The sequence below is a fragment of the Microcaecilia unicolor genome, chromosome 13, assembly GCF_901765095.1.
Source record: "Microcaecilia unicolor chromosome 13, aMicUni1.1, whole genome shotgun sequence".
Lineage (NCBI taxonomy): Eukaryota > Metazoa > Chordata > Amphibia > Gymnophiona > Siphonopidae > Microcaecilia > Microcaecilia unicolor.
Window position 1 is genome coordinate 62,580,131 of NC_044043.1, and position 124,472 is coordinate 62,704,602.

Sequence of the window (124,472 nt, forward strand, 5' to 3'; positions counted from 1 at the left end):
CCTGCCAGCAGGTGGAGGTACAGAAAACTGAATGCTACCAGTGACATCGCCAGTATAATTGGTGGTGCCCCCTGGAACAATCCAGAATGCGTCTGCCAAAGTAGCAGAAGGTCCCTTTATAAACACACCCATGCCCCATCAACCACTATGGCTGCAATGATAGTCAAGCGAGAGTGGCACTAGTAACCCTCCATATACGAGGATATAGCCGTATCACAGGAACCCCATATGGCTGCCAGTCGCAAAATTAATCTTTTTTTTTTTTTTTCTTTTAAGAACTGAAAAGGAAACGGAGCACACCCAGTACCCCAGGCGTGGTAGGGATTGCAGAATGGTGCTGCTGACTGAAGAAAAGAAAAATATCCTGTAAGTCATAATTTTTCCTTAACATCCGCGCCATCATTCTGCATAATTAGGGTGTACTGAAGCAGATCTATTGGGGGAAGACAAGCCCTCCCTCGGAAAACAGCTCTGTCAATTTGAGCGGACTCTAGCCAACCTGTCCAACCTGTAGTGCTTAGCAAGAGCATGGAGCACTGACCAAGCTGCCACCCTGCACATCTCAGGAGCCAACTCCTGGGCCTCTGCCTAGGGAGCAGCTTTAACTCTAGTAGAATGGGCCTTCAGCCCTGAGGCACCAGGTGATTCCTGCAGATGTAGGTGAACTCAACAGCACCTGGATCCACTCCTCAAATGAGGCCTTAGGGGGGCTGCCTGGCCCTTCTAAGCCTCAGAGATTCCATGAGCAGAGGTGATAGCCACCAGACACATCTTCTGGATAGGCAAACCCTTTATTGAAAGCTGAGTTCAGGGGCTCAATAAGAGCACCGGGTCCCAAGCAGAGATGAAAGGGCTTATCAGGAGGGAGATGCAGATGAACCAGCCCATTTAGGAACTGAGCGACTTCTCTATACAAAGCCAGAGAGGTACCAAAAAAAACTGGCCAAAGCATCTGCCTGGACCCCTAGGGAGATCAAAGCCAGCCAGGCCTGGCTGCAGAAACCCCAAAATATCGGGAATCTAAACCCTACAGAGAGACAGCTTGTCCCTATACTAGGAGTCCCAAAACACACTAGACCTTGACGCAAGGGACGCAGAGGGCTTCCTGGATTGGAGCCACATAGAACCCCTGGAAATAACCCAAGCTTCTCAAAGCGTCACCTCTCAATGGTCTGTATGCCAGAAGGGATCCATATTCACCATCCCTTGCTGAAACAGACCCAAACCCCGTAGCAGTGGAAGAGGATCCTTAACCAGACAACACCGGAGATCTGCATACCACAGCCTGTGAGGCCAGTCTGGAAAAACTAGCAGGACCACATCGGGATGACTTGCAATCCTGACCAAGAGACAGCCTATCAGAGGCCACAGAGGGAAGACGTAGAGGGGCTCCTCAAACGGCCATTGTTAAACCAGGGCATCAATCCCCTGGAACGTCGGTTCCCTCCACCGACTGAAGCAGCGCTCCACCTTTCCATTGATTCTGGATGCCCTCAAGAGCCAGTGGTGGGAGGCGGGGCTGGTGGTTGGGAGACGGGGATAGTGCTGGGCAGGCTTATACGGTCTGTGCCAGAGCCGGTGGTGGGAGGCAGGGATAGTGCTGGGCAGACTTATACGGTCTGTGCCAGGGCTGGTGGTTGGGAGGCGGGGATAGTGCTGGGCAGACTTATACGGTCTGTGCCCTGAAGAGCACAGGTACAAATCAAAGTAGGGTATACACAAAAAGTAGCACATATGAGTTATCTTGTTGGGCAGACTGGATGGACCGTGCAGGTCTTTTTCTGCCATCATCTACTATGTTACTATGAACTGCGTATGGGCCCAGAGGTCGAGAATTAGCTTAAAGGCCCAAAGCCCCAACTTCCTAGCACCTGCTCAAGGTAGAGAAAATACTGCATTGTTCCAGGGAGCACCACAGATTATACTGGTGAGGTCACTGGTAGAATTCAGTTTTCTCTACCTCCACCTGCAGGCAGGAAGGGATAACGCCCAATCATGCAGAATGGTGGAACTGATGATAAGAAATTTAGGACCCTGTTTCTAAGCTATGCTGTAGGCATGCTAGCGTTTTTAGCATGCACTAATGCTGGAGACACCCATACATTCCTATGGGTGTGTATAGTATTAGCGTGCACTAAAAATGCTAGCGCAACTTAGTAAACAGAGCCTTTCACTTATGAAGTACACCATGAGATCAGCAGGTGTTGACTCGTCTATGAATTTTAAAGTGGTCATGGTACCAACACTGAGGAGAGAGTAGAGCAATGAGGAGCCACAGTACAGGCTGGCTCAGAGAAGGACTACAAAAACGAGAGAGAATCACTTCCCTTATGAAGAGAAGCTAAACAGATTAGGGCTCTTTAGCTTAGAGAAAAGAGGATTGAGAGGAGATAAAATAGAAAAGTATCAAATCCGGAGGTGGAGAAGTGGTTATTTAACCTTTCAAACAACACTATAACAAGAGGACACTCCATTAAACTAACAACCAGCAGATTGAAAACAATTTGTAGACTATTTTATTTTTCACACAACACATTCAGTAAGCTGGAAAATGCGTTCAAGGTTAGCAGACAGACTTGGAAGAGCCGTTGCTTTTCCATGGAAATAAGCTATGAGAAACAGATCTGCATTTTGGGAACTGCTGTGTACATGTGACCTGGACTGGCCATTGTCAGAAACTGGAAGATACTGGGCTTGATGGATCTCAGTCTGACTCAACATATTATGTTCTCTTTTTGGCTGGTGGGATCAGGGATCCCCTCCAGCCATGTGACCATGGTAGACTAGCTCCAAGCTCTCTTAAGCACATGGAGCCCTGCTGCAGCATGTTTGCTGTCCCCCAAATTTTGGTGCTCTAGGTGACTAGTTTGATGAAAAGCTGGCCCTGGCTGGAGAAAAGAGAATAGGCTAATGAGGAATATGTGAAAAGATTAGAACTTTATCTCATCTGTTGGTTCTGCATGCTACATGCTTACACTATAGGAGTTATCTTGTAGAATGCTGTTGCAGTCATACAAATGTTTGGAGCCATGTGTGCTTCTAGCTGCTGGTGAGGCAGACAGCAGGGGTAGGCTGTAGTTACATGCTGGAGCTGTGAAAGAAGGGATGAAAGAGCACCATTTAAATCTCTTGTTCACCCCCAAAGCTCATGGAACATAAGAATAGCCATGGTGTGATTTTTTATATACAGTGATATGTTGTATTTCACTTGTCAATAAACATATTTTCAAAAAAAGAGTACCAATACAGGGTCAGACCAGTGGTCCATGTAGGCCAGTATCCTGCTTCCAACAGTGGCCAATCCAGGTTGCAAGTACTTGGCAGAAAGCTAAATAGTAGCAACATTCCATGCAGTGGCTTCCCCCGTGTCCATCTCAATAGCAGACTATGGACTTTTCAGACAGGAACTTATTCAAACCACTTATAAACCCAGATCATGCTAACTGCTGTTACCACATTCTCTGGCAACAAGTTCCAGAGCTTCACTATTCTTTGAGTGAAAAAATATTTTCTCCTATTTTGTTTTAAGAGTATTTCTATGTAATTTCATTGAGTGTCCCCTGGTCTTTGTACTTTTTGAATGACAGAAAAAAAAAATTCACCTCTACCCATTCCATTCAGGATTTTGTAGACCTCAACCATATCTCCCCTCGGTTATCTCATTTTCCAATCTGAAGAGCCCTAACCTCTTTACCTTTCCTCATATGAGAGGAGTTCCATCCCCTTTATCATTTTGGTTGCTCTTCTTTGAACCTGTTTTGAGATATGGCAACTAGAATTGAACGCAATACTCAAGATGAGGTCGCACCATGGAGCTAAACAGAGCCATTATAATATTCTTAGTCTTATTTATCATCCCTTTCCTAATAATTCCTATCATCCTGTTTGCTTTTTTTTGGCCACACATTGGGCAGAAGATTTAAGCATATTGTCTACAATGACAGCTAGATCTACAAGGTGGACCCTGGCATCAGGTAACTGTGATTTGGATTATCCTTTCCAATGTGCATCACTTTGCATTTGTCCATATTAAATTTCATCTGCCATTTGGATGGCCAATCTTCCTGTTTCCTAAGGTCTTCATACAGTTTTTCACAGTCCATGTGTTTTGACAACTTTGAATAGTTTTGTGTCATCTGCAAATTTAATCACCTCTCTTGTCGTTCTGATTTCCAGATCATTTATAAATACATTAAATAGCAGAGGTCCCAGAATAGATCCCTGCAGCACTCTACTACTCTCCTCCATTGAGAAGAATGGTAATTTAAACCTACCCTCTGTTTTTTTGTCCAATAACCAATTCCTAATCCACAAAAAGACATTGAGGGGCATAATCAAAAGATCGTCCAAGTATGAATTAGGACATTCTTACGAAACCGTCCAAAATTAGACATGTAAAATCGAAAAATAGTATGGGCATTTTTCGATAATCGATTATCCCTGTAGCAAAACAATCAAATGAGGAGCGCATAAGCATGACTAAATTGGGTGCCCTAACACAGTCGATTATTGCAGGTGCAAACGACCAAATCAGAAAGTGTGTAAAAGAATGTACATAGGTGTACCGCAAGTACAGTACATGTTGTTCTGGCCATCCAGGTACGGGAAAATATGAGGAACGCTTATATGCGTTTACAGAAAACTCATGCTGCTCCACCCATATATTCCTCATATGTGCCCATCTGCATGTCCGGACCTGCATGCACTGTACACCTACTGAACATGCAGCTATATGCATATTGTGTATATGTGAAAAGGGTCGGGTGCTTCATACTCATCTATATAAGGCACGTTCCGCATGCATAACAACCAGGCATGTGCACGTCAAAGACGTCTATGCTTACAACAGCGTCCACGTGCTGATAGGGCCATATATGGGATGGTCATCCATATATGGAGCTGTGCATGAAACGACGTCCCTCACGCAAGGTTGTCTATATAAGGCATTTGTTTTCCAACACGTGGAAAAATGGTGCAGCGACGTGAGCCGAACTTCAGCCAGGAGGAGAGCCTGCTGCTGGTGCGCCTGTGCTTAAGGCACCGGTAAAGGCTCTTCGTGCAGCATCACCACCTGCCCTCCAGGCCATGCGAGCCTGGTCCCGCATTAGGGATAGGCTTGAAAGGTAAGGTTTTGGGCCACCCCCCCCCCCCCCCCCCACTCCTGTACCTACACATATAACAGTTCCATCATCAATGTTACCACCAGTAACTGGAGTGTGCATGCAAGGATAATGAGTAATATAGGAACATGCACAATCACTAATAAAATGTATGTTCTTGAAAGGATGACCATTCCCACATCCCTACAAGAATGTATTTTGTTATTTATTTATTTCTTGCCTGTGAAGCCCACATTTTCCAACCCCTCTTTGCAGCCTCTATGTGGCTTACAACACATCCGAATAGTGGAAACATGATACCAATTAAACTTATACCATACTTTATAACATGGTAATGATAACATATATAAAGTAGTTTTACAAGCATACATTATAATGCATACAAACGGTACTTTCTGGCCTCATGGCCACCTCTATGGCATCATCTGCATAGGAACCAACTCGGTAGCTGCTGTGGGTGCTTCAGCACCCCCAATATAAAATAAATGCCTTGTATGTATGGAGGGAGGGGTGATCTCCACTGGGGGTTGCACCCCCCCAAAATGGTAAAAAGGTGGCTCATATGATTCAGTACCAATGGAGGTGGTCCCCCCCCCCAACACTGTTGACCCTCTCTCTCTGCTATTTGAATAACAAATCAATGTGTGCAGAGGACAAAAAGGACCATCCCCCCTGACCCCTGCTCTACAAACTTATATCTTACAGACGCTTCGGAGTGCACCGGGATCTTGAGTCCCTGAGGAGGCGGTTCCGCTGTGTGAGGCGGGAGAGGCCCGAGCTCATCCGGGCGGTGCGACGGCACCTCAGGGCTCGGCATAAGTATTCAAAAACAGGACACCTGTACAGATTTGTAAATACACTTCTTGAATAATGCGAATGTGCTGTACAATATCAATTCCCGTGTGGCTAATAGCCAACTAGTAAGTAATAACATATCTGTCCCAGATCAAGGATGCAGGTTGCAGGGGTCCTCCCATGAGTGTGGCTGCAACTTCCAACGACCATCCCCCCAAGATGAATGAGATGACATGCCTCACTTTACTATTCCCCTTTCTGGGGTGGCTGAATAGTGTGTCCTGGTAGACCTGCCTGAGGCCCTACTTTTAGTGGATGTCATGGCCTAACTCACATAAAAGTTTTGTGCTCAACACCCTTCCCACTGCCCCCCCCCCAACCAATAAAACCAACAACAACTGCCCATCAACCCCTCGTCGCATCTCACAATGCAAACATGCTGGTCAGCAATGAATGTGGTATGGCAACATGTCCTGTGTGGTGTGTGTCAGAGGAGGTTCCGGGGTTCTTTGTCATGTCATCTGATGCATCTCATTCCCCATGGTCATAGGCCACGCCTTACCACACCGTGGCCCATCCCCCGCCTCAGGCCACCCAGCTACTGCACTATGCAAGCCATGTTGTATGTGCTGATCTCAATCACACTCCTTTTACATACACAGGGCTCCACCACCAGCAAGCGGAGCGCGCTGATGAGGAGGGCCACCACCTGGAGGAGGAGGAGGAGGAGTCGGGCTCGGAGGAGGGGGTCCTCGTAATAGATGAGGACTATATGGAGGCCCCCTCCCCACCTGTACCACCAGCAGAGCCCTCTCCCTCCCCTCAGCCATCCCATCCCCTGCGGCAGCTCCATCACCTGCTCCATCCCCTGGGCCTGCTCCAACCCCTGGGCCAGCTCCAGCCCGTGGCCCACCTCCAGCAGCCCTAAGCGCAGGTGCCATGATGCGCCTCCTGCAGCAGCTGGTAGATGGCAGCTGGCTGCTGCAGGAGGTCCGAGCCCTACGGCAGGGCAATGAGCAGCTCCAGGGCCCACTAAGGGCTGGGGCTGCTCATTGCCCTGCTACAGAGGGCCTTACTCAGAGGGCGTGCCCACCCTTGACTTACATTGGGGGGGGATTGTTGGGGGTGTGGGGAGTGGGGGAGAGGGAAATGTTGGGGTTCTGTGTGGGGGGAGGGAATTGTTGGGGTTCTGTGTGGAGGGGGGAGGGAATTGTTGGGGTTGTGGGGAGTTGTGGGGGGGAGGAGGGCATTGTTGGGGGTTTTGTAGGGCTGGGGGTGGGGGGGAAATAAATATTTTTGTTACACTTTAACTATCAGGGTGTCTGTGTGTTTGTCTCCCTTGTGCATTACATATAAGCAAATGGTGCTGTTGAGTTGAGAGGAAAGAGGCAGCAATATGCATAGCATGAAATGTGCAGTGTGAATGAGAAAGTTGATGTATGTGTGAGAATGTTGACCATACAGAAGGCCACCTGTTCATTCCAACCTGCATGGCCATATGTGCAGGGGGGGTGGGCCGGGGAGGCTGGATGGATATTAGTGTTCATGAACACAAATGGCCAGCCAGCCTCTCTCCCTCCCTCCCCTCCACCATACTGACCCACAACACAGAGTGCCATCAATAAGAGATTAATTGTGTAGCACGTGTGATCTGCCAAGTAGACACTTCCACAAAACCCCAGGTAGCACATACACAGTGTTTGCTGTCTGATGGCCAGACATCCTTACCCACAAGCCACATTGGTGGGGGGACCCAAGAAGGACCTACAAACAGCTGGCTCATATTTTCACATTCAATACATCAGCTATGGTATATAGTGCTGAGGAGAAAAGGGGAAACAATGGGAAACCCATTAGATGGGATGGATGGTTACTTCATCACAGTTGCAATGTAATACTTGAGTTACAGAAGGGCACAAATAAAAATGGTGCTCATTATTTGCAGCTGTGATCACACTTTCTCCAGTAGTAGATCAAGGTGTGTTACATTCAGGTATTCTGGGTCTGTGTCAAAGTTTGTCCCTGAGCCAACTGACAGTGAAGTGACTTGCCTTAGGTGGGAATTGAACCAGCAACTTTGTGATTATAAGGCTGGTGCTCTAACCACTAGGCCACAGCAGCCACCAGGCTGTAGTCACCTGCAGGTACTTTGGGTTGGGACCTGTACACAGAACCCTCTCCCTCACCACCATGTCTTAAGGCCTCAGTGGCAGTACCTGTAGCCACCTTGAGCCTACTTTCCAGGCTACCAATTATAAAAAATGTTCTTGTTCCCTACCTATGGAGGAATTTAGGAAGGTGTTCCATAATGTGTTAAACACATCCATTGCATATATCATTTCCCCTCCCCCTCCTATGGACCTTGAGAATGGGTGGACACTTCATAAATGGGGACTGGGGTTCACCACATAAACAAGGAAGATGAAACCTACTGGGAACCAATACAGCAGCTCCAACAGCTGGCCCACACCACTGAGGACCTGCCAACCCCACAGTACAGTGCACAGGAACCTGGTGAAAAGAGAGCTAACTAAGAGTTGACTCCAGACTACATACAGTGAATGCATACTCCTTGACTATGAGCACAAAGAGAAGAGGTGGCAGACAAATGAGAGCTTACCATGAACGTCTGTTTCAATAATGTGTAGTGCGCCTTTTATCTTCTGGAACATTAGCTGCACATCTCCCTCATTGAAATGACCCTTACCGAGGGGTGCTTGATTTGGGGCGAGTGTAGCAAATTCGTCGCCCCCACAGACTGCCTGCTACAACCAGGCAGAGAGAATGGGAGAAAGTAAGGGAGCCTCACGGCATGTGGAAGAGTGGAAACAGAAGGCGTGGTGGCTGAGGGCCAGCAATAACCCCCCCCCCCCTCCCAAATACACAGGTGTACCCAAGCATACATTGCCAAACACAAACCTTATTATAAGAGGGTAAAACCCTGTAAACGATTCTTAAGAACAACAGGCAAGGTCCCAGTGCAGGAAATGGCGGGTTAAATGGCAATGAAGAAAGGGAAGGCAGGTGGGGACGCCCATAATTATCTACCCATAATCGAAATCATGTGCTCCAAATCGCTATCTGAGCTGGGCACGCTTAGGAATTATGTGTATAATCGAAAAAAAAACGCCCATATCAGATACGCCTATCCCCCGTCTCAATGGGTGTTCCTGGTGACTATATAAACGCCCACTCCGTATTTTCGAAAACCCCATTGGTACAATGCCGCCGCGTCAGCCCCCAACCCGGAAGGGTAATTTTTCCGACGGTGAAGTGGAGCTCCTGGTGCAGGAGATACAACAACGGCACCGATATCTGTTTGCTCCCACAGGGCAGAGGCTGGCTGCAACCACGAAGCAGCGGGAATGGGAGGCAGTACGGGACAGCCTGAATGCTGTGTACCATTGTGGGAGAGACGTGGAGGACTGTAAGAGAAAGTGGCGGAAGCTGAGGAGGGATGTCAGGAGGAAGGCGGGGGCGAATTCCCCAGGACATGACACAGCCAACCTCACCCCCATGGAGCTGATGGTTCACTCCCTCCTACCCCAGGAGGGCATCCACGGGATTGGCTCCCTCGACACCTTGACCCAGCCTGAGGACTCAGGTAGGTTTTTCATTATGAAGTTGGGGTATCTGTTGTGCTGCAGTACACTTGTGTTATAGAAGTTGGGGCCAGGGGGAGGGAGGTGAGGAGTGGGGGGCAGGAGGAGGGAGGTGGGGGGGGGAGTGTCTCTGGCTGTCTTTATGTACAATAACAGGCCACCTTTATGATGGTGTTGTGACCTGCTAACCCCTACTCACTTGCTCTGTACCCTTACTCCCTATCCCTACCGTTGTCATTGGCTTTCCTCTTACTTGTCCTGTGTGCGCATCTTAATTTAATTGTAAGCTCTATTTGAGTAGTGGTAGTGTTCATGTGTGTTATAGGAGCAGACTCGGTGGGTGCTGTGGATGTTTGAGCACCCCCAATATTGAGGAAAGATCATGTAGCTGTCCAGGGAGGAGTTTTGTGCACTGGCCTTAGCACCCCCAATAATACTTTACAGTTGGCTCCTATGGGTATGTGTAGGTTACTACTGTGGCACAACTTTGGGGGCCTTCCTTCCCTACTACTCCCTCCTATTTTCCCATCACCAAACTGTGCCTATTCCCTCCTATTTTCCCATCACCAATCTGTGCCTATTTCCTTCTGTCACCTCTGTGCTCTAGTGAGTGTGGGCCACATGCATTCAACTGAAGGAGCCTGTAATGGGGGTCATAAAGCAGTTCTATGCAGTTTAGCAAGTCAGTAGTAACACAACACATGCTGAAATGTTCTTCAATTTAACAATTATACAACAAACAGCTTGTCCACAAAGTTGTGAGCGGTGTCCTTCTCTTGGCTGATCGTCCACCACCTCTACCCAGCTGCCTGTGGGGCTCTCTCTTTCGCACCGGTGTCAATTCCATTCCTCCTCACCATCTCTTTGCTGGGTCATCAGGTTGGGGGGCCATGCCAATGTATATGAATGCTGAAAGACAAAAGTGGGTTATTTGCACCAACACAGTTCCTCACTCTTGTGCTATACAGGTGATGACTCAGAGGAGGCTGGCCCTAGTGGCCTGCAAGGCCAACGCCCTACACCAGCAGGACTGCCTCAACCTCTACCGCCTGTAGCAGCAGTCCAGCCTCTACATCCACCCCCTGCAGCACCAGCAGTCCAGCCTCTGCCTCCACCCCCTGCAGCACCAGCAGTCCAGCCTCTGCCTCCACCTCCACCACCTGCACCAGTCCAGCCTCTGCCTCCACCACCTGCAGCAGCAGAACCTGCAGTAGAGGCTCATCCTCCACCAGCACTACCAGCAGAGGCCGCACCTCCAGCACTGGATGACTTTGGTGAGGAGGAGGATGCATATAGGGGGCCAGCTCCTCGCCAGAGGCCATCCAGCCAAAGGAGGCAACTCCTGCGGCTGGCCACAGAGTTGCTACGCCACAACGTGCGCTTGGAGGAGTACCGACAGCAGAAACTAGATCTGCAGCGCCAAGCACTGGAGGCACAGCAGCAAGCCCACCAGGAACTCCTCCAGGCGCAACGCGAAGGCCACCAGGAGGTGCTCCACGCACAACACCTAGCCCATCAGGAGGTGCTCCAGCAACTCAAACGGCTGGAGCAGAGCATCGAACGCCTGCGCCCTCAGGTCACAGCACCTACTCCAGCCGTGCTGCTGGAGCAGGGCCTGCCATCAACTTCCTCCTCCACTGACCACCAACCACCAGCTAAGAGGTGGGCGTTGCGATCGTCCACCTCCGCACCCACTCCTGCAGCACCCACCAAACCTGCTCCCATTCTGGGGCCTGTGACCAGCCTACAGCCAACGAGGTGGCCGGATTTCCACAGCACAGCCGAAGCCGCAGGCTGCTGTGGGGATACGGAGGAGGACACTGGGAGCAGCACCTCAGAAGAGTGTGAACAGACTTCCCGTGCAGCACCAGCTACAAAGGAAGGCCGTGGGAGGGGTAGGAGGGGACGGGGGAAGGGAAGGGGAAAGTGATGGCACATGCTGTAGGGTGAGGGTTAGTGGGAGGGGGGGGGGTGGTGGGGGTGGGGGTGAACACAGGAACACATGCAATTAATATCAATAAATGTACACTTACTTTCATCGAAAACTTGTTTCAATGAGTCTTTGTCTTGCTCTTACGCCAAGCTGGTAAGCATTGAGCTCTGCTCTGTGGGCTGGGGGTGGAGGGGGCTCCTCTTCCTGCTCATCTGGGGCCTCTTCTGGTGGTGGCTGTGGCTCCTCTGGGAGAGGCTGTCCTCTGCGCTGGGCCAAATTGTGCAACATGCAGCACGCCACAAAGATCTTGGCCACCTTTTCTGGACTGTAGAGCAGCTCTCCTCCAGACCGGTCCAGACAGCGGAACCGGTTTTTCAACAAACCAAAGGTCCGCTCAATGATCCCCCGGGTGCTGCGATGTCTCCTGTTGTAGGTTTCTTCTGCCCCTGGTTGTGGGTGCATCAGGGGGGTCATGAGCCATGTCCTCTGCGGATAGCCTCGGTCACCTTTGGAGAAAAGCAGAATGAGATAGATGAGTGTGTATTGCTTGGAGCAGGTACAGGGGGGGGGGGGGGGATTTGGATAGTGGGTTGTGCAGTGAGGTGGAGGAAGCCAGGGCGGAGGGTTGCCCAGTGGAGGAGGTATAGTATGGGTACATGCATGTTGCACTTACCTAGTACCCATCCACCAATGAACTCCCCTCGCTCGAACCTGTGGAAGATGCCCGAGTGCTGTAGGATGTAGGCATCATGGGTGGACCCGGGGTACCTGGCACACACGTCTACTATCTCCCCCTGGGCATCACATACAACTTGCATGGTTCATAGAATGAAATGCCTTCCTATTTCTGTAGGTGGCTTCATGTGCCCGGGGGGGTCTGAGGGCTACGTGTGTGCAGTCTATCACACCGATGACCGAGGGGAATCTAGCAAGAGCATAGAAGGCAGTCATGTTGTTGTGCAGGGCCTGGGGGGTGGTGGGGAAAGTGATGTAGTGTGAGGTGTGAGTTAGAAAGGCATCCAGGAACTGGGTGAGACAGTGTGAAATAGAAGCCTGGGTGAGCCCTGTGTTAGCAGCTAATACTGATTGAAAACTCCCAGTGGCCAGGACAGAGAGAGAGGAAGTGATTTTGAGGTGGGCAGGGATGGGGTTATTCCTACGTGTCTGGGGCTGAAGGAGGGTTTCAGCTGCTCACACAGCTGAAGAATGGTGGCCCTATCAAACCTGAACCTTGTTAGACACTGCTGGTCAGTGAGTTGTAGGAAAGTGGTGCAGGGCCTAAACACTTGGGGCCGTGAATACCTCCTGCGGTGGGTGGCCTCTTCCTGTAGCATGCATGCCACAAGTGCATTAAGTGCATCCATATCCCCACCACCAGTGCAAGTATTAGTACTAGTAGTCAAACACCAACACACACAGATCTCTCACTTCCAGCCACCACGCCCTCTGGCCACTCACTCGCCAAACAGTACAAGAACACAGAGACAAACGGAGGTCAGGGAATAGAGTATACACGTGGGAACAATGAATGGGGAGGGATAAGGGGAGGGGAAGGGGGCGATGGAGCAAAGGAGTAGGAGTAGGGAAAGGTCAAAGGGTAAGACACAAAAGAGGCAGGGCACACAGACGAACGTAACAGGTACTCAACACGCTCGGCTTTCTCTCTGCAACCACCAATTCAGCTCTTCCACCAACGATCTCGCCACTCTCCAACTACACACAATCGCTAATGGGTCTAAAGACGATTTCCCCCTTGCTCTGGTCGCTTTTATTTTGGGTCCAACATATTACGCCCGTGTTCCCGCTCAACCAGAGCCATTTCGCTATCCGTTATACGTTGTACACGACCACGTCGTATCACCGCCCCTAACACGCCCCCGACAGGCCCCTTATTTGGGCGTTTTTAAGTGAATGTAGGAGCGACATGGACGCACTGAAACTTTTGTTTCCATTATATTGATTTAATCGTTTTTGGGAGATAAACGTCTATCTACCGATTTAGGTCGCAATATAGGCGTTTTTGTCTTTCGATTATAAGCTGGATAGCCTCCTATCCCATTACTTTTTTATTTTTTCATGAGTCACTCATGAATATGCATGACAGATATCTGCATATATATTCTGTGGACACAAATATGTCTTTTATACATATTCATTGTAGACATCTTGAAAATCTGACTGACTGGGGGAATCACAAGGACAGATTTGTGAACCATCTTCTAAAACTGCATCAGTGAATGCTTGTGTGCATAGGGAGAGGAATGGCCCGTAGGAAAAAGGAGGTGATGAGGCCTCTATATAAGACTCTGGTGAGATCTCATTTAGAATATTATGTATAACTAGTGGAACCCAGCCCGTTTCCTCAACAATGAAACGGGCCCTAGAAAGGCTCTCTTGTAAGTGATTTTTTTTTTTGTCTCTCCCCTGCCCTCCCCTCCAAGTCCAGCGATTCTTCCCTTCCCTCCCATCTCCTCCATGTCCAGCGATTCTCCTCTTCCCTGCCCTCCATGTCCCGTGATTCTCTCCTCTACTGTCCTCCCATCCCATCCATGTCCATCAATTCTCCTCTGCCGTCCCCTTCCTCTCTCCCTCCCCTCGATGTCCCGCGATTCTCTCCTTCCCTCGATTTGTACCTGAACATTCTCTGGCTGGTTGGTGCTGGCTTCCGTTCTGTTCGTAACATCACTCCTGACGTCAGCTTGCCTCCAGCGTTCCCTTCCCTCTCACTGTTCCGCCCTCTGATGTCATTACATTTTGACGCAAGGGCGGAGCAGTGAGGGGGAATGGAACACTGGAAGCTGGCTGACATCAGATGTTACGAATCCAGGCAGCCAGACAGCGATGGAACGTTGGAGGTGCAAATTATTATATAGGATTCTGGAGATCACACCTTCAAAAAGATATAAACAGGATGGAGTTGGTCCAAAGAGCGGCTACTAAAAGCTTATTGGAATGGACTTGGGGTCCTTTTACTAAGCTGCACTAAAAAGTGGTCTATGGCAGTGGCGTAGCCAAGGGTGGGCCCGGGTGGGCCCAGGCCCAGGCCCATCCATTTTGGGCTCAGGCCTACCCAGTAGCAGCACACGTATGAAGGCAAGGATCCCCAAGCCTCAACAGCCGAAAACTCCCAACAACTGTTCCTCCTGCATACCTTGTAAATAGCAGATCTTCGCCTGCAGTGAGTAGCAACTGATATATACTGCTCAAACTAGCCCCACAGCCTTCCCTCTGATATACTTCCGCCTATGTGGAAACAGGAAGTTGCATCAGAGGGAACGCTGTGGGGTCAACTTGAGCAGTGTGTATTAGTTGCTGCTCGCTGCCTGTGAAAAGCTGCTATTTAAAAGGTATGCAGGGGATGGGGGGATGTTTGAGAGACCATATGGCATGCAGGCGAGTGAGGGGAGAGACCAAATCACTTGTGGGACAAGGCGGAGTTCTGCCCACCCATCTTGGGTCCAGGCCCACACAAACTTGGGTGTCTGGCTACGTCCCTGGTCTGTGGTAGGTTTAGCACATGGGTTTCCCGCATGCTCCACTTTTTAACACAGCTCTAATATGGCAGAATTTTGATTTCTGCCATTAATGGCCACATGCTAAATTCCAAATTAGCATGCGGCCATTACCGCCTGAGCCCTTACCGCCTTGTATTACCGCTACTCGTGCGATAATTGGGCAGTGCACGCCAAAGTGCCCAAGCTGCTTGATTACCGCTGCAAACGCCTACTACCTGCTTCCCATGCTAGAAAATAAGAATTATTTTTAGTGCAGAAAATGATGTGCAGCAAACTCAGAACTACCACAGGGTGCCTGGGTGCACCCGGCAGTAATGCTGTTTTGCCATGTGCTACCCATTCGGTAGACCTACTGCCACTTTGTAAAAGGGACCCCTAAAGATCTCAATATGGAAGAAGGGTGGGAGAGGGGAGATATGATAGAGACATTTAAATACACAGAAGGTGAGTCTCTTTCAATTGAAGGAAGCTTTGGAATAAGGGGCCAAAGGATGAAAGTGAAAGGGAATAGACTCAGAATTAATAATAAAGAGACTTCAACAATTTCCAAAACCATAATCACCTTTCATCCATAGGTTTGTGCAGAAGTTCATTCCAGTACAGAAAAGGTCAACTCCTAAAACACTGTAGACATAAAATCTCCAGTGTTGGAACACTGAGCAAATTAGCAGTGTGGGAGTGGAGTTCACGCCTGAGCGCATAAGCTTCCAACTTCTTTTGCAAATAATCTGGCCCTAGTCCCACCCTGATCTTAAACACTGGAATGGGAGCCAATAAAGCTGTTTCAGAATTAAAGACACATGATATCTAATCAAAAGTCGCCCCCCCCCCCCCAAATCCTCATTGCTGCACTAACTGCAGACAATGTACTGCATCCTGAGGGTGACAAGTGACAACATAAACAATAATCTTGCTGTCTTAGAATGGGGGCTAGAATAACCATAGCCAAACCTGTTTTTGAAATATAATGGTGCTGTTGAACGAGCCACAAAAAAAAAAAGCAAACAATTCCTGAACCAGTTATGTTATTAGGTCTTGAAACCACAACTCCAAGTCAAACCAGGTTATGGGCCACCTTTAATATTGATTATAAAGTCGCCCAATAACTTACCTTTACCAATGCAAAACCCCTTGGTTTTGGCCATTTTTTTTTACTTTACTTTTTATTAAACTCTTCAAATATACAACATACAACCAAAATGACTCATTGCCAATTCACATTAAATATTCTCTCCAATTCCTCCCCTTAAAACTATACTAGAGACCTGCATGGAAACAGTTTGCGGGAATCCTGCAGAAATCCTTTCCGGGGCTGCAGGGCTCCCATGGGGATGAAAGCAGTTTCTGTGGGGTTCCTGTGGATGTGTTAAGCTGCACCTGCACTAGCCTCTCACATACCACGTACCAAGTTTATTTATTTATTTATTAGGATTTATTTACCGCCTTTTTGAAGGAATTCACTCAAGGCGGTGTACAGTAAGAATAGATCAAACGTGAGCAATAGGCAATTACAGCAGTAAAAATATTCAAGTAACAATACAAAATATGGCATGGTATACTACTTGCAATGACAACACAATACGTAATAGAACTTATAAAAGTTCTTTGAGTATCTCCTCCTCCTTTAATATCACGGATGCGAAAAGTCTTCCATTAACACGAACATCAGAGGTTACCTGACCTACTGGTGCATGCATGTTGCGATCTCTGCACACAGTGCCAGCAAATCAGAAGCGAGTCAGTCTTACATGCGTGCACCAGAGTGCTCCAAGTTCCAACTTCCATTCCTTCCTTGCCTGCAGTGCTGTGACTCGAACCCAGAGACTGAGAGAGCCGACTGGATTTTTTTTAGGTACCATTAAATTCTTGCATGGATGGGTGGGAATGGGTTAAATTCATGAAGGAGCGGGTTAAATTCTTGCAGGGATGGATAACAGTCCAGTGGGAATGGGTTAGATTTCAATGGGGAAGGGCAGGGATGGGTTAGATTTCTGACCCGTGGAACTCTCTAAACTATACTCTATTCCGTCACCCACATTAACAGATCTATTGCTAAATGAACAACAAAAAAAAATTAGCTCCCTATAGTAGTCATATTTCTAAACTCCTTTGTATTGAAAAAAATTGCCATGTTGGCAGCCGATTGAGCACTTTTGGCAAATTAGTAGCCTGAATGAAATGTCAAAACAGGGACCAGGTTACTTAACTGCATCAGCAACCCAACCAGGAAAACAAACTTGCACGAGACAAAATGAGTAGTCGCTGACTGGAAACTTGTAGGGTGACAGGGGAGGCTGGAATTTCAGTGGAGTGTAGTGACAGAAGAGCACAGGCTGTTTGCTAAATTCAATCTGGGATTAGGAGGGGGTGACAGCAGCAGCCTTCTGGGTCCAGCAGACACTGATTTTGTTGCTGGAAAGAAAAACGGTGAGAGGTGAAAGTGGGAGCAGCCCTGAGAGAAAGAGGAGTTGGTGGCTGCTTGTGTCTCTCTTCTCCTGAAAGCTGTCAAATTCAGATTCTCCTTTTCATTCCCGCTGTCCTTTTATCTTCACTCTCTTTCCATCTGATGCTCTCATCCCCAGGTACCTGGCTCTGTATCTTCCTTCACTGAGTGTCTAGATAATTTTGTCTCTTCTGCAGAGATGCCAAGGGTGGCCCATCCTAAAGCTAGAGATTTTCCACCATTATGCTGGAGACTGAAGGCTGAGAGAGGTTTTTCTTGCAGGCCCCAGCCATGTCTAAAACCAGTTCTGGCAGATGCACATTAAAAAAAAACCTGACATATTGTAATCAATAAATAGAAAATAAAATTATGTTTTCTACCTTTGTCATCTGGTCATTTTATTTTTCTAATGATGTTGGTCCCAGTCTCTCTGCTTTCCTCTGTCTTCTCTTAACTATCTTGTCCATTTGGCACTTGTTTTCTCTCCATGTCCACAACCCATCTTCCCTCTGCCTCCCTTATTTGTCCTATCCAGCAACTCCTCTATGACCCTCTCTCTATTCTCCTCCCATGATCCTCATATGCCTTCTCAGTATCCCTGTCCCTCTCAACCCCCTCCCCATGTCCAGCATTGCACCTCTGTGTCCCTGTCCCTAGGCTTCCTCCATTCCAGCATTTCTCTGTATCCCTGTCCCGTCCCTTGTCCAGCGTATCCCTTCTTACCTCTCCTCCTACAGCACCTCACCATAAGGCCAACATCTCTCTTTCCTGCCCACCCTTGAAGTCCAGTATCTTTCTTTCTCCCTCCGTTGGTCCAACATCTCTCACACAGGCTCTCTCTGTCCCCCCCCCCCCCTCCCGCTCCAGATCTACAATCTCTCCCTCTTCCCCCCTCCTCCCATCCTGCAGGTCTGGCAGCTCTCCCACTTTTCCCCTCCCCACACCACTGGTCCAGCATCTACCCCCTCCCCATTCTAGGCTCATGCACCAGTTAGTCGCAGCAGCACTTAAAACGTGCTGCTTTTTCTGGCTGCCCTGGTCCTTCTTTTGGCTTGGTATTGTGCAAAAACGGTGGGACCAAGCCAAGAGAAGGACTGGATCAGCCGGAAGCAGCAGCCCATCTTTAACGCTGCCTGTGACTCACTGGTGTTTGAGGACTGTGGTGGGAGGGCAGGAAGGAGGTAATGATGCTGGAGTCAAAGGGAAGAGGAGGAAGAGAGAGTGATTGGACCCACAGAAGAGAAGGGAGAATTGTCAGGGTATGGGGGCAGCTACTACTACTACTACTATTTAGCACTTCTATAGCACTACAGTCCCTGCTCAAAGAGCTTACAATCTAAAAGACAAAAAATAAAGTAAGCAAATCAAATCAGTTAATGTGTACAGGAAGGAGGAGGGTAGGTGGAGGCGAGTGGTTACGAGTCAAAAGCAATGTTAAAGAGGTGGGCTTTCAGTCTAGATTTAAAGGTGGCCAAGGATGGGGCAAGACGTAGCTAGGAGCCAATGTGTGAGATCAGGTCCTTAAGCGTGTGAGCTGGAGAAGGGGCCTGAATGCATGTGACTTGGCATGTCTGAGGAAGGCTTATATTTTCAGCTCTCTTGTGCTTCTCTTCTCCAGCCAAGTCTCTCTCTTTTCACACTGAAAAACAGGCAGAAGCAGCACACTTTTCCTAATCTTTACATTTTGGTGTGGATATTTCCCAAAAGGCCCAGCTTTGTGCTTTCCAACACTTGATTTTATTTTATATCTAAAGTCAATTAAACCCGTGCATAAAACAGATCTATATATGAAAAATATTAATCTGCCTTGAAACATCTGGAACCAGTAAATCTCTAGCATCCAAACTCTGTTTCTAAGGTGTCTGGCTGCAGTTAACCAGAAAGCACTCTGAACCACACAGAAAGAAGTAGGTAGCGATGTCAGAATGAAGTTTGAACAGCACTGATAGGCTGATGATCGGAAGCAAACGGCGCTAGAGGCTATTAGCGCCATAGTAGCACCCGCATTTGCTCCCGTCCCATGATCAGAGCCAGCGAGCGAGTGAAACAACATGCTCGCTGGCTCTGCCCGCAAGTGGTATGCAAATACACTGGAGTGTAAGGGTAGCTTAGTGATTAGTGCAGCAGACTACAACTCCTTGTGACTGTGGGCAAGTCACTAAACCCTTCGTTGCCCCAGGCACAAATAAGTATCTGTATACTATGTAAAACGCTTTGAATGTAGTTGCAAAAACCACAGAAAGGCGGTATATAAAGTCACATTTCCTTTCCCCATTAACTATTCTACTACTACTACTGTTTATCATTTCTATAGCGCTACAATATTCCTCCCCAATGCTCAGTGGGCAGCACGCCAAACAAGGGTGCTGCTGCCATGACAAACCCTATGCCAGCTCCAAGCTGGCGTTAGGGTTTGTTAAGTATTGGGGAAGAAAGGGGAGCCCTGTGCAGCATGCATTTACATGCTTAAAGCCCCCCTGGACACAGGGCCTGGAAGTGCGGTGGACCTCTTGCCCCACTAATCCCCCTGACAAAAAAAAAATGTCCCTGGTGGCACAGTGGGCAACTCTACCTCCACCCCCCACCCACCCACTCTAGTGGCCCAGTACCCCCCAATCCCCCCATACCTTTAGAAGAGAGTAGCAGTACCTCATCCTGGGGCACCACCTTCAAAATGGTGGTGCCCTGCCCAGTGCATCCTGTACTTTAATACCATAAAAGGGAAAAGCTCCCTTATATATGCTAAAAATCATCCCGCACATTCCTTAATCTTCACTTCCCCAAATGTAAAGGTCTAAAATACAAACTAACGCAAGCGTCGACCTTTTCATACCTGAGCACCCAATTCTGGAACGCGCTGCCACGCAACTTAAAAACGATTTATGAACTAACTAACTTCTGCAAACTACTGAAGACCCACCTCTTTAACAAGATTATTTTATCTACCTCCCTCTGCTGGTAGGAAGGGATAACACCTGCTTGTTAAGGATAATACAATTCAAACACCGAGGAAATGCTAGTTTGAAGGATAGGGTGGGGGCGGGGGAGGGATGTTGGACCTGGGACCACAGGAAAGTGGAGGGAGGGAAAGATGGACAACAGGGAAGGAGACAGAACAAGATACTGGACCAGAGGAAGGGAGAAAGGAACTGCAAGACACTTTCTGTGGCAGGGGTCACTAAACTATTGCTCTACAGCAGCGATTTTCAACCGTTTTCATCTCATGGCACACTGACAAGGTGCTAAAATTGTCAAGGCACACTGAGGTTTTTAAGGATATATTTTATCATTTTAAAAAGTGAGCATTAAGATTGTATTTAAAGTTAAATAACATTTTAACCACTGTGTTATTTTTTTTAACTTTAGAGAATATAGAGCTTTATATCTTATTTTACTCACATTAGGAAAATTAAAGGTTAAAGGGTGTCTTAGTGAAACTTCAAAATTTCTGACTGAAAAATGAATGAGGGCAGCTATGTAAACAGGAGCTTGACCATGCAAGATTAAAAATACTAAAGAACAGAGTTTGAAAATCACACAAGCTGAAAATCACACAAGCTTCTACCAGTAACCAATGGAGCTTTAAAAACAAGGGGGTTACCTTGTCAAATTTTGATGCCCTACATATAAGGCAGGCTGTCTTATTTTTCACTATTTGTAGACTTTTTTAAGTGGCTTGTTTGCATCGTACGTAAATTAAATTTCAATAATCAATATGAACTAAGATCATTGATTTGGCAATTATCTGAAAAGCTTCCAGATCAAAATAGGATCTAACCCTCCTAAGTTTCCAAATAAATCTAAACACTTTTGTAGTGATAACCTGAACCTGGGAGAAAAAAGTGAGAAAATTGTCAAGGAGAGAGGAAGTGATGTCACTGCCAAAGATAGCCGCTTGAGCCTGATGCTTCTCGCCCCGAGTTCAATCACTGATTTATTGCAACCATCCTGAGGTTTTGGAACATTCTGTACTTACTGGAGTGTCCTGCTTGGGCTGAACTGATGCATATGGCTTAGAGGGTATGGGGTTTTGATTTCACCCAATTTCTGTACTCAGCAGCAGTACAAGCCCCCACGTGTGCAGTCAGGCAGTATGATGGAGAACCACAATGTCGGTCGTCCTATAGCAGTGCAGAGCAAATCCGCAGGGATGGCAGGATCCAGGTTGGGTAGTTATTATATGTTGTGTTTTTTTTTACTATATGTATGAGTGATTTTAAGATTGTTTCTCTGAATGTTAAGGGGCTCAATTCTCCTTATAAAAGGCAATGTCGTTTGAAGGAATTATCCAGGACTTCTGCTTCTGTTTTTTTTTTTTTTTTTGCAGGAGATGCATTTATTGAAGCATCACCATTATCTTTTGTGTAATAGGGCAGTATGTGCTGCAATTTTTTGCTTCTCATCCTTCTGCAAAAAAAAAAACAGGGGGGGTGGGGAGGTATTCTGATCTCTTGCTTCCTTCACCCAATTGTTAAGCAATTTTTCCCTGGTCCGAATGACCGACTCCTGTCATGATGCATCAGATTCATGACTTGCGCCAGTCTTTAAAAGCTCTTTGGGCAGATGGGGTAGTGTTTAATATGAAGAAGGCGTGGAGCTGTATTTTGAGGAGGGTAATAGGACTAGTAATTGCTTGCTTCTCAATTGAAACAGCAGCAGGAAGAAACACAGGTAGTGTCCCTTAGAGATGCAGATGGGAGGGAGTACACCAGTGACATAGCTAGGAGGGCCTGTTTCCCTCCAAATTGATTCTGGGGCCCCTGGTTTGGCTGGTGGGGATCCCCAACCCCCGTCAGCTGAAGCGTTTGCCCTGCTCTCAGTAGCACCGTGCATACTCATTTTAGTAAAACTGAGCGTGCATGACACCTTCGCGCATGCTGTTTCATTAAAATGAGCATGCATGGTGCAACTGAGAACAAAGCAGGGCAGGCAATGCGAGATCAGCGTCGGACAAACCATTATGTGGCGGCCGCAGCGCGGAAGGGGAGGCAAGCCAAAATGTGCCCCATACTTTTGACTCTGACCCCCCTCCCCGTTGAGGTCTGGCTACGCCCCTGGAGTACAATAACGGTTGCTTTAATGGTGGAACCTTTGGCTGCTTGTATTCATCAAGCTTCTTCTATATAAAGTTTTGCAGGTTGGACTGGAGGAGTACAAAATCTCGCTATTTGCGGATATTTTTTTGTCTGTTATAGATCCTGAAACATCTTTACCGCTAGTAATTCAGACTTTACATACTGATGGTTCCATGTCAGGTTCCAAAATGAATGTGGCTAAGTCTGAGATTCTGATATTACCTTGGATCCTGGAAGGGCACATTCTTTGAAGGCATCCTTACCTTTGGTTGGGCTAAACATTAGTTATTTAGGAGTTAGCATTTGCCTGGACTGTTCACACCTCTATAGTCACAATTATAAGGTGGTGCTTAAGGATCTTTCCTTGGCTCTTGATCGGTGGCATGGTTTTTGCCATACTTGGCTTGGTGGGTGGCAGTCTGTTAAATGATGATGTTACCTAAATTTTTATACTTGTGCCAGATGCTTCCAGTGCCCATTCCCAAGCGAGTTCTAGGAAATTAATAGCTTAAGCTTTTTCAATATATTTGGAAGAAGTGGCCACCAAGGGTATCCAAATGGGTTTTAGTACAGAGGTGCTGTGAAGGTGGTTTGGGAGTCTCTGATCCTCTGTCATTATTACTAGGCTGCACAACTTCGATCTCTGATGGCATGGGGGAGGGTTTCTCCTATACCGTGGGTTTGGTTGTAGGGGGCTTTGCTGGATATTACTTGTTTGCAGCTTTTCTGGACCCCTCTGGTGATCCCTGGGCAATGTAGAATTCAGAATCCAGACTGCCCCAATTTGACTGCCCCTATCGGATCGACCGTTCACTTGTCTATTAGATTGTAAGCTCTTTGAGCAGGGACTGTCTCTCTTTGTTAAATTGTACAGCGCTGCGTAACCCTAGTAGCGCTCTAGAAATGTTAAGTAGTAGTAGTAGTAGAATCCTATCATACAAGATTCCCTAGCCATCTGGGTCTGGAGTAGATGAGCCCCCCCCCCCCTTACTGAGGGATGGCCTAAATCAGCTTTTCAGTCCTTGAATGGAAAGGGTTGACACATCTTAGTCAGCTATTTCAGGAGTGTGGTTTTCTTTTTTTTTTTTTTTTAATTTCTTTATTGTAATATGAAGTCAACCATAAACCATACTACAGTATATACAAAGAACAGACATTATACTCCAGCATTAAGATCCAAACATGTGAACTATACCCTATAGCACTGCATAATTAAACTTCATAACTTTTTGTTTCCCCCTTTTATTCCCCTACCCCCTTCCCCTCCCCCTCCCTTCTAATCCCAGCACTTATCCTGAATTGCCTGTTTCAAGACCCTGTTTTGAGAACAAGGAGAGCGCCCGTCTCCAAATATCTTGGTACTGCCGCTTGCCCAGAGACACAGCACCTTTGTATGCTTGTAGCACCCAATTCGCCATTTCACTTATGCTGGCCTTCCACGTGTCCAAAGGTGGGGGTTCTGCAGCAACCCAAACTTGCAAAATGCATTTTTTGATTAATACCATTGCTAACAAAATAAATGTTCTCTGCACCACCCCCAACCCCTGCTCTTTAAGTGAATCCCCACACCCCATTAATGTGACTGAATACCTCCACTCCAATGTGCGTTGCAAGATGTCCTCAAGAGCACTCAGTGCCCCAGACCATAGTGCATGCAAAGAGGGACATTCCATAAATGAGTGTACAAATGTACCCACTCCCTGCCCACACTTATTGCAAGTTGCATCATCCCACATCCCTACTTTCTTACCCCTCTCTTTAGTGATGTGGACTCGGTAAAGAATTCTATACTGTATGTCTTGTAAAGAGGCATTTGGGGTTAATGTGTGTAGGTTTCCAAAGACTGCTCCTAAGCGGTCCACTAAAATTTCCTCTACCACGTCCTGGCTCCACAGTTCCGCCAGCCCGGCAAGATGCTGCCCTTTCAGATTGTCCCTGATCACTTGACTCCACCGTGCAAGCCCATTACAGCGGGACGGCATCTGTAAAAATATTTGATCTAATGTGGTAAAACGTGTCACTACTCGACTCCTTCGTTCTGCACTCAAAACATAATCCTGCACCTGGAGATATGCAAAGAATTGACAACCCGGAATCTGCAACTCGTTTTTAACCGTCTCAAAAGTGGGAAACGCATCTTCCCCCTCCTTCCTGAATTGGCCTATGAATCTACATCCCTTCTCTCGCCATGTTTGAAAAACCGACACTCCCTCTCCTGCAGGAAAGGCCAGGTTCCCCACTAGCGGCATAAAAGGGCTAACCCCTGTAACCATTCCACCCTCTCCTCTCCACCACTGCCAGGCCCTCTGTAAGGCCGCCACATATGGGTTCTCCACTATCTTTCTAGCCCCTTGCACTGCCCAAGATTCTAAGACAGTAAACGGGTCATTTGGCCTACACCAGCTCTCCCAAAAACCCGACATTGCATAAAAGCCCTCTCCGGATGTCAATTCATGAATCCACCGCAGCAGCGCTGCCACATTATATATGCGCAGGTCTGGTAATCTGAGACCTCCCTGTCGTCTCTCACGAGTAAGCTTCCCAAATGCTATCCGAGGTCGCTTGGCATGCCATATAAACGTGCTAACCACGCTGCGATACAAATTTTCTTCCCTTTTCCGCACCCACAATGGGAGCATTTGCAACGGATATAAAAGCTTGGGCAACACCACCATTTTGACCAAAGCAATTCGCCCCAAAAAATTCAAAGGCAGATCAATCCAGTTACGACACAACTTTTTCGTCTCTTCCAGTCTATCTTTCACATTCCTCTTATACACCCAGGACTGATCTGCCCCCAAATATATTCCTAGATACTTAATCCCTCCCACTGCCCACTTTAAGGGGAAATCACCCAACACTGTACTGGCACATGGTTCGCTGATGGGCAACGCCTCTGACTTGCCAAAATTGATGCTAAGGCCCGCGAACTCCCCAAATCTCTTAATAATATTCATAGTTATTGGAAGAGTGCGCGTCGCCTCGCTCAACAACAGCAACATATCGTCTGCATATAAATTTATTCTGTACTCTTCACCCCCCACTATTACACCTTTCAACTCAGCCTCCTGTCTTATTCTGGATGCCAGCGGTTCCAAAGACAGAATAAACAACAGTGGGGATAACGGGCAGCCCTGCCTGGTCCCTCCCTTTAACGGGAAGGTCTCAGTGAGAGCATCATTGATAATAATTTGAGCAGTTGGGTTACTATACAGAGCCTGAATCCATTCCAGAAAACCGCCCTGGATGCCGAAACGCCTCAATATCCAAAACAGATATTTCCATACCACCTTATCAAAGGCTTTCTCGGCATCCAGGCTGGCCAGCAACGCATCTCCTGCTCGCCCCCACCCCTCATACAGAGCTCGACCCACTTTCAGGATATTGGCCGACGCGAATCTGCCTCTTACGAATCCCACCTGGTCCGAATGGACCAGGCACGGGATTACACGTCCCAACCTCTCTGCCAGCACTGCTGCTAGTAGTTTGACATCTTGATTCAACAACGAGATTGGTCTATAAGAACCTACCAGCTCTTCATGTTTCCCCGGCTTCGGGAGAACCACAATGTGAGCATGATTTAAAACTGGGCCCATAACAAGTATTGGGGCAAAAGGTGCACCCCTCTTGGAGAGGAGTACTCTTGAACAAAAATAATGCATATGGGATATCGGATAAAAACTTGGAGGGATTTTTATGTAAAGCATTTGCAGTGGGCAAAAAATGCATACTGAGACACTGGATGCAGGCAGAGCCACCCTCTGTTTGGCTATGGAGGAATAAGCTACATGAGCTAATGCTGTGGGAGGCAAGGGACGCATATGATAATCTGAGGAAAAGAAAGAAATTTCTTAATGTTTGGACTCATTATTTGCAAAATATATCCCATAGAGCCAGAAGTGCTATACTTAATAGACTAGGACCGATACAATGAAGTTATGAGCCCCTCGTGTAAGTGAATAAGGACTGGACAAGGTTGTACAAGAGTGTCAGTAGGATGTATGAAGCTTCAATCCAGAGAGTAATGTTTCATTTTCTTTGGGGGGGGGGGGGGGGGGGGGGGAAGGGGTAAATGTTAAAAAAGCGATGGGATAGACACGCTGTAAGATAAGTTGCTGTTATAGAAATATTGGTAAGCTATACACTGTAAGCATTTACTATGTTTGAATTGAAGTTTGTCCATCAATAAAAACCGTTTATACTTAAAACTGGGCCCATAATGCCCGTATTCTTTACTTCATCACACATGGCTATGAAAGGAGATATGAGCAAATCTTGCAAAATTTTGTAGTATTCCACCCCCAGCCCATCTGGGCCTGGTGCTTTAGCCAACTTCAACCGCTTAATGGCTTGTTGAACCTCCTCCCCCCGAAACGGCTCACTCAGCATTCGCTGTTGGTCCACTGTCAGAGTGGGAAGGTCCACCCCAGCCAGAAAGTCCCTACACTGGTCCTCCAAAAATGTACCCTCCTGATAGAGAGATGCGTAATAATTTGCAAATTCCCTTTGAATCGCATCTTGCTCTTTGACTGTCTTTCCCCCTCCATCCCTCACCTTTGCAATAAACTTCTTCCCCCGATGTTGCTTCACCAAAGCTGCCAATAGCTTTCCTGTTTTGTTGCCCCAGCGGTGCAACTTAAATTTATATAGTTTAATATTGTACAGCGCTCCAGCATCTAACACTTCCTGTATTTCTTTCCTGCACTTCATGTACAACTGTCTGTTACTCTCGGAAACGGACCCAATTAGATTTCTACGGGCCTCTCTTAATTTTTCCGTGAGGTCTCTAAGCTGCGCCTCCCGGCGTCTCCTCTGTGAAACTGTGTAAGAGATAATCTTACCCCGCAAAACTGCCTTTGCAGCCTCCCAAAATATTCTTGGGCTCACTGATGATCCCTCATTATCCGATGCATAATCCAACCAGCTCTGGCGTAAAAAAAATCGAAATTCACTACTCTGGTACATTGCCGGATTCATCCTCCACCTGGCCAGCCGACAGCCGCTCCCCCACTGCAAATCCGCCCACACCGGAGCGTGATCAGAGACATCTGGCTCGCCAATTCCCGTTTTAATGGTCATCAGGCTTAACGACTGGGACACCAGCAAATAGTCAAGGCGCGAGTGAACCCCATGTGGATGTGAAAAAAAAGTGTAGTCGTGCTCCTCTAGATGTTGGAAGCGCCAAACGTCCACTAGCCCCAATTTTCCCATTACCAAATTCACCCCTCTCTCATCATGGTCTTTCCCCACCTTCTTTGGGGGCTTGCAATCTATGGTGGGATCGCTGGTTATGTTAAAATCTCCCCCCACAATTAGCTGGTATTCATCAAATGGTATTAATTTAGCGATCATTGTAGTGAAAAATTTGTGTGTATAAACATTGGGCGCATACACACTGCAGAATCCCACGTTAACACCCTGCAAAGAGCCTGCCACTATCACAAATCTTCCCTCTTCATCTTGGTACATTTTATGCAGGCTGAACGCCACTGACTTGCGAATCAAAATGGAGTGTGGTTTTCTTACTTCGTTTTTAAAGTTGCAACACACCTTACACTTGGATAGTAAAGATTTTTTTTAATGTATTTACAAATGAAGCATTTGCTTTCTAGTGAGTACTATAGGGGGGATTTCAGGACCTCCTCCATTCCCTTTGAGGATTTTTTAGCCAATATTTGCATCAACCTAAATTATTTAACCACTAATAATTAGTGCAAGATAGCCAGTTATCTCTGCTGAATATTAGCACTTAGCAGTTAAGATAGGCCTATTTATATGGCCTATCTTTAACCACTAAGCATTTAACTGGTTAGCGCGGAAGATCAGCTTAACCGGTTAAGTTGCTGCAGACAAAACTGAAACCGGATATTCAATGCTGGTCACCAGACACTGCTCGGCATAGAATATCCAGGGTCAGAGCAGGCAGCGGCAGCTAACGATGCTGCCTGCTGAATATCTGGGGGTATAAATGTAGTTTTGTCTTTATTAAGTTTCAATTTGAACATTGATGCCCAAGACACTAAAACATCTAACCCATGTTTGATATCATATAATCTCTGAAAATCTCCCATAAATGGGATACATATAGCTCCACATCAGCTCTCATCCTATTTGTGCAGGTCACACCATGATATCTCCAATCTAATTTCTGTTCCTCTCCTCCCCCCTTCTTCTCTGCCTTTCTCTTGTGCTCTGTGGAATGCCCGCTCTGTCTGTAACAAACTTTCCTACATCCATGACCTCGTTATCTCTGGTACTCTCCATCTGCTTGCCCTAACTGAAACTTGGCTTTACCTTGAAGACTCTGCTTCAGTCGCGGCCCTATGCCATGGAGGTTATCTTTTTTCCTGTACTCCTCGCCCGGTTGACCCCGGAGGTGGTGTCGGGCTACTACTTTCACCCTCTTGTAGATTTCAACCTCTTCTTCCACCTCAGTCTCACTGCTTTTCTTCCTTCGAAGTCCACTCCATCTGTCTATTCGCTCCTCTACCTCTCTGAATAGCAGTCATTTATCGACCCCCTGATAAGTCCTTTTCTTCCTTTCTCACTGACTTTGATGCCTGGCTTTCCTTCTTTCTTGAACCTTCATCTCCTTCCCTCATTCTTGGGGATTTTAACGTTCATGCTAATGATCCCTCTGACTCTTATTATGTTTCTCAGTTTCTTGCTTTAACATCCTCTTTCAATCTTCAACTGCGCTCCACTGCCCCTGCTCACCAGAATGGCCACTGTCTTTATCTTATCCTCTTCTCAAACTGCTCACTCTCCAGTTTCTGTGCCTCAACTCTTCCCCTCTCTGACCATCATCTGATAACTTTCACACTTAAAACCCTCCTCCCCAGTCCTGTCCAATGTTAACCAACACATTTAGAAATCTTCAGGCTATTGACCCTTCTACTCTGTCCTCCAGTGTTTCAAATCTCTTCTCTACCACTATGTTATCCAAGCCTGTCAATGAGGCTGTCTCTTCCTATAATACTATTCTCTCCTCTGCTCTGGATACTCTCGCTCCTCCCATTCCCCGTTCTGTAAAACATACCAAACCCCAGCCTTAGCTGACCTCTAGAATCTGCTACCTACGTTCCTGTGCCCACTCTGCCAAATGCCTTTGGCTGAAATTCTGTGCCCATGCTGACTTCATACATTTCAAATTCTTGCTGACCTCCTTCCAGTCTGCTCTTTTACTTGCCAAACAGGACTATTACATCCAGTTGACAAATTCTCTTTGCTCAAACCCTCGACTTCTCTTTGCCACACTGAACTCTCTCCTCAAAGTGCCTTCACCTCCAACTCCCTCTTCACTTTCTCCCCAGACTCTGGCTGAGTACTTTCATGATAAGGTTCACAAGATTAAAATTGAATTCTCAACCAGGTCACCTCTACCTCTCCTTCCTTTAGTCCATTCTCTCAACCCTCCAACCCCTGCCTCCTTTTCTGAAATCACTGATGAGGAAACTACACACCTTCTTTCCTCCTCGAAACTAACTATCTGTTCCTCTGATCCTATTCCCACCCATCTACTTAACACTATCTCTCCTACTGTCATCCCTTTTATCGGTCATATCCTCAATCTTTCACTTTCCACTGTGACTATGCGCTTGCTAAAGTCTCCAATGACCTGTTCCTGGCCAGATCCAAAGGGCTCTATTCTATCCTCATCCTTCTCGATCAATCTGCTGCGTTTGACACTGTTGATCACAGCCTACTCCTTGATACGCGTCCTCCCTTGGATTTCAGGGCTCTGTTCTTTCCCGGTTTTCTTCTTCTCTCCCAGCATACTTTTAGTGTATACTCTGGTGGATCCTCCTCTACTTCTATCCCACTGTCAGTTGGTGTACCTCAGGGATCTGTCCTGGGACCTCTTCTTTTCTCCATCTATACTTCTTCCCTTGGTACTCTGATCTCATCCCATGGTTGTCAATATCATCTTTACGCTGACGACTCCCAGATCTATCTCTCCACACCAGAAATCCACACCAAAGTATCAGCCTGCCCGGATGCCTCACCGCCATCTGAAACTAAACATGACCAAGACTGAGCTTCTTAACTTTCCACCTAAACCAATCTCTCCTCTCCCCCCATTCTCTATTTCTGTGGGTAACACTCTCATCCTTCCTGTCTCATCAGCTCGTAACCTTGGGGTCATCTTCGACTCCTCCCTCTCCTTCTCTGCACATATTCAGCAGACTGCTAAAACCTGTCGTTTCTTTCTCTATAATATCACCAAAATTCGCCCTTTCCTTTCTGAGCACATTACCAGAACCCTCATCCACACTCTTATCACCTCTTGCTTAGACTATTGCAACTTGCTTCTCACAGGTCTCCCACTTAGCCATCTCACTCCTCTTCAATCTGTTCAAAATTTTGCTGCACGACTAATATTCTGCCAATGTCGCTATGCTCATATTAGCCCACTCCTCAAGTCACTTCACTGGCTCCCTATTCGTTTCCACATACAGTTCAAACTCCTCTTATTGACTTATAAGTGCATTCACTCTGCAGCTCCTCAGTACCTCTTAGTCTCCACTCTCATCTCTCCCTACACTCCTCCCCGGGAACTCCGTTCACTGGGTAAATCTCTCTTATCTGCACCCTTCTCCTCCACCGCTAACTCCAGACTCTGTTCCTTTTATCTTGCTGTACCATATGCCTGGAATAGACTTCCTGAGCCGGTACGTCAAGCTCCATCTCTGGCCATCTTCAAATCTAAGCTAAAAGCCCACCTTTTTGATGCTGCTTTTAACTCCTAACCCTTATTCACTTGTTCAGAACCCTTATTTTATCATCCTCACTTTAATATTCCCTTATCTCTTATTTGTCCTGTTTGTCTGTCCTAATTAGATTGTAAGCTCTGTCGAGCAGGGATTGTCTCTTCATGTTCAAGTGTACAGCGCTGCGTATGTCTAGTAGCGCTATAGAAATGATTAGTAGTAGTATATCGTCCATATAAATAAAAGGGTGTTAGCCCATTTTGGAGAGTTTATAACCTAAGGGGGTTAGTAGAATATTAAACAGAATTGGCGATATTCGTAAACCCCGGGGAACTCCCACAAGTGAGGACCCAGGAAAAAGAGCAAACGTTATATTTATTTTAACCTGGTAAGAATGATTCATCAGGAAACACTGGAACCAATCTCTTACTAAACCACGTATACCATAATGACTTAAGTTCAAGAGGATTTTGTAATCCACCAAATCAAATGCACTTGATGTATCAAATTGCATTAAAAGAACTCTTTTTTACCATGACTAATCTCTGCTCTAATCTCTGATAGCGAGGTACCCAGATCTGCTTCTGTCCTATACCTACATCTAAAACCAGATTGAGATTTGTATAGAAAATTATGTTTGAAATATTCTGTAAGTTGTAATGCAACTACTCCTTCTATCACCTTAGTTAATAGAGGTATAGATGCCACAGGTCTATAGTTATGTACATCATTGGTCTTTAAAGACGAATTCTTAATGATAGGCATTAATTTATGACCAGTTTTGCAAGGAAAAGAACCGGTGTTAAGCATGTATACCAGACAGTGAGGTAGCTGCTTAATAAAACTTCTTGAGGCATTTCTTATTACATATGCTGGGTAGTTGTACAAGGAACAGTGAGGAGTATTTTTTTTTCAAATGCATTGTAACTAAAGTTTGTGAAGGAGGGTAAAAGAGATCCAGTTTCTGACACTATGCCTTTATTATTTTCAGAAGAGATATCATCTAAATCTGTAAAATTTAATTTAATTTGGTATTTATAACCCGCTTTACCAAGTTCTAAGCAGCTTACATTTAACAGTATGTTATCAAAAGATTAGCTAACATTAATTAGTAATAACTTACAGTGGAACTGTTCAGTATACAGTAAACAATATTACATCTTATTAACTAGCTAGACATGGTTGAGCATAACTGTTTATGTAAAATCATATTTAATATGAAACGTGATAGTCTTTGGAACTAACAGTCTATAATGTAGACCCTTTGCCATTTTTATCGGGTCAAGTTTAGGTTCCGTGTGAGTGTTCTGCTAGGTTTAGCAGGTGGTTTCATGTTTCATCTTCCATATCTTATGTAGATGTGGAGCTAGTTTTCCTGAGGTTCAGCCAAAGTGTTTCTGGAATAACCGAGCATCTGACATGCAGATAGACTGTTATCATGTCTCGCGCCTGTAAGTTCCACAGTTCTGCTCCTTTGCCTGTAATTGTCATGTTGTGAGTTTTCGTTCTTCAGCATTCTTGTGAAGTTGGTATAACTAGTTTGATTTCCTTTAAGGATCTTAGTGTTCTTTTGGGTTGATGTAGTAGGAATGTAGGGTAGTGTGCGGCCATAGAGACTTTTAAAGATCATTGTTACCTTGAATTCTATTCTTGCTTTAATGGGTAGTCAGTGTAGTTTGATGAGAAATGGTGTAGCATGATCAGACCAGCAACCTACTCCTATCATTTAGCTACATTTCGACTATTTGGAGATGTTTCAGATGGACACATCAAATGGACAAGGAATAAGGGCTTGTCTGATTTGATCAATTTTACCCTCAAGATCCTCAAGTTGAAGGGGAAGAGTTATCAGTGGATAATAACTTTCATAAATTGGTTAAATTATTCAACATGATAAATCATTTTTTGACATCTTCCTTCCTAATCAAAGAGGTAAGGCTGCTTAACCTTGGATTTATAATTGTTTACTGCTGCTCTCCACTGCAATCTACTTTCCTCTGTCTGAATCTTTGCCCATTTTCTTTCAGTTTCCTACAAAATCTTTTAATTTTCAAAAGCTCTTTATTAAACCAATTTTAATTCACTTTCTCGGGTTGCTTTTTTATTGTCCTCATAAGAAAAAATAAAGGCATATAACGCAGCACTAAAATCCACGATACAGCAAGCTGTGGAGCACTAACAAATACATTTTTAATATAACCCTCCCCCTTCACAGAGCCCTCAAAAACTCCCCGGCCTAAACCCCACTTACACCCCCCCCCCCCCCCGATCCCCTCCTAACAGAGAATAGAAAACCCTAGGAGGTTTAATAAAAACCTCACACGTTTACTATTGTTTTCAATAGCGATAGAACTTGTTTTGTTCTGGCTGATATGACAGCGACGGGTGGAGAAGATCAGCTTCCACTTTTTGACGTCATGCGGACTTCTGTCATTAAGCCTCCTTGGTACTCCCCCACGTGAACACCACAGGAATTACTTCCATCCCCGCAAACCCCGTTCCAATGCAGCTTTCACTTCTCAGCTTGTTCTTTGAGAGATCGCCCGCAGTTTTCCTTTTCCAGGGTCCCCAAACCTCTTTGATGCCCTCTGACGCACCAATTTCGAATATCGAATCTCCTCCAGCGTGTTGCCCTCCGTCCTCTGACGCAACTTCCTGTTTCTGGCTGGCCGGGCCAGGAGGCGGCACGTATGTATCCGCGCTATAGAAGAGACGTTTTATGAGAAGGGGCAGTGCACTGGAGAAGGAAAGTTGCGGTGGGGTGGTGGGCGACTTCAGGTATGAATTTAATTGGCTGGGAGGGAAAGGGGGACTGGCCCCGAAATGTGTGTGAAGACTGGGGGTGCTGGGCGTGTGAGGACAGCCGAATGCGAGTGACTTGGTATCTTTGCTTCTAGGTATCCATCACCATATAGGTACAAAGTGGATGCGGCTTCAAACAGAACGTTGGAATCTTAGTCAAAACGGTCTTTGCACATGTCAGTAAACCACAATGCCATATAGGTAGCCGGAACAACACCATTTCTAGGAAACTCACGAGAGCCCTAAGAAGCAGTTCTACTACTAGGTGACTCTATTTAGGCACCCCAAGGATGCATGATTAAAGGCTATTCTATAATGCACCTGTGCACCCGGGTTCCATTATAGAATACTAGTATATTGGCACTCTTAACATTTAGTACCTGCAATTAACCTATAAAGCTGGCATAAGGTACAGGTGTCTAATTGTCATAGGAACATGCATAAGTGGGAAACCTGATTATGTCCCACTCATGATCTGTCCAGGTGTACAGTGTACACCTCATATTTACTTTTTGTTGTTGTTTTGTTTATTTGGATTTAGCTCACAGCTTTTTCAGTTGTAGCTCAAGGTGAGTTACATTCAGGTACATTAGTTATTTCCCTGTCCCCAGAGGGTGTACAATCTAAGTTTGTACTTGAGGCAATGGAGAGTTAAGTGAGGACCAAGATCACAAGGAGGCGTTAATGAGATCTGAACTGGGTTTCCTGGGTTGGCAGCCTAGAGTTCTGACCATTAGGCTGCTCCTTCACCTTGTTACGCACATTGCTATAGAATAGTACTTGGCACCCTGCTGGCAGTTTCATGGATTAGTGAACACCTTTGTACATAAGTGTTTGTATTCTGGACATTAACATGCTTAGATTATAGAACTGCCTATTCCTCAGCGACCCTCCAGACCAGTCAAGACGCGTGGGCTATGTACTCCTACCAGCAGAGGGAGACTGAGAAAACACTGAGATTTGGATACTGTATTTATAACCTGTGCAGACCCCCAACTAGCCAGTATTTTCTCAGTCTCAACAGAGGTAGAAGTACAGCCTGTGCAGTCTTCCCTAGTCTGCTGAGGTAGTTTTAAGAAAAAGGGAATTTTTGATTTGGAATTTTTTTCTGTTATTAAAGAAACCTGTGCGTGGTTAAAAAAAAAAAAAGTGCTTTGGGGGTTTGGGTCCGATGGGGCCCAGTATTCCTCTTGGGGTGTTACACCTGCTAGTCGGGTCCCTCCTCCTGTGCTGCTGTCTCCGGTAGTGGCAGCTTTGTGCCTCGGCTCCTGTCTCAGCACTGGAGTCTTGAGTGCTTTGCAATCAGCAGCTGCCAGGCTTTCTGTGTTTCTTAAAAAAAAAAAAAAATTAAGTCGGAACGAACGAGGAGTTCAGGTTCACTTTGCCTAGTCGGAAGAGCAGTGCCATTATTTTCAGTGGGAAGGAGGTCAGCGCCTTTTCAAGTGTTTTTGCTCTGTTCAGGATTGGGTATGTCCGTGAAGCTGCTCCGTTGCTGTGCGTGTTTGTGCCGCAGAGTAGAGACGCCGGGCGGTCAGTGTCTGCTCTGCGGGGAGCTGAAACAGATGTCCGCGGCTCCCCCCGATTTGACTGCCGAAGTTCCAGCGGTGTCTGCGGCCCCTGTGACATCAGATGCGCAGGCAGTAGTGTCGGCGGTAAGTTCAATTTCGCCGGGAATGGCCACCATTTTGAATCTGGCCCAGTCTGCAGAACCTGTTGTTTTTGGGCCTGTTTCTCCCTGCTTGGCTCAGAAGGGGGCAAATGCAGGTACGGGGGGGTAGGCTTCCCTCAAGATTTTGTGTGGACCCTTTATCAGGCCTGGAAATCAGAACCCCCCCCCCCCAGGTGCAGCCCTTAGGAGAAGGGGGTAGCCCCATTGTTGCTAAAAGACCCCATTTACAGTGGACAGAAGAGGGGGATTGTTTTTCTCCTATGCGTTCTGACAGGCCTCTCAGTGATTTGGGGGAGACCAAAGTTTTTGAGGGTCCTCAGGAGCCGGATTGTCTGATTCCTGGTGAGGATCCTTCAGTGGTGCGAATTTTTCATAGAGACGAGCTTGTGGAGCTTATAGATCAGGTGACGTCTACTCTTAAGTTTGAGCAGGCAGAGATTCCCATGGGAGAGGCTAGACAGGTGGACCCTTTGGTTAAGGGCATTCAGCATAAAGCGCGGTCCTTTCCCATGAATAAAGATCTCTGGGATATGATTTCTCAGGAGTGGATTTCGCCTGATTCCCCGTGTAAGGTGTCTAAGGCAATGGCGAGGCTTTATCCTCTTCCTTAGGAGGATAGGGAGTCTCTCAAGGTTCTCACAGTGGATGCAGTGGTTATGGCGGTTACTAAGGCTACGGCTATTCCTGTAGACGGCGGTACTGCACTCCGTGATCCCCAGGATAGGAGTTGGAGGCCCTCTGGTTGCGAGGTTGGGTCGCAGATGCGGCTTCCAAGTCTAAATTGTGTTCTCTTCTCTTTAAGGGATCTGTGCTGTTTGGTGAGGATTTGGATAAACTGGTATGTGGCCTTAGTGACGCTAAAGTTCCTCGTCTTCCGGAATTTCGTCCCAAAGCGGGGCCCAGAGGGACGTTCTTGCGCGGTCGGTTTAGGGAAGCCTGACGGTACAGACCGGGTAGGTCTAGTAGAGTTTCTAAAGGTCATTTTTTCCAGCACACCCAGTCCTTTCGAGGAGGCCGTCGTGGGGGGACGTGTCTTCTTGGGAGGTCCGAGTTCGGGACGCAATCCCCAATGAAGGTGTGCGGGTCCAGCCTCTGCTACGTGTAGGGGCTCGGCTGAGTCAGTTTTACCAGAGTTGGGCCCAGATCACTTCAGACCAGTGGGTTCTCGAGGTGGTTCGAGATGGGTACACGGCGTTTGAAAGCTCGCTTCCCGAGTTTTTTTCTGGAGTCCCCTTGTCATTCTCGGGTCAAGAAGGCGGCAGTACGGGACACTTTGTTTGCTCAATCTGGGAGCGGTGGTTCCCGTTCCTCCTGGTCAGCTAGGCACAGGTTGTTATTCGATCTATTTTGTGGTGCCAAAAAAGGAGGGTTCCTTTCGGTCTATTTTAGATCTCAAAAGGGTCAATTCGGCGCTCCTTTCTCATGGAGACGTTGCGGTCGGTCATTGTCGCAGTTCGGAGTGAGATTTGACAGAGGCTTATCTGCACATTCCCATTCGTGCGTTGCATCAGCGTTTTCTTCGCTTTGCCATTTTAGGGAAGCATTTTCAGTTTTGTGTGCTGCCTTTCGGTCTTGCAACAGCTCCCCGCACCTTTTCCAAAGTCATGGTAGTGGTAGCGGCAGCGTTGCGAAGGCAGAGCATTTTGGTGCACCCTTATCTAGACGATTGGCTGATTTGGGCCAAGTCAAAGGAGGAGAGCGAAGTGGCTAAGGCTCGAGTGGTACATTTTTTGGAGTTCCTTGGTTGGGTAGTGAATCTCAACAAGAGTCATCTCAATCCATCACAGTCTGTGGAGTATCTGGGAGTCCTCTTCGATACGATAAAGGGTCGGGTGTTTTTACCGTCCCTTCGGATTCTCAAGTTGCAGGATCAGATTCTTCAGCTTCTGGCGGAGCGTATGCCAACTGACCATGCCTACCTTCAAGTTCTGGGTATAGTGGCGGCAGCCATAGAGGTAGTCCCTTGGGCCCGGGTGCACATGCGACGGTTACAGTCAGCTCTTCTCAGTCGTTGGGTTCCTCAATCGCAGGAGTTGGAGATGTGTTTGCCGATGACCACAATCTCTCGTCTCAGCCTCCGCTGGTGGCTCCACACCCGCAACCTGGAAAAGGGAATGCCTTTGGAATCTGCGGAATGGATAGCTCTCACCACAGACGCCAGTCTGATGGGCTGGGGAGCTCATTGTCTCAGTCAGGTAGCCCAAGGCTGGTGGTCTCGGGAGGAAGCACAGTGGTCTATCAACCAGTTGGAGACTCGGGCCATTCGCTTGGCTCTTCACTACTTCCAGAATCTGCTTCTCGGCAAAGCACTCAGAGTGCTCTGCGACAACGCCACGGCAGTAGCTTATGTCAACCGGCAAGGGGGCACAAAGAGCCGGGCGGTCGCAGAGGAGGCTGCGCAGTTGTTTCGCTGGGCAGAACTTCATCTTCAGGCTCTTTCGGCAGGACATGTAGCCGGGGTGGACAACGTGGATGCAGATTATCTGAGCAGACATACTCTGCATCCCGGAGAATAGGCTCTGCATTGGTCAGTTTTCAATCGCATTGTGTTGGAATGGGGCCTTCCAGTGATGTATCTCATGGCAACGGCAGCCAATGCGCAAGTCCAATGGTTTTTCAGTCGCAGAAGAGACCCTCGGGCGGAGGGATTCAACGCTTTTCTTCTGCCCTGGCCTCAGGGATTGCTGTATGTTTTTCCACCGTGGTCTCTGGTCGGTCGAGTAGTCCAGCGCATTGAACGTCACTCGGATCTGGTGATTTTGGTAGCTCCGAATTGGCCGTGTTGTCCGTGGTACGGAGATCTGGTGCGTTTAGTGGAAGCGGAGCCGATTCCTTTGACAGATGCAGTATTGTTGTGTCAAGGCCCGATTATAATGCCAGACCCGTCTCCATTCTCGCTTATGGCTTGGCTCTTGAGAGGCACAAGTTGAGGAAGAAGGGGTTTTCTTCTAGAGTTATCGCTACGATGTTAAACTCCCGCAAACAATCCACTTCTCTGGTGTACATGTGAGTCTGGAGGCTTTTTGAGCACTGGTGTCAAGAGTGGGATTTTATCCCCTTTCGTACTTCCATTGCGGAGGTATTAGATTTTTTGCAGGATGGTTTGGATAGGGGTTTGGCCTTGTCTACTTTGAAGGTACAGGTGGCGGCCTTGTCCTGTTTCCGCGGAAAGGTTCAGGGGAAGTCCTTAGCTTCTGCACCTGATGTGGTCCGTTTTTTGAAGAGCATTAAATTGATTCGTCCTCCTCGTCGTCGGTTAGTTGCTCCGTGGGATTTGAATCTTGTTTTGGATGCTTTGGTCTGGCCTCCGTTTGAACCTTTGGTTTCGGCTACTTGCAAGTATCTTTCCTTAAAGGCAGTGTTTTTGGTGGCTATTACGTCAGCACGGAGGGTTTTGGAGCTTCATGCTTTGTCCTGTAGGGCATCTTTCTTGTCTTTTTCCAAGGAAAAGGTTTCTCTGTGTCCAGTGCCATCCTTTTTGCCCAAAGTGGTTTCCGATTTTCTTGTGAATCAGATCATTTCTTTGCCAGTTTTAGGGAATTTGGCAGGAGATTCAGAGCAGCGTCGTCTTGCAAAGCTAGATGTTCGGCGGGTTTTACGTTATCTGTCAAGAACTCAGGAGTTCAGAGCTTCAGATAGTTTGTTTGTTCTTCATGGTGGTCCTAGGAAGGGGGCAGCCGCTTCCAAGGCAACTATAGCCCGGTGGTTGAAGGAGGCGATTGCATCTGCTTATTTGTTGAAGGGTCGTAAGGTACCTCAGGTTTTTTCAGCTCACTCCACTAGGGGAGTGGCGGCCTCTTGGGTGGAAAATAGTATGATTCCTCCGCTGGATATTTGTCGGGCGGCAGTTTGGTCTTCTTTACGTTCATTTGTGAAGCATTATAGGATTGATGTTCATGCAAAGGAAGAGGCAAGTTTTGGTGCAGCAGTTTTGACCTCTGGCCTTCGCAGGTCCCGCCCATAGGTATTTACTGCTTTGGTACGTCCCATGCGTCTTGATCGGTCTGGAGGGTCGCTGAGGAAGGTGAAATTAGATCTTACCTGCCAATTTTCTTTCCTCTAGACCCTCCAGACCGGTCAAGAGCCTGCCCTGTATATAGTTTCAGCCAGGAGGTTGTCTTTGACTCTTGTTGGATATCTTTCGGCAGCTGATGATTGTTGTTTAAATAGTTTCAGACTGTACTTGCCAGGTCCTGATGCTGGTATCAGTCTGATACAGGTGTGGCTCTACTTGTGGCCTGCCTGTGGAAGCACAACATTTTTGGTGGTCTGGAGTTGTCACAGGGTTCTGTAAGGTTGTTTGTTTTCTTTTCTCTGCTTTGTTATTGTTATACTGGCTACTTGGGGTTTTGCACAGGTTATAAATACAGTATACAAAGCTCAGTGTTTTCTCAGTCTCCTTCTGCTGGTAGGAGTACATAATCCACGTGTCTTGACTGGTCTGGAGGGTCTAGAGGAAAGAAAATTAGCAGGTAAGATCTAATTTCACCTTATCTGACTTTATGTGAGCGTGGAAATTGAACAGCCTAGAACAGTTGTTTCAACTGTCCCAAGATTTTCCCATTCCTTATCTCAAGCAGTATCCAAAAGTGGAGAGAAATGTAGCTCCCATACCAAGGTGTCAAGGCCTTAGCCTACTAGTATGCTTGCATTATTGCTCAAGAGGTTTACTCTGCCACAGTGAAATTGTGATTTCAGCCTCATCACTTTTACCTCAGTTCAGTGTGTGTCTTAGTGCATAGACTAGGGATCCTCATTAATTGTATTTCAAGTGGAACTCTAGCAGTTTCTTAAAATAAGGGAATGCCTAGTGGTTAAAGCAATAGACTAGAAACTGGGGTTGAAATCCCACTTCTCTCACTGTCATTGCTTTTGATTTTAGGAAAATCAGTTTATATACCATTGCCTCCAATACCCTACTTAAATTAGAGGGTGACCAAAACCACTACCAAAACTTAGCGCCTGGTTTCGGCTGAAGCTGAAAGCTGAAGTTTGATTGTGTGACTGTGAGCCATGAGACCAACTTTGGATTGGCAGAGCTTGCAGTGGGCAGTCCTCTGCTAAATCCACAGGAGATTTACCCTCCATTCCCAGGCAGGCACAGGCTGACATCTAGGAGTCAAGGACTTCTCAACAAAGTCTGGCACGTTAAGGTTCCCAAGTCAATTCAGAGGCTCAATTTCAAAGCAAATAGACTTATAGTTATATAGGTTACTATGGGGCTCATTTTCAAAAGAGAAAAACATTTAAAAAGTGGCATAAAGTAGTATTTGGGTATATTTCTCACCAAAATGTACAAATCAGAATTTTCAAAACCCATTTTCAGACTTTTTTTAAATGCTTTTTGTCTGCAGTGTGTCCAAATCTCAAGGGGGTGTGTTGGGGGCTTTTAAGGGCAGGATGTGGGTGTTTCTAAAACCTGGACATCCAGGACTAAAACTAAGACATTTTGAGCTAGACCTATTTCAATAACGACTAAGCCAGAAAAAGTGCCCAGATGACCACTGGAGGAATAAAGGAATGACTCCCCCAATGGTCACCCCCCAAAGATGTAAAAGCAACAGTATATGACAGCCTGAGGTCCCTGGAGTAATAGCCTAGTGGTCGATGCAGTGCACTGTAGAGAAGGGGACCCAGACCAATAATCCACTCTAATTGTTACAGTTGTGGTGGAAAGCATGAGCCCTCCAAAACCTACCAAAAACTTACTGTACCCACATATAGATGACACCTGCAGCCGTAAGGGCTATTGTAGTGGTGTACATGTGGGTACAGTAGGTTTTTGGTGGGTTTTGAGGGCTCACTATACAATATAAGGGAGCAACGGTGAGATATATACCTTTTAGGTGGTCCACTGCCCTGCTGGGATATCTGTGTGGCCAGTCTACTAAGAACACTGGCTTCTCCTATATCCCAGTGGCTTGATTTTGTACATTTTTCACTTGGACTTTTTTTAAATGGACCAAAAAGATAAATGCACAGCACAAAAACATCTAGTAAGTGGCTATTTTCAAAACAAAAGATAGACTTTTTGCTGTTTTAAAAATTGCTAAATTTGCTTATTTGGATTCTGCATGTTTTAAGCAAAACATCCAAAGTCGGACTTAGACATTGTGAAGAAACAATGTGTTTTAAGCCTGTAAAATGTATTGGATATTTTCCTGTCTTAAATATGTATGAAGTGTATGTCTCCTGTTTGGCCAGCAGATAGTGCATGTTTATGCTTAAAGCTGTTACAGAGGGCTGACTTCTCTTTCTTTTATTTGGCACACAGATAATAGGAAGTGCCTGTAGTGATGTAACCAGTTTTTATTTGAAACTTGACTGTTCTGGGATCTGATTGGTCTGGAGGTTTGAAATTACCCACAAATGCTGGCTGTTGCTTCAGTTTCAGCACGGGGAAGCTCTGTGAACAGATATATGTCCTGATCCCCTCAGGTACTTTCTAGGAAGTATGCAAGTGTTTAGTTAGTGTTATAATTGATCCATATTTCAGTTACCTGTTATTGTTTGCCAGTTGCACTATTTTGTTCCACTGTTCAATGTTTTTGTTAAGAGAATAAATATAATTGTTTGTTTGCCCTGCTTGTCTGGACTGATAAAGAATCCTGGTGGTTTGTGTGTTGGGTCTGTGAGTGCTTTCTGGGAGCTGGGACCACTGGGAGTATGGCTCCAGTAACCTAAAAATCACTGGGGATAATTTGAGAGCGGGAGACTCGCTCAGAGGTGGTTGTGACCTAGTCGGTGGGAGGAGGGTGCTAATGTAGAGCACGAGCAGCAGGTGGACCTGAGCTGTGCTGGGGGTAGACCCTCTAAGTGGCCATGGGATGACCCCAGGCGGGTGGCTAGGCATTTCATGACAGACGTCATATCAAAAATGCCCATCTATATAAATTTGTAAGTCTATGTGCTTTGAAAATGAGCACCTAAGTATCCTCTGTGAGAATACGTAAAAAAAACAAAAAATCATTTTTACCAGCTTTTGATGCTTACCCAAACTGTGCACAAGTAACCAGAGAAAGTAGCACTGAGATGTTTCCTGTTTTGTATTTAGTTATAAAACTGATTAAGGACAAGCATGATATAGATTCTTCCTAAAATAGGGTAAAGGAGTGGTCTATACTGTGGACATTGTAGCAGCCTGATACACAATCCAGAATAAAAAAAATCCCATTGATGTTACTGAATGCAACGACTATGTGTTCTGAAAATTTACAATCAAGAGCCTTACGTTTCTCAATTATTTTCTAATATGTAAACTTCATTTCATTCTAATATTTCCCTACTAATACTATAAGCTGACTAGTACTTATGCTTGAAAACAATCATTACAGGTTCCTCTCTCATAGAATCTAGCTTCTGCATACCACAAGTTTGTTTAAAATGCTGCATCTTCATCATATCCAACAGAGCCTGGAAATTCTTTAGAATCACCCAAATAGTATCCAAGCCAGAATATATATAATAATTTAAATAATGAAAGACTAAATTTTACCTCCAAGCAAAATAGCCTCTGCGCACATGGACCTCAACTAATGAAAACAAACTAAAAGACACAGTGCTTTTACAATGGCTGACTGCGCCACATTTGGAGAGACAGCTGATGTCATATCTCCACAGAAAGGCTAATTCCTAAGGAGCTTATTATCCCAAATTTACAGACTTAAATTCCTGCTAAATGTTTGTACCTAAAGCATTTATTTAGAGCAATTTACCATAGAAAATACTATGCAAGATCATAATTGCATTACTTGCAATCGCAGTATCAAAAATAAGAATAGCTTCTCTCCTTCCCAAATTACCTTTAGTCCCTGGTGGTCTAGTGGTATAGTCAGGGCATGAGTGATCCCCAGTTGCTGTTGCCCATGTCAGTTCTGCTCGCAACATGGTCTCTTGTGGTAGTCTCACAAGATTGCCACTAGAGGTCATAGCAGCCATTTTGAGAGCAGAGCCAGCATGGGCAAGAGCGACTGGGGATCATACCTGCCCTGATTACAACCCTAGACCACTAGAGATTATAAAATAGACCCGAGGGGGACATCTACAAGTGGACATAGGGGAGGGGGGGAACACAGAACAAAGCACAACTTTTCAGCTTCCACCAAAAGCACACTGTCAGTTTTGGCCAAAATCAGACAGAAAAAGGATTTTGGTCAGCTTATAATTTAAATTGTAAGCTTTCTGGAGCAGGGACTTACTTTAAATAAAAAATGTTGTAAACCACCTTGACTTAGAAGAGTAATACTAGAAGTACAAAATATTATTGTTAATCCAATTAAATGTGTCAGTTGTTTGACCTTTATGTCACCATATTCAAGTTACAAGTAGACTAGTGGCATAGCCACAATTTGGGTGCGGGTCTACTGCATAGGGCACTCTCTTCTTGCCTCTAAAAGGGGGGAGCTGAACAGAAGAGGTTGGAAAAAGTAAGTCCTTCTGGTAAAGGAAAAACACTTTAGAGTTTAGTTTTTCTCTTTTATAATAATGCTAAAATTTATTAGAGTAAATAAATGGTTACAATAAAAATTTCTTTTATCCCAGTATTACAGAAAATTAAATTCTTATTTATATCAGTCCAAATTTCAGTATAAGGAAAATAAAATCTCTCTCTGTGTTTTCCTTTAGAAGCTTAACAAAACCTACCACAAGTTGTGCATGTCAGATTACTGAAGCCTAATTGCGTCCAGTCACTTATTGCCTTATATTTTTTCTCTTACTTATCTGGTATTCTTCAACTCTGACCTCTAAGATCACCTTCACATAATTCTATTTCTTTGGTATTTTTCTCAATATTCATCATTTGCTCATTGTAACCTCCTTCCCTCGAATACTTATCACTCATACTTGTCCTTCACTGAAAATGTATCTGTGTTAATTCAGAGACTGTTTGAAGCAAACAGACATTTGTTAGTTTATGGCCCATTACTAGGGCTAAGCAAGCCTGTCTATGGTCTGTGAGAAACCCAAGACACAAGCTAGCTAATTGCCCTACTAGATCATAGATAAGGGAATGTTATATATACAAAGCTGACCGATGTACAAAACCAGACAGCTCTATAAACTACTCAAAATTTCATCTCCCTTACTGTGGCTGGTGGGAATTCCCAAGCCCCATCAGCTGAAGATCTCCCTGCTGAAAAATCTTGCATGTTGGGCAGCTGCTGGCACTGTCCAGGAGCTGCTGCTTGCTGCAGGCCTCCCCCCCCCCCCCCCCACCTGTGCAGAGCTGAGCCTGTGTGCGCGGAGGCTGGTTGATGGCAGCTGCCCAACATATAAGCTCTTTTGGAGGGGATGAGGTCTTCAGTTGGCAGTGCTTGGGGATCTCCGCCAGCACACGTATGTCATTTACTTTGGGGGAGGGGAGGCAGAAATTAAATTTGGGTTTGCTTTATTTGGGGGGAGGGACAGAGATTAAATTTTTGGCCCACCCACTTTGGTCTTGGGTCCACCCTAAATAGACTGTCTGGCTACGCTACTGGACTAACATTGTAATCACAGTCTTCCCTTTGACATAAATACAGTGGGGGAAATAAGTATTTGATCCCTTGCTGATTTTGTAAGTTTGCCCACTGACAAAGACATGAGCAGCCCATAATTGAAGGGTAGGTTATTGGTAACAGTGAGAGATAGCACATCACAAATTAAATCCGGAAAATCACATTGTGGAAAGTATATGAATTTATTTGCATTCTGCAGAGGGAAATAAGTATTTGATCCCCCACCAACCAGTAAGAGATCTGGCCCCTACAGACCAGGTAGATGCTCCAAATCAACTCGTTACCTGCATGACAGACAGCTGTCGGCAATGGTCACCTGTATGAAAGACACCTGTCCACAGACTCAGTGAATCAGTCAGACTCTAACCTCTACAAAATGGCCAAGAGCAAGGAGCTGTCTAAGGATGTCAGGGACAAGATCATACACCTGCACAAGGCTGGAATGGGCTACAAAACCATCAGTAAGACGCTGGGCGAGAAGGAGACAACTGTTGGTGCCATAGTAAGAAAATGGAAGAAGTACAAAATGACTGTCAATCGACAAAGATCTGGGGCTCCACGCAAAATCTCACCTCGTGGGGTATCCTTGATCATGAGGAAGGTTAGAAATCAGCCTACAACTACAAGGGGGGAACTTGTCAATGATCTCAAGGCAGCTGGGACCACTGTCACCACGAAAACCATTGGTAACACATTACGACATAACGGATTGCAATCCTGCAGTGCCCGCAAGGTCCCCACATGTGACGGCCCGTCTGAAGTTTGCCAGTGAACACCTGGATGATGCCGAGAGTGATTGGGAGAAGGTGCTGTGGTCAGATGAGACAAAAATTGAGCTCTTTGGCATGAACTCAACTCGCCGTGTTTGGAGGAAGAGAAATGCTGCCTATGACCCAAAGAACACCGTCCCCACTGTCAAGCATGGAGGTGGAAATGTTATGTTTTGGGGGTGTTTCTCTGCTAAGGGCACAGGACTACTTCACCGCATCAATGGGAGAATGGATGGGGCCATGTACCGTACAATTCTGAGTGACAACCTCCTTCCCTCCGCCAGGGCCTTAAAAATGGGTCGTGGCTGGGTCTTCCAGCACGACAATGACCCAAAACATACAGCCAAGGCAACAAAGGAGTGGCTCAGGAAGAAGCACATTAGGGTCATGGAGTGGCCTAGCCAGTCACCAGACCTTAATCCCATTGAAAACTTATGGAGGGAGCTGAAGCTGCGAGTTGCCAAGCGACAGCCCAGAACTCTTAATGATTTAGAGATGATCTGCAAAGAGGAGTGGACCAAAATTCCTCCTGACATGTGTGCAAACCTCATCATCAACTACAGAAGACGTCTGACCGCTGTGCTTGCCAACAAGGGTTTTGCCACCAAGTATTAGGTCTTGTTTGCCAGAGGGATCAAATACTTATTTCCCTCTGCAGAATGCAAATAAATTCATATACTTTCCACAATGTGATTTTCCGGATTTAATTTGTGATGTGCTATCTCTCACTGTTACCAATAACCTACCCTTCAATTATGGGCTGCTCATGTCTTTGTCAGTGGGCAAACTTACAAAATCAGCAAGGGATCAAATACTTATTTCCCCCACTGTAAGAACAAAGGTATGGCATTAAGTTAATGGACAGCGATTGATAGAGCGCTGCTGCTGGATATATATTCATTCTTTGTGATTTTCTTATTAACAGGTTCAAAGTGGGAAAATGGATATAGGAGACCTCTCTCAGTTACTTCGTGTGAGCAGCCTAGATCCAAGTTTAAAGAAGCTCAAGTAAGATTTTATATGAAACTAGTTAGGCTTTTGTACCCTAGCTTGAATGCCTACCTTGCATAGATGGAAACCACTTTGACAGTAACACAATATAGATGATAGTAGGAAAATACAGTTGACCCATCTGTTCTGTCCACTATTTCCCATCCACACTGCCAAGAATATATGCACATCTTTGGGGGTACATCTGCCTTGGGGAGGAGGTTTGCAGATTTTTTTTCTTACTGCAGGCAGCAAAAGCTGCAGGAAGGAGGCACAAAGCATGTTCAGGGGGGAATGTTTCGCACCACCTTTGACTCCTTTTCCCATGGTTGAGAGCACTGAGCTCATAGCCCCACTGTTCGACTGATCCAATCCTGCTCTTATCATTGCTGTGATGTGTCCCCCCCGCCCCCAAAGAAGAGGTAGGAAGATGAAGTAAGCCACTGTTTGTTTGTTTGTTTTTTCTTGTTTGCCTGAGATGTAGAAGAGGAAAAGAGAAGTTGGGTAAAAGATCTTGTGCTGGGGACCTGGTGAGAGAGTGGAAGGGGCAGAGGAGAAAAAATGTAAGGTGAGAGGGTGGGATAGCGAGAACAGAGTTTGAGGGTAAGATGGTAAGAGAAGGAATGAGGGCAGAGAAAGGTGGCAAGATGGTAAGAGAAGGAATGAGGGCAGATATAGTGACTGGGAGCAGAAAAAAGGTGTGCGGGTAGGAGTCAAGATGGGCATGGAGTAGTGGAGGGCAAAATAGAGAAGAGAGAGCGTTAGGGGTGAGAGGGTGGGAGACAGAAAGAACGTGCTTGGGGGTTGGTAAAAGAAGGGATGGGTCAGAGAGAGGGTGGGATGAGGGTCAAGATGGGAAGAGGAGATTATGGGAGCAAGAGGAGCGTGGGAAGAGATGAAAAGGAAGGATGGCTGGGGATAAGGAAGCATGAGAGAATGGGGCTGGCATGAGAACAGGGGGATGGAGATATGTAAATGGGTGGAGGAAATAGAGGAGTGAAAGGATGGCATTGGGAAGAGAAGAGGGCTACATTGGAAGAGAGATGGTAGGAAGTGTGACGTTGAAGCTGCAAGTGTGACATTGAGGCTGCCAAGTCCCCGTCATTCTTGTATGCATTGGGAGGGGGAGAATCTTGTGTTGGGGTACTTCATCCAACAACACAGGTTGAATCCCCTCCCTTTCTGTAAGGGCCCAGTGTCTTTCTCAGGGTAAAGAAAAGGAGATTTGACCTGCATGCTGTAGTGAGAAAGGGGGAGGGATGTATTGTGATGGAGCTGTGGACCCCTCCCCTGTCTTTTTTTTTTTATCAGAGTCAATATATGGAAAATCTAATAAACTACAAAAATCTAGCAAATTAACAAGTATTGAAACACCTAGTTCTGTCTTGCAGTATATATACATGTTTTTATTGAAGATTCACCTCCCCCTTTCTTATATTACAGCATTTAAACTGCCCTACTCTGGGGTGACTCTTCTCCAGAGCAGGTGAATTTTTCCAACCCATCTCCACTCATCCCATATGATGGCAACTGCCATGTATCCAGAACTATTAATTATTAAATTGACCATAATCTTTATTCCCCCCAATCACTGGTTCAGCAATAAGCTGCTTGCTCATGGAGTTAGATTTTTTTCACACTGGGATCCAAGTTTGAAACCCTCCACTTTTATGGAGAGCATACTGAAACCCCCAATCTTTTGTGTTTTAATAGCTGCATCAATTCATTCTTCCATTGTGTAAGCGAAGGGGGTTCCTGAGATCGCCGATTCACAAATATAGATTTCCACCCCCATAGAAAAACTTTCTGCAACAGCTTTTCCCTTTATTTAACCCCTTTAAAGTTTGAACATCATCAAATGACTGTAACTCTAGCTTCAAAATTAGCTGCACATCTAATAGTCCATTAACATAACAGTTCAATTTTCTAAAATACACATGTATGTGTGCACAGGACCAAAACATATGCCCCAGTGTAGCTTGTGCTAATGAACACTTGAGACATTTCCCACTTTCTGATAACCCTACCAAAAAAGCCCACCAAGGAGATATATATAGCCTAAGCAAAAATTTATATTGCTCCTGAAGGGCCACATAGTACAAAAGACCTCTAATATTTAGTCCCTAGTCCATTTTACAAATACAGCCCTGCATAATTTTTTGAAATTAATGGAATTCGCTCGGATGAGGGAAAGGTGAGTAGTGGAGTGTGTTAGGCGGTGAGAGTCTGATATGTATGGACGGGGAGAGGGATCTTGGGGTTTTAGTATCTGAGGATCGGTTGCTAGGCTGTATAGAGAGAGGTGTGACAAGCAGAAGAAAAGAGGTTTTGATGCCCCTGTATAAGTCGTTGGTGAGGCCTCACCTGGAGTATTGTGTTCAGTTTTGGAGGCCGTATCTTGCTAAGGATGTAAAAAGAATTGAAGCGGTGCAAAGAAAAGCTACAAGAATGGTATGGGATTTGCGTTACAAGACGTATGAGGAGAGACTTGCTGACTTGAACATGTATACCCTGGAGGAAAGGAGAAACAGGGGTGATATGATACAGTCGTTCAAAAATTTGAAAGGTATCAATCCGCAAAGGAACCTTTTCCGGAGATGGGAAGGCGGTAGAACTAGAGGACATGAAATGAGATTGAAGGGGGGGCAGACTCAAGAAAAATGTCAGGAAGTATTTTCTCACGGAGAGAGTGGTGGATACTTGGCCCTCCCGCGGGAGGTGGTGGATATGAAAACGGTAACGGAATTCAAACATGCATTGGGTAAACATAAAGGAATCCTGTTCAGAAGGAATGGATCCTCAGAAGCTTAGCCGAGATTGGGTGACAGAGCCGGTGGGGGGAGGCGGGGTTGGTGGTTGGGAGGCGGGGCTAGTGCTGGGCAGACTTCTGCGGTCTGTGCCCTGAAAATGGCAGATACAAATCAAGATAAGGTATACACAAAAAGTAGCACATATGAGTTTATCTTGTTGGGCAGGCAGGATGGACCGTGCAGGTCTTTTTCTGCCGTCATCTACTATGTTACTATGAAATAATGTAAGTCTGGCCTTAAATTGCTCTTACCCAAACTATTAACATAATGTCTAATTTTAAAGAAAGCGAAAAGATCCTTGCCTGTCATCCTTTCTCCTTGTGCAAGCTCTTCCAGAGACTTACATATTCCTCCTTCTGTGTATCCCCTTTCTCACCCAATTGCACATTCCACCTACATCCACGCTTGGGATAAAGTTCATATTTCCCTATTCGGGCAGCAAATGAGTGACCCTGTAATTAATTTGTAGTTTTTACACAACAACATCTAGGTTTATTGTAAAGGCCACACCTCCAGTTGCGCTTAAACAGCATGTAATGCATTTACCAAATCCCTGGGAATTACCAAATGCCTTGGTACATTGTGGGAGGTATTCAGGTTTCCAGCTTAGTTTGTAAGACAGTCTGACCAAAAGCACTGTCCTTCATTGTTTGCTGGTCAAGGCCTAGTGGTGCAAAATTTCAGATCTGCAAGCCTTCCTGCAGAGCTTTACTCGACAGAAAAAGCACTCTCTAAAGTCTGTAATGACCTGTTCCTTGCCAAATCCAGAGGCCACTACTCCATCCTCATCCTCCTTGATCTATCCGCCGCTTTTGACACTGTCAATCATGATTTACTCCTTGCCACACTGTCCTCACTTGGGTTCCAGGGCTCTGTCCTCTCCTGGTTCTCCTCCTATCTCTCCCACCGCACCTTCAGAGTTCACTCTCATGGATCTTCCTCCACCCCCATCCCGCTATCTGTTGGTGTTCCCCAGGGATCTGTCCTTGGACCCCTTCTCTTCTCAATCTACATCTCTTCCCTGGGCTCCCTGATCTCATCTCATGGCTTCCAGTATCATCTCTATGCTGATGACACCCAGCTGTATCTCTCCACACCAGACATCACCGCGGAGACCCAGGCAAAGGTATCAGCCTGCTTATCCGACATTGCTGCCTGGATGTCCAACCGCCACCTGAAACTGAACATGTCCAAGACCGAGCTCATCGTCTTTCCACCAAAACCCACTTCTCCTCTTCCTCCACATTCTATCTCAGTTGATAACACCCTCATCCTCCCCGTCTCATCTGCCCGCAACCTCGGAGTCATCTTCGACTCCTCCCTCTCCTTCTCCGCGCATATCCAGCAGATAGCCAAGACCTGTCGCTTCTTCCTCTTCAACATCAGCAAAATTCGCCCTTTCCTCTCTGAACACACCACCCGAACTCTCGTTCACGCTCTCATTACCTCTCGCCTTGACTACTGCAACCTACTCCTCACCGGCCTCCCACTTAGCCATCTATCCCCCCTTCAATCTGTTCAGAACTCTGCTGCACGTCTTATATTCCGCCAGAACCGATATACTCATATCACCCCTCTCCTCAGGTCACTTCACTGGCTTCCGATCAGATACCGCATACAGTTCAAGCTTCTCCTTCTTACCTACAAATGCACTCAGTCTGCTGCCCCTCACTACCTCTCTACCCTCATCTCCCCTTACGTTCCCGCCCGAAACCTCCGTTCACAGGACAAATCCCTCCTCTCAGTACCCTTCTCCACCACCGCCAACTCCAGGCTCCGCTCATTCTGCCTCGCCTCACTCTATGCCTGGAACAACCTTCCTGAGCCCTTACGCCAAGCCCCCTCCCTGCCCATCTTCAAGTCTTTGCTTAAAGCCCACCTCTTCAATGCTGCTTTCGGCACCTAACTCTCACCTTTCAGGAAATCCAGACTGCCCCAATTTGACTGCCCCTATCAGACTGACTGTTCACTTGTCCTTTAGATTGTAAGCTCTTTGAGCAGGGACTGTCCTTTATGTTAAATTGTACAGCGTAGGCAATTAAAGGGTTAAAGCAGCGTTCCGCGCCAGGCCCTGATGGTTACACAGGGGAATATTATAAAACATTACCCCAGGAGGCACAAGTAGCACTGCTGGAATATTATGAAGAGGTGATAGCGAAAGGGGTGTTTCCGAGACATGCAAACTCAGCCTTAATTACGTTAATACCTAAGCCGGGAAAACCACTGAATAGAGCTGAGGATTTTAGACCAATATCATTAATAAATGTTTGCACTAAACTGTTGGCAGGGATACTTGCAAAAAGATTAGCACAGTACCTACCAAAATTGATTAGTACAGAACAAGTAGGATTTGTACGAAATAGACAGGCAACACACAATGTCCATCGCTTACTGTTGGCAATGTCGAGTTGTCAAGAAAGGAAGGAACCATCAGTAGTCGTGAGTATGGACGCCGAAAAGGCGTTCGACAGGGTGGGATGGGGATACTTATTTCAGACTATGAATGCGATGGGGATAAAGGGCTGGTTCGTACAGGCAGTTGAAACGCTCTACAGTAGACCAGGAGCAAGTGTACTTGTAAATGGGATAAGAGAAAAAGAGTTTGAGATTATGAGGGGAACCAGGCAGGGCTGTCCTCTCTCCCCCGCCCTATTTGTGATGTCTCTAGAGCCACTATTTTGTTGCAGCTGTAACAGATTCTCAGAGGGGGTCTTTTACAAAAGTGTGCTAGCATTTTTAGCATGCGATAACCATGTAGACACCCATAATATTCCTAAGAAAAGCTACAAAAATGGTATGGGATTTGCATTGCAAACCGTATGAGGAGAGACTTGCCGACCTGAACATGTATACCTTGGAGGAAAGGAGAAACAGGGGAGATATGATACAGATGTTCAAATATTTGAAAGATATTAATCCGCAAATGAACTTTTCCGGAGACAGGAAGGCGGTAGAACTAGAGGACATGAATTGAGGTTGAAGGGGGGCAGACTCAGGACTAATGTCAGGAAGTATTTTTTCACAGAGAGGGTGGTGGATATGTGGAATGCCCTCCCGCGGGAGGTGGTGGAGATAAAAATGGTAATGGAATTCAAACATGCGTGGGATAAACACAAAGGAATCCTGTTTAGAAGGAATGGTTCCGTGGAATCTTAGCAGAGATTGGGGGACGCTGGCGGTAATTGGGAAACAAAACGGGAGCTGGGCAGACTTCTGTGTTCTACGCCCTGATCGTGACTGAATAGATAGGGATGGGCTGGAGTGTACACTTTTTTTTTTTTTTAAATGTTTAAATCTTTTTTATTGAAGTTAACATACAATCCCAAATACAATTCTCAAAACGAGACACAAATACAAATACCTCATACAAACTAAACTCGTCATATAACATTTTTCTTATTTTATCCCCCCCTCTCCCCCCCCCTCCCCCGGAGTGTACATTTTAAGGGGCTTCGGTGTTAGCTTCAGAACTTAGTACAAGAACAGTGTTGGGCAGACTTCTATGGTCTGTGCCCTGAGAAAGGCAAGGACAAATCAAACTCGGGTATACATATAAAGTATCACATACCATGTAAAATGAGTTTATATTGTCGGGCAGACTGGATGGACTGTACAGGTCTTTAACTGCCGTCATTTACAATGTTACACCGTGCATCCTATAAATGCACACCTTTATAAAAAGGGCCCAGAATTTGGTAGCTCCCTTGTTATGATTGTTTAATTTTTGTGACATGACATTAATTGGTAAAGAAGAAATATTATCTTTCCTTTGTTTAAAAAGTTTTCTTTTTCCTTGAGGCAATAGGATTAGTAAATATAATTGCCCTTTAGTGCATCCTGTTACGGTTTCACTCGTGTTTTCAATACTCCAACTGCAGTGTTTGAAGAAGCAGTTGCAATTAAAAGAAAAAACAACAAAAAAGCCTTTTCCTGAGCATGTTTGTGGTTAAGAGGGTTTATATTTAAAGGGCACCGTTTAGTCAGCTAATCAGAAACTTAGAATACAGAGGGAGCTAAGCCTGATTTTCTGCTTTAAGGGGAAGATTACATTTCATGACATGCTTTTACCTTAAGAAATAAATCCTCCTAAATATTGGTTTACAAAACTCTAGAAGTGCACTAGATAAAATAGCAGAAGGCATGGTTGTTTCTTCTTGAACTTGGAGCAGAGCACTAATTTTTTTTAAAGCTGGAACTGTGTTCCAAATTAGGTAAAATCTGAATTTAGTGATCCACAAGGGGTTTTCTTGGAGATTTATTATAGTGGTGTTGCTGCTGTTGTTTTGGAGTTTGAGGGATAAGTTGCCATAGTCTTGTGTAGAAGTGGAAAGTTTTTGTAGTGAGGGCAGCATACAAGATTTAACATTCATCATTCTTCCATACTTGGAAGTGTCAGTAGCAGTGGATCCTGCAAATGGTCCCATCTCCATCAGCAAACGGTGCAATTCCTGTCCTGTGTGGAGGATATTGGCTCAGATGCTGTGATTTACCAATGCATTTCTTGCATATTAGATGAAACTTTCATAATCTGGGAGAAAAAGATGAACCTAAAGTTTCAGGAAATGTTTAGGTTTGAAGAACTTAAATTTGCCTGTACATATTTTCAGCATTGATAACAATCACTACCTGACAATTAATTATTTGTACATCTGATATGTGTAGGGAGAAGGCTTTCCAAATTAAACATGTGTGGATGGAGGGAATAGATACTGCTTGCTTGATTTGGGAAGCTGCTTTTCTGGCAATTCAGTCTCTGGTAATACTGGAAATAGGTCCTGAAGTGATTGTTGTAGTACTTGGCTTAAAGAAGCAAGTATATTTCTAATAATAATAATGATAATTCTCACACTTAACTAGACAAATAAAGCAATTTCCTCACCATTTTCCCCTAGTCAGGCTCTTAGCTATCAGACTTTTTGGTCACCATGTAGTCTTTTCTTGGAAGGGAGTTTTACTGAATAAATGGGAGGCATATGGGATCTCGGACAAAGATTTGTGCTTACTACTTAGTAAAGCTTATGCATTGGGGAAGAAGTGCTTACTTAAGCATTGGATGCAAGAGGAGCCTCCCTCTTTCTGATACTGGAGAAACAGATTGCATTCCTTCATGTTATGGGAGGGAAGGGCTGCTAGGAATTCCCCAGAGGGAAGAAGGACTTTCATGTCTATCTGGAATTGCTATTTGCAAGCTATCTTCCATAAAGCAAGAAGCGCTGTACTGAATAGGTTTCAGAGTGTTTCCAAAGTTGGTGCTGTTATATTAGGGGATGTTTTGGGGTTCTCTGCTTGGGTAGGGGAGGGAGGATTAGGAATAATGGCTGTTATCCTTTCAAGATGACCCGGGGTCATGAGTCCAGGCGCTGGGTCATTTTCTTTTTAATATATGGGTTAAGGTAGGGTTTGGGGAGGGGGTGATCCTGAATAAAACCATTAAACTTGAATGGGAAAATAGGGTTGCATCCTTCCTCATCCCTGCACACATTAAGGTTTCATTTTTGATGACTTGCTTAACAAGATCCCACCATCCCCCTTCATTTTATATATCCCATTTGAGGCTAGCAATATATTAGGTAAAGACCAAGCACTGCTTGCACTTTCTCTTCGATCAAGCATACATCCACTTGTAGCCTTTTTAGTTCCTTAAATAAAAAACCCCGCATAGTGTTTAACCCCTACACATTCAAAGACACAAGCCTTAAACCATTCTTACATTGTAACATATTAAGTGATGGCAGATAAAGACCTGAATGGTCCATCCAATCTTCCCAACAATCACATTCATTCTCAATTCAAGATTAAATCAACAACGTGACATTATATACTTGAACATGGGCTTTCTTTGTAGTTTCTGGGACATAGACCATAGAAGTCTGCCCGGCTCTGCCTTTATAGTATCCCACACAGGAGACTATATTTGTCGAAAAGTCTTCTTAGCTTTTGGCAGTCCTTTCTTGGTATCTAGTTGTTTCATCTTTAAGAAATGGTAGAGTTTATTTTTCCAGTGCATTACAATGTGGACTCTCTGGACTGTTTTTTGTTTTGTTTTGTTTCATCTGTCTCCATCTGAATTTCCATTTAATCTATCTCTGCCAAGTCAGCCCTAATATCTCTTACTGCTTCTTTAATTTTCCCTTTAACCAATGTGATTTTAGCCTTTATCTCTAAAATCCATCCTGTCATGTCTTCTTTGGTGATAGCTGCTCCAGTGTTTTGGTTCAGTCCTCTGCTATTCATCTTCCAAGTCTGTCTCTTCTATCTCTGCCAGCGCTGCAAACACGGCACTATGTGACCCCCTTAGAATACTTCTCTCCCCAACCCAGTTTGTGGCTTTAGCGTCATTGAATTTCTTTTTTTGCCGACATCATCCCTTCCCCCTGTCTTCCAATGCTATTTTATCACACTGGTCACTGGTCACTGTGACCACTTCATTTTTACTTGCCAAATTTTATAATCCAGAATGGGCAATGATCCATCCCACCACTGGGCAAAACAATCCCCCCCAAATACTTGTTCTAACATACTTACAGTACATGAGTTAAACTGATACCGAAATGGATTAACACAGTAAGACTCCTGACTCATGCTGAATTAAAATAATGGTATTTGAATGTAGACACACATATTCAAAGAATTTTGTCTAATTATCATAAACCAGTTTAATCTCTGCTACTAGCTATGCTACCGATCCTTCAGTTTTGAGTTACTTGCAAGATATTTGAGTTTCAACATGAGGCAACTTTGTCCAATTTTTCTCTTTTTAGACTACACCTGGTAACATGGAATGTGGGGACTGCTTTTCCTCCTCAAGATGCTGACCATTTATTGCAACTTGACATGCCCATGGATATGTATGTCATTGGGTAGGTATATGGTATTTCATTCATTATATTTATGAAATGTATACATTTTAAAGTAAGTTGATACCATGTATAATAACTACTACTACTACTACTTAGCATTTCTATAGCGCTGCCAGGGTTACGCAGCGCTGTACAAGTTTAAACATGGGGAAGGACAGTCCCTGCTCAAGAGAGCTTACAATCTAAAGGTAAACTATGTAGTCAGTGTAGGTATCATGAATGGGGAAGGTGGTTAGGCGCCAAAAGCAAGGGAGAAGAGATGGGCTTTGAGTAAGGACTTGAAAATGGGCAGGGAGGGTGTATGGGCTCAGGAAGTCTGTTCCAGGCATAAGGTGATGCGAGGCAGAAGGGGCGGAGTCTGGTTTAATAAGCAATTAAACCATCATAAACTATAAAAAACTAAAATAAAATATAAATTTATAGCAACTTTCCATAAAGACCCCCCCCCCCCCCAAAGGAAAAAAAAACCACAAATACAAAAAAAGAAATCCTAAAATTTCCATTCAAACAAAGCCTAAACACTTAGTACCCCATAAAATCTTCTGGTTACAATAATCTAATCCAATATGTATACATTTTCATCTCATACATTAATTTTTCACATACATATATATATAAAAAATCAAAGTTTAAATTCAAAATATACTCCCTTCCCCACCTAGTCCTATTTGTATTTGTATAGATTTTAACCCCTTGTATAGGGCCCTAATGAACACTCAAATCCACCTTAAATGCATCTCTTCATAAAAATGGTTATTAGATACCAATAAATAAATGGATACTGTAAATTATTTCTTCCAGTAAAAGACATAAGGTGATCCAAAGTCTCAAATAGCTAGGGGCAATATTTCAAAATTTCCTTACCGTTAACAAGTATCCAGAAAAATATACAACTCTATTGCCACCTAAGTGCTGGAGCTGTATAAGATTATCTCAGATCCCACTCAGACCTATTAACTGTAGGCCAAGGGGGAAAAAATGCCTTCAGCTGCTTCCTAAATAACATATAATTGTTCACCTGCAAAGAAACTCCTGGTTGAACTAGTTGGATTTAGAGGGAATTATTTCCATTATAAATGAACATGTTTTTTTAACACTTTTTTTTATTCTTTTCAATCTAGCAGAAGTTGGAAAGAAATACACAATAAGGAGCAAAAAATGTCTAGGGAGAAAAATAACTGCAAAAATTGAATGGAATAGGATGACATTTGGCACAGGGATAAAAACCAGTGAAGACACATGGAGTTTGAAAATTGGGTAGATTGGACAGAGTTCTAGAAGAATAAGCACCCCAAGAAATGGAGAAAGTGGGCAGGAGAAGGGGTAGTTACAGGGGACAGAGTTGGAGAGGAGCCAGGAGTTATGTGGATGCTGGCAGTATTCAGTGTCAGTGTCCACATAGCTAACCGGGCATGTAGGACCACATAAACAGGAGCCATAACTTTGCCTGCTGGCACTAAATATTTATCAGCATCCACATAATTCCGGGTACTGGCTTGCAGATGCATCTCTCCCTCCCCTCCCCTTCCCCTACCTTAACTGATTTGGTGGTTATGGGGTTGATGAGGGCAGGAGTGAAGCCCACTCACTCTTGCTCCTTGCAGCTCCTGGTTGAAAACGGCTGACTCAACCTCTAGTGGTAGCCACAAGGAGTCAAACAACCAAAATCTTTTTTAGACTGTAGAAATTGTAGCCATCAGAGTTTGGCTACTGTGTGCATTCACAAAATACGGAGGTTTGTTTTGTTTTTTTTTGTTCCGCTGTCTTGACAGTTTCCTTGACCCCTGATGCAGCCAGGATTGGCAAAATGTGGCCACATCGGGTGTATTGTTTTTAATGAAACTGCTGAGATTTAACCTTCTGGTCTTCTGTAGTGCTATTTTGCTTTTTGTCATTTGAACCTTTAGCACCAGCCTCTTTGCTTCCTCCCTCCCCCCCAAGATTCTACAGATTTTGTGAGAGTTTAAAACCTCTATTTGTAGTTCTTTAATCCTCCCCTGTGAGTAAGGCTGCCCTGCCTTCTTCAAGTGTAACTAGCAGCAGAGACTGTATAAAAAGGATCCAGCTAATAGCAGAGCAGGATTAAAGCATAGGGTAACTGACATATGTCTAGGGCCCAAATGTTTTAAGATGGACACTTTCATATTTGCTAATTCAGTGGCTCCTATGGCATATTTGCCCTGGTAAGTCAGTTGCAGGTAGAAAGAAGAGAGCGTGTATGGAGGTTTGTTAGAACCAATCAATGACTTATTGTGCGATTGTGATTTTTTTCTGCCACAGGCAGTTAGGCAATTCAAAACATGACAAAAAAGGTGCCGTCATTTAAACACACAGGAATGGAGAAAACAAAGACCTCAATGAACATATAAGCCCCTGGACATTCTCGACGAGGAAGAAATCACCTTCACAGTTCTTAAATTTTGCAGAGACAATGGAGTTTAACAGTATACCATGAAAAATATTAACCAAATTCAAGAATAAATTGGATGATAAGTTACATCATATTGCAGCAGTAGTTCTAGCATTTTCATAGGTTGCAGTGTTAAGTAGGTAAAGTTGCAGAAACCGCTTAACGTCAGAGATAAAACTGGCAGAAAAATTAAATCCAACAAGGGCACCCTGTTTTGCTCATTTGGGCTGCCTCAGGGGATGTAATCTCTAAATAACCCTTCAACCGCAACATAATTCCCACCAAAAGATTAATCCTGCCCTGGCTTATGGGAAGGCAGAGGAGTGATGTATTGGTAGACTGCTGAATTCACAGCAAGTGTTGGGGTGAGCCAGGGAGAAGGTCATGTGCTATACAAATTAAACTTCCACATGAGGTGATTGAGGCAAGAGGATCCTAACTGATCTTGCAGAGAGCCAGTGAGTGTCCTTGTGGGGGGAGGGGAGAACTGAGAAAGGAGGTAGTTATGGAAAGAGTAGGATAGAAGGAAGGATGGGGGCTGCTGCAGGCTCAGGAAACAGCTGTCTGTAACTGGAAGAACTTCACACAGTGATGGGCAGAGCTGGTGATAGTTTTGGAGGGGGGGACTTCAAGTGAGCACATGAACAGTAGCACAACATAAAGTGTGTGTGTATATGAAAATGTGCATGGTGAGGCAGTATCATATAAACAGTTTTTCTTTTAAAGTTTAAACTGGAAAAGTAACATGCCTACAAATATAGCCATATGCATACTGAGGGGCATAGTTATCAACATTGGATTACCATTAAAAGTGTTATTGTAAACCCCAGGTATTAGTAACTAGGTCTTGTTGCATAAAATGAGACCTGTGACAAAATAACACATTTTAGTAGCCATGTTGATAACTGTGCCCCTTAATCTCACATTTTGGGGTGGTCCATCAGTGCATTCTCTCTGGTTTCTACCAAAGGCAATGAAGAATGAAAATGACTTGCTCAACTTCCCTGATTCTTAGCCCTCTAACCACTAGGCCCTTCCACTGGAATCATCTGTTTGCACAGACAAGTGCTTACTTTCAACCTGCTGCTGCTGCTGCCATCACACCCAGAACTAGGTCATGCACTTTCTCTATGCAGCTTCTGGGGAGATGAAGTATGGTAGGAATGCCATGAACAAAGATCGGAGCAGGTAAGGAGGCAGGGGCATGTTGAGAAAAAGAAGTAAATGGAAGCTCATTGTAAGAGCACAATATAGTGTTAATCTGGCCCTGGCAATAGAACATTGATACCCTGTTTTTAAACTGTAAAATCCATCCTTTCAGATCTGTTCTTAGTGACATCTAGTGGTTTAATATATTATCAAGATTTCATATAATTTAGAGCAGTGGTCAACCTGTAGGTTCCAAGTGACCCTAGATCAAAATGGCATTCAACAGTTTGCAGCCTATGCAAGCTAGAGGCAGAGTATAGGACGAAAGCCATTAGTGGTATGCAGCACAGTTCCTCGAATTGCAGCAGCAGGAGCTTGATGCCATTGGGAAAGGTATAAAGAGACAATGTGCACTGTTCTTACAGGTGCCTGCTCCTCTCCCTGTGGGTATGCATCCAGTTTAAAGGTATAGTACCATAACACAGAGGAGGAGTAGGAGGAGGGCATCTGTGGGACAGTGAACGTGTATACTTTTTACCTGTCTAGTATTCTGGTAGGGAGAAGGTACTGTGAGTCAGCCAGTGAGGGATTAATTCTTTGTTGGACCTTGGGCAAACAAGCATGTTGGCCCCTCCATTGTAATATAAATCCATTAAAAAACTTTCACAGATGTGGTCCTGCATGGCCTGACTGCAGATGAAACCCATCAGAGGAGGAAACAGCAGGTAAGAAGCACTGCTTGCTGATTTCTTCTTTGTGGCTGGAGAATAGTGCTCTGGGGGTGAGGAGAAGAGGCAGATCTTTACAGCCAGAGGTGGCTCTGGTCACACCACTCTTCTTGTTGCCAGCAGTTGACTTACCAGGGCGCATTGAATTAGCATATATGAGAAGGCCACTCTTAAATATCTGGGCTTCAGCCATGTGCCTGGTTTGCCTATGCAATTATCATGTCCTACTACTACTACTATTTAGCATTTCTATAGCGCTACAAGGCGTACGCAGCGCTACACAAACATAGAAGAAAGACAGTCCCTGCTCAAAGAGCTTACAATCTAATAGACAAAAAATACAGTAAGCAAATCGAATCAATTAATGTGTACAGGAAGGAGGAGAGGAGGGTAGGTGGAGGCGAGTGGTTACTCGTGGTTACGAGTCAAAAGCAATGTTGAAAGAGGTGGGCTTTCAGTCTAGATTTAAAGGTGGCCAAGGATGGGGCAAGACGTAGGGGCTCAGGAAGTTTATTCCAGGCGTAGGGTGCAGTGAGACAGAAGGCGCAAAGTCTGGAGTTGGCAGTAGTGGAGAAGGGAACAGATAAGAAGGATTTATCCATGGAGCGGAGTGCATGGGAAGGACGAGTGTGGAGAGATACTGGGGAGCAGCAGAGTGAGTACATTTATAGGTTAGTAGAAGAAGTTTGAACAAGATGCGAAAACAGATAGGGAGCCAGTGAAGCGACTTGAGGAGAGGGGTAGTATGAGTAAAGCGACCCTGGCGGAAGACGAGACAGGCAGCAGAGTTTTGAACCAATTGGAGAGGGGAGAGGTGACTAAGTGGGAGGCCAGCAAGAAGCAGATTGCAGTAGTCTAAACGAGAGGTGACAAGGGTGTGGATGAGGGTTTTGGTAGAGTGCTTGGAAAGAAAGGGGCGGATTTTACGGATGTTGTAAAGAAAGAAACGACAGGTCTTGGCGATCTGAAGGCAGTGAAAAGGAATTTTGGGCTTAGAAGGAGTGAGATGCAGAGAATAGAAGCTGGAGTACTTGAAAGAAGGTGAGAGACTGAGAGACAAGTTTGCAGAAGATGAAAGGTTGAGCAGGAGAAGGAGCTAATGGAGCAGAATGATAACCAGAAAAGGAGTAATTTCAAGAAGGAAATGAGGTGAAAGAGAAGGGGAAGAGATTGAAACAAAGAATTGAAGGAGCTGGTAAGTGGGTGAGAGGTAGAAAGTAGGAAATTGAGAACTGGGAAATGCAATTGAGGGAGAATTGTGTGAGAAAAATAAGAAATGGTGAAGGAAGACCGTGTTGGAAAGGGGAGAAGGAGAATGCAAGGTAAGACATGACAAGATGGTGATGAAAGCTAAGGGGCCTTTTTACTAAACCACATAAGCGTCTACGCGCGTCCAACGCGTGCCAAAATGGAGTTACTGCCCGACTACCGCATGGCTCTCAGTGTAATTTCATTTTTGGTGCGTGTCCAATAGGTGTGTCTGAAAAATATTTTTTATTTTCGGGCACGCGTAATGGACGCGTGTCAAGTGGCATTTGATGCACATAGGTCATTACTGCCCAGATTCTTTACTGCTAGGTCAATGGTTGGTGGTAAGGTCTCAGACCCAAAATGGCCGCGCCAATTTTGATTCTGCTGCACATCCATTTTCGGCAAAAAAAGGCCTTTTTTATAGGCACGCTGACAAATGGATCGGCACGCACCCAAAACCCACGCCTAAACTACCGCAAGCCATTTTTCAGCGCGCCTTAGTAAAAGGACCCCTTTCTTTTCATGAGGATTCTCCATGGACAGCAGGATAAGTCAGCCACACAAGTGTAGTGACCCAATGGTTTCAGGTACAGAGTAGCTCTCCCAGAGCTTAGAAAAGCCTAGCACGTGCTGACTTTCCTTCTGATTAATGAGAACCCTAGTCCCTCAGTTGGTCATCAAGCTGCAGTCAGTTTTGTCCCCAAAGGGATGGTGGGAAGGTTTGTGTGGCTGACTTATTCTGCTGTCCACAGAGAATTTCCATTATAGGTAAGCAACCAACATTATGGCTTTTTGTATTTTTTTGTTCTTAAGATTTTTCTATTCAGTTTACAGGAAGTGAACTGCAAGATAATAAACATTCTGTCTGATTTTGTCTTTGATGATCCTTGGAGTCTGTTCTTCATGGATGTTCTTTCTTCTCTTGGTTATGTTAAGGTAAATTCCCAGTCTTGCAGTGGAAAGACATTACATTACTATGAAAAGTTTGTCTCCCTCTTTTGTAGATACAGATATGCATGTTCTTTGCCTCTGTTCTTAGAAGTATGACGCTTGTTTGGTTGGTTAGAAAGCTTGAGAAATTTTTATTCATTTCCTGTGCCTGTTTCTCTGAGGTGAAGTTTTTATTTATTTAAAAATACTTACATTCTACCCATCCAGCTTTCCTAGGTGAATTACAAAAGAAAATTTAAAGTTATAAAAACATAAAAGCAAAGTATAATCAAACTAAATAAAGCACAGTATATCAGAATACCTATATACAATACTCCTGGATGCCAGTGTTAATTTCCAGCAGACTTACCCCCCTGTTTACTAAGCCGTGCTAGAACTGACACAGTCCACTATGAATGGGCTGTGTCGACATTTCCGCGCAGCTTAGTAAACAGGGGTTAGGAAGTAATACACCTTTGCTATGTAATGCATGGGTGATCTGTCCTGTTTATGCTTTCCTATTTTCGACTTTTTATGTAAACCACCTAGACCTATGCTCTAGATTCAACGATATATCAAGTTTTTAGTAAACACAAACATGTGTCAGGGAAATTGCCTGTAATCTCTTCTGAACATTATCTCTGATCTCTTGCAGGTTGCCTCCATCCGAATGCAGGGCCTTATGCTCTTGGTTTTTGTAAAGCACCAGCATATTCCTTTTATACAAGATATTCGTACTAATTACACCCGTACTGGGCTCTACGGATATTGGGTAATGAATTCCTATTAAAGGTTTTCTGTGAGGTGCTCTAGTAGCGTAAGTGTATATGTATACATGTACATTTGCTTTGCGAAGATTGTACAAAAGTTGTTTAAGCAGAGTTTGTTGGTAGTTTTAGGTAAGGACCAGGAACCTAGGCTCAAGCTTAGTAGTTCAGTAGCAGTTTTGTGTGCTGTCAAGCAAGAATTCTGGTTTGATGCTTGACTTTGTTTTTTGGACCAGCTGGGATTCTGTGGAGGCATTGTTCATAGTCCCCAGAGAAGTAGGGTAAGGTTTCTCAGCACTGAACAAAAGCAACAGCCATTGGCTAAACTCAGAGCTCATAAAGGGAGCGATAACATGTAGGTGTCAAAGCTTATTGAACTGGGCAGGGGGAGTGGGATAAATCCTAGGTTGTTGTGAATGAAGGTTCCAGTTGTGCTAGCAGCCTAAAGGAGCAGGAGTACACTGACATAGTGGAAAGAATAAAAAAAGAATAGGGACCTATATGCATTAGTGACAAATATTGTAAGCTGTACAGTGGGAAATATATATTAAGAAATAGCTAAAGACATACAGTTTACACATTAAAGGATAATTCTTATTTTTATATTAAATATATATTAGCCTACTTTCTGAAGGGAAAGAAGGCTTATGGAGTCACTGTGTGAAAGTATGTGCATTTGTGCCCTTTAATAGCTCTTCTATTTGGCATTCTATTGACATGAAATTTGGAGGCTATGTTGGAAGAGGGAAAGGAAATGAGGACTTCGAGTAGGATGTGTGTTCTTTGTTTCTTGCTGTTTTAGATCAATGCATATATATAGACCTCAGAAGTGTGAATGCATCCCAAAGTAGTCTTGATTAGCTCTGACTGGATTGTGTTTTATTTTTCTATCATGAGCATGACTGGAAGTGCACAGGAGAATCTAAATTGGGGTTTAATGTAAATAACCAGAATCTGTGTTTATCTTAATTGATTAAATAAGGGAAACAAAGGTGGAGTTACTATTCGCATGTCCATCTATGGCCACATGGTATGTTTTATGAACTGCCATTTACCAGCTCACATGGAGAATGCCAACCAGCGACTGGATGATTTTGAGAGAATTCTGGAAGTGCAGCGGTTTGAAGGACAAAGTGTTCCAGTCATCCTAGATCATGAGTGAGCAAATCAAATTTTGGTGCTAGTTTTGTCCAAAATGTGTTAATTTTTGCCTGTGTGGTGGTTCTTTGTCTTGAGTTTTTCTTAGGTAATGTCTATCAAGGTCCAGTTCAGTTTCTGCTCCTTCTGTGTCACTTCCTCGCTTTTATATATTCATACATTGGGTTGGACTGGTTGCATTTGTGGACCAGAACAGGTTATTGTACATTTTTATCTCTAGGTTATTAGTTCATTTCTGAATCAAGTTGGTAATGATCCAAAGTTATTGACTGGAAATCACTGAGTTGTTTGTGTGGGGGGAAAAAATAGGTGGTGATCTCAGGTCACTTTCCAGTGGAGAGTCATTTACCTCCCTAATCCCTTCTTCCAAGGTAACCCATTTTTGCTAATTGGCACCCTTGTTGGCAATATCAGCAGAGGTACCAATACTGAATGGATATGGAACTGAATTTTCCTCTCACTCATACAAGTAGTCCCTTCAGCGTAGGATTAGGGTGAATTGGAAATTCTGAGAAAAACTGACCAATGCTGCATTGGCCTAAAAAGACTGCCTGGTCTGTTGCACTCAAAGTATTACAATTCAAAACACTGAAAAAATTAATTACTGACTGTAAGGGCTAGAAGCAGCTGGAATAGGACACAGCTGAAGAAGCCATGCAACAAGATTTTGGTGAAGAGAAATGTATCCGTATGGAATACAGATTGAAGGGTATACTGCAAAATGATGAGGGTGATGCAGGTCATCTTGCACATGCTCAGTGAAAGAAGAATAAAGCTTTAGAACAGGGGTGTCAAATTCAAGTCTTGTGTTGTCCTGGTTTACAGGGCATTGCAGTGAATATGCATGAGATTGTCATGCAGTGTCTGTGTTATGCAAATAATCTAGTGCATATTCTTTAGGGGTATCTTGGAAACTGGACTGGTTTGAAGTCCTCCATACAAGCATTTTGACAATCCTGCTCTAGAAGGTTCTAAAGAACAGATCCAATCTGGCCTCCATTAATGTCATCCACTTGTGGGAGATTGGTATCTTGTTTGTCCTCTGAGAAGTATTTCATTTCTTTTGGAAGTTTTCTTGCAGGCAGGATTAATGCATGAAATTATTAAAGAACTTCCAAATGTCTTTTTAATGATTAAACAAAATTTTTTTTAAGGGAAATGGGACTTGATATACCGCCTTTCTGTGGTATTTTGCAACTACATTCAAAGTGGTTTACATATATATAGGTACTTATTTTGTAAAGTAAATTGTTTTGGTGAGCGAATTATATAAGTACTTATGGATATTGTACATATCCTGCTGTATGCCACATGCTGTTATGTCATGAATACACATCCTGTTAATGAGCTGCATGCCAGAAATCTCATACTTCATATTGTTTGCTTTTCTACAAGTGCTCTTTTCTGGTTTGGAGACCTGAATTTCCGAATTGCAGACCATGGGATACACTTTGTCCGAGAGACAATAAACAATTTACAATTTAGCCTGTTGTGGGAAAATGATCAGGTATGACTTCCTTTACTTTTCATCTTTCTGGTTCACCTTTTATAATGCTCAGTACTAAGCACAAGGCTTACGCTTTCTTTTACCAAGCTCTACACAGCTTATATTGTGGAAGTATTTAACTAGTTACTGCCTGTTCCCGCCTTCCCCCCTCTGTGTGGTTTTCCTCACAATTGGGCTTTTTGTTTTATCCTTTTGTTTCACAGTTTTTGTATCTTTGGTTGGAATAATTGTACTGAGCACTCTCCTTCCTATTGTATCCTCCTTACAGATATGTGTTGGCACTACTATACAGTTCTAATGTTAACTTATGTAAACTGCTCTGATAGGATAAATGAAGGGTGGTATAACAAAAATGTTACAAATAAATAAATTTCCTTCAAAAATTAGCATCATTAGGGTGAGTTCCTACTGATATGATAGCCGCAGAGCTAGAGCAGAAGCATAATAACCACACTGGAAAATCACTTGAAACTGTGGCTCATTGAGTAAGGCCTGAGGATTCATGACTGGGCCAGACATGGAAAAGAAGTAAATTGGAGAGATTTGATGGACCTTACAGTCCTTGTGCCATCATGCTTTATATTTCTGTATCTGTACCTGGCAACGTTTTGTGTTGTTGTCCTGAGATTCAGTGTGCATTACCAGAGATAGGGGGTCAACTTTCACTCTTCCTAGGGATACCATACATCGGTTTTACCCGGACATGTCCTCTTTTTTTTTTTTTTTTTTTTTTTTATTTGTAAGAAGTCTTTTATTGAAAATTCTCAATAAACAATATACAATATTCATCGCTTTACACTGGTTTGTTTACAATGTAGTCCGAACCGGATGAAATCCAGGTAATGCAATTTACTGCCAAAGTACCACAATGAAGTATAAACTGTATAAACTTCAACTTTTTGTTATTATATTTTGAAAATGAAAACATATCCCCCCCTAGGACATGTCCTCTTTTTGAGGACATGGCTGGGCAACTCCCTTGTTTACCACTACACTCTGCACAAATTCTCCACAATATTTTCTCCCTTCCTCTCAAATAAACACATTCTCGCCCAATCTTCTCTGCCCTGGGAGGGCGGAGTGGAGGAGTGACCTAATGGTTAGTGCAGCAGGTTGCGGACCTGGGGAATTGGGTTCGATTCCCTCTGCATCTCCGTGTTACCCTGGGCAAGTCACTTAGCCCTCCATTGCCCGAGGTACAATATACTACTTAGATTGTGAGCCCCTTGATTCATTCTCAAAAGAGGCAGCATATCAAATTAATAAACAATAAGCAAAACATGCTTACCCTCACTGGACATGAGCATAGAAGGCTGCTTCCAGACTGAAGTGTCAATGCAGTAAGGCTTGGGTTGCAGCCTAATGCAAAATTTAAGCTCCTCAGTGCTATAAGAAAATAGCATGCAAATTACTGCTGTGTTAAGTGTGTACTGTCAAAAAAAGCAGCACATCCCACCACAGTACATCAAACAGTAAAATGTCCCTTTTTTATCAGTCAGTGAGCAAGGATTGGTTCACACATTGATAGAAGGGAGATATTATCAAAATAAACAGTCCACTGGACTCCACATCCCATGTTACCTAGGGTTACCATATTTGTGGAGACAAAAAGAAAAGGACACACAGAATAAAATGCTGACCCGGCCCTTGCCCCACCCCAGCTGCACAGTCACCTCGATACCCCAAGAAAATCAGATTCTATATGCAGTGAAAATACATACTTAAACTCTCTTACCTGGTTCCTTTTTCCAGATGCGTGTCTTCTCTCTACGGGATGATGACTTTTTAGGATTGCCTCAGAAACTCAGATTTTGAGGATTGGATCAGGACAGGTCAGATTAGTAAACATATGAAGGGTTTCCCTTATTCCTTCCCTCCTTCCCCCTATCCCAGAAAGATTCCTCTCACCTCTTGACTTTGAATGCTGCAGAATTTAGAAGGAAGGAATAATAAAGGATCACATTCACAAGGGCTGGCCCACATTACACAACAATCAGGCTTGGGCGTCACTTGCTTGTTTTTTTTTTTTTGTTACATTTGTACCCCGCGCTTTCCCACTCATGGCAGGCTCAATGCGGCTTACATGGGGCAATGGAGGGTTAAGTGAGTTGCCCAGAGTCACAAGGAGCTGCCTGTGCCGGGAATCGAACTCAGTTCCTCAGTTCCCCAGGACCAAAGTCCACCACCCTAACCACTAGGCCACTCCTGTTGCCTTCTCTTTCTTCTTTCCTTTCAGGGTCAGCCAGCATTAGCCTCTGTGTCCTGTGTGTGTGTGTGTGTCGCTGGCTGGAGGGAGGGAGCGGGGACAGGGCGGGCACCATGCAGCAGCCAGAGTGAGAGCACCGCATCAGGAATGTGCGCGGCCGCTAAGTACTTCAGAGTCCCAGTCCGACAAAAAAAAAGACCTCAATGAGATGGGGTCCATGCGGCTGCTAGCGGACTATGTGGAAGATGGATGATCTTCAGGTGCATGCCAGGAGCCAACTGCTCCTCAGCCACCCCACGCACATGCCAGTAGATCTCACTGGTATATATGTATGTGTGTGTGCAGTTGCGCAGTGCAGGGTTCATAGGAAACCAGACAAACTATGAAAGTTTTAAAAATGGCCGGACGTCCGGACAGTGCCCTCGAAAAGAGGACATGTCCAGGGAAACCTGGTCATATGTTAACCCTTGTCTTACCCCCTCTCCAACACCCCAAAATTATCTCTTGTGGTCTGGACCACCTCCCCATGCAGGGCCAGCCCAAATATTGGACAAGACTAGGCAGCTACCTAGGGTAGCAGTTCAGAAGGGTGGGTGGATGTGTGGCAAAAGCAGCTTCAGTCAAAGCAAAATGGTTAAAAAATTAGGTAAAAGAGGCTACTGGAGCTCAAAAGGAATCCTTCAGAAAATGGAAGACGGAACCGAATGAAGAAAATAAGAAGCAGCTTAAGGAATGTCAAGTCAGATGCAAAGCGCTGATAAGAAAGGCAAAGAGGGATTTTGAAAGAAAGATAGCGTTAGAGGCGAAAACTGATAGTAAAATTTTTTTTTTATATATGTTAAAAGCAGGAAGCCGGCAAAAGAATCGGTTGGCCCGCTGGATGACCAGGGTGTAAAAGGGGTGATCAAGAAAGATAAAGAAATAGCAGAAAAGCTAAATGAGTTCTTTGCCTCGGTCTTCACTGAAGAAGATTTGGGAGGGATACCAGTGCCAGACAGGGTATTCGAGGCTGACGAGTCGGAAAAACTTAATGAAATATCTGTAAACCTGGAAGACATAATGGAGTAGTTCTGCAAACTGAAGAGTAGCAAATCTCCTGGACCGGATGGTATTCATCCCAGGGTACAGATAGAACTAAAAAATGAGCTGGCAGAGCTACTGTTAGTGATTTGTAATTTATCCTTAAAATCGAGCGTGGTACTGGAAGATTGCAGGGTGGCCAATGTAACGCCGATATTTAAAAAAGGTTCCAGAGGAAATCCGGGAAATTATAGACTGGTGAGTCTTGAGGTCGATGCCGAGCAAAATGGTAGAGACTATTATCAAGAACAAAATTACAGAGCACATTCAAAAGCATGGACTAATGGGACAAAGTCAACATGGATTTAGTGAAGGGAAGTCTTGCCTCACCAATCTGCTGCATTTCTTTGAAGGGGTAAACAAACGTGGACAAAGATGAGCCGGTTGATATTGTGTATCTAGATTTTCAGAAGGCGTTTGATAAAGTCCCTCATGAAAGACTACAGAGGAAATTAGAGGGACATGGGATCGGAGGTAAAGTCTTGCTGTGGATTAAAAACTGGTTGAAGGATAGGAAACCTAGAGTAGGGTTAAAAGGTCAATATTCGCAATGGAGAAGGGTAGTTAGTGGGGTCCCTCAGGGATCTGTGCTGGGACCTCTGCTTTTTAACATATTCATAAATGACCTAGAGATGGGGGTAACTAGTAAGGTAATCAAATTGGCTGATGACACAAAGTTATTCAAAGTCGTCAAATCACGGGAAGATTGTGAAAAATTACAAGAGGACCTTACGAGACTGGGAGACTGGGCATCTAAATGGCAGATGACGTTTAATGTGAACAAGTGCAAAGTGATGCATATGGGAAAGAGGAACCCAAACTATAACTACATCATGCAGGGTTAGGAGTCACGGACCAAGAAAGGGATCTAAGTGTCATCGTTGATGATATGTTGAAACCTTCTGCTCAATGTGCTGCTGCGGCTAGAAAAGCAAATAGAATGTTGGGTATTATTAGGAAAGGGATGGAAAACAAAAATGAGGATATTATTCTGCCATTGTATCGCTCCATGGTGCGACCGCACCTCGAGTATTGTGTTCAATTCTGGTCGCCGCACCTCAAAAAAGATATAGTGGAATTAGAAAAGGTGCAGAGAAGGGCAACAAAGATGATACAGGGGATGGGACGACTTCCCTATGAGGAAAGGCTGAAGAGGCTGGGGCTCTTCAGCTTGTAGAAAAGGCGGCTGAGGGGAGATATGATAGAGGTCTATAAGATAATGAGTGGAATGGAACGGGTCGATGTGGAGCGTCTGTTTATGCTTTCCAAAAATACTAGGACAAGGGGGCATGCGATGAAGCTGCAGTGTAGTAAATTTAAAAAGAATCGTAGGAAAGTTTTCTTCACTCAACGCATAGTTAGACTCTGGAATTCATTGCCGGAAAAAGTGGTTAAGGCGGTTGACTTAGCAGATTTTAACGGCTTCCTGGAGGAAAAGGCCATAGATTGTTATTGAATGGACGTGGGAATAATCCACTGTTTCTGGGATGGGCGGGACAAATTGTTTGTTCTTTTGACTGCTGTCGGAGACAGGGTGCTGGGCTCGATGGACCCTTAGTCTGTCCCAGCATGGCGATGCTTATGTATGTAATAGGTCCTGACAAGCATGCAACCTTAAAGAACCATCAGCACATACTTTAACCTGCATCATTTTGAACCCCTCCCCCAACCCTCATAAATTATGCTGGTAATCTAGTGACCCCCACCTCTCACCCCCACCCTTCCTACACACTCCTGTCTCCCATCTTAAAGGTGCATTGAGAGGGGGCTTACTAGACCACCAGGGTCATTTGTGGGGGTTGGGGGCTGTCACCACTGTTGTGAGGTTGAAGGGGTGCTGTCACTATCTAGGGAGTCAGGGATGGAACTGCACTTGGGCCATTTCATTGATCTAAGTGAAGTGTCACATTTCACTTTGAAGCACACACTTCTCCCACATTGCATCTTAATGTCAGCCTTGGAACGCTTTGCCAAAAAAGTTGAGAATGATTACGTTTTGGAAGAAATTGAAGTCATACCTTTTTAAACAGGCCTTCTCCTCCTTTAACTTTAAAGGGTACAGTTAAATAACTGGGTGTATGAAGTGACAAATGTATTATCAGATCAGACCTACAGATAATAGCTCTCTGGCATTGAGTCTCAGGTCCCCCAGCTACTTGGTATTACCTCTTGTGTGATAGTTCAGAAAGAATCTAAAAGCACACCACAAATATGACGGCCAGCTGTGTGTAACAGTGCCAGAAAAATATAATGCACAAGGATTATTATTTAAAACACTCTTATCCCCCACTACCACTCTAGGTGGCTTACAATATAAAAATACATAAAACATTGGAATAAATATAAAATAAACTGAAATATAAAGTAATCATGTCTTTATAACACATATAAATAAAATATAGGCAGTCAACCAAAAACAAATAGTTAATGTTAATCAACAATTTCTTCTCCTACATTTTCTTCAGTTGAACTGTCTCCTTGTTGAAAGATAGTTCCTGACTTAACTGATGAGGGAGGTAGTACATATATAGCCAGATGGCTGTCTGTTCCCTTCTGCCAGCCTCTGAGGCTGGGGCTGGTGAATCTGCTGGGGAGGTCTGTGAAGTAAGGCTGCAAAGTTTATGCAGAATCCTACCCTGAAAATAGTGGCAGAGCCACACCACAGCTAGTCAGTTTTAAATTAGCCTTGTAATCCCTTCCGCCTGTTGGATAAGTGTGTGAAAACTCACCCCTCTCCTTGGGGCTGGGATAGGGAAGAAGAGTTTGGGTTGTAGCAGAACCACAATTCACTTTTAGGTTTGGCACATACTCTGTTGTCCTTGGACATTGTGCTGCTGAGATGCTCTAATTGATATCAGTACAAAGAGGAGAGTATTCTGTAATTTTGTATTGGTGCTGGTAGCTGAGTTCTATATCACAGGCTAGAAATCTTGTAATTGGATGAAACAGCAAATTTATGATGATTGTTGCTGATTCAGGCCTAAAAATCTAAGGAAGTGTATCTGTTAATAAAGATACGGCATACTTAGTTTAGTTTATTTGAAGTTGGTTATACCACATTACATCTAAAGTCAAGGGCAAAACAAAGCAGTTTGCAATTGCAGCACTGTAAGTCCAAAGGGGGAGAAAAAAAATTACAATCCAAAGGAAGGAAGAAAAAAGCAAAGTAACAGAAGACAGAGAAAAAAATAGGTAAATAGATAAGAATTTGAGCCTTCTAGTTAGCACCACTTGTTTCCCCAAAAGATGGGTTTTCAAAGCTGCTTTAAAATGCAAATGATTCACCTCTGTATGTAATGAACTTGGAAGAGTATTCAATTCTTGTGGATCAAAGCAGCAACTGCAGTATTTCTTGTTGTATTGAGGCAGTACCTAGTAGGCAGTGGAGAGCAAACTGATGAATGTAGTGCATTGGGTTGGAAAAGGAGAACACTAAGGAATGAATAAAGAAATGAATTTGCTCTACTTCTTTCCTCTGATGTAGTTTTGGATGAGGTGGAGGTGAAGGAGTGGATTTGTGTAAGAAGTAGAGAATGACACGGGGACAAAGTTTGTCCCTGCCCGTCCCCACTGGTTCTGTCCCCGCCCCATTCCCATGGGCTCTGTCCTCATCTGCAGAAGCTTCGAACACTTATGATTTTATATTTAAATCTTTTTATTAAAGTATAAGAAGGAACAATATGCTGTGCAACTGTTGTTTATAAATCATAAATAGAAAGCAACGAGCAACTATAATAACCACCCCCCCCCCCCCCACCCTCTACCAGCCCCAACAATAGCTGACTTCTACTACCCCAAGGAATTCTAATCCACTCTGTTAAAATGTTCAGGGGTACAAAATACAACCCATTCTGTATGCCCTAGAGGGGGAGAGAGATATGCCCTACGAAGCATTGTTATGATTTTTTAATCTGTGGATGAATAAGAAGTCATCAACAATCTCAGGATTCAGTCTAGCTCTCTTGTCTTTCACATTCCTTCAATAGAAGATGTCTTTTTAGAAGATATGCTGGTAGCAGGAATGTACAGGATCCCTCCATGCAAATTTTGCTAGTTGTGGCCAGCATGTTTGCCTGTTTTTCCAAAAAATCTAAATATCGTGATCTGCATCACTCATGCATAAATAACAGTCCAGTTCATTAACAGAGTTCAAAGTAGAAAATGACATGAGAAAAAAAGTTTGCCCCTGTCCCCACAGGCTCTGTCCCCACCCCTGTTGGATCTGTACCCATTCCGTTTCCTCGGCTCTGCCCTGCCCTGCCCCATCCCCGCGGGCTCTGTCCCTGTTACCGCCAGTCCTTTTCCTCGTGTCATTCTCTAGTAAGAAGCAAGAGTGACCTAGTGGTTAGAGCAATGAACTAAGAACCAGTGTTCAAATTCCACCCCCCTTCCCCCCCCCCCCCCCCCCCCCCCCCCCCCCGTCCTTCTTTGTGACTTTGGAAATTCATGTTCTCTGATGTTGCCTCAGGTACCCATTTAAATTGGAAGTTCTTTGGAGCAGGGACTTACTGTATCTGAATACTAGGAAGGTTATGAAGCTTATTTGGAAAGATGAGCAAAAACAAATTTCCATATCCAAAACATGGTGTGGGTGCCCATGTTAAATCCTTTTGATTTATATGTCCTCCCATATCTCACTTTTTTTTAAATATTTTTTATTTTCATAGTTAAACCTTGCAAAGAAGAAGGAAGCTATTCTCCAAGGGTTTATGGAAGGTCCTCTGCTGTTTAAACCTACCTACAAGTTTGACTTGCATTCTAATACATATGACACGAGGTAAGGAGCGCAATGGAAGAGTAATAAGATAAGTAGTTTCATGCACTGGGTCTTTCTTACATTTCTCTGTATAGAGCTGTGTACACTTTGTAGTGTGTCAGAAACATTAGCAGTTCACTGCAGCTCAAACAATTATGAGAATGATTTTGGGTAGCCTGTGCAGTTGTAAATTATTCAGCTACTTTTACCACAGATACTTTGTTAATTTTCAAAGGGAACTACACAGGTATCTTCCTTTTTGAACAGTAGTTATCGTATAGTATGTGAGCTAAAAGTGTTTTCTCCTATCCATTTGGGCGACTAAGTATAGAAGTACACATAGTTTTGAAATTGCTACATGTGAAGGCTATTTTATTCCCTAACCCAAAGGAGTGTACTTTTCTTATTGTGGCTGGGATATATGTGTGTTGTGATCATCATAAGTATATTCTATCTATTCTGAGGAGTACAATTTTCAGACAATTCACCAAAGTGTCTTTGAAAGTTATCCTTCCCATGTAACAATGTATTGATTTGAGATGTGGGAGAGAGAATGTGGATGGAAGTGAACATTAGTGGGTCAGCACATATACATTCAAATAGCTGTTTGTGATACTATGTGGGAATAAAGTGTGTGGAATATCATGTTCTAGATTTTATGTTGCCCTCCTCCAAACAATAAACTAGGATGCCTTAAAACATAACAGCAGAACAGTGTATTTGGAATGTATAGAAGTATGTAAGTGTTTAATGACAAAAGGATTGTGTATAAAGACTAGGACCTACACTTATCTGGATAATATTGGGGTGAGTAAACATTATTTGCTGCTCCTTCCTTGAAAAATTGCTGCATTGATCATTCTTTGTATTTCAGGAGAAAGAAGACACTGTTTGGGTTTAAGTAAGAGCTGCCTAATTCCCTCCATACAGTAACATTTCAGGATCTCTTCTCTGCTTTCAGCCTTCATATGTTAGGGTTTGGGAATGCAGGGGCTAAAATGAGAAATGGGCTATTCCATAGGGTGGAGAATTATGCAGAAAGCAAATCGTACCATACTTACAGCAGAGCAGAAATGCTGCAATGTTAAGAACTCTCTTAGATTGTAATTCCATCACCTCTCAAAATATCAACAGTTTCTGTCTCTTAAAATCACTCCCTCCATGGCCTGTGGAACATTTCTTGCCTGCCAGCTGAAGCCCTGCGTTTTGGCGCTTACGAACGAATGAGTAGGTACAGTGTGGGTGGGCAAATTCATGATCATACTTGAATTATTACAATATTTTTTCAAAGCAGCAAATTCCTATCAGGAGACAGATTCTTAGTGCAGAACAGTGAGAATGAGGGGCAGAAGGTCCAAGCAGGGCAAATAAAGTTTGGGTGTGCTTAGTATTTGCAAGTGGACCAGCAGTGAGAAGCATGGGTGGGAAATGGAGATGCAGGCCAGAAGGAGGGAGGAAGGTAGGTTTTTCCCTGTTTAGTATTGCTGTATCCTTATTCCCAATGAATGTTAATAATGATTTGAAGGAGACGGAAGTAATGACCTTTAGATGAAAAATTCAAAACTAACAGTTTTACTAACCTATCCCACCTCATATTGGTTGTGGACTCTAGTCCAACTTTCCTGGCTGTTTTTTTTTTTTCTTTTCCTGCACTATAAGCTTTTCTGTGGATGGAGTTGCTTAGATCTATTCATTTTTCTTTTGCACATTGATTTTCTGGTTGTTTACCTGGTGCCATCTCTAAGAAAAAACTCTAAAATATCCAGGGAGCTGCATTTAAGATCATTACAAAGTCGTAAACCATATACCAATTTTTTCATATGGTCATTCTTTCTGGGAAATAAGCTTGTGTTTCCACACATATCTGTTCATATTGTAATGGAATTCTGTGCAAATAAAAATGCACCAGAAAATTGAGATTCATTTTATTCTCGCTATGAACAGTGTTAACCTTCAATGCCATATGTAAGGGGGAAAAAATCACCCCAGACACCAACTTTTCCATTGCTCAAGGTAATTGGACATGGGAAGACATAGTCTCTATTTAAGGGCTTTAGCAGAAGGAAATAACTGTGAACTCAATCTCCTCAAATATTGCTGGAAAAACTAGAAATATTTGGGAGCTAATCACATTGCCTCAGTTTATGTCTCTGTGTCTGGGTTGTTGATACAAGAGAAAGCAACCTTTTTGCCCTACTGCTCAGTTCTTCAGAGGATTCAAAGGTAGGTAAGTCTTAACTTGCCTTTCCTCCTAGCCCTGAGAAAGGAGATAATCAAAATAGGCTAGAGAGATTTTCCCTTAAACAATAGTGGTTAGGTAGGAGCACAAAGTTAACAGGTCTACTTCTTGGTTGCAGCCTTGCTCCAATTTCTGTCCTTTTGTGTACAGAAATATTTGCCATGTTGAGGTTTGTTTATTTTTCAAAAATTCTCAATCACCATAGGGTCAGAGTGAGTTAAAAAAAATTCATAAATAACAAGAATAGACAAGAAAATTAACACATTATTATAAAAATACATGCAGGAATCATAAAAGCTTAAAACAGACATTAAGGGGGTAAGTCTATGAAGTATGTATAAACAATTGCATGCCAATCAATCCCTGGATTCTATATAGTGTGACTTAAGTTGTGTGCGCGCGCAATCCAGTCGTATTCTGGATTTGTGCACACAACTTAGTTAACATGACAGTCAGCGCCGATAATTGCCACTTAATTATTGATACTAATTGGCATTAATTAGAATGTACATTCAGAACTGTCTAAACGTATTCTATAATGTGATGCATGTAAATTCTAAGTCGCATAGTTGAACAGGGGGTATAACCGTGGGCGTGGAACGGGCGGGTTGGCGTTTCTAAAATCTATGTGTGTTGTTATAGAATACACCTGATCCATGGCTAATTTACCAAATTACTTGGTGTAACTGCCCGTGACTAAATTTAATCGTGTGGACAGATCCTCGGCGTATTCTATAAACCACGTGGAAATTTAGGCTTTATTCTATAATTTAGGTATACTTTGTAGAATATGCCTAGATGTATTTCATTTCAGCGCCAATTTTTTTTAGGCGTGATATATAGACTCTGGTCCCATTTATGTAAATCATTATAGTAATGGAATATAACTGTACAGTTTGTATGCCCATGCACATGTAAGTGCCAAAATTCTGCCTAAGCGCTGTTCTTTTGGTACATGCATGTCTTATATGGCATGTATTTTACAGGTAGGCATACACATAGGCGAGACTCATTTATTCATGTAACATATGGCAACTATAACTTACACATGTATCTCCAGCACTTAGACACACTCACACCATCTCTGTGGTTGGTGTAAGTGTTCCCACCTAAATTATAGGTGTGTATTTTTGCTGTCACAATCGTATTCTGTTAAGGAATGTAGGCACTTGTGATCCTTTTTAGAATAGACTGCTGCTAGGCAGCTTCTGGGTGCCTATTTGTAGGTACACAGTTAATTACCTCCTAAATGCTTCCTTAAATAAGTAAGTAATCAAGCCACTTTGAAATACAGGAAGATTCTTCACAGCACCAATCTCGTTAAGCAAACACTTTCCAAAGGAAAGGTATGTAAATAGAAAATGCTCAAAGTCACATTGTTTGGTGTCTCTCCATATATGTAAGGGAGGAGTCTTAAATATTTTGAGAACACTGCCCAACTGATCTAGCAGGTGCATGGGCCTACAACAATGTGGAGGTGATAATTTAAAAGGTTTTGTGCAGTCTGTAAATGCTTGTTTTGAGATAAATATGCAACAATTATTCTGTGCTCTATTGAATGTATTTTATGTGTTTAGCATTTTTAATTTTTGGAACTTGCAGAGGATGAAGTTCTTAGGATCGATTAGAATATAAATGCCACAAACAACACGCTAGTGAAGTATAAATAAGATTGATTGTACTAAAATAGGGGTGTGGATGTACTAGTCTTATTCACAACAATTTATTCAAAAAGAAGTACATTGCTGTAATTCAAGTTGGATCATAGTCTAGTAGTCTATAAATGATTTCAATGCATAGCATCAAAATTATGGCCTTAAATCTGAAGAATTTCATATTGTTGACTTAAAAACTCAATCAGGGTAGTTCTATAAATTGACACCTCAGTCTATGTGCCCCAATGCTGTGAGCTTACTGCCAATTCTGTAATGGCATCTTGGCACCAAGATTTCATTATAGAATACTAGTGTAAGCCAGCATTGGTGCACCCATATGTAGGCATGCCCTCTTATGCCATGTCAATGGCAGGTGTAAGTTGGCACACAATTTATGGTATTCTATTAACTACATGCTAACTGGGAAAATGCCCATTCTCCGCCAAAGTGTGCACCCTCTTGCAGTTAAACACAGTGGCTACCTTAGGTGCTACCTTATAGAATCAAGCCTGTCAATTAATGGCGCTTCTTACACAAGTAAGGGGTGCATAGCTCTAGGTATTAGCAATGGTGTTCCTGGGGGGGGGGGGGCGGTGGGTGCAGTCTGCCCCGGGTGCATGCCGCTGGGGGGGGGGTGTGCCTCGCGCACCTGTCCTCCGTTGTTCCATGCTTCTTCTCTGCCCCAGAACAGGTTACTTCCTGTTCCGGGGCAGAGAAGAAGCATGGAACAACGGAGGACAGGCGCACCCGGCGGGGGGGGGGGGTTTCCTTCGTGGGGGGTCCTTTCGCTCGGGGGGGGGTCCGCGCTGTCACCCGGGGGGCGGGGCGCATCGGCGATCCGCCCCGGGTGCCAGCCCCCCCTAGGAACGCCACTGGGTATTAGCTTATGGAATTGCCCTGATTATGCTATGGACTGGTAGGGATAAAATTATTCTTATCCAAAAAGGACCTGTCCAGTGGAATTAAGACTTTTTCTGACTTTGGTTATTTGGAGATGATATGTCTTGACAGTTTTTTTTTTTTTTAAATGACTGGAGTCTTTTTTATATATGTGATTGATAATTGATGTCAAGAAGCAATCCTTTCAAAAAGGAAGTATTTAGAAAACTGATAAATTTTACAATTTTAGGAATAATTTGGTCAAAGTTGGATTGAACTTGTTACATAAAAAAAGATGTATTTAAAAAATTAGACTGGCCCTATGGTTATTCTCTCAACTGTTGTTTTTTTTTTTTTTTTTTAAATTTCAACGCTTTTATTGATGACATTGCAAAATAGTTACCACATTCCATTTTTCTCTCAACTGGTTTAAAATACATTTCTGAACCTGCATGTAATCCATAATTTTCTGCTGAGAATTTGACTGATTCTTTGTGACAACCTTCCATCTATCACATTCTCAATTAATCAGTTATCATGGCATCTGTTCCCTCTTCCTTTGTACATGTTGGGATGACACACCACTGCTCTGAAAACTGTCATTGGACTCTAGCAGCCTGGTTAGCTGTTGTTCCATCTCACTCCTCCCTTTCATATTCAAACTTCTTGAACACATTGTTCATATTTGTTGCCTTTAGGTTCACTTTCATCTCAAATTGTTCTAGATCCATTAAAGTCTGACTTGCTCTTGACATTTCACTGAAGCTTCCCTTTCCAAAGTCTCAAATGATCTCCTTTATAATCAAGGCCAAAGGCCTTCACTCTGTCCTCATTCTCGTTGACTTGTCTGCTTTTTTGACACTAATTACCATCTACTCATTGACATACTGTAGTCAATTGGACATCTTTACCCTTTTCTATCTTGGACTTCTTGCTTCTGCCAACATGCTTTCAGTATATCCTCTGATGGTTCTCAGCAGTGTCTAGGGCTGTCCTCTTTTCTGTCTACACTTGTTCCCTCAGTGCTCCAGTCTTCTCTGTACTATTTTTATGCACATGAGTCCCAGATCTACCTCTGTATACCAGATATTTTACCAAGAATCGGTCCCATATTTCAAACAGCTTAGTTAACATCTCTCTCTGGATGTCCCACCATCACCTTTAAGCTTAAAATGGGCAAGACACAACTCCTTACCTTTCAATCCAAACCCACTTCCCTCCTTATCTGTCTCTATTGATGGCATTCTCATCCATCCAGTTACCTCAGTTCATAACTTTGGCGTGATTTTTTTCATGCATTTCTCTCCTTTGTGCACATTCAAAACACTGCTAAAACACAATAAGGTACGTATTCAGCTGGCAGTGGTGAGCTGGCACCATCATTGAATATCCAGGTTTATGTGGCCAGTGCTCTTATGTGGGTTAAGGGCAATATTCAGCACTTAAGCATCACTGTATAAAGATAGGACTGTTATATACATTTGGCCACCTAACTTAAGTGCTGAATACCAGCACTTTACCAAATAACTACCTAAGTTCCAGCTCCACCCCTAGACCATCTATAGCAGCGTTTCCCAAACTGTGCGCCGCAGCACACTCACAGGGGTGCCGCTCAAGGTGATGGGCGATAAGGGTATTGGTCATGTGCATACTGCCACCATGCAGCTGGCCTGTAGCTTGGGAGAGAGCACAAGCCTGCAAGAGCAACAAATCCTTGCTTCCCACCGCCACCCGACACACAGTTCACCCAAAGCTGCAGCTAAGAAACAATGCAGCAGTGATTCATAATCATTGCGTCTGCTGCATCCCGCCCTGACATCACTTCCTGTTTTCTTAATGGCGGGACGCGGCAGAGGGAAGCCTGCAGGGCTGACGCAGGCAGAGAATATGAATTGTTGCTGTGGCCAGTGACACCTCAGAGTGGGACAGGGTTCATAGAGAGAGGCAGATGCCATTAAAATGACTCTCCAGCAAGCCCAGGTATTTTTCTCACATTGCAAAGCTGGCAAAGCCACTCACAGACCTTCTGTCACAACTTCCCACACCCATCCTCTCCCTCAATTCCCTTCAAAATCTCCTCCTGTTTTCTCCATACTCACTACCCTTCACTCTCCTCCTCCTCCCCCACTCTCTTGAAATCCCCTGTCCCTCAAATGAGCAGGCTTGGGGCTCAGCCTTGTTATTGGCCCCTTGCCTACTACTCATTTAACCACATAGGGGCCCTAATATGTATGATTTTAAGACTAAATGATATTTATGAACATTATCACATTGCACTTATCTAATATAATAATTTGCACCTCCAACGTTCTGATGCTGACTCCGTGGCAGTGAAGCCGTGTAGTGTTCGTAGGGTTCATAATCGCCCCGCCCTCAAGGGAACTCTGTATAGTTGCCAGCTCCCGCGCCTCCCTCCCTCTCTCTCTGTGCCCTCCAAGCACGACCTGTCCTCCGGCAGCCCCTCACCTTCCTAAGTGCTGGCTGCATTTTAAAAATTCTTACCTTGGGGTGCGGCATCCACAGTGAAGGCGAGCGGCGCTTCACACTGCCTTCACATGTGTCTCAGCTCTGCCTCTGGTCCTGCCCTTCCGGAAACTGGAAATAAGGGCGGGGGGGGGGGGGGGGTCGTCCTGGAACTTGGAGGGAGAGAGAGAGGTGCGGAGGTGTGGAACTCGGTTGAGAATGGGGGGCATGGAACTCGGAGGGGAGGGAGGGGTCCTGGAACTCAAAGGGGACGGGAGAGGAGGGAGGGGGTCCTGGAACTCAAAGGGGAGGGGGGCCTGGAACTCACAGGGGAGAGAGATGGAGGGAGGGGGGCCCTGGATATGGGTGGCTGGAGGAGAGGCCAGGGGAGAATGCAGGATTGATGCACATGTAGGGGGGGAGGGCAAGGGACAGAGGAGAATTGCTGCACCACGATGGATGGAGGGGGCAGGGGAGAGATGCTGCAAATGGATGGATGAAGGGGGCAGGGCACAGAGGATGTTTGCTGCATATGGATGAATGCAGGGGAGAGAGCATAATTGGAGGACACAGGACACACACTATACTCTCTCACTCAGACAGACACAAACATTCTGTCTCTCAATCACACACACTCTCTCTGTCTCTGACACACACTCTTTCTCTCTCACACATACTCATTCTCTTTTACATACTCATTCACTCTCTCACACATACTCATAAACTCTCACACATACTCTCTCCTAACAGTTCCCTTAAAAACATAACTGCCATTAGAGGACAACCTTGCTAGCGCCCGTTTCATTTCTTTCAGAAATGGGCTTTTTTTTTACTAGTTTTTAATAATTTCAAAATTTTGAAGGTAGTATGCAAATTGCTTGCCTCTGATGTAGTAGCAATAAGCCGCCGGCAGTGGGGGAGGGGGCTGGGGGCAACTGTTAGATATTTCTTTTGACTTAAGGGTGCCATGAAAAAAATGTCTAACACACTAAGGGTGCCTTGAACCGAGAAAGTTTGGGAGCCAATGATCTATAGAGTAACCAGCTTTCAGTTTAGCCAGAGATGGCAGTGAATTTTTAGAATTATGCAATTAAACTGATTTTAATTTCATACGTTTTTTGAAACATTGACCTCCAGGTCTTTTTTTTAATTCTTGTGCTTTGCTATAGTTATACATAATGAGATCAATAATAAAATGTCCATATAGACGCATACACTTTGGTTACTTTTTTCTCCTGAAGTTTGCCCCAATAATGAAAACAAAACTTAAGGATTTGATTTATTAGTGACTGCAGGATTTGCATCTGCTTTTTTTCTTGGAAACAAGTATATATTTGAACATGCCATGTGCATGCATTATTTCTCTCTTCTGACCTAGTAGACACACCTTGGAAAACGCCTCCAGACATGTAATCACTATCTATGTTCAGGGTGGACAATTTAAGCAGCCCAGTTCTGCAGAGAAAATGCTGTTTACCTGCAGAAATGGCTTTGAACATTGCCCACCCTATCACCAAGTGGCTCATCTTACAGAATATAGACTGCTTCTTACTTCATTTCCTCTCTTTTATCTTATTTTGTACTCCAGATGGGTTTGTTTTGCATGTACCACAACATGCATGAATCTCATTTATAAGCCAAAGTGTGTGGAAAATAATTTCACTCTGATTTACTGCTAGTGCTCATTTTGCACTGTGCCAAAGAGTTCATAGGGTGTAATAGATACAGGCAACACATATCTAGGTATTAGGAAGCTTTTTTATTTATTTATTTATTTATTTATTTATTTATTTTATTAATGAGGCTGGTGGCACTCAATAAAATTGACAGAATTTGAATTTGTTTCTAAGACCTTTTCTGGTTTCTGATTACATTTTTTGGTACTTGAGAATCTCCTTCTCCATAAGTTGAATGGAATAGTTGCTTAGTAGTGACACTGCAGTGCTGTTCTTTCTTTTTCTTCTTTACTACATTGAGGCTCCATGGTGTTCTTTCTACCTACTAGGGACCTTTCTAAGAAAAGAGAGGAGTATGGATACAGAAAAGCTTAAGCACAGCATTACTTTCATTTTGTAATGAAAGTGCATGTGTATGCTTTGAAGATGATGGTGCAGTTTAATAATTCCTGCTAACATTAAGTAGATCAGATTGTCTCATATTAGGGTGTGGTCCAGTAACTGATTTCAGTTTTTTTCACTCTCTCCTTACCTGTTCTACACAAAGTGAAAAAAAGCGTAAACCAGCTTGGACTGATCGTATTCTATGGAAATTGAAGAATGTTTCTCAAGTATCAGAAGAAGACAAGAAGTCAGAGGAAGATCCAGTATTTACAGTGACTTTGAAAAACTACATCAGTCATATGTGCTATGGTATCAGTGATCATAAACCAGTGACTGGAACCTTTATGCTACAGGTATTAGTTTTGTGTCATATTCGTACCCTAATGCTCAGAATTTAGAAATATTTATGTACAGACCTTGCATGCTGCCTATTCATTTTCTATAGTTTCCTTCTGTCCTTACTGAATGGCCAGCTTATATCTTTATATCCAGCATTTCCTACTGCAAGACTCTAGGAATAATTAATCATCATAACCAGGAACTGAATTAATAATTTTTTTGTCTGAATTGAGCATAAAATTGATTGCTGCAATATTAGTTTCAGCAAAATGGATAGTTTGGGATTTTCCTGGGCAAAAAGATGTTGGTACAGAATAATAACACATTGTATTCAGTGTCAGCAAGGTACTGATTATATCTAACCGATGAGGGGAGGGGGTTGGGGAGAAAGTTAAAGAGACACCAGATTGCCAGGAGTCTTCAGCTGGCGGGACTTGGGGATCTGTGCCAGCCACAAGCCAGCTGTGCCACTGTTGGTTGGGCCTGGGCCCACCCATGGCATGGAGCAGCCATTTTAGAAATGTATATGTGGATAAAATGAGTGTCATGAGTCTGTCATCTTCCATGTGGAAGTGTCTATCCTATAATAGCCGTCCCATTTTATAAACCTATATATATGAGTGCCTTCAATAGAGGGAGGAAGTGATGTCACCAGAGAGTATGGAGCCAAGATAACAGCTCCATAGGGGCTGTGAGAAAAAGATTGGAAAAACCCTTACCCACCCTGGAGAAGAGCAAAAACTTGGTGAAAGAAATATGTCAACCTGGAGGTTACTGAAGAAATATAAATATACCAGAAAAGACCACTCAGAGTGCTGCGGGGGTAGCCTATTGCAGTGCAAGTGACTCAGGAATGGTGGCGACTATTTAAGAGTTGGGGAGGGGGGGAGAGTGATGGCGAGGGAGACCACAGTGAAGGCATTCTCACCTGAAAAAGACATGAATATGTGGATACTGGAGCTTAAAAGCAAAATGGAGGAAATATGAAGGGGCATGGTGGTGGCAATGGTAGACATGCAAACTGAGCTCAGGGAAATGGGGCAGTAGCGTGAGCAATTGGAGAGTAACGTGGAGCAATTGCAGAAGATGTGGCAAAGCTACTACAGCAATATGGTGTCTTAATAAGAGCCCATCAGGAGCTAGGTGATGATTTGGAAGACCTGTGGGTCATATTCAAAATGATTTAACCTGGCTGGTTAAATCACCTGTTTGGGACTAATTGCTCATTTTCAGTGGCAATTAACTGGTTAGTGCTTCTGAAAATGTCCAGTAAGCACCTAACTGCTATTCTAGGGGCAGAGTCCGCACTTAACCAGCCAAGGTAACCACATAAGTAGGACCGCATAAAAATCAGTGCTATATTTATGCAGTGCCCCATAGCTTCTTAAGTGCCGAATATTGCACTTAACCGGCTATGTTTTAGCCGGCTCTGCAAACCTGGAAGTTCAATGCTGAAGCCTGGACCTGGCCTGGCATTGAATTTTCAGGCATAACGCCGGCAGTGGTCAGCAAGATGCGTGTTGCTGACTGATCTTCAGGTCCTGGGAAAAAAATTCTTACAGATGTTAAGCCACTGATTCAGGGGCATTCCAGAAATGGAGAAATATAAGAACTGCCCAGAGGTGGTTAAAGACATTTGCTTGACAATTCTGTAACAAAACAATGGGCTTGAGCGGAAAAGGCAAGTGAAGGTAAAAGGAGCACACCACAGCTTGGGACTGCACAGAGACTCTTAGCCCCCAGATATTGTTACGTGCTTATGTGACTACACCATCAAATAGGAAATCCTGAGAAAGATGCAGTCTGGAAGAGAAATGTGCAGGAAAGAACTGACCATAAAAGTCTTTAAGGATTTGTCCTGGGAATCCCTCCAAAAATAACAAGAACTGAAGGATGTAATGCACTTGCTGTACAAAGAATTATAGATACAAATGGCTAACATAAGAGTAGCCGTACTGGGTCAGACCAATGGTCCATCTAGCCCAGTAGCCCAGTATCCTGTTTTCCAAACTAGCCACGCCAGGACACCTGACAGAAACCCAAATCATAGCAACACTCCATACAACAAATCCCAGGGCAAGCATTTGCTTCCCATGTCTGTCTCAATAGCAGACTATGGACTTTTCCTCCAGGAATTTGTCCAAACCTTTTTTTAAACCCATATACACTAACTGCTGTTACCACATCCTCCGGCAAAGAGTTCAAGAGCTTAACTATTTGTTGAGTGAAAAAATATTTCCTCTTATTTGTTTTAAAAGTATTTCCATGTAACTTCCTCGAGTGTCCCCTAGTCTTGGTACTTTTTGAATGAGTAAAAAATCTATGTACTTCTACTCGTTCTACACCACTCAGGATTTTGCAGACCTCAAACATATCTCCCCTCATCCGTCTGTTTTCCATGCTGAAGAGCCCTAACCTCTTTAGCCTTTCCTCATACGAGAGGACCCCCTTTATAATTTTGGTTTCTCTTCTTTGAACCTTTTCTAATTCCGCTATATCTTTTTTGAGATATGGTGACCAGAACTGAATGCAATACTCAAGGTGCAGATGCAACATGGATCGATACAAAGGCATTATAGTATTTTCGGTCTTATTCACCATCCCTTTCCTAATAATTCCTAGCATCCTGTTTGCTTTTTTGGCCGCCGCCACACACTGAGCAGAAGATTTCAGCATATTATCTATGACACCCTTTTTCTTGAGCGCTGACCCCCAAGGTGGACCCTAGCATCAGGTAGCTATAATTTGGATTATTCTTTTCAATGTGCATCACCTTGCATTTGTCCACATTAAATTTCATCTGCCGAGGAGATCACGTGATGTGCTGAAGAGAGCGGAGGTGGAATTGCTCTCCTCTCGGGCGGAACCCTCCCTGTCGCCATAAAAACGTCCGTTTCAACCTCAAAATTATAAACTTAAAGCGTACAGATAGTAGGAGTGCATGGACAGCTTTGTTACGCGCCTAGACACGAGGATGCCGCCGAAAAATGTAAAGAAAGAGGCTGAGAGGCCCCGCGCCGCGGAAAGCAAGATGGCGGCGAGCCCGCCGAAAGAGACGCCAGAGCCGATGTTCACAAATCAGCAACTGATACAAATAACAGAGGCGGTAAAATTGGCGCTGGATCCCCAGTTAAAACAGTTGGCCACTCAGTTAACGTCAGTAGAAAATCTACTCGCCGATACGACCAGGCGCACAGGCGAACTAGAACAAAGAGTGTCCGCCATAGAAGACGAAGGAGCCGGAACAACAACACAGCTTCAGGCATTGAGATCCCTGGTGCAAAAGCAATCCCAACAAATAGACGACCTTGAAAATCGCTCGTGACGAGCCAATTTGCGAATAGTAGGCATACCTGAGAATGTATCAGAGCGCCTACTACCTTCAGTGCTAGAAAAGTGGCTGCAAAATGAGTTTGCGTTGTCAGACGGAATGGGTGCCATTTGCCTCGAGCGAGCACACCGAGTGGGGCGGAAAATGGACAATAATCAGAAACCCAGGATGGTGATGGTAAAAGTACACAACTTCGTGCATAAGGTGGAAATTTTAAGAGGTGCCCGACTGAAACGAGAAACCTTGGCCTTCGAGGGCTCTCCGGTGAGGATCTACCAAGATTACTCCTACGCACTGCAAGAACGGAGGAGGGCCTACAGCCAGATTTGTACAACATTGGTGGAAGCGAACAAAAAATTCATGCTAATATACCCCGCTACGCTACGAGTCAATCACCAGGGCAAATGGCAAGTGTTCATGACCCCCAAAGAAGCTCAAGAATGGGCGGCAGAGACACTTCAGTCACAGCAAAGCAGAGATAAATAAATAAAGGACTAAAGAGAACAGACTCTGGATTTAAGCAGCAGGCAAAGCAGAGGCCCAGAGCCATCCAAGGAGGTATTGAAAAGGGGCCCACAGATAAAGTAAATGGCGGGGGAGGGGGAAGCCCCACATCATTGATCTCACTATTTCTCTCATATGTTAGGTGGGGGAAACAGAAGGGTTTGTACGGGGATGGGTAAGGAGTTAAGGGCGGGAGGGAAAGGGTGGGGCAGAAGGGTAGGAAGGGGGGAAGCAAGCAAGCATTGACCATGACACAACACATCTCTAAGAAGTCCCATAACACAACAAGAGAGACCTGGGTAAATAGAACAACTCACAGAGTCTCGGGTGAGGCTGGGCACCTGAGGCAGACATATAAATACTATTTGCCATATAGAGTCCCACAGACAAAAGCACATTAAAACCATCAGATTTGCCTCCTGGAATGTGGGAGGCATAACGACCCCAATAAAAAGGGCAAAAATCTTATCAAATCTAAAGAGACAGAAAGTAGATATCGGATGTCTCCAAGAGACAAGACTTACGCCAGAGGAGCATAACAAACTAAAAAGGCAGTGGGTGGGGGAGGTACACTCAGCATCCTCTGGGGATCGGAAAGGCGGAGTGGCAGTGCTGATAAGAAAAGGGATAGGTACAAAATCTGAATTAGTGAAAGCAGATCCAAAAGGGCGATATATTTTGGTGCGGATATGGGTACAACAGAGAAACTTCCTAATTCTGGGAATATATGGACCAAATATTTATGAAGCACAATTTTATCCTAATCTTGTTCAGATGTGCCTCCCATACAGACCTGGGCAGCTCCTGGTAATGGGAGATCTCAACCTAGTGGCAGATCCAAATGCAGACTGTTCAAACCCGAGAGTTGCTTCGAGAGGAGGACCAAGAGCGCATGTACTTAATTCCTTTAAGCGTTCACTCAATTTGGTAGACACTTGGCGTAGTTTACACCCTGGGGAGAGAGACTTTACTCACCTTTCCAGAGCACATGGCACACTTTCCAGAATAGATTACATATTAATAGCCCAGACCGCGTTTCCGTGGGTGCGGGCCGCTGAGATAGGCCCAGAGGAGATATCGGATCACTCCATAATATGGATAGACGTGGAGGTACCAGGGTTCTATCAGCAGGGTAGGAGTTGGAGATTCCCAAACTATTTGTCCCAGAATAGTGAATTCCAAGAGCATATCAAAAAGAAATGGGAGGACTATGTTCAGAATAATAGGGAACACATGGATCAGCCTGGTCTGTTCTGGAGTGCAGCTAAAGCCGTACTCAGAGGAGAGATAATAGCCTTTGTACACGCTCACAATAAAAAACAAACAATAGCAATAATGAGACTGGAACAATCCTTAAAAAAAGCAAAAGCCAGATATATCAAACAGCAGACTCAAGAACATAAAGACCAGCTTCGAGCAATGCAAGTGACGCTAAATGCCTTACTTCATGACCGAAGCAAGAGATACCTAGCATACCAGAAATTTAAATTTCGCAGGTTTGGAAACAGACCAGGGACGATGTTAGCAAACTTAGTGTCGGCGTGGGGACCACGCAAACCGATAATAGCCCTCCAAGATGAGACGGGTCTCCTGCAGAATAAGAGCGAAAGGATAGCCGAGATATTGACAAAATTTTTTTCTAGACTGTATAGTTCGCCTGAAGACCCAGAGGAAGGAGAAATACAAAAAATTTTGGAACAGGCAGAGCTCCCGAAATTAACAGACAGTGAGCGAGCAGTCCTAGAAGAACCACTAGAGGCTAGGGAGATACAGGAGGTGGTGAAGTCACTACCACTTGGATCTGCGCCGGGCCCGGATGGGTATACTGGGGAATTTTATAAAATTTTACCACTCTCATTTTACCCTGTCATTAGTGACTACTATGAACAAGTAGTTGGGGAGGGGCAGTTCCCACATCATGCAAACACAGCCTTGATCTCCCTGATCTTAAAACCTGGGAGGCCAGAGGGCCAGGCTGACTCATATAGGCCCATCTCATTACTCAATGTTGACCTAAAAATACTGGCCAGGATACTAGCAAATCGCCTGGCCGGGATTTTGCCCAGGTTGGTGGGGGAGGAGCAGGTGGGATTTGTTAAAACCAGACAGGCAGCCAAAAACGTGCGCAGACTACTATTAGCCATGGCGACTGGTCAGCTGACAAAAACCCCAACATCCATAATTTCACTTGACGCTGAAAAAGCATTTGATCAGGTGGGGTGGACATATTTGTTCCAAGTACTGAGGCATATGGGATTTGGGGGCTGGTATTACAGAGCTATAGAATCCTTGTATGCAAATCCGACTGCTTCGGTGATAGTAAATGGAGTTAAAGCAGAATCATTTGGAATATCCAGAGGCACTAGACAGGGATGTCCCCTATCCCCTACATTGTTTATCCTATCATTAGAACCCCTACTGAGACTTATAAAGAGAGCAGAGGGAATCCCCGGGGTGAAAGTTGGGGGGGATACTATAAAGGCCCTAGCGTTTGCAGACGACCTGATGATAATATCAACCTGCCCGATGAGCTCATTGGACCAACTGCTGAGCCTAACAAAGGAATTTGGGCAAGTCTCTGGTTTCAAGCTAAATAAAAAAAAGTCTCAAATAATGGATGTATATCCGAGAGGAACTCAGCAGGAGAAGGAAAGCTGCCCCATAGCCAGAGTGGAAGAGAAAATTAAATACCTTGGAACCAACATACCACAAGACCTATCTAAATTATACCAAGAAAATGTCGAGCCCTTGCTTGAGACCACTCGCATAAAACTCCAGTTGTGGGAGAAATATCCGCTGTCCCTTATGGGACGAATTGCTATTTATAACATGATGATAGTGCCAAAGTGGCTCTATAAATTTCAAACCCTTCCACTTTTTCTTAAGAAAGAAGATGAAAAACGCTTGCACCGGTATATACAGCGCTTTCTGTGGAAGGGAAGGAAAGCACGCCTCCCAGTACGGACGTTGCAAATACCAAGAGAATATGGAGGATTGGGATTGCTCAGCATCAGGTATCTTACAATAGCAAGTGGCATGCGACATATTTCTGATTGGTACAGATCAACCTCAGACTTTTCAGCAACAAATCTGGAAACAACATTAACTCAGGGAATACATTTCAGTAGCCTGTTGCATGTGGGAGGCGGTCAAGCTCCTAAAGTCCTACAACAATCGCATATAATGCCCACGGCAAGGGCGGTCTGGAAGTGGGTTTGCCGTCACCATCAATTCTCTGGACGAATTACGCCTTTTCAAGCAATTTGCAATAACCCACAATTCCTACCAGGAACTCTACACCGTAGATTTAACCAATGGCAGCAGAGAGGACTGGTATACTTACATCAGGTCTTGACATCAGAGGGGAGAATCAGGCCTTTCGTGGAGCTTCAGGCCCAGTTTAAATTTGATGAAAGAGATAGATTCTACTATTGGCAATTGAGACATTATATAAACAGCTTGCCCTGGGAATGCCTCACGGAAGATGTGCAGGAGGAGATATCCTCAGCCTTTTCATTTAAGGCACAGGGCAGAGTGTCATTGACAATGCATCACAGACATTTAAGAGACATGACAGAGGAAATAGATTATGTAGCTCTGGCCCAGGCGTGGACGGAGGAACTACAAATGACCTTAACGCCTCAAATACTACAGGAATACATTTATTCGACGCAAAAATCATCAAAGATGGTCCAATATTGTGAAATGGAATACAAATTTGCATTAAGAACTTACATTCCACCAAGGAGAGCCTTCCATATGGGCATATCTCCAGATGGAGCATGCCCAAAGTGCGGGACGCAGGGCGCGACACTAGGGCACATGTTCTGGACTTGCTCGAAAATACAAAGATTTTGGACCAGAGTAATACAAATGACATCCAGTATGTGGGGCGCCACATGGAAGAAAGGGCCGCTGTTGCTGTTCGGAAGGCCAAGGATAGTTCAACCAACTACAGCAGGCTTCAAGGGATTTACTTGTAGAGCTGTACTGGCAGCGAAAAAACTTATTCTCACAGAGTGGATTACAAACAAAGAACCGACTCTGCAGAAGTGGCGTGAGTTGTTAATGGATTACATGAAATTCGAAAAGAGATTAGCAGATTATAGAGGAGAACGGAGATTCACAGACAAAGACTTTTATAGACTATGGACCCCATTTTGGCAATCAATACCCCCAGGGGGTAGAGGACATATTTAAATATGTGAGAAATGGTCAATGTTACAATCAAGCAGAATAGTCTTTATTTAAAAGGGACGAGGGTGGGAGATGGGAGGAGGGGAGGGGGGATGGAGATGGGGATAGAGAGGGTGGAAGGGGGGGGGTAAGATTTAAAGAGTTAAATTTAAAGTTTGTGACTACACAGAATATTGTACTAAGGCTGGGAAGGGGTAAATTTCCCTAACCAGACCTGTGTATAACTTAGAGAATAGATTTGCATTGGAGAGAGAGAAGATTTTTGTTAAATGTTTTATTGTAACCATATGCAAAATAATAAACAAATTTTGAAATAAATAAGCTGTTAGAGAGATACCCCTCTCAGATATAGGTGAATTAATATCTTTTGTGTTGTAATGTTTGCAATGTTTATATACCGGAGTTTGCTATAATTAATGTTAAACTGGCAAATCACAAGGAGGAAGGGGAGGGGAAGGGGGAGGGGGGTTTAGGGGAGGGAGGGTAAGAGGGGTATAAAAGAAAAGCTTTAGCTTAAGGTCGATAGTTAAACAGTTACTGTTGAATTTGCATTATTGTCTAATGTTAATACCATGACTGTATGCTTGGAATTTAAGCTAATAAAAAAGATTTATACAAAAAAAAAAAAATAAATTTCATCTGCCATTTGGATGCCCAGTCTTCCAATTTCCTAAGGTCTTCCTGCAATATTTCACAGTCTGCATGTGTTTTAACAACCTTGAATAGTTTTGTACTATCTGCAAATTTGATCACATCACTCGTCGTCCCAATTTCCATATCATTTATAAATATGTTAAATAGTACCAGTCCCAGTACAGATCCCTGCAGCACTCCACTGTTCACCCTCCTCCGTTGAGAGAAATTACCATTTAACCCTACCCTCTGTTTTCTGTCCAATTCCTAATCCACACCAGAACCTTGCCTCCTATCCCATGACTCTTTAATTTTCTCAGGAGTCACTCATGAGAAACTTTTATCAAAAGCTTTATGAAAATCTAGATACACTGCATCAACCGACTCACCTTTAACCAAATGTTTATTCAAGCCTTCAAAGAAATGAAACAAATTGGTGCGGCAAGACTTCCCTTGGATTAACCCATGCTGACTCTGTCCCATTAAACTATGTTTGCCTACATGTTCTGTAATTTTATTCTTTGTAATAGTTTCCACTATTTTGCCCGGCACCGACGTCAGACTTACCGGTCTATAATTTCCCGGATCATCCTTAGAACCCTTTTTAAAAATGTACGTCATGTTGGCCACCCTCTAATCTTCACATATTATGGATGAGTTTAATGAGAGGTTACATATTACTAGCAGCAGATCAATTTCATTCTTGAGTTCTTTGAGTACCCTTGGATGTATGCCATCTGGTCCAGGTGATTTACTACTCTTTAATTAGTCAGTTTGGCTCAGTACATCTTAGGTTCACTGAGATTTCTTTCAGTTCCTCTGCATCATCACCCTTGAAAACCAATTCCAGTACAGGCAGATCTCTTACATCTTCTTCCATAAAGACAGAAACAATGGCCTTGTCCTGCCTGAGCACCCCTTTTGCTCCTTCGTGATCTAAAGGTCCCACGGATTCCCTCGCAGACTTTCTGCTTCTGATGTACCTGAAAAAGTTGTTGTTGTGAATTTATGCCTCTGCGGCAAGTTTCTCTTCATATTCTTTTTTAGCCTTCTTTGCCCTCCTCATGACTATAAAAGGCATATCTAGAAAAGTCAGGTCTGCATTGGAGGCCTGGAAAGTGTTGGTGGATTTAAAGGGCAGTTTTGTAAATGGGTGCTTTTAGTTACACGAGACTTGCACATGTATGTGCACTGCATGCTGTTCTTTAATAAAGCAGATAAGTGCATATCTGGAAGGGGGGGCATACACATGGGCAGAACTTGGTTCTGTCTACAGGTTATGTGCATACTGTAAGTTATTCACATTGCATGGTGCACTTAGTTGTGCCTATTTGTGCCTGCCGTTGACCTGGTGAATTGGTCACGCCTTAGTTTAGATGTGCAGTTCTGGTTTACACTAGCATTCTGTAATGGCATCTTGGCTCGCATATGCCATTATGGAATTGGTGTTCAACCCATGGTATTAACCTACCTAATTGGAGGTACCAAGTTAGAGACTTGCCCCTTAGGCTGTAACAATGTCCCAAAAGAAGCATGGTAAGAGCAAAGCATTCATTGCTCTTAAGGGAGCAATTGGAGCTACTCTTAAAAAAAAAAAAAAAAAAACTAGCTATGGTAAGGGTGAAAAATTAGGAAATTAAAGTGGACGAAATGGAATTTCAGAGAATACAGTTAAAGCAAACATTTCTTGAAAGTTAGGAACCATACAGGTAAGATGTTGGCCAGACACCTATGAGAAGAGGATCTTGCAGAAAATTAAAGGAAAGGGAGTTATATGCAGATAAGGAAATTAGGGATCAATTTGCAGAGTTTTACAGGGATGAAGGAGGGAAGCTTGAAGAGGTGTGTGATTGGTATTTGGATGCACCAATTAATAATCTGGAAGTGTTATGTTCGATTACAAATTTGAATGGAGACAAGGCACCGGGCCTAGATGGATTTCAGCTAACTTTATAAAACATTTGAAGGGGAAGCAGGAAGATTGTTAGCAAGAGTAGACAACTTATTAAATGGGGATTCACTCCCTCTTTCTAAGAGAGAGGCGGGGGATTACAGTGATACTGAAACCAGGGAAAGATACAGCAGTGTATGGATATTACAGACTGATCCCTTTATTAAACAAACAATTATATAAAAATAATAGTGAAAATTTAAGGGGGTATTACCTAAGGCGATACAATTCTAGACCAGTCCGGCTTTGTTCCTGGGAGACAAGTAGCTGATATCACACACAAATTTTCATTTGGTGTGGGCTGCCCAACAAAGTAAGGAAAAGATCATGCGGTTGGCAATGGATGTAGAAAAGGCATTCAGTCAGGTGAGCTGGGATTTCCTGTGGTGGTCATGCAGAAAATGGGTTTAGCAGAGAATTATTTTACACTAGTAAAAAAGGCCCATTTTTGTTAGAAATGAAATGGGCGCTAGCAAGGTTTTCCTCGGAGTGTATGTTTCAGAAAGAGCGTGTGTGAGAGATGGAGCGTGTCTGCTCAACAGGAGAAGCAGCAGCGGCCGGACAGAGTTAGAATTTGCGGCTGCGGGTGGTGAGGGTGTTGATGTGGGGGGGGGGGGGGATAGGGGGTTGGTGATGCGCCGGGGGGGGGGGTGTGGGGGGAAGGGTAGGGGCTTGGTGATGCGCCATTGCGATAGGGCTTGTATGATATGCTGGGGGGGGGGGGGACAGTTAGAGGTGTGTCGTAGGCAGAGGGAGAAGTAGGGAAACACTCCTCCCCCTGCGTGGCTTGTGGATTGGCAGGAGAGGGGCTTGTGTGATGGGGGGGGGGGGGGGACAGTTGGAGGTGTGTCGTAGGCAGGGGGAGAAGTACTCCTACTCCTCCCCCTGCCTGGGTCGTTGTTTGCTGCTGGCTGGGTCGGAGGAATAGGGAAACACTCCTCCCCCTGCCATTGTACACTCGCCGCAGCCAATTCGCTGCTCCCTGCTTCGCGGCTCCTCCCCTCTCCCTGACGTCACTATTATCTACTCCATCCATCTACCTCTGGCCGGAAACCACGGTTCCAGGCAGCCTCAGAACGTTGGAGGTGAGAATGATTAGAATATAGGATGAGTACAAACACAGCATGAAAACCTAGAAGCTAGGCTCCAAATAAATGAGGTACACTCAGATACTTTTAGGATTGAGAGGAAAACCAGACAGGGGTGCCCACTAGCCCCACTTTTATTTACTTTCTCTAAATCCCTAGTGGAGGGAATTAGAGGGAACCAAGATATTAGAGGGGTATACATGGTGGACTAGGAAAGTAACAGAGCTTTTTGCAGATGACGTACAAAATTTAGGGAGTATGGAATTGTAGCAGGTAAAACAGAGGCAATGGGGGAGAGAAAATGGAGCTTAGGTGCCAGTTCAAATGGACTTGTGGTAACACCGTAACTTGCCGAGTGAAAACAAATATTTATTAAAGGTGTCTGGTAATCCTGTTCGCTTCACAAGGAAGGAGAAATCAATACTCAGAATAGTTTCTGTAATATAACATGTCCTTGGGTGGCCTGCTCCTGCAGGGCCACAGCATTCATAAATGTCTTTCTCTTGGCAGCAGTTCTTGCTGGTCTCTGTCTTGGTCCCTGGCTCCAGAGTTAGTAGCACAGTCGCTAGCTGGCACCCAAGGTGGGCCTGCAGTTGACCAGGTCAAAACACAAACTCTTCAAGGCTCCAAGTTTAACTTAGCCTACCTGACCATGGTGGTTGCAGTTTCTCACCTTCAGGGTGGATGCGTCTTCATTAGGCATTAATTCTTCCCTCTGGGCCTCCTTTACCTAGCTGTGGCCTGGCCTTTTATACTTCCTGGGTCATGACCTCCCTGGATCCACCCTTCCCACATCACTTCCCCTTGGGCAGGGCTAGGGGTTTTAAGGTGGCCCTGACACTGTGAAGGAGGTTTAGAGGAAGTGGCAGTGTTCTATATACTCCCTCACAGGGCTAAAGGACTAATTAGATACCTGAGGGTAAAGCTAAGTAGGGATTTAAGTCAACTCTATATGAGCAATTACAAATACTTAACAAGGTATAGGGGAGGTTGGCTCTCATTGTGGGGGAGAATCTCATTCATTAAAATGAATGTTATTTTTATTCCAGCCTCTTCCAATACAAATACTGAAGAAGACCCTTCAAGACTTCTAGCAGCTTATTACTTGCTTTTTTTTTTTTTTTTTTGGGGGGGGGGGGGGGGGGGGGGGGGGGTTAAGAACCCTAGAATATTGAGAGTGATTATATGGCAGCGTAACCCTAGTAGCGCTCTAGAAATGTTGAGTAGTAGTAGTAGCATAATGAAGGGAGGGGGGCTGGTACCCAACCTGTGGCTGCACAGTTAAAACATTGCTAGAATGGGAGATTGAAGAGGATAAAATGGCTATAAAATTAGAACATTGTTTTTGACAGTATGATCTGAAGCACTTGTAGTTATCGGAGAACCATAAAGAGAGGAATGTGATAAACTCATTCACTGAACATCTCCTCATGATCTGGAAAGAAGTGAGGAAGAGAAACTATAAGACACAAACCTAATTTTGGTATAGGGCAGGAGAGGGAAGCGTTTGTGAGATGGTGAGCAAAGGGGTAATATGCTTTAGACAGTTGATGGAAGGGGGGGAATTGATTTAACCTTTGAAGAGCTTAGAGAGAAATATGACCTCTTCATAAGGGATTTCCTGCTTACATCGCGAAGCCATCAGTTATATGGTAGCTCAATCCTGGAAGCGGGAACAAAAGGAAGGAAAAGTTCTTCAGAAGGTGTGATTGTCCATTAAAAAAAAATAAAAGGGGCCATTACTAATAACTTTCTTTTGGGAGATTTAAGAAATATAAATTTATGCAAGCTTGGAAGGTAGCCTTTGAAAAAGTGGTGAAATCTTTAATGTGTGTGTTGATACAAGGTCAAGCCTCGGTGGTATTTTACACCTGTGAAGTTAAAAAGTATGTACCCTGCAATCTCTGGCAAATGCTGTAGGGATTGTGGAGAAAGGAGTATATTCATGTGCATTTGGTGATCCTGTCCCAAAATAAGTCAGTTTTGGACAATGGTATTTCAAGCAATGAAAGAGGAGATTAATTGAGCTCATTTTCAAAGCACTTAGACTTACAAAGTTGCATAGATTAGTATGGAACTTTGTAAGTCTAAACACTTTGAAAATACGTCTCTATATGTAATAGTGGCAAAATGGAAAAAAATGGCACTGGGCCTAGCTTGCAGGATTGGAAGCAGAGACTGGGTCTGTTAGGAGGACTGGAAAAATACATACAAATGTAAGGGGAAATGGGACAAAGAGGGTGAAGAAATGGAAATATTTGGGCTAAGTGATGAGGAGGGGCAGTGGGGGTAACTTCATGGGGAAAATGTGAGGAGATCGAAATGCTAGAATTACGTAGAGGAGATGAGAAGGGGGGAATAGAAGGGAGAGGAAGGGAAGTCAAGGGCTTTACTGGTAACATAGTAAATGATGGCAGATAAAGACCTTAACGGTCCATCCACTGGCCAATCAAGTCATGATTAAACCAGCAATGAGTGTGATATAAAATACTTGATCATTGTCTCTCTTTGGCATTTCTGGGACATAGACTATAGAAGTCTGCCTGGCCCTGTCCTTAGGTTCCAACTACTGAAGTTGCTGTCAAAGCCCACTCCAGCCTATCCAAATCATTTTGTCATTTGCGGGACACAGACCATAAAAGTCTGCCCAGCACTGTCCTCACATTCCAAATTACTGGAGTTTCCATTGAAGCCTCATCCAGCCCAACCTAAACCAGATTGCCATATATGGGACCCAGACCATATAAGTGTGCTCAGCACTGGCCTTAATTCTTCACAGCCAGAGTCGCCATCTAAAGCGCCACTTGACATGCAAACACACATGCAACCATTTAAGCTTTCTTTTTTTTTTAATACCATTTATTTTCTAATTAGAGATCCTGTGTTCATCCCATGCCTTTTTGAATCCCATCACCATTTTTTTTCTCCTTGGGAGGGCATTCCAGGAACAACCACTCTCTCCGTGAAAAAGAACTTCCTGACATTAAAGGGAGATTAGAGAGGGAAGGGTCAGGTTGAGGGTTTAATGTTGTTTGATCAATATCTGTTACATAAATGAAAGATGACACTGTTAAAAATAGTGTATAATGTATTTAATGTTAATATGATGCAAACTTTGATTCTAATAAAAATTGATAAATAAGTGCTGCTAAGTAGCGAGACCACACTTTTCATTTGGTTTCATTATGAAGGCAAAACCAAACAATGGGGGATTAAGGAGAATGACTCCCTTAATTCCTTGTGTAAAACCATGGCCAAAACAAGCACTTTTAAAAATCTGTGCATAGCTCTGATCTGGTATAAAGCCTGATGGGGATTTTCCTTTGTGAAATGGGGATTACATGTGTAGATTTTGCCCTGCCTAAGCTACTCCTACATCATGCCCCACCATGCCCCCCTTGAAATTTCTTTGTGGTGCGAATCTCCATCTTTAAATAGTGGGTTTCTGAACTCACCTTTTACATGTGTATATGCTGCTATTTACATATGGAGATGCTCCTAAAGTAAAGGCCATAAGGCAGTAACATAGTAGATGACGAGTATTTAGTATGTTCCATGTGCACAGGCTACCACACTAAATGTGTTCGATCTTCTTTTCTTGTTCAGTTGAAACCACTTGTGTCTTCTCCATTAGTTACTCTGGGACCTATTGGAGAGTGGAGTGCGGACGAGGACTCTCTGGTCAGTTTCTCTGCGGTACCAGACTTTCCCAGTAGTGTCTGGGATTGGATTGGGTTGTACAAGGTGAAATTTCATGTCTTTTTTTTTCTTTTTTTGAAATATTTTCTTTGATATGAAAGGATTCAGAACAGTGTATTAAATTCTCAAGGTTTATAATCCAGAAGTACGTAATCATGCTGCTGGACAAGTGATAGTTGAGCACTTGTCATTTGCTCATTGAAAAAAAAAAAATGGCACCAGGGAATACTAACAGTTTTTATCTTTTCTTTTCCACTGCAGGTGGCTTTCAGACATATTCATGACTATGTGACCTTCGCATGGGTAAAAGACAATGAAATTTCCTGCAGTGGAAATGTTAAACAGGTGAGTGAAAATCTAAGGACAGTCACCCTTGGCTAGAGGACATTAGTGCAGTGGAGTGGCCTAGGAGTGAAAGCTGGCCAAGGTGAAGGTTCCCTGATTCACAGAAGGAGCTAATTACTTTAAAATTGAAAGTTCTATTCATGATTCAGGGGCTTCATTTTGGGTGCCATGTAATCAGCTTTCCTGGGATTCCTTTCCTGGGACCATGCACCAGGAAAGTACTGAAGTTCCTTGTGATAGCATCCACAGGGCCTTTGAGGATCAGTTGCAGAGGACTGGAGAGAAAGAGGTTCTTGTGCTTATCAAGATTTTGATTTGTGGAGAAAAAAGAATTTAAAACTTTTAACTTTAACCCTTTTTGTCTCGAATTCAAATATTTTCCAAGTCTTTACCATTTCCAATGGGAAATTGCATTGCATTATTAACAATTCTCTTCAAAACAAACTCTAATAAATTGACATATAAGGTATAGCAGAAAATAGAGTCAGAAAAGTCAGGATAAAGAATACCCCCTCCCCTTATAGTCCTTAAAAAATAGACCCTTAGCTGCAAAAGGGGCTTTGACTAAAGAATATGAAAAGCAATGGTCCAGTCCTAGTTATTACCCTCCCTTTTACCTCTCCATAGCTAACAAATAGAAAGTTCCCAAACACCTTCTGAAACATGAAGGTTATCTAAGGGAAGTTATCAAGCAGCATTAGGGCTCTAACGCATGTTAAAGGTCACTAATGCGACTTAAATTATCATAATGGAGTGATTACTAAGTCAATATGGATTTCATAGTAATGAGATGCAAAACATGCATATGCCTAAAAAGCAACTCATTACTATGTAAATTCTATACTGCGACTTTATAGCTGGAAAAATAATCATAGCCAAAAGCTGGGGTTATTTTACCATCTTGGGAGCATTGGGCCTCATCATGAAAGGGCCACAGTGCTGTCAATCCCCAGCCCCTGATCACCTCAACCATCTGATCAGAATCCCCCCCCCCCCCTGTATTCCTGGGCTGTAAGGCATACCCACCAAATATATGGAACAGTCTCTTCTGCCTTTTCTATGCTGCCACCCCCGACCCACCCATTGTGTCTTCGGGGCACCCACTACCCCCTCTGTCGCGGGGAACTGCATTCATGGTCATCCCTGGCAGCTCCAGTCTTCGCCAGCTCAGCCCAAATCCTGCTGCTTCGTGATGCTGGCAGGGGCTGGCTCTCTTAGGAGTGTTTGCACCGAAGCAAGGATCTTAATTTTCCAGTGCTCCCTGGTGACGTCAGTTAGGAGTATTTAAAGCCCTGGAATCCTCCTGCCTTTGCCTTCACAACGTCTTCCCTAGTGTGGATCTCCAGCCCAGCCCAGCCCAGGGTTCCTGCCTACGTTTCAGCCTAGCATTCCTGTTTCCAGCTTCAGCATTCCTGTCCTCAGTCCAACCTCAGCGTTCCTGTCTCCAGCCTTTGTGGTCCTTTTCAGGGCCATCCCAGGTCCCGGTTCTGCCGGGCCTGCCCCCAAGGGTCCTTTTCAGGGCCATCCGTTGGACTCCTCCAGTCAAGAGCGACTTGTCCTCCATCTGTCAGGTTCCTCCTGACCTTTGAGTTGGGAGCTCAGCAGCGATCCAAGGGTTCACTATCTTGGCCAGTGACATCTTCCTGGTCTCATTCTCTCAAACTAATCACTTCTTGTACTAGATTAAACTTTGTGAAGTCTAGAGAGGGGTGAAATAACATTGATTCTAAACTTTTTATCTATCCTGCACCAAAGTAGTTAAGGGAGACGTTTTTGCAATGGCCTCAAAACCTGAGCCCCAAAACTCTCTCCTAAGCTACTAATGGCCTGATAATTTAGCCCACATTGATCAGTGTTTTGTTTAAGCTGCTAGCAGCCGTGGCCTGAATTAAGCCTCGATATTCATTGCCATACTGTTTGCATGGAAACTGTGGAAGGATCTGCCTTTCTAAAAACTTGGGTACACCTGTCTAGCCCGGGAGCCTTGACTAATTTCAGAGTTTTAATCTCTTTGGCTGTTTCTTCTGGGATGAAGAACCTATTTATAAATTCCTGCACCTCATTAGTCAAGCAAGACGGGCACAACTCCTGAAGGTAAATTGTCAATATCCTTTTCATTATTGCTTATTCCATGGGAATACAATTCCCTATAAAACTGAGCAAAGTTGCTCCAAATACCCTCTACGTCCTTTAATCGTTCCCCTGATTCCCCCCTAAGCTTTAGCTCTTGATTCCGAGTTTTCCTGTCCTTCAGTTTATGAGCAAGCAACTGGCTTTTATTTTCTAAAACAAAATAAAATATGGAAAAGAAAATAAGATGATACCTTTTTTATTGGACATAACTTAATACATTTCTTGATTAGCTTTCGAAGGTTGCCCTTCTTCCTCAGATCCGTCAGATTGTTAATAATGCAATGCAATTTCCCATTGGAAATGGTAAAGATTTGGAAAATATTTGAATTCGAGACAAAAAGGGTTAAAGTTAAAAGTTTTAAATTCTTTTTACTCCACAAATCAAAATCTTGATTTCCGATCTGAGGAAGAAGGGCAACCTTCGAAAGCTAATCAAGAAATGTATTATGTCCAATAAAAAAGGTATCATCTTATTTTCTTTTCCATGTTTTATTTTGTTTGATTTCTATTGATAACCTTAAGAGTGGACTAACACGGCTACCACACTCCTTTATTTTCTAAAACAAAATAGTTTTTTGGGGGGGAGGGGGGGAGTCAGATTCAACTGGTGGTTTATTTGGTGTTTTAATTTTTTTCCAGCGCCTCTAGGAAGTAATTTGTCAAGTTTCTCCTGAGTCAATATGACCTCTTATAAAATTTGGCGTAAAAGTATTTGCCATGGCATTCTAGCACAGTGGGAATACAGGGGGAAAGAATTTGGGTGTAGCTTGGGCAGAATTAACATGTATAAGCATAGAATATATGAACTACCTTAATCTGTGTGTGTAAACTACACATCTTCATTTACACCAGCTCTTGAGCAGGTGTAAGGGTTGCACCTTCATTCAAGGTATGTTCTTTCCCACATACACTATAAAGACAAGTGGGCATCTTGTAAAATTACCCTCTACATGATCCTTTAGCCCATATAAGGTGATGTAGAAAAACCAGGCTGGGAATTGTTTTTATGTATTTCCTCCAGGTGTGCTATTTCCTAGAGTAGTTCAGTCCATTTCCTCTCTCTCCTTTTTTTATACCGGTATACCCTGCTATTAACTTTCCCCAAATAACTGCCTTCATACAGCCCTAAACGTACATTTGAGGGATCTCTCCATTGTCATTAATCAAAAAATACTCGCTTATATTTTTCAGCTAGTGTCTTTCTAATTTCTTTTTCATTTAACAAACTCAGCGGGAAGTAAAAGATCTAGAGGCAGTCATGGAAGAGGCTGACTTGGATTTAGTGGTAGCCAGGGAGATATGGTACGTGAACAGCCATGACTAGATATATAAATTTATTCAGGATGGCCAGGGTAGGAAGAAATATTAAACAGAACTACAGGGCTTACAAGGTAAATAGGTGAAACTGTGAGTTAATTTGGAAAGACAGAATGGAATGTGTATTTTTGATGTAATACTGAGGCAAAAGAAGTGGGCAGGTGATAGTACCTCTATATGAATTTCTGGTGAGACTTGTGTGCAGTTCTGGCGAATGCACTTTCAGAAAGATGAAGGTGGTACAGGCAAGAGCTGCTGCTAGTTATGCTCCTCTCTATGCAGCTGAGCATCCTTCTGGCTTTGGGTACCACTTTGTCACATTTTCACCACTTTGAGATCCATAGACACTTACACCGAAGTTCCTCTCTTGGTCTGTGCACATTAGCCTCACACCTCCTATCACATACAGCTCCTTTGGATCTCTGCACCCAAATGCATCATTCTGCATTTCTACATATTAAAGCTTCACTGCCAAGCAATAATTTACAGTACTAATGGAGACAATGATACTTACATTGTTATTGCAATTTTTTAGCAGGACTCCCAGTTTTCCACAATTCTTTGTTCAGAAGGGGCCGAGCTCTTTGAATTAGTGTAAGAAACTGGGGACAAGACTGAAGTTTCAGTGGTGTCGATGACAGTGAGGCAGTGCATCTTCCACTTCCCTCACTCCAAGATTCACCTTCCCCTTGTCAGCTTAGAGCTCAGAGGAGGAGAACATCTTGACTGGCGTCTTTCTCCTCTGCAGCCCAAGGCTAGAGTGTCATACATTTTGCATCTTGTTATTTTTCTTTGGGTACTTCTTTCATTGACAATAACTTGCACAGACTCCATCTTCAAAGGTATGTGTATTATTTTCCTTCTATTGTCTACGTGCTCTTTGAATACTTTTTGCTATATTGAGGGCAGGTAATTTTTCTGATAATTTACACAGTGTGAAATAATTTGTATACAAATAAATGGCTGTGAAAGTTGTCATCTGTATATTGTATATTCTAGTTGAGTTGACTTTCCATATGATTTTTCCTTATGCACTGGATTTGCAGGTTTACATAAATGCTGATGAAATCCCTCGAGGCGGAGGAAAATTTGTCCTTTGTTATTATTGCCATAACATACAGTCATTAACTGGTATTAGCCAGCCTTTCCAGGTAACATAGTTCTGATTCATTCATTCATTCATTCATTCATTCAATAGAAAAAAGGTAATTTGGAGTATCCAAAATGTTAGTTTTAGAAAGGGGCACAGACTAAATAGTTAACACTCCAAATACAGGGGGACAGTTACTATTGAGAAGAATGAGACTAGCTGTCTTTTGTAGGATTAGGATAGAATTGACTCCCTTCAGATACTGAGCTGAAAAGATGGAGGCATAAAGGGATACAATTGTGTTCAGTAGTTTAGGCACCCCTGTCAAATTATATTTTCAGTAGCCACTAAAGGGGACACCCCTTGCTCAAATGGGTACCAGTTCTCTAACAGGCCCAGGAGTTTCCTTCTGGAACCAGTCCAGGAGCTGCACAGTCTGTCTATTACTATCTGCTGGAAACAGAAATATCGAAGACCTGAGGCTATATGGTGCCTTTATAGGGCAAGGCTCACAAGCCTTTGTTCTCTCTCTGTCTTCATCTGCTGGCTGACAGGCACAAACCCACTGGTTTTGGGTTGATCCAGTAAGGACATATAGGTTAATGAATTAAAAAGAAAAAAAAAAGAACCTTAGTAATTTAAAAAGGTCTTGGCAAATGTGGAGCCTTTTCTAAAATATGATAGTGTCATCAAAGAAGCACATATATTTAGTGTTTTGCACAATAGGAATAGCAGTCTTAGAAGAAAGCACATTTAAAGGAGCAGCATCACTAGAGGGTCCGTACAGTTTTGCTGTGTATATGTGTAAGTGGCAGGTTTTGGAAATCTGCATATCCATAGGGAACTGATTACGGTGCCGTCCTCCAAAGCTCAAGCTTTTGGCAATTAAATGTGGTTTGAATATCACAGATTTATGCACACTTTCTTCCTTGAGCACTTCTCCAAACATCGTCCACAAAAAAACGTTTGCCCAGAGTTGTGTCAATCAAAGCAGGTGTAAATGCTAATAAGGAAGTGTTCCAGGGGATATATGTGTAATGTCATTCTAAAATATGGGATGTCTATATACTTTGAAGGACTGTGTAGAACATGCCTCATTAAAATCTCTGTGTGTTGCAACATATACATATAAGTAGCACCTTTTTTAAAATCGCTACTTAAACATGCTTGCCAGTTTTCTTATATGCTAGGCAGTATAGCATCATACTCTGCCATTCCAAGTCTACATGATATTACTATATGACATACTAACACTTGTTCCTGCAAGGAAAATGTTTGGCATGTGTGACCCTCTGTCCCCGAATAAATCCCTACCACAAACTGTAAGGTATGGCTACTGGAAGAAAATCCCATCAAAGCATATAAGCTTTATTTATTTTATTTATAAACATTTATTACCTGCCAATCCAAGAAAATATCTTTCTCTAAAGAAAATGTTTTCTTTGCAAAATCTTTGCTGTGAATACTGACTTATAAGAGATGTTTATCATTTTCAGTGACTAATCGGTGTGTGTTGTGCAATGCTTTTAAATGTTTAGTCAAATTCTGATTCCATGGCGTCGCACAGATCAATCCAGAGACTTGTGAGTTGTGTCTCTCTACCAGCAGGTGGAGATAGAGAGAAACTCCGAGGTTTGCTATATATGGACCTGTGCAGCCAGCTGAACCTCAGTATTCTCTCTATCTAGCAGGTGGAGGGACATCTCTGTGCAGCTCTGGTTTGATCTAGCTACTGGTGTCCTTTGGGCCTAGTTTAGCACAGACAGGGGTTGAGTGGCTGTTTGCAGCTTGTGGTGTACACCTGGTGGTGCCAGATCCCTCCCAGTCTCCCCCTACCTTTCCTCTGTCGCCCGGGGCTGTTGGCCTGATCGGGTGTTTCCTTTCTCTCCTGACTAAAAAAAAAAAAAAAAAAGGTAAGAGACTTTGTTTTTGTTTAATCATACGGAGGAACTAGACGTTCTGCCGAGTCAGTTTTGGGGCAGGCGTTTGTGGAGCATGTCAGTGCCTTCTGAGGCGGCTAAGCGCTGCTCCCGGTGTAGGGGCTGGAGAGCAGCATTGGGGGAGTGTGAGTCCTGCTGCCATCAACCCGCAGCTTGTGTTCAGCGCAACGTGGATTCCCCTCAGGCGTCCGGTGAGTCGGAAGTGCAGGGGATAGTTTCAGTGGTTTCCTCGGGGCAGTTAGTGCAGCACGCCATTTTTTCCTCTCAGGCTTGACCCGCTCTGTACGTGGCGGTTGATACACAAGAGGCGCAGCGCGCTTCTGTGGCATAGGCTCCAATGGAGGGAAGCGATGTACAGGGAACAAGGGAGTCCCTTACAGTTCCTTTTTCCCCGGATTTTGTTTTATTAATGCACAATGCCTTTCTTTTGAAGAAGTCAGGAGCTTCTCTTCAGGGAGCCCCGTCTCTTCCTCAGCAAACTTCGGTTGCTTCAGCCTCTCAGTCTTTCCTGCCAAAACGTCCCCGTGTGTAGATTTTGGATCCCAAGGAGCTATCTGACACAGATGGCCCGGTTTTGTCTCCGGACTCTCCTTCAGAATCTTTGGATTTGCCAGATGAGGTCACCCTGCCCTCTGAGGAGGGTGTTGATCCGACGGCTGCCCTGTGGAGGGTGGCACAGCGCTCAAGGACTCTCAGGATCGTAAGCTGGAGACTTGCTTGAAGCTGTCCTTTGAAGTAGCAGCCCTTTCCCTGCAGGCCTCAGTTTGTGTCTTCTATGTGGCGCGGGCGTGCTTATTGTGGGCACAGAAAGCCTCCTCTCCGGAAGATCTCGTGGCTGTTTTGCCGATCGGAGTCCGGTTTAGCCTTCCTTGCAGATCTTCTTTATGATCTTTTGAGGGCTTCGGCAAAGGAGGTTTCCCTAGCGGTCACCACACGTCACTGGCTGTGGTTGCGGCATTGGGCTGCAGACGTGGCCTCTTAAGTTACATTTAGCAAGGCTTTCTTTTAGGGGAAAGCTTTTGTTTGAGACAGACTTAGAACAGATTGTGAAGGATCTGTGTGACTCTAAGGGCCAGCGCCTCCCAGAAGACAAGTCCAAGTTTGTACGACCGGCGGGACCTAGACCTAAGTTTAGGGATACACGGCATTACAGTCCAGGTTGCAGGGCCTTTTTTCAGAGAGCAAGGTCTTCTCAGAGGCCTCAGCCCTTTCGAGGTGACAGGCGGGCCTTCCTTTCCGGTAACAGAAACCTACCCGCAGCCAGGTCCCCCCCCAGTGATGGGGCCCTGGTCCATATCCAGCCGGTTATTGGGGGCAAACTGCCCCTATTCCTGGTGGAGTGGACCAGGGTAACATCCGACGAATGGGTCTTGGAGGTTATCAGAGACGGCTACAAGTTAGAATTAGCTCGTCCGATAGTAGACTCTTTTCTGGAATCTCCTTGAAAATGTCCCGCCAAGGTGTGGGCTGTTCGATACACCCGCCTCAACTTAAAACAGCTGGATGCCGTCCAGCCTGTACCCCCAGCAGAAAAGAGTGTGCGGTCAATATTCCATTTATTTTGTGGTGCCAAAAAAAAGGGCTGTTCCTGGCGACCTGTTTTTTATGATCTCAAGTGCATCAACAGGTCCTTACGGGTTCGGCTTTTCCGCATGGAAACCCTCCGATCGGTGATCACAGCAGTACAGCCAGGGGAGTTTTTGACCTCTCTCGATCTCAATGAGGCCTATTTACACATTCCAATCTGGCCTCCCCACAGGCGCTTTCTTCACTTTCCAGTGCTTTGTCGTCATTTTCAATTCAAAGCGATGCCCTTCGGCCTAGCCACAGCACCTCAGACCTTTTCCAAGGTCCTGGTAGTAGTGGCGGCCTATCTCAGAAAGGAAGGGATTCAGGTCCATCCCTATCTAGACGACTGGCTTGTGCGGACGTCTTCTTTCGAGGAGAGTTGGTGGGCAACCGACAAAGTGGTTGGGTTGCTTCAGTCACTTGGTTGGGTGATCAACTTCCCGAAGTGCAGCCTAATGCCTTCCCAAACGCTGGAATTCTTGGGGGTGTGCTTCGATACCCGAACAGGGATAGTTTCTCTTCCTTCAGCTTGAGCACGGCAGTTACAGGCTCAATTACAAGCGCTGTTTCAAACTCCGAACCCGCAGGCTTGGGACTATGTACAAGTTGTAGGTTCCATGGCCTCCACCTTGGACGTGGCAAAGTGGGCCAGAGCTCACCTGCGCCCCCTCCAGTGGCACCTTCTGAGTCGTTGGTCTCCACTCTTGGAGGATTACGAGGTTCGGGTGCCATGTTTGGCCCGTCTTCACAGAATCATGCCCTGGTGGTTCATTCAATAGAATCTGGTGTCGGGCATTCCTCTGGCAACCCCGGACTGGAAGATAGTGAACACGGATGCGTCACTCTGTCTGGGTGGGGGGCTCATTGCCTGCAACAGACAGCCCGGGGCGTTTGGACCGACAGAGGCGTCATGGTCCATCAACCGCTTGGAGTTACGGGCGATTCGTCTGACCCTTCAGGAGTTTCTGTCTCATCTCCACGGTTGCCCAGTTCGAGTTCTTTCAGACAATGCGACGGCAGTCGCCTACGTAAACCATCAGGGGGGCACCAAGAGTGCACCCCTAGTGCGCAAGGCGACTCTGATCTGCCGTTGAGCAGAGATTCATCTCTGTTTCTTGACAGCGGCTCATATAGCGGGGCCACAGAATGTGCAGGTGGACTTTCTCAGTCGCCACCAGTTGGAGCTGGGGGAGTGGACGCCAAGAGCATAGCCAGACGGCAAATTTAGGGTGGGCCTGAGCCCAAAGAGGGTGGGCCAAAAAACTCATCTCTTCTCCACCCTCCTCGGCCCTCCTCCAGTGCTCTCCCCACTCGCCTTGGACCTCACTGGTGTTAATTACCCCCCTAATCAAACCAAAAGAAATACATGAGCTGGTGGGGATCCGCAAGCCCCACCACCTGAAGACCACCTCCCAGTAGAATGAATACTTACATCCTGCGCAGCTGGTGGTAATGTCACAGAAAGCTGCTCACATGGCCAGGCTCTGCGTAAGCATGCAAACTCAGCGACACTGCTGGTTGACTAGGGTGTAAGTGCTCTTTCTGCCGGAAGGAGATCTTTGGCTGGCGGGACTTGCGGATCCCCACCAGCCTCACCTACGGAGCACTGATTTTGGGTGGGCCTGACCCCAACCCAGGCCCACCCAAGGTTACGCCACTGGTGGACGCTCTCCTCTCTGGCCTTCGATCAGATAACTGCCAGTTAGGGGATGCCAGAGATGGACTTAATGGCCACCGCATTGAATGCGAAGGTTCCCCGTTTCTTCAGCAGGGGACGAGAGCTGGGCTCAGAAGTCATCGATTCCCTTCTTCAGCCTTGGCCCAGGGGACTGCTCTGTGCCTTTCCCCCGTGGCCAATGGTGGGCAGGTTTCTGACTCGCATTGCCAATCATCCCGGTCGAGTGATCCTAGTGGCCCTGGATTGGCCCAGATGACCCTGGTACACAGCTGTGATCAGGCTTCTGTTCGATCATCCTTTTCTGCTACCGGCACAAGACGGTCTCCTGCTGCAGGGGGCTAGTCATGATGGAGGATCCCTCCCCCTTTGGTCTTACGGCCTGGCCCTTGAAAGGGCGAGGTTGAGAAGAAATGGGTATCCGGATGCGGTTATCACTACGATGCTGTAGGCTCGGAAAAGATCCACCTCGATAGCTTATGCTAGGGTGTGGCGTATCTTCGATTTGTGGTGTGCGAGTTCGGGATTGTCAGCGGTTTCGACTTCAGTATCGGTTATCCTCGCGTTTCTTCTGGAGGCTGTACAAAAATCACTCTCGTTGAGTTCTCTTAAGGTGCAGGTGGCAGCTCTGGCATGTTTTAGAGGCCGGCTTCAGGGGGCGTCCATCGCCTCCCACCCGGATGTGGTTTGTTTCTTGAGGGGCGTAAATTATTTGCGCCCTCCTCACATGCCAGTTCTGCCATCCTGGAACCTTAATCTAGTTCTCAAAGCACTTCGGCGGCGTCCTTTCGAACCCTTATCAGGAATTACGATTAAGGATCTCACCTTGAAGGCAATTTTCCTAGTAGCCATTACTTCCGCTCGTAGAATTTCAGAGTTGCAAGCCCTTTCTTGCAGAGACCCCTTCCTGCGTTTTACGGAGGCGGGGGTATCGATTAGGACAGTTCCTTCGTTTTTGCCCAAGGTGGTTTCTCGTTTCCACTTGGGGCAGTCCCTGCATTTGCCTGCCTTCCGCCGGGAAGATTACCCTGAGCAATTCCAGGCTCTTCGCTTCCTTGACGTGAGACAGGCTCTTCTCAGGTATTTGGAAGTGATGAATGAATTTCGTCTTTCTGACCATCTCTTCGTCCTTTTTGGAGGCAGTAAGAAGGGTCATATGGCATCCAAGGCCACCATAGCCCATTTGTTGCGGGAGGCCATCTCTTCGGCATACATGGCATTGGGCAAGCAAGCCCCTTTGTAAGTTCATGCTCATTCTAAGCGAGCTCAAGCTTCCTCCTATGCAGAGTCCCGTTTGGTTTCTCTGGAAGATATCTGCAGGGCAGCTACATGGGCTTCAGTCCATACATTCACTCGTCATTATTGGGTGGATGTGGCAGCTCGTCAAGATGCGGTGTTTGGCTTGTCGATGATTTCTGCGGGGTTGGGGGTGTTCCGCCCTACTTGAGGACTGCTTGGGTACATCCCACAAGTCTCTGGATTGATCTGTGGGACGCCATGGAAGGAAATATTAATTCTTACCTGATAATTTTCTTTCCATTAGTCCCAACAGATCAATCCAGAGGCCCCCCTGGGTTTACTGTCTGCGGTTTTGTTGCGGTTGGTTAGGTTTTTTGGGGGGTTCCGTTGTTCTGAATGTTCTGTCATTTGATTAAAAAATAAATAAATATAGAAGTGGTGGAAGTATGTTGGGCAATTGGTCTGACAATGTCAGGAGAGTTTTCTATTGTTTCCATTCCACTGCTTTGGTATCGTTCATACTGAGGTTCAGCTGGCTGCACAGGTCCACATATAGCAAACCTCGGAGGTTCTCTCTATCTCCACCTGCTGGTAGAGGGACACAACCCACAAGTCTCTGGATTAATTTGTTGGGACTAATGGAAAGAAAATTATCAGGTAAGAATTAATTTTTCCAAGTATTGTTTGATCTGTTTTCCTTTTCCCTTAGATTAAACCAGCTCAACTTTTGGAGGAAAAGAAATTCCTAGTAGAAAATTTCAATGAGAGTGATGAACTTGACAGATCGAAGTGGTCAGAATTGGCTTCCACTAGTAGTTAAGCAGCAAGAACTCTTCTGCTCCTGAGGACTTTTGTAACGCTTTTATTTTTATAAGAGAGAGACAGGAAGATGACAGATATATTCAGGTAGGGCCCGTAGTATGACCAAAGGTATTTTTAGGCTGAATATAAGAAATGTAATTTTGGACAAAGAGACGGTTTATCACAGCTTCAAAAACTGCTAAGACCAGGGCGGTGAGAGTTAGCTATAGTCCTGATCCATCTAACCACATGAATCTTTTTATTTCTCTTTTATGTGTTAGATGGTCTTTCACTGCCCTTCTAAATAAGATTCAGTATGATAATGCCATGTATATTCATGTTCTCTTTTTGTGGTAACAAATATTTAAATATTTTACTAAGTGTAGCTGACTGTTGCTTGGATTATCATAAACCTTTAGACTTTTTTTTTATAGTGTTCTCAAATTCTGTCAACTTTGTTACGTAATATTTTAATTTGCAAAGTGTATACTTTTAATTTATTAGATATAAATATTTTCATTTGAATAAAATAGCATCAAAGTCTGTTGTTTGACAGTACATTTTACTGTTATGCACTGAGAGTTATTAATTGTGCTTGATATTAAACAATCTTGTGCCCTCCCAATTGGAGAGTTGCATGGGGACAGAAATCTTACCCGTCCCCACTGGAATCTTACCTGTCCCCTCTCAATCCCGCAAGAATTTAATGGTACATAAAAAAAGAAAATTCTCTGTCTCTCTCTGGGTTCCAGCCACAGCACTGCAGACAAGGAAGGAACAGAAGTTGGAACTTGGAACACTCTGGTGTGTACATGTAAGACTTGTCTCTGATTCACTGGCACTGTATGCTAAGAGGTCGCCACATGCACGCGCCAGTAGGTCAGGTGATATCTGATGCTTGTGCCTGTGTCAGAGCTAAGGTCTGCGCATTAGTAAGTGACAGCAAATAAAAACCTAAACGGTCCATCCAGTCTGCCCAGTAATCACACTCAGTATCAAATCATGATTAAATCAAGAATGAACGTGATATTATATACTTGGTTATGGTCTTTCTTTGGCGTTTCTGGGACATAGACTATAGAAGTCTGCCCAGCCCTATCCTTATGTTCCAACTGCTGGAGTTGCCGTCGAAGACCACTCCAACCTATTCGTCTTCTCATTTGTGGGACACAGACTGTAAAAGTCTATCCAACACTGTCTTCATGTTCCAGTCACTAAAGTTGCTGTCTAAGGCCTTTCCAGCCCATCCTAAGCCAGATTGCCATATATGAGACACAGATCATATAAGTCTGTTTGGTATTTGCCCTAGTTCATCACAGCCAGAGTCGCCATATAAGTTTCACTCGACAAATCCACACATGTAGCCATTTAAGTTTTTTATAATTTTCATTTGTAATTAGCGATCCTCTGTGTTCATTCCACGCCTTTTTGAATTCCGTCACCATTTGTGTGTCTGCCATCTCCTTAATGGAGACTTTCCTCATCTGTGCTGTTAAAGCGAGGAGGAGGAGACAACACTCACAGAACTTGGTACTCTGTAGGTGAGAGGCTAGTGCAAGTGCAGTGTACACTTTCATGGGACACCAGCGGGAATTATTTCCGTTCTCACAGGAACTGCTTCTGTCCCCACAGGATCCCCACAGAACTTCCATCCCTGCGGGAACCCCACAAACCCCATTTCCCTTCAGGTCTCTACTCCCAATACTCACTGCTAGATGTCTCCACCATCCTTCCAGTATGTTTTGTTTTACTTTAATATGTAGTGTTAGCTTTTCACAGCCAACAGCATATATTAATTTATAAAGTACTTACAAATCATACATTTTTAGGTGCTTTATAAGTTTTTCCAATGTTCTGGGGAACAGTGATCTTAAAATCCACAGTGGAATATTTCAACTAGATCTACAAACACAGTAATAGAATTCCTAGCAAGGGTGTGTCAGCCAGTATGGCTGAACAATTATTAGTGCTGTACAGGGGCCCTTTTCCTAAGGTGTATTGAGTATTGGACACAATACTCAAGGTGCGGTCGCACCATGGAGCGATACAACGGCATTATAACATCCTCACACCTATTTTCTATACCTTTCCTAATAATACCCAACATTCTATTCGCTTTCCTAGCTGCAGCAGCACACTGAGCAGAAGGTTTCAGTGTATTATCGACGATGACACCCAGATCCCTTTCTTGGTCCGTAACTCCTAACGTGGAACCTTGCATGACGTAGCTATAATTCGGGTTCTTTTTTCCCACATGCATCACCTTGCACATGCTCACATTAAACGTCATCTGCCATTTAGCCGCCCAGTCTCACAGTCTTGTAAGGTCCGCTTGTAATTTTTCACAATCCTCTCAAGAGTTAACGACATTGAATAACTTTGCGTCATCAGGAAATTTAATTACCTCGCTAGTTACTCCCATCTCTAAATCATTTATAAATATATTAAAGAGCAGCGGTCCTAGCACTGACTCCTGAGGAACCCCACTAACTGCCCTTCTCCATTGTGAATACTGCCCATTTAACCCCACTTTCTGTTTCCTGGCCTTCAACCAGTTTTTTTTTTAATTTGCATGAAGTCTTTATTGTCAAATTAAAGAATCAGTACAGAGTGCAATAGGAAAGCGTTGTACACAAGTACATAATCCAAAGCGCTAAAAGAGACGCCAGAAAGTAGTATTCCAAACTGCAAAGAACAGCACAATAGAACTTCATTGTTTTATAAACTTTTCAGATTTCCCCCAGAATCCCCAGCTCCCTCCTCCCATCTTCCCCCCAGCCTATTCAGACCACCCAACCTCCAAGGTTCCAGTCACTGTCCTCAGTTGTACTAAACATGATTTAGGAAAGGCTCCCAGATCGCATGCCACCTGCAAGTTTGGTTACGCCGCTCCGCTAGGAGCCTCTCCATCTCACAAACATACCTTAATTTAGAAAGCCATCTCGCTATTGGAGGAGTCTTAGACACTTTCCAACAGGTGGCAATTATAATCCTAGCTGCACTTGTTGCATACCTCGTCAATATCTGCTGATCATGTGAAAGGCTTGCCTCCTTAACCGAAAACAAGAAAAAGGCAGGGCTCCAAGGGATAGGGCATCCCAGCCATTTCTGTAACCGACTCTGGATGGATTTCCAGAATGCCCGTATCTTTGCACACGCCCACCATATATGCCCCATAGTGCCCTCAACCAGTTTTTAACCCACAATATAGGACATTACCTCCTATCCCATGACCCTCCAATTTCCTCTTTAGCCTTTCATGAGGTACCTTGTCAGACGCCTTTTGAAAATCCAGATACACAATATCAACCAGCTCCCCTTTGTCCACATGTATTATTTTTAGATTGTAAGCTCTATTGAGCAGGGACTGTCTCTCTATGTCAGATGTTCAGCGCTGCGTGCGTCTGGTAGCGCTATACAAATGCTAATAATAATAATAATGTTTGTTTACTCCTTCAAAGAATTGAAGTAAATTGGTCAGGCAAGATTTCCCCACACTAAAGCCATGCTGACTTGGTCTCAGTAGTCCATGTCCTTGGATGTGCTCTGTAATTTTGCTTTTAATAATAGCATCTACCAATCAAACACACTATGAAAACATAGCATCTGCTTTTATGCTTTTTATACTTGTAGGCATTCCCAGTAGTGGTGAATGGGTGGAGCAGGGGCAGTTCAAGATTTAGGGGTGTATTTTATTAAGATACAGGTATAAATGAAGATTATTTTATAAATTCACATAGGTGCACATATTATATACAGCTGTGTGCCTTCCCTGTCTAGGTACACTTACAGAATCACTTTCCACATCTATTATATAGAAGCACAAAACCAGCTACTCAAATATAGTAAACAATAAATGCATTAATCAATGTAGAAAGCAAAATGCAACATTTAATAGACAAACAGAGTAAATAAACATCAAGAAAAGAACAAAAGAGCAAGCTTAAATCTCTAAGGGGCCTTTTTACTTAGCTGCAGTAGTAAATGGCCTTAGCATGCCCTTACATAGGTCTTTCATGCACACCAAGGCCATTTTTACTGCAGCAGTAAAATGGCTGATGTTCCATTTTCACAATTAATGGCCATGTGCTAATTTTGCCATTAGCATGCTACCCATGTAAAAACATTAACACATGAGTACTTACCTTTACTAATTTGTAGGCAGTAAAGGCTCTTGATAATCCTGCGCTAATCAGTGCATGGTAATATGTATTAATTAGCTCTCCCCCCCCCCCCCCCCCCACGATACAACTCCACAGAAATTTTGTTTTTAAATTGTAGTACGCAGTTAGTGTCATGATTTGGCATTTACCATAGAACCTCTGACCAAGTCCCGTGGTACATCATTTTAAGCTGCAGTAAGCACACACTAGCACTTACCGCAGCTTAGTAAAAGGGCACCAAAAATATAATAAACTTGTGCGTATATATATGTAATGTATATTTAAAAAGTTGCAAAACAAGGCATGAAAAACTTGAGGAAGGCAATAGAGATAATCATTCTTATGAAGACCTGATGTGTGTTCGGTCTAAAACCTGTCTCAAGTGTAATAATACTGGAATAAAGATGTTAGGAATATAACTCAATATTGCTGAATGAAGAAAAAACGATTGACGTGTCAGGGAATCGTGCGCTCCCTTCAGCAATTTAAACATCTGAGAGATCCCTTCAGAGAGCATTGCTGTAAATGGACAAGTTTTTGTTTTTTCCACTTCGTGATTCAATTGTGGAAGAAACTGTGACACCTTACTTTCCTTTTATGCTCAAAAAGGTTTTATAAAATTAACCTGAAAATTTGTTATATTGACCATAACACACTATTCCAGTAGTTGGACCCTAAGGACAGTGCTGGGAGGACTTCTATGGTCTGTGTCCCAGACATGCCAAAAAAAATGTAATGATCAAGTATTTTATATCACATTTGTCATTGGTTTAATCATTACATTTGGGATTATTTATTTAGATTTTGATCACACCTTTTTCAGTAGTAGCTCAAGGTGAGTTACATTCAGGTACACTGGATATTTCTTTGTCCCAGGAGGGCTCACAATCTAAGTTTGTACCTGATGCAATGGAGGGTTAAGTGACTTGCCCAAGATCACAAGGAGCAGCAGTGGGATTTGAACCGGCCACCTCTCTGGATTGCAAGACCGATGCTCTAACCACTAGGCCACTCCTCCACTAACACCTTTTCAGTTCTAAGCGGCTTACAGACGTTTTAAAAGGGTGTGGAAATCAGAACATTCCTCTGAGAATTACATGAATTGATAATGAGTGTAAGTGTTTGGCAGACTGGATGGACCATTTAGGTCTTTATCTGCTGTCATTTACTATGTTACTGTTCTCTCATAGGAGAGCTGGAAGGGGTTAAAGTCAGGGGCTCTCCTTTTTTTGTGGGACATGATTCTGCTTTTAGGGCTTTTATATTAAATGTTGATATTGCATAAAATTGGCTGAACCAGGAGTAAGCCTAGTGGTTAGTGCAGTGAACTTTACTACTACTTCTTAATATTTCTAGAGCGCTACTAGGGTTACGCAGCGCTGTACAGTTTAATAAAAAGGGACAGTCCCTGTTCAAAGGAGCTTACAATCTAAAGGACGAAATGTCAAGTTGGGGCAGGTTAGAATTCTTGAATAGTGGTTAGGTGCCGAAGGCGACATTGAAGAGGTGGACTTTGAGCAAGGATTTGAAGATGGACAAGGAGGGGGCCTGGCATATGGGCTCGGAGTTTATTCTAAGCATGGGGTGAGGCGAGACAGAAAGAGCGGAGTCTGGAGTTGACGGTGGTGGAGAAGGGTACTGAAAGGAGGGATTTGTCTTGAGAGCGGAGGTTACGGGTAGGAATTCCCACTGCAGCTCCTTGTGACTTTGGGCAAGTCACTTAACCCTCCATTTCCCCAGGTACAAATAAGTACCTAGGTCGATAAGTACCTATGTAAACCGCTTTGAATGTAGTTGCAAAAACCACAGAAAGGCAATGTATCAAGTTCCATTCCCTTTCCCCTTTCTTTAACAAAAATAACTGAGATGGGGAGTACAGATTTTTAGATAAAGTAAGGATTGAATCTTCTGCTCTCTTAGGAGCAGTGTTGAATAGTTTTATCTTTGCATTATACCCTGGTTGAAGCTGTTTACCTTCTGTGAAACCTGTAACAGTCTGTGCACCTTTTAGAAGGAAATAGGAAAAGCTGAGAATCGGAGATTAGACTCCCAAGTAGAATATCATAATAGAAATCATAACATGGGTTCTACCCTTCATGCCTTTATTTGTTAGTAAAAATTTTAAACAAATAACAGGTGACTCAATAACATGTGTGTCCAAGTTTTTATCTTTTTTTAAATATTTTATATTACTTGTATTGTGATTTAATTAGGCTGGAGAAAATATATCTTGTTCACATCCTTCACCACTTGAGGGCATATTGTCTGCATATGAAAGTCAAAGCTGGGTGTGCCTTGTTTACTACTATGTAGACTGGAAAGTATTTTTCCGTATGAAATAAGCAGGCCAGAGATCACTACTTTTTACCTACTGATAAGTGTGTGGACCCAGAATTTGGCATCTACTTACTTACTATTTATCATTTCTATAGCGCTACTAGATGTATGCAGTTCTGTACACTGAACATAAAGAGACAGTCCCTGCTCGACAGAGCTTACAATCTAATTAGGACAGGCAAACAGGACAAGTAAGAGATAAAGGAATTACTAAGATGGGAATAATAAACATGAGTACTGAACAAGTGAGAAAGCGTTAGGAGTTAAAAGCAGCATCAAAAAGGTGGGCTTTTAGCCTAGATTTGAAGACAGCCAGAGATGAAGCTTGACATACAGACTCAGGAAATCTATTCCAGGCATATGGTGCAGTAAGATAAAATGAACAGAGTCTGGAGTTAGCGGTGGAGGAGAAGGGTGCAAATAAGAAACATTTACCCAGTGAACGGAGTTCCCGGGGAGGAGTGTAGGGAGAGAGAAGAGTGGAGAGGTTCTGTGGAGCTGTAGAGTGAATGCATTTGTAAGTCAATAAGAGGAGTTTGAACTGTATGCAGAAAAGGAATAGGGAGCCAATGAAGTGACTTGAGGAAGGGCTAATATGAGCACAGCAACACTGGTGGAATATAAGTCGTGCTGTAGCATTTTGAACAGATTGAAGAGGAGAGAGATGGCTAAGTGGGAGACCTGTGAGAAGCAAGTTGCAATAGTCTAAGTGAGAGGTGATAAGATTGTGGATAGGGGTTCTGGTAGTGTGCTCAGAAAGGAAAGGACGAATTTTGGTGATGTTATTACAGAAAGAAACAGGTTTTAGCAATCTGTTGAATATGTGCAGGGAAGGAGAGAGAAGAGTCGAAGATGATCCCAAGGTTACGAGCTGCTGTCTGATCATAGTTATCTTGAAAAATTTTTCCAGTATAACCTAAACATGTTTTAAGGGAGTAATTTTCAAAGGGATTTCTATGGGCACACATGTGTTTACTCACAGAAGAACCCCCCTCTCAAAACTGCCCCAGGCCTTCAGCATAGGCTGGAGGCAGAGCTACAAAGGGCTGCAAAAAAAAAAAAAAAGGTGTAGGGAGATATTTTCATTTTGAAATTCTCAGACCTGCCTTGCAAGCATTTAGGCTTAGTGAATATGTACTTAAAAGTAAGTGCTTGAAAATGAAGGGGCCGATGTTAAGCCCACAGCAGTCAGCAAAAATGCCGACTGCTGTGCCTTACCACCTTGTGGATCAGAAAAGATGACTGTTTTCCGGAACCTTATCAGCTTCCTTGCACCACTCTGTATATATTCCCGGTTGGTACTCTCCTGTCTGGAACCTGTAAGCCACATTGAGCCTACTGCTATGGGGGAAAATGTGGGATACAAATGTAATAAATAAATAAACAGGTTCACATCTGGAATCCATACTTAGGCCCCATTGCTCAAAACTCCAGCGCTATTCCAAATAGCGTTGTAAAAATACTGCCAGAACAGTGCAGAAGAACAATTCCCTAATGCTCAGCACTAATGAGGTGCAAATATAGGCTCGCTCATAGTGTTGAACATTAGGGAGTTGAATGGGAGTATTGTGCTTTGACGCGGGAGGGTTGTGTTTGACATATGCTCAGAAGAGTTCGCAGTAAGCTTGACTCCTGTGCGCATACGCCTGGTAAAAACCCGAATGTAAAGCACACATTGACATCTGTTTTCTGCGGCCTATATATAAGCATTTTAAATTTTTTTTAGCTTGGATGCTTATATTTAGATGCAGAAAACAGACCCCAATATGTGCTTTCATTGGACATTTTTTATGTTTTTTGGGTTTTTTTTTATCATGGACACTTTAAATTTAGACGCAGGAAACATATGCCAACGTGCTTTTGTGTGGGGCTGCTGTTTCTCCCAATCAGTGCTTAAGAGCTTGCACGGGCTTTCTTCCGCTTCCCAAAACAATCAAAACTGGCAGATTTTGCAGAAAGAAAAATTATAATCATAGGAAAGCCTCTCTTCCAACACCCTAACGCCTGCTCCAACCTGGTGATATTTTTTGCAGCGGTAAGGCAGTTTTGTTTCGGGTGCTCTTTTCTGATCATTGGGGAGGAATATAAAATGACCTTATTAGCATGAGCTTCACTACATTTTCATGCTATCTGCAGTAGTGCCTGGTGCGTTCGGTATTTGCCACGCTTAGACCCCTCTGAATATTCTGCGCAGGTAAATGCGGGTGCTAGTGCAGTGCTAATGGCTTCTAGTGCCTATGTTTGCTTTTGAGCATCAGGACCTTAGTTCTTAAGCATCAAGGACATAAAACATGAAAGAAAAAGGTGGAAATCTCACCTGGATGAAGACATGCTCAACTGGGAAACACTATTAAAAATTGTAAACAGTCTACTGCAAACCCAACAACAGAACCAGCCTTCCTAGTCAAAGCCAACAAAATTAAAAGATCTCCATCAGGACCTACAAAATGTTTCATTGAGCATCCCACCAGATAATGAGAACATGCCCTCCATTTCCCCCCCCCCCCCCCCACACCTACCAATACACAGCCATTTGTGTCTATTGAAAAAATCTTAAAAGGCCTATGACCCTCCAAGGGCCCGTAGTTTTGTAGTGAACTCCCTTTAGGGTGGCATGGGGCTGACAAGTCTCTGTGATGGTCCCCCCCCCCCCTTTTTTTTTCTTCTCATGGTAGCTTTGGCTCTCTTTCATACTGGGTTCCTAGTGAACGCTGTTGGTTGAGGGTAGGGGATAGGAGGAAGGAAGGTTTATATTGGAAAAACCTTTGATAATGGGTTCCTTTTTTTCATGTTGGTTTTGTTACTTCCAGTTTGTATGTGCATTGAAACTTATTGTATAACTATTCCTATCTGGTTGGTTTTGTCTTACTATGTTGAGTCATCAATAAAACATAGTAAAACATTCTTTAAAAAGCCTATGACCAACATCCTGCTCTCTTGACCTCTGCCCAGGAAACATAGGCCAGCTACCAACAAAATCCTCATTGAAGGGGCCACTAAAATTAACTCCTCTTGTGGAAGAACAGATGCCAACACTAAAAAGGGCTGTGATGCACCCTCTACTGAAAAAGAGCTCCTTTGGACAGGACAAGCTTGAAAACTACCAATCAGTTTCTAACATCCCTTTGCTGGCAAAATTTACAGACAATCTACATTCAACTCAATGACTGGCTAAATGAAAAATTGGGGGGGGGGGGGTGCAAGATGGCATCCTGGAGCTAGATTGAATTGGCTGCAGCTTGCAGCTCCAAAATTCCTCGAAATGCCAAAGAAATGCCAGGGTAAGGCTCAAACCCCAGAGGTTTCTAGTGCTCTTACCTCGATGCCACAATTGGTGCAAACAATGATGGAGTCTTTTGTGGCCATGCCATCGTCTGGAATTCACTGAGGGTTGGTGGGGGTGAGGCATCATCCTCCCTGCTTCTGAACAGCAGCGTGTCACTGTCCTCCAACAAAAGAGAACCACTGGGAAACTCTGCAGACCAGTGGAAGAGAGATACCGCGAGAGCTGACGGATGACATCAGTGAAACTCCCATTCTGGATACAGATAGAGCAGCTGTTGTGGGGACTGCACCTGAGTTAGGCAGCATACAAGCAACGGCAGGAGTTCGGCCCAGCAGTGAAGAACATTGGATTGGCTTTTATCCAGATGGCAGAAGCCATTTGAAAGGCTACAGCAGACAGTGAGAGAACCAAAAGTATCTTTTTGATTTTTCTCCTGCAAGACTTGCTGTTTTTACCTTGGAAAACATATGGAAGACAATAGTTTCTCTTGGGCAATTGTCTTCCCAGATTGTCACATCTTTTACAGTCTGAGGCCATTTTGAAAAACAGTTGGATGAGCAAGAGTCACAAATACTTGTAATGCAAAACTCTGTAATAGCCCTAGAGACAGGGCATACATCCTTGGAATCAATGTCAGCATCTTTAGTGAAAGGCACTAATAATTTAGAGCTAAAATGTTTACATTTTGAAAATGCTGCTCGTAGAAGGAACCTTTGATTACTTTTCATAGAATTTCTACAATATCAGCACATGAGATCTTAAAGACGCTACCTGTTGGAGGTTTTGAAAGTGCCTGGCCAGTCTTTGCCACCCATCTCCAGGGTTTGTTATTTGCCAACATATAAAAAGAAAACTGAAATTGAAGGAGGAGATATCCTTTCACCTATTTCCCAGAATAGTTTAGATCTTACAGCTTTTTTGGAATCCTCCCAGGAAACAGCAATGATACAAGCAACATTATTGATTAATTTGGAGTGATAGAGATTGGATTTTGAGATTATATTTTAAATATCGCAGTATAGACATTTGTTCTTTAAAAGTTCATGTATTTCTGGATATTGCAAAGGCCACACAAGTGGGATAAACACTTTCTTTTGACACGAACCAGGGTATTGGCCTTGGGTGGGCTATTCTTTTTGAAATCTCCATGCAAATGTGTGGTCAGGTATCAACTCAAACTACTATTTCTTTGATCCTTCTCAGTTGACAATGTTATTAAGTAATAAGACTGTGGCCTAAGATCAGGCACCCCTGCATGCTGTAGCTTACTCTGCCTTAAAAGGAAAATTGTTCTTGTTTAACAATTGTATTTCTAGCTCTTGGTTTCAGTTTTTTTTTCTTTCTTTTTTTTTTTTATAGTTTTTGAAAATTTTCATTGTACACGTTTGATCTCTTTTCCCCTTCTACAATTTAGGACATGACAATAATCATGAATGTTTTCCCCTTTTTTATTTCTTGTTAAAGTGAGTTTCGATGGTATGTTGTCTTTTTTTAAAATTTTTCTGTACAAGTGTCTATTATGCTTGGGATATAACTTAAAATTGTTGATAAAGTATTAAAAAATTGGCTAGATCCATGTCAATCTGGCTTAAAGCCTGGGTACAGAATGGAAATGGTTCTTGTGTCCCTTCTTTTATTATTTTTTTTTTAATGTAAACTGTTTTATTGAGAAATAAATCTGTTTGCCATACAGAATACAAAACTGTTTACACTCTTACCATTTCCTCCCCACCCCGAAAAGCACAAACTATAGAAAGAAAAGGGAGCAGAGGTAGGTGGTATTCACGAGAGGAGGCTGTGTGTACACACAAGAGATGGCCTGTCTGCACTAAAGGAAAAGAAAAACAAAAATCTTGGTTGGTATAAAAGGCCACCTCCAACACATCACCCCTCACCCCCACTACTCCATGTATCTGCCTTTCATTCTTCTTTGTAGTAAGTGCACCCAGACATACTTGCCTTGTATGTGAACATCTGAATGTTGAAGAAGATCCATAAAAAAACTGATGAACACATCACAAAGAACCTTTTGTCTGTGGGTACAAATTCTATGGTGTTATTTAAGAAAATACATGAAAAAGGTGAGTGTCCTCAAGGACCAAACACATAAAGGTGCCTGTCTACTAATGGATTTAGTGATTAAGGAAAAAAAACAGATTACCCATTTTCCTCAAACTACATAAGGCCTTGGCTCCATTACAGCCAAATAGCTAAGAGTTACACACATCACTTTAGCCAGCAAGACCTTGTGTCCCTTCTTGATCTCTACAGAAACTGTGAAAGATGATCCATCCCGATACAAGTGTTGCTGAATTTCTCTGTAGCCTTCAACATTGCGGATCATAATATCATGCTTACAAAATTAGCAGAAACAGATATTGGTAGCATAATATTTACATGGTTCAAATTCTATATGTCAGACTTACAACAATTAGTTCTGCTCAGCAACAGCACATCACCTTGGGCACTGGGCTATGGGTTACCACAGGGATCCATACTGTCACCTCTACATTCTGTAGATATTAAATAACTACCTCAAGCCTTTAGCTGAGCAGCTTCAGTTGATGGACACAAAAATTCTATATCTGTGATGATGATGTGCAGCTACTCCTATGCAGTGAACCAGATCTACTTACAGCTTTGTATAAGTTGACTGCCTGCCAAACAGCAATTCAGGAATGGGCAAATAAAACAACAAACTCTGCATGAACACCCAAAAAAACAGGGATTCCTAATACAAGTGGACAGGTACCTGACTTCAAAATACTGTTTGGAAGATATGAAGGCCCCCTAAATCACAGGCCAAAAATCTTTGCATATAGCTAGACTCATCACCTACTTTGATTCCACAAATTTAAACAGTCTAAAAAAAAACTTTCTATCACCTAGAGCAACTACAAAATATCTCTCCATATATCAAAAAGACAAGTCTGACCACAATGGTCCATGCTGTGATTATGTTGCATCTGGACTACTCTTTGTATGTTGGACTTTTTTTATTTGAC

The 124,472-nt window shown here is 43.9% G+C and overlaps 1 protein-coding gene across 7 annotated transcripts; it reads left to right on the forward strand.

Moving 5' to 3' along the window:
* The first annotated feature begins 33,499 nt into the window (after positions 1-33,499).
* INPP5K (inositol polyphosphate-5-phosphatase K) lies at positions 33,500-112,162 on the forward strand. Of its 7 annotated transcripts, XM_030222255.1 has the most exons (15): positions 33,505-33,972; positions 41,940-42,103; positions 46,858-46,940; positions 56,494-56,592; positions 62,958-63,066; positions 63,716-63,832; positions 64,810-64,985; positions 66,381-66,492; positions 74,446-74,555; positions 75,409-75,435; positions 83,994-84,183; positions 99,480-99,617; positions 99,834-99,917; positions 104,414-104,518; positions 111,590-112,162. In XM_030222255.1, exons 3-15 carry the CDS (start codon positions 46,873-46,875, stop codon positions 111,698-111,700), a joined length of 1,446 nt encoding a protein of 481 aa, XP_030078115.1. In that variant the 5' UTR covers positions 33,505-33,972; positions 41,940-42,103; positions 46,858-46,872; the 3' UTR covers positions 111,701-112,162. The 7 variants fall into 7 exon arrangements, 6 of the variants coding, with proteins under 6 accessions (XP_030078115.1, XP_030078119.1, XP_030078116.1 ...); XR_003944092.1 differs by lacking the exon at positions 111,590-112,162 and having other exon boundaries at positions 33,500-33,972; positions 99,508-99,617; positions 104,414-104,499; XM_030222259.1 differs by lacking the exon at positions 56,494-56,592.
* The last annotated feature ends 12,310 nt before the right edge of the window (positions 112,163-124,472 follow it).

Bases quoted from the DNA above. Each gene is read 5' to 3' on its own strand.
- INPP5K (XM_030222255.1), top strand. From the start codon at position 46,873: ATGGATATAGGAGACCTCTCTCAGTTACTTCGTGTGAGCAGCCTAGAT. The intron at 63,067-63,715 runs GTAAATTCCCAG...GATCTCTTGCAG, and splicing joins CTTCTCTTGGTTATGTTAAG to GTTGCCTCCATCCGAATGCA. The intron at 84,184-99,479 runs GTATTAGTTTTG...TTTCTTGTTCAG, and splicing joins CTGGAACCTTTATGCTACAG to TTGAAACCACTTGTGTCTTC.